Source organism: Equus przewalskii, chromosome X (genome assembly GCF_037783145.1).
Source record: "Equus przewalskii isolate Varuska chromosome X, EquPr2, whole genome shotgun sequence".
Lineage (NCBI taxonomy): Eukaryota > Metazoa > Chordata > Mammalia > Perissodactyla > Equidae > Equus > Equus przewalskii.
The window spans coordinates 38,778,404-38,891,781 of record NC_091863.1 but is presented as its reverse complement, the minus strand read 5'-3'; the positions used below and the strand labels follow the sequence as shown (position 1 = coordinate 38,891,781).

At 47.3% G+C, this 113,378-nt stretch overlaps 3 protein-coding genes across 59 annotated transcripts; all 3 read right to left on the bottom strand.

The window, feature by feature from the left end:
- Window positions 1–58,142: 58,142 nt before the first annotated feature.
- On the bottom strand, window positions 58,143–73,225 carry USP11 (ubiquitin specific peptidase 11). Of its 23 annotated transcripts, none has more exons than XM_070606437.1 (21): window positions 72,876–73,225; window positions 66,378–66,487; window positions 66,074–66,284; window positions 65,650–65,767; window positions 65,107–65,252; window positions 64,917–64,978; window positions 64,697–64,793; window positions 64,154–64,327; window positions 63,899–64,057; window positions 63,334–63,558; window positions 63,108–63,191; window positions 62,906–63,000; window positions 61,956–62,162; window positions 61,222–61,274; window positions 60,807–61,064; window positions 60,661–60,731; window positions 60,330–60,442; window positions 59,207–59,356; window positions 59,008–59,123; window positions 58,749–58,837; window positions 58,143–58,666 (listed from the first exon to the last, which is right to left on the bottom strand). In XM_070606437.1, exons 4-21 carry the CDS (start codon window positions 65,693–65,695, stop codon window positions 58,529–58,531), a joined length of 2,283 nt encoding a protein of 760 aa, XP_070462538.1. In that variant the 5' UTR covers window positions 65,696–65,767; window positions 66,074–66,284; window positions 66,378–66,487; window positions 72,876–73,225; the 3' UTR covers window positions 58,143–58,528. The 23 variants fall into 23 exon arrangements, with proteins under 23 accessions (XP_070462538.1, XP_070462526.1, XP_070462527.1 ...); XM_070606425.1 differs by having other exon boundaries at window positions 66,074–66,204; XM_070606426.1 differs by having other exon boundaries at window positions 60,822–61,064; window positions 66,074–66,204.
- A 2,072-nt stretch (window positions 73,226–75,297) lies between these two features.
- CDK16 (cyclin dependent kinase 16) lies at window positions 75,298–87,176 on the bottom strand. Of its 28 annotated transcripts, none has more exons than XM_070606492.1 (17): window positions 86,526–87,176; window positions 82,748–82,889; window positions 81,431–81,638; window positions 80,682–80,815; window positions 80,455–80,580; window positions 80,303–80,359; window positions 80,083–80,197; window positions 79,304–79,398; window positions 79,143–79,205; window positions 78,768–78,891; window positions 78,450–78,570; window positions 78,244–78,341; window positions 78,054–78,159; window positions 77,930–77,993; window positions 77,683–77,773; window positions 76,680–76,757; window positions 75,298–76,593 (listed from the first exon to the last, which is right to left on the bottom strand). In XM_070606492.1, exons 3-17 carry the CDS (start codon window positions 81,630–81,632, stop codon window positions 76,556–76,558), a joined length of 1,512 nt encoding a protein of 503 aa, XP_070462593.1. In that variant the 5' UTR covers window positions 81,633–81,638; window positions 82,748–82,889; window positions 86,526–87,176; the 3' UTR covers window positions 75,298–76,555. The 28 variants fall into 28 exon arrangements, with proteins under 28 accessions (XP_070462593.1, XP_070462586.1, XP_070462601.1 ...); XM_070606485.1 differs by having other exon boundaries at window positions 75,298–76,272; XM_070606500.1 differs by having other exon boundaries at window positions 77,930–77,972.
- A 2,808-nt stretch (window positions 87,177–89,984) lies between these two features.
- UBA1 (ubiquitin like modifier activating enzyme 1) lies at window positions 89,985–112,233 on the bottom strand. Of its 8 annotated transcripts, none has more exons than XM_070606415.1 (27): window positions 111,999–112,165; window positions 111,175–111,594; window positions 104,123–104,239; window positions 103,927–103,985; window positions 103,656–103,824; window positions 103,429–103,563; window positions 102,383–102,489; window positions 102,033–102,123; window positions 101,789–101,921; window positions 101,142–101,239; window positions 100,901–101,047; window positions 100,560–100,736; window positions 100,326–100,430; window positions 100,153–100,233; window positions 99,642–99,797; window positions 97,802–97,967; window positions 97,476–97,672; window positions 95,565–95,629; window positions 95,139–95,334; window positions 94,330–94,404; window positions 94,021–94,210; window positions 92,410–92,498; window positions 92,025–92,117; window positions 91,705–91,896; window positions 90,663–90,764; window positions 90,455–90,555; window positions 89,985–90,316 (listed from the first exon to the last, which is right to left on the bottom strand). In XM_070606415.1, exons 3-27 carry the CDS (start codon window positions 104,237–104,239, stop codon window positions 90,181–90,183), a joined length of 3,177 nt encoding a protein of 1,058 aa, XP_070462516.1. In that variant the 5' UTR covers window positions 111,175–111,594; window positions 111,999–112,165; the 3' UTR covers window positions 89,985–90,180. The 8 variants fall into 8 exon arrangements, with proteins under 8 accessions (XP_070462516.1, XP_070462517.1, XP_070462515.1 ...); XM_070606416.1 differs by lacking the exons at window positions 111,175–111,594; window positions 111,999–112,165 and adding exons at window positions 104,393–104,518; window positions 108,741–108,983; XM_070606414.1 differs by lacking the exon at window positions 111,175–111,594 and having other exon boundaries at window positions 111,999–112,233.
- Window positions 112,234–113,378: the final 1,145 nt, after the last annotated feature.

Genomic DNA, 113,378 nt, shown 5'->3' with positions numbered 1-113,378 from the left:
AATAGTCACGAGTTGTTCCAAAAATAGTTTCATTTGCTCAGTTTGCCAATGCCCAGTGGGAACAGTGGGAAAACACACTTAAGCAATTTATGTAAAGATGACAGATAGATGATAGATTGATAGATAGACAGCAATAACTTATATTTGTCTAATAGAATACTTTTTATACATTATAACTGAATGGTAGAGCACCTATCCATTTTAAATTTTTAATTAATTAAAATAAATAAAATTTAGAATTCAATTCTCAGTCTCATTAGCCTCATTTCAAGTGCTCAATAGCTACATGTGGCTAGCATCTGCCATATCTGGTGGCACGATTCTACACAATATGCCATTGACGGTGGTCAAGGTGAAAGAGGCGTGGTTCTGAGTTACAGACCAGAAGGGCGTGCGTGGATGGTAGCAGAGCTCGCAGAGGCCGGAGTTGAAGATATATAAAAGACGGGCACTGGCGGTGAACTGACAGAAACCCGCGTTCGAGGACAGACTAGAGTAGCACTGATGGTGGAAGAGTTCACAGAGGCTTGGGTCTGAGGTCAGACCTGAGAGGCATTGATGGTTAAAAAATAGAGGTTTCCAGTCCGGACAAGATAGCATAGACCTGTTCCTTCCTGCTAAGCACAACCGTCAACCCTGGACATAAAACAAGGGACAAGCAAAGGAAAACTATGAAAGGTGGTAAAAAGAAGATGAGCTCACTTAGGATGCCAGGACCAGAGGAACAGCACAACTGCAGGCCATCTATGTCCCCCACCCAACAGGAGAAGGCGACTCACGCCGGCCTTTTCTGATGCCCAGCTGAGCAACAGAAGGCAGCTCAAGCAGTGTTGTTCCTCTCCTGGATCAAACGGCAATCCCTCTGACGACATGAAGCAAGTCTGAGGACCACACAAGTCTGGACTGGGGGCCTGCTTGCAGTCAGTGGCGCATAACTGACTCCCCACCCCCAATGCCTTGTTTTGTCTTCAGCTGAAGATGATATTTCAGGTGATAGCTTCAGACATTTCAGAGTTACTCAGTTTTCCTGGGTCTCTCACACGTATACCGGAGGCATACATGTCATTAAACTTCTGTTTGTTTTTCTCCTGTTAATCTTTTGATGGGGTTCAGGGCAGGCCGCCCCAAGATGCGCCACTCTGGTAAGCGGATTATTTCGAGCTGAAGACAATACAGGCTCAAAAGACTCAGGAAGAAAATTTTACCTTCCCCCAAACTGCCTAAAAGAACTTACTTAGCATAGAAGGCCTGTTCCAGGAAGGACCTAATACCATGTGACAGCTGTACTATAATGTAAAATAAGTGTGATAGAAAGACACTAACAAACCCATTTGTGGGCCCGGCAAAACCTGTTTAACAAACATTTGCATTTCCATCTCCATGTAATTTGTCTTTCTTGCCTCTGAAATCCCAAATCACTACCCCCAACATCCTCCTAGTCTGTAGCTCAAGACACTTAAACTGGCAGCCAGATGGCCGAGTTGCCGTTTTCCCTGAGTTTCTCCCATGTGTGCATGTTATTAAACTTTGTTTGATTTTCTGCGGCTAACCTGCCTTTTTAATTATTTCACCAGCCATAAGAACCTGAAGGGAAAGGGCGGGGGGGTTCTCCCACTTCCCCCACACTGTCTTCAATCAATTTAATTATTAGACCAGCCAAAGAACCTAGAAGGAAAGAAGAGAAAATTTCCCCCTGCCTACAAGGGCCTGATGTTGTGTAGGAAGCCACCCCCCCAAACACACACTTTGGAATTGAGTCCAGGAACCCAAAATAGTTGGTGACAGACAAGTGGGATTTGCTAGAATGGCCCTGGCTCACAGAAGCATGTGGTTTGCGAATGTAGGGGAGGAAGACAATTCCTTCCGTCCCTCTGACTGGCCTAAGAATGAAATTGACATGAGACAGAATAACAGGAGAATATCAAACAAAACTTTATAACATGTATACGTGGGAGAAACCCAGGAGAGCTGTGTGACTCGCCAGAATGGCCGAATCCCGCCACCTTAAATACCGTCTTCAGGGGCCGGCCCCGTGGCCAAGTGGTTAAGTTTGCTCGCTCCGCTTCGGCGGCCCAGGGTTTCACCGGTTCGGATCCTGGGCGCGGACATGGCACCACTCATCAGGCCACGCTGAGGGGGCATCCCACACGCCACAACTAGAAGGGCCCACAACTAAAATATACAACTATGTACTGGGAGGATTTGGGGAGAAAAAGCAAAAAAGAATTTAAAAATAAAAATAAAATGGCTTAATCATTAAAAAAATACCATCTTCAGCTAAAGACAAAGGAGGACGTTGCAGGTAGTGGTTCGGGACTTCAAACGGGAGGAAGGCAATTCACATGGAAATGAAAAAGGAAAAGCTTGGCAGACAAAACTTTGATAAGAATGGGTTTAGCAAGGACCCTCCCAGTCTACCGACACCCAGAGTTATCAGGCCTTCTATCTTAAATTCTTTTAGGCAGTTAGGGGGAAAGTCAAAGTTTCTTTCAGAGTCTCTTGTCCTTAAAAACAATCAAGCCAAAGAGATACTTTTTGGGGTGGCCAATGCTGATGCCCCACAGGAAGAGGAAGGCTGAAACAGATGAGGGGGAGGAGCCTTTGATTCCTGGGTGGCCATGTGGTCCCCTGTGCTCTGGAGCAGCAGCTGTGCCGCGGTCAGTTCCTAAAGGTAAAATTTACCAATGGAATTTAGAGATGGGTCCAAATCCTGGGGACTTGGTTCTTCTTCCTCCCCAGCAACCGGATGTGTAAGGAAATGCAAACTAGTGAGAAGACGACAAAATATTCGATCTCTAAATTATTCTTGCCTGTAATAGCAAAGCTAAAAGTCAGAGAGAATGCTGAGTTGGACCTTGATGCTAGACCAAACTCAAATTTCAGTGAATCTGAGCTTCAGCCATTAGCCTCAAAGTCGTGCCCCAAGGGACATATCAACGTGGGGGAAGGGCGAACCCAAGAAACTATTGAATCCAGGGGGTGTGGTGTGAAGGAGTTGCTTCATTCAGTGGATCGCCGTCATTGCTTCCTGAAGAACCTTCACCAAAATGAGAGAGACTTATTTAGGAGCGGTGTCTTTGGTTTTGAGTGCTGCCGAGCATGTCTGGGTTCATACAGGGCCCACAGCTCACTACCCAGGTCATGGTAAATGCTGTGATTAAGAGAACCCCTTTCATATGGGCACCCCATGCAACCTATTGTTGCGAAACTGAAAAACAGTTTGGAAAGCCTTATTGAATTTGCTGTCTCAGCTTCTGCACCTGGGTCTTACAGATGCTAAATAAAAACATTACGTTAATTAACAAGAGAATGCCAAGGGGGGGGTCAAGGGACTCTTCCCCACGAGATGGGAATTTTTAAGCGGATATTAAGAAATAAGGTGAATAAAATGAATATTGATAAGAGCGGGACAAAGAGGAAACAGAAAGGAGCCGCGGGCATTGATGGGGTTAAAACAAAGGTTTTAATACAGCACTAGCTAAGGTTGGGTGGCCAAAGGGACTCCCGCTGGTTCCCCAACGTTAAAGGGCCCCCAACAAATCTGCTCTATTTACCCCAGTTTGGAGAAATTTAAAAAGTCAGAAAGTAGAGATAATTATGAGAAACCTGACCAGCAATCACTTGAGGTAATGCTTAGGCAGATGAGTCAAATTAAAGATTGACAAAAGGGCCAGGGTCCCTTGGCTCAACCCCTCGCTGAGGACCCAAAGCCTTTTCACAGAAGTGGGTAACATGGTCAGGGGGTAGAGAAAAGAAGTTTCCAGGACTCCTTGATATGAGAGTCCCACAAACTGTGGTACCAAAACCTGTGGATGGAGTCCTAAAAGGAGGCTACAGTTAGGAATGTAGAGGTTGATGGAATTACGGTAAAAGTTTGTAGGAGAATTGCGTGTTGGAGCAGGCTTTACGTGAGTGGTTGCGTCTCTTTTACCCGAATGTGTTAGCGGCATGGACACTGTATCTGACTGGGGGACGTTTCCCCTGCCTAACATCGTAAGACAGAAGGCCTGTAACTCCGCCCTTCAAGCGATATTAATTGGATGTGCTAAGTGGGAACAAGTAAGATGCCTGAGCCACGCTGTGGAATACAAGCTACAGCGCTGATAGCGATAAATTCTCTGTGCAATGGCCCAAGCGGAGCTAGACTCGGGCTGGTGGCAAAACCTGTGAGCAACTCCAGTGACAACTACTGGGACTTTGGACTAGAGAATTTCCATTTGAAGGGTACTTATTACCTTGCTATTGAACATTATTAATGGAAGCTCCCTCTATGACTGAATGACATAAAGTGATCTTAAAACTTGAAATACCCACAATGTCTTGGGTGATGTTGGAGAAACGCTCTAATGGGGCTGGCGGTGCCCAGAGTAGTTCCATAATCAAATGGAAATGGTTTCTCCAGGATCACGCTGCCTGGGCAAGGCAAGGGGAGATGCTCACAGGCAAGGAGCCTCTCCCCGAGGACCGACTCGGGAACTGAGTGTGGAGCTGCTGGATCCTATTGTCACCTGGACACGGCCCTATAACAGCTCTCAACTGACCAGCAAAGAGCTGCTTGGTGTGTGGACGCCAGTTCCACAGTGAATCCTGTTTGGAAGGAGATAAAAACAAATCAGCTCAGTGGTCTAAATTGCATGCTGCTTTCCTGCAGTGATGGAAGAATCGAGCACTGGTAAAAGCGCCTATGTTTGGCTTTTGACTGACTCACGGCAGTGGCCAATGGCCTGGCCATATGATCAGGCAGGAGGGCAATGGAAACCTGGCCTATTAAAGGGATGCCTGTATGGGGCACAGCCCCATGGGAATTTGAGGGTGCATTAGAGTAGGACATGTCAATGCCCATCAGAAGAACCTCTTTTCAGGTTTGGAAGGTGATTAGAATCCACAAGCAGACATCCTGGTGTAGTCGCTTAAGGTGGCCACTTGGGTCCACGAGATGAGTGGGCCTGAGGGCACTGCAGCAACGCAGAGATGGGCTGATTCTGGACATATTCCTCTTGCACCCTCTGAGACACAAAATGCCAGTAAGAACTGCTCTGTCTGCCAACGAGAGAGACAGGGACTGCAGATGGCCATGTTGCAGATTCCCTGGTGGGAAGCCCTGATCATAGCTGGCCGTAGCTGCTAGTAGCCCTGGGGGCTACAAATGGGTCTGGACAGGGATGGACACTGACTCCAGACTGAGCTTTGCTTACCTGGTGTAGATGTAGATGCTCAGAGTATTATGAAAGAACCAGAACAGAAAATCCCGCACCAGTTCCGAGGTTGGTGAACACGTAGCGGTGCTGGGAGAGTGGCGTGCCCGGAGAGGGCACGGAAGCTCTGCACCCTTTCCCCACACCTGGCCCTGGAGCATCTCTTTCATCTGGCTGTTCTTGACTTATATCCTTTTATAGAAGACCCACAATCTAGTAAGTAAAAAAATTAAGTTAAATTTTAAAAAGAAGGGGAAATAAAGACATACTCAGACAAAGGAAAACAAAGACTCTGTTGCTGGCATATCTATCCTTAACAATTGGCTAAAGAAGTTCTTCAAAAAACAGAAAATGAGAAAAGAATCTTCGAGCATCAGGAAGGAAAAAGATTCAAGAAGAGCAGGAATATGGTACAAACAGTAGACTACCCTCTTCCTCATGAGTTTTATATATCATGTTTGATGATTGAAACAAAAGTGGGGAAGGTAACAGACCTAAATAGAAGTGATGTTTCCACATTTCACTAAAAGTGGTAAAATGTTAGCATGAGTATGTTTTTTTTTTTAAATTATTTTATTAAGGTCACATTGGTTTATAACATTGTGTAAATTTCAGGTATACATTATTATATTTCAGCTTCAGTATAGACTGCATTGTGTTCACCACCAATAGTCTTATTTTTATCCATCACCATACATATGTGCCCCTTTACTGCTTTCACCTTCCCCCCACCCTTTTCCCCTCTGGTAACCACCAATCTGTTCTCCTTATCCATGGATTTGTTTATCTTCCACATATGAGTGAAATCATATGGTATTTGTCTTTCTCTGTCTGATTTATTTCACTTGGCATAATACCCTCAAGATCCATCCATGTTGTCACAAATGGCACGATTTTGTCTTTTTTATGGCTGAGTAGTATTCCATTGTGTATACATACCACATCTTCTTTATCCATTCATCCGTTGATGGGCACTTGGGTTGCTATTGATGGGCACTAGCCTTGGCTAGTGTGAATAATGCTGCAAAGAACATAGGGGTGCATGTATCTTTTTGAATTATTGATTTCATTTTCTTTGGATAAATGCCCAGTAGTGGAATAGCTGGATCATATGTATTTCTATTTTTAACTTTTTGAGAAATCTCCATACTGTTTTCCATAGTGGCTGCACCAGTTTGCACTCCCACCAGCAGTGTACAAGGGTTCCCTTTTCTCCACATCCTCTGCAACACTTCTTATTTCTTGTCTTGTTAATTGTAGCCATTCTGACAGGTGTAAGGTGATATCTCACTGTAGTTTGATTTAAAATATGTTTTTCTTATTATTCAGGTACAGTGAGGCCAACAGACCAGGAGACATGGCCACTGAAAAGAGAATTTCTTAGACTCATAGATTCCAAGAGAAAGGGGTATGTCACACCATCGGGGGCCACACAGGGAAGCACCAGGTCAGTAAGGTGGCAGAGGGAGGAAGGGGAAAACATGAGTGCTATGGACTGAAAGTTTGTGTCCCCCCAGAGCTCATATGTTGAAGCCCTAATTCCCAGTGTGGCTGTATTTGGAGATGGGGCCTCTAAGGAGGTAATTAAGGTTAATTGAGGTCATAAGGGTGGGGCCCTGATCTAATGGGATTAGTGCCCTTAGAGAAGAGACATCATAGACAACAATATTGTATTATAATCATCAAACTTGCTAAGAGACTAGATCTTAATTATTCCCACCACAAAAAAAGAAATTATAATTATGTGACACTACAAGGGTGCTAACTATCACTACAATGGAAATATATTACAACATACAAATGTACCAAATCAATATGTTGTACACCTTAAAGTTATACAATGTTATATGTCAACTATAGTTCAATAAAAAATAAAATTTTTTAACAAACAAAAACTAATCAACAAGACCATATATTTTTCCATATTAAAAAAAGAAAGAAGAGGGCCTGGCCGTGTGGCAGAGTGGTTAAGGTTCTACACACTCTGCTTTTGGCAGCCCAAGTTTCTGGGTTTGGATCCAGGGCATAGACTTACTCCACTCACCAACCACACTGTGGAGGTGTCCCGGATGCAAAAAAATAGAGGAAGATTGATGCAGATGTTAGATCAGGGCTAATCTTCCTCAAGTAAAAAAAAGAGGAGGATTGGCAATGGATGTTAGCTCAGGGTGAATCTTCCTTTGAAAAAAAAGAGGAAAGAAGAGGTAGCAGAACACTCATGCTTTCTGTCCGTCTCTCCATGTGTATGCACAAAGAAGAGGTCATGTGAGCGCACAGAGACAGGCCGGCCTCTGCAACCGAAGAGAAGGGCCGGGCCAGACACCAATCCTGCTGGAACCTTGATTTTGGACTTTTAGTCTCCAGAACTGTGATAAAATAAATTTCTGATGTTTAAGCCACCCAGTCCATGATATTTTGTTATGGCAGCTCTAGCAGATTAACACAATGGTCAAGAGGTTTACTGTGGTTTCCACAGAAAAACAGGCAAGGCAGGGTAAACAGATTTAGGATTGGCTAATTTGAATAATCCCAGTGGGCCCTGGGGAAGAGACTGCTAAGCGTCTGGTCCCTGGCCCCGGGGTGATTAGGAGCGGGGAAATAGTGGCCTGGAAGGGGACAGCCGGATAGAGGAGGTGGTCAGGAGTATGGGCTCTGGACCGCTTGGTTTGCATTTGAAAGGTGTGCTCAGTGGCAAGTTGCTTATTGTCTCTAGGAACTGGCTAATCCTGGGAGGGGCAGCCCCTCCAGGGGCAGCAAGGCCCCAGATCAAAGAATCAGAAAACAGAAAATAAAAAGACACGTTTAAAGATTTTTTTTTAAAAGATTTTATTTTTTTCCTTTTTTCTCCCCAAAGCCCCCCGGTACATAGTCCTGTGTTTTTACTTGTGGGTCCTTCTAGTTGTGGCATGTAGGATGTTGCCTCAGCATGGCCTGACGAGCGGTGCCACATCCGCGCCCAAGATCCGAACCTGCAAAACCCTGGGCTGCCGAAGCAGAGCGCACGAACTTAACCACTCAGACACGGGGCCGGCCCCCAAAGAGTTCTTAAACTTGACACCAAAAATATGATCCATAAAAGAAAAAATTGGTCAATTGCACATCATCAAAATTAAAAATCTTTATTTGCTAAATCTCTTGTGAAGATGGAAGACAAAAAGACAAGTTACAAACTGGGAGAAAATATTGGCAAACTACGTAACTGACAGAGAACTAGTTTCTAGAATATATAAAGAATTCTCGAAACTCAAGAGTATAAAAACAAACAGTCCAATTATAAAATGGGCAAAAGACATGAAGAGACATTTCACCAAAGAGGATGTACGGATGGCAAATAAGCACGTGAAAAGCTGTTTCATATCATTAGCCATTAGTGAAAGAAAAATTTAGACTGCAATGAGAGATCAGTATACGCATATCAGAATGGCTGGAATAAAATAGAGTGACAACACTAACGCTGGCGAGGATGCGGAGAAACGTGGTCATCATTCATGCACTGCTGGTGGGAACGTAAAACGGTATGGCCACTCTGGAAAATAGTTTGGCAGAGTCTAATAAAACTAAATGCATACTTCAGCAATTGCACCTTGGGCATTTATCTCAGAGAAATGAAAATTTGTATTCACATGAAAACCTGTACACGAATATTCATAGCAGCTTTATTTGTCATAGCCAAAACTGGAATCAGCCCAGATGTCTTTCAACAGGTGAACTGTTAAGCAAACTGTGGCACATCCACACCATGGAATACCACTGAACAAGAAAAAGGAACGAACTCTGGGTACACACAACAGCTTGCATGAGATGCTGAGTGAAAATACCCAATCTCAAAAAGTTACACAATGTATGATTCCACTTATATGACATTCTCAAAATGACAAAATTGTAGAGACACAGAACAGATCAGTGATGCTAGGGATTAGGGACTGGGGTGGCACGTGGAGAGTGAGACTTTCAGGGGTAGCAGGAAGGAGACCTTTTGTAGTGATGGAACAGTTTCGCATCCTGATTGTGGTAACGGTTACACAAATCCGTAAATGTAACAAAATTGCATAGATCTAAACACAGACACAGACATACAAATATTAAGATTTCTATCACTTACCTGGGCAACAAGGAGGTTGATAAATATTAAATAGCATGTATTTAACAGGTAACAATCTCTGATAATTATCAAAAAAATTAAAACATAAAATTTTTAAAAAACATTAAAAAGATGAATGAAAAACAGAAAATCCTCAAACTGATTTCACAACTCATTTGACAAAACCCTCATTACTCGCCCCACAGCCTCCATCACTAGCATCCTACCAACAGCCCATAACTCAACACACAGACCCCGCTTCTCACCCAACAGAACCCCCGTCACTCACTCCACAGACTCAGCAATATGCAGCACAAAGAACGCCATTCCTCACGCAACAAACTCACCCCACCGCCACCCCACAGACCCCCACACTTCTCACCTCATAGGCCCCCATCGTTCACCCCATCTCTCACCCCAGAAACTCACCACTCACTCACAGACACCGCCCCTCAGCAAATGGACCCCATCACTGACCCCCCAGACCTCCATCACTTACCTGACAGAGCCTCATCCTCCACCCCACTGACATCTCATATCTCATCCCACAGAATCCATCACTCAGCACGGAACCCCATGGCCTCACAGGACCCCTGTTATTCACTCCACAGACCCGCACAATCGCTGTCCTCATGGACTACTCATCACTCACCAAACAGACCTCATACTCACCCCACATGCTCTCGTCAGCCTTCTCAGCCACATGGACGTTCCCCATTTCTGGTACCTCGGTGTTGATGTAGGGCAGAGAACAAGACTTTGTCTGTGGGTTGCTTCTAGACAGAAGGGTGCCATCTTTGATGGTTCCCATCTGGTACAACAAAGAAAGCTCTCTCTGACATTATGTTTGCGGATAATTGCTATGCAGAAATAGAGAACTAGGATATATACCTGGAGGCAATGTTGTTATATATTTAGATAGAAATATAAATGTATTCATATACGTATTTCTATATATGTAAATATACTACCAATTTTCCTATATGTAGTATTGGCCTTGTATCTTTTTGTACCTGTGGATGTATTTTCTTTTTTTTTTTAAGATTTTATTTTTTTTCCTTTTTCTCCCCAAAGCCCCCCGATACATAGTTGTATATTCTTCATTGTGGGTCCTTCTAGTTGTGGCATGTGGGACGCTGCCTCAGCATGGCTTGATGAGCAGAACCATGTCCGCGCCCAGGATTCGAACCAGAGAAACACTGGGCCGCCTGTGGTGGAGTGTGCGAACTTAACCACTCGGCCACGGGGCCAGCCCCTGTATTTTCTTATCATATGTGTATACGTGTGTGTTTGTGTATATATAAATACACACACTATATACATATATATGTGTTATATGATACATATTTTATGTATATATGTATACATATATATATGATAAAAAAAATTTTGTTAGAACTTCTCTGGTCTTTTATTTTTTCTACATAGGGAGATGAATTCAAGTCTTCTAGCACTAATATTCTCTCAATTTTGTTGAATTTCTCATAGTTCCTCTTTCGTGAATGTTGATCTTAGTTATTTGGTATAAAAATATTTGAAATTCTTAGCTATTGATTTGGATTTTACCCTTTATTATTATTAAGCACCCTTCTTTTTTTTTTTTTTAAGATTTTATTTTTTCCTTTTTCTCCCCAAAGCCCCCCGGTACATAGTTGTGTATTCTTCGTTGTGGGTTCTTCTAGTTGTGGTATGTGGGACGCTGCCTCAGCGTGGTCTGATGAGCAGTGCCATGTCTGCGCCCAGGATTCGAACTAACGAAACACTGGGCCGCCTGCAGCCGAGTGCGCGAACTTAACCACTCGGCCACGGGGCCAGCGCCTAAGCACCCTTCTTCATCTCCTTTAATGGATTTTTAATTTTATTCAACCTTGTCTGATTCGTTTTTTTTTTTTTTGAGGAAGATTAGCCCCGAGCTAACTACTGTCAATCCTCCTCTTTTTCCTGAGGAAGACTGGCCCTGAGCTAACATCCATGCCCATCTTCCTCTACTTTCTATGTGGGACGCCTACCACAGCATGGCGTGCCAAGCAGTGCCATGTCCGCACCCGGGATCCGAACCTGCAAACCTGGGCCGCCGAGAAGCGGAACAAGCGAATTTAACTGCTGCGCCACCAGGTCGGCCCCACAGCATACCATTTTATTTGATGGTTAACTTGTTCGCCTTCAATACATATCCGGAATACAACCACTTCCCACCGCTTCTGCTCACACCACCTTGGTCTTAACCTCCATCGTCGTCACTCACCTGGACTCTCACAGGAGCCTCCTCCCTGCTCCCTTTGCTCCTACCTTTGACCTCTACAGTGGATTTCCCCCCAAGAGCCAGAGGGAGCCTGTCAACTTACAAGTCAGACTGCATCCGTCATCTGCTCAAAACCTTCCTGGCCTCGCCTCACACCCAGAGTAAAACTCAAGTTCTCTCTGTGGCACGCAAGACCCTGAAGGATCTGGTCCCTTCATCTCTCTACCCTTATCTCCTACCCCTCTCCCTCTCACTCACTCCACTCCAGCCACATTGACCTTCTTGCTGTTGCTGAACACTAGGTTCATTCCCACCTCAGGATCTCTGCACTGGCTGTTCACTCTGTCTGGAACTCTGTTACTCATATATCTGTGCAGCTCACTGCCTCACCTGTAAGTCTGTGCTTCAATGAGGCCTTCATTAGCCCCCCTATCTCAAATTTCATCCCCCTACCCTGAGGACAGCATAAACAATATAAATACCAGGAGAAACGGATTCTCAATATTTGAAGTGATGTGACAGGTAATAATGGTGGAGCAGAAAGGTGAACAGTGAGGAAGAATGAACCTGACAAAGAGGACACAGAAGGGTGCTCCTGCAGAGGGTACAACTGAGCCAGGATTGCGGGTTCACAACGTGTGTGGACATACACTTAAGTCATTCGTTGAAAGGAACTTCATTTTGTGTGTGTGTATGACAAAGATTGGCCCTCAGCTAATATCCATTGCCAATCTTCCTCTTTTTGCTGAGGAAGATTAGCCCTGAGCTAATGTCTGCGCCAATCTTCCTCTATTTTGTATGTGGGATGCTGCTACAGCATGGCTTGATGACCGATGCTTGGATCCGAACCCACAAAGCCTGGGCCACCAAAGTGGAGCAGGTGAACTTAACCATTATGCCACTGGGCTGGTTCCAAAAGGAACTTAATTTTTTTTTTAGATTTTATTTTTCCTTCTTCTCCCCATAGCCCTCCAGTACATAGTTGTATATTCTAGTTGTAGGTGCTTCTAGTTGTGGCATGTGGGCTGCTGCCTCAGCATGGCTTGAGGAGTGGTACTAGGTCCGTGCCCAGGATCCGAACCAGTGAAACCCTGGGCCACAGAAGCAGAGCACGTGAACTTAACCACTCGGCCATGGGGGCGGCCTCAGGAACTTAATTGTTTTTTTCCCTTTTTCTCCCCAAAGCCCCTCGGTACACAGCTGTATAATTTTACAGTCCTTCTCTATAATTTTAGGGTCCTTCTAGCTGTGGCCTGTGAGACACCACCTCAGCATGGCTTAATGAACAGTGCCATGTCCGTGCCCAGGATCCAAACCAGCGAAACCCTGGGCCGCCTCAGCGGAGCGCGTGAACTTAACCACTCGGCCACGGGGCCGGCCCCTTAATTTTTAAAACTCTTTTGAAGTATATCATACATACAGGCAAGTGCACAAATCATAAGCACATACCTTAACACATTTTCACAAAGTGAGCACATCTACGTCACCAGCACTAGATCAAGAAACAGAACATGACCGACCCCCTCAGAAGTCCCCTCCTACCCTTTCCAGTTACTAGCTTCCCAGAGATAGTCAATGATTTGACTTTTTACAGGACAGATTAGTTTTCCTTGTCTATTTACTTTACATGAATAGAATCATACAGTGCTTCTGGCTCCTTCTGGTCAACATCACATCTGTGATGGTCATCTGTGTTGGCGCCTGGGACAGTAAGGCGCTCTTGTTCCATTGCAGTTACATAGCAGTGGTTCTCAAACTTGAGTGTGCATCGGAACTACCTTCTAACATAGTGGACACTTAGCTCCGATCTCGATGGTTTCTCATCTGTCTCACCCAAGAGGGCAAGGACCTTTCTTTTTTCTATTCACTGAGAGACCTAGCACACAGTCGTGTTCAGCAAATGTTTGCTGAATCAATGAATCAATGAAGTGTATATTACATTTTCTGTTTTTAACGCTTCTTTTGTTTTATGCCTCTTAATACCTGGTAAGTGATTTCTTTGACGACTTTGTTCAAGTAATTTCGGGGGGTTGGAGGCTTTGGGGAGTCTTTTGTGGTGCCTTGATGACCCTGGTGTTGCACAATAAAGTTAATCTTCTACCTTGCAGACCACATAGGTTGACTTGTTTCAGTTAGTAATGACAGGAATCTTCCCCTTCTGCTCCCCGCTGCGCTTTCGGTTAATCCTATACTAGTCTTTACTCTCTTGGTATTTACCTTTGTCCGCCTAGACAGTCTGATCTCTTTATTACTTGGTTTGTCAGCTGTGAATGATATCGTTCTACCTTGGCTATAAAAATGAGGAGTTAGGGGCTGGCCTCGTGGCCGAGTGGTTAAGTTCACGCGCTCCACTTTGGTGGCCCAGAGTTTCGCCAGTTCGGATCCTGGGCGCAGACATGGCACCACTTGTCAGGCCATGCTGAGGCAGTGTCCCACATGGTACAACCAGAAAGACCTACAACTAGAATATACACCTATGTACTGGGGGGCTTTGAGGAGGAGAAGAAGGAAAAAAAAAAAAAAGATTGGCAACAGATGGTAGCTCAGATGCCAAGCTTTAAAAAAAAAAAAATGTGTTAGTGGGCTGGCTTTGCCTGCACTCTTCGCTTCCCAGCCTGCATAGGTGATATTCTTCCTGTGTCATCAGGGGTTCGCGATAACTGTTTTCCCCTAGGGGTCGCGTCTCCCAGGGTTTTGTTCTCTCCTTTATCCTGCCTGCTCCTCACATGGCCTCTCCAGGGATGGACCAACTTGTTTCTCTGCCTTGTGAGTGAGACACATCAGTGGGGTCTTGGCAGGAAAGAAGAGGGAGGGCTAGCCATGCCCTAGTCCATGTGGCCTCCCAAAGCACCTCTCTTCCGGATATCCCCATCGTCTCTACCTCTGTGTCTCTTGGTCTTTGTCTTTCTCAGTCTCTGTCTCTATTGGCCTGCCTCTCTCTCTCTCTCTCTGTCATTCGATCTCTGTCTATAACTCTCCTTGTTTATCTGCTCTTTATCTCTTCTGTCTCTCCGCCCCCCATCTCTCTCCCCCATCTATCTGTACGTTTCTGTCATCTCTCTCTCTCTTCCCCCATATCTTTCTCCCTGTCTACACACACACACACACACACACACACGCACACACATGCACACACACACACATTCCTGTCCTCGTTATCCTCATTATCTGCAGCCCTTGAGCCCACTGAGTCTTGCTGCACCCCTGGACCCAGCTTCTCCCTCTGTGAACACCTTCCCTCTCATGTCCTGCGTCCACTTATTGTGCCACACTCAGAACGGCCGGTGCCTGTCCCACGCTCTGTACTTCCGCTTTCCCAAGGAGGAGTGCTGTCCTCCTCCTGCTCGCTCTGCCCTCCACCTCCTGAGTTAATTCCTACTTTAGGGGCTGATTTCTCCCAGTCCTCAAACTGCCTGGGGAAAAGGGATTAGCTTACTTCCCCTCCCCCACACCCGTCAACTTTCTCCTGATCATGTGAGGTGAGGGCCATGAGAGAGGTCCCCTTAGGCCTCATTTTTCCTTTAAAGGGTAAAGAAAAATGCACAGTGACTGGAAGGACATATTTAAATGACATTTTCAAAGTAAACTTTATATCAATAAAACATATAGTAAAGCGCATAAATCCTTATCCCGATGGGATTTGACAAACGTATTCACCTATGTAACCAGCACCCAGAACAAGATATAGGACGTTTTTAGCCACCCTGTCACGGACTAATTGCCCTGAGGAACTCAAGGCTGGAAGCATTTAACTGTTTTTCCAAATTGTTTTTTTTTTCATTATGTTAAGGAGATGCAGTCACCAACCTCCCTGAACCAGACCAAGCCTCACCAGGGAGCTTTGCCTGTGACCTTTGCCTTAGTTTAATGCTAAGATCTCTCTGGAGCTTAGGCCTCATCACTGTAGCCTGCAGTGTACGTGGAAGCTTGTTTTCCATCTGAGCCTGCGCAAGCCAATACCCTCTCCCTTTTGAATATTCATCCCCATCCGAAATAAACGTCCCTGCTTCCCTTTGTTCGGGGATGCAATGACTCTGGAAATGATTCCTCATGGTCTCCTATTTACCGCAAATATACTTTACTTTGTGAGACAGCAGCTTCTGGTGGAGAGTCTGATTTAACTCGCCAGGAGGCAAACCCACTTCAGTTTCGGTAACAACCCCAGAAAGCTCCCTCATACCTCTTTGCAGTCAATACCTATCCCCCCAGAAGTGAGCCACTGCCTGGTTTCGAACCTCATAAAATGGAATCATACAGGGTGTATCTTGTGGTTGGGCTTCTTTGAACATTGTATCTGTAAGATTTATCCACGTTGCTACATTTGTCAGTAGTTACTCTTTTTAAAAAAATTTTTATTGAGGAAGATTAGCCCTGAGCTAACTACTGCCAACCGTCCTCTTTTTGCTGAGGAAGCCTGGCCCTGAGCTAACATTCATGCCCATCTTCCCCTACTTTATATGTGGGATGCCTACCACAGCATGGCTTGCCAAGCGGTGCCATGTCTGCACCCGGGATCTGAACTGGCGAAACCCGGGCCGCTGAAGCAGAACATGCACACTTAACTGCTGTACCACCAGGCCAGCCCCTCAAGATTTTATTTTTCCTTTTTTTCCCAAAGCCCCCCAGTACATAGTTGTATATTTTCAGTTGTGGGTCCTTCTAGTTGTGGCATGTGGGATGCCGCCTCAGCATGGCTTAATGAACAGTGCCATGTCCGCGCCCAGGATCCGAACCAGCAAAACCCTGGGCTGCCTCAGCGGAGCGTGTGAACTTAACCACTCAGCCACGGGGCTGGCCCCAATACAGTATTCTTAACTATAGTTAATAATAGCCTTTCAATTGGTAGAACTGGGTCAACTAAACAGCTATATGGTGGAGAGTTCCTCTTTCAGGATGGTAGGATGAGATGCTCCATGAACCCACTCCCCAACAAAACTAACAAAGCTGGTGAAAACTAATTTTTAAAGAAAGCAACCAGTTAAAGTCTCTGGAAATTGTCCTAAGGGCACACAGAAAATCAAGAAATATTTATTCAAGACAATCTAGTAAAAATGGGTAAGAACAGTGAGAGTTTGTGGCATTCAAGCCAAGATCCATCCTCTTCCTCTGCCCCACCCCCGCCACCAGCTCGGCTAGATGGAAGCCCCACTCTGGGCAGGTGTGGCCAAGAAAACAGGGCTCCCTCCCTTGACCAGGAAGGGCAGGTCACCAGCCTTTCTCATTCCCTCCAACTCCAAGGTGGAAAGGCTAAATCTCTGGTGCATGCAGCCAAGAGGTCAGGGGCTCCCCTCCTCTGCGCACCTCCTGTGTAGGACAGAGGCTCTACCCTAAGTGTGGCATGCAAAGAACACCAGGGCCCCCAAACTACTTTTGTGCCTATTCATAGGTCAGATGTCCCAAGCCAGGAGAGGCAAGCCAAGAAGACCAGATGCTACCACCCCACTCAGCATCCAGATTAGTGGCTTAGAGACTTTGGCCAGGGGAAGAGAGATCCATAAGAAAATAGAGCTCCCCCAGTGAACTGATCTTGTTTGAAATAAAGCGTGGGGAAGTTCAGGCCTGAGGATGCTCCTGAAAACAACAGTTCCTGTGAAGTTAGGGACTAGTCCACAAGACTGCCTTCACTTCTGACACCAACCACAGAGTTCACGGGTGCCCAAGACCACCCTCAGGCCCCAGAATTCACTAGAAGGACTCACAGAACTCAGTGAAAGCTGTTATACTCACGATGAAGCTTATTACAGTGAAAGGATACAGATTAAAATCAGCCAAAGGAAGAGACACGGGGGGCAGAGTCCAGGAAAGTTCCAAGGGCAGAGCCTTCAGTTGTCCTCTCCCAGTGGAACCACGGACAGCACTACTCTTCCCAGCAACAACGTGTGATAATACACACAAAGTGTTGCCAACCAAGGAAGCTGACCTGAGCCTTGGTGTCCAGAGTTTTTAATGCGGCGTGATCATGCTTGGCCACCTACATGGCTGGCCTTGGTCTCTAGCCCTTCCAGAGTTTGAGCTGATTTCAATATCGCATGACCCCAAGCCCCCACCCTAAATCACACCAGTTACACAAAGACACTCTTATAAGGCAGGACATTCCAAGGGCTTAGAGACTGCCTCCCAGGAGCCAAGGGCAAAGGCCAGACCTCTCTTTGAGCAAGGTTAAATTCTCTACGACACAGCTCCTCTTAATTAAGAGCAACAAGCTAAAGCACAGGCCAGCTATCTCACCAGAGAGAACCAGGGAAAGAGACAGCTAAGAAGAGCCCTCCTGGGGTCAGAAACAAACCCCAAGAGATTGGCCTTCAAGAACTCTTCCTGCCTGAGCTTAGCTGGATCAGGCTGCAGAGCAATTTATGCTCCAGGGCATTGTGGAAAACAATAGAGCAACCAGTTGGTAATTAGTGGAGCCTAATGGGCTAGCCGGAATACCACATGAGGAAGACAGTTTAACAGAGAGGTCAAGGAAAGAGTCTAAGAGAGCCCTGGCGAAGCCGAAGCCACTGCCGTGCCAGGCGACTGTGTGCGCGCCCAAGGCTGCACAAGCAACACCAAAGGCTTTGTGCTGCAGGGAAAACATTTCACTAAAATATCTATATGGAGGGGCTGGCCCCGTGGCCGAGCGGTTAAGTTCGCGCGCTCCGCTGCAGGCGGCCCAGTGTTTCGTTGGTTCGAATCCTGGGTGCGGACATGGCACTGCTCATCAGACCACGCTGAGGCAGCGTCCCATATGCCACAACTAGAAGAACCCACAACAAAGAATACACAACTATGTACCAGGGGGCGTTGGGGAGAAAAAGGAAAAAAATAAAATCTTTAAAAAAAAAAAAAATATCTATATGGAATAATATTCAAGGGGACCCTCATTTCTCATCACACACAATGATCAATTACAGGTGGCTTACAGATCTAACTACAAAAGGCCAATAAAATAGTGTTTTTAGAAGATAACATGAGAGAATATCTTCATGACTTTGGAATAGATGAAGATTCCTGAAATAAGAACACACACACACACACACACACAGACTCACACACAAATTAACCATAAAAGAAAATATTGATAAGTTTGGCTAAATTAAATTAAGAACTTTCTTGCATCAAAAGACACCACTTAAACAGTGCAAAGGCCTCACATCTGTCAGAATGGCTATTATCAAAAAGACAAAAGATAAGTGTTGGGGAGGATATGGAGAAAAGGGAACCCTCACACACTGTTGGTGGGAATGTAAATTGGTGCAGCCACTATGGAAAACAGTATGGAGATTCCTCAAAAAATTAAAAATAGAACGACCGTATGATCCAGCTATTCCACTTCTGGGCATTTATCCAAAGAACATGAAAACGCTACTTTGAAAAGATATATGCACCACTATCTTCACTGCAGCATTATTTGCAATAGCCAAGATATGGAAGCAACCTAAATGTCCGATGGTAGAGGAATGGATAGTGAAGATGTGGTATATGTATACATGTATGTATATATATAATGGAATATTACTCAGCCATAAAAAAGAATGAAATCTTGCCACTTGCAACAACATGGATGGACTGAGAGGGCATTATGCTAAGTGAAATAAGTCAGACAAAGACAGACAAATAGCATATGATTTCACTTATAAGTGGAATCTAATAAACAAAACAAATGAACAAATAAGACACAAGAGAAACAGACTAATAGATACAGAGAACAAACTGGTGGTTGCCAGAGGGCAGGGGGATGGACAAAATAGGTGAAGGGGATTAAGAAGTACAAACTTCCAGTCACAAAATAAATATCATGGGGATGTAATAGACAGCATAGGGAATATAGTCAATAACATTGTAATAACTTTGTATGGTGACAGATGGTAACTAGACATATTGTGGTCATCATTTCGTAATGTATAGTGATATCAAATAACTATATTGTACACCTGAAACTACTGTAATATTATATGTCAATTATACTTCAATTAAAAAAAAGAGTGCAAAGGCAAGTCACAACTGGGAGACTATATTAAAACATAGATATGGATAGATAGACAAAGGGCTCATATCAAGGATAGCTAAAGAACTAGAAATCAATAAGATAAGACAACCCAATAGAAAAATTGGTAGAAAGTCCTCACCGGTTACTTCACAAAAGAGGATTTCCAAACTGTCAGTAAACCTGTGAAAAGGTGTTCAACATCATCAGTCATGAGAAAAAGACAAAATTAAACCACAATGAGACACCACCACACACCTACCAGAACGGCTGAAATTAAAAAGACAGACCATGCCGAGTCTTGGTGACGATGTGGGGCAGCTGAATCGCTCACACTTGCTGGAGGAGACACAAAATGGTACAGCGAGTTTGGAGACCAGGTTGGCAACAGCTCCTGAGGCTCCCCCTCTGGGGGAGCGAAGAGCTCTGGGACCAACGGGAGTGGCGCTTCTAAGACCCTGGCAATTCCCTGATTTTTTAACCTGGGTGGTAAGGACGTGGTCGTTCACTTTCTTTTCCTTCTTTACAACGTTCATTAATGTCTGATACGGTCTTCTGTAGATATAGCACATTTTACAATAGAACAAATGAGAAGATTAATGCTGAGGTTAAGAAATTCAAATACATAAGGGAAAAAATTATTAATCACCTGAAATCCCACCACTATACAATAAACACAATGCACACACACACACACACACACCAGTCTATCAAATTGGGTCATAATATTTATACTATTTTGCTGATTTTTTTCACTCCTGTTTATTTTAAAGCTCTTTTTTTAATCTTTCCTCCTTCCCTTTGGGAACTAGTTTCTGCATCCTGGTGTGTCCTTTCATTCCTTTCTCTAATCTACTTCTGACATGTATAATATGAACATTTACTACAAAGCAAGCACAAAGACTTCCTGTATGTATACTATACCTCACAAAAACCCCACACTGCTATTATCCCTGTGGTGTTGATAAACAGAGAAGCTAAGTAAACTTCTCAAGGACACACAGCCAGTAAATATCAGACCTGGTTTGGGTTGTCGTTTCCTTGTTTGTTTTTGCTTGTTTTGTGAAGATGAGATCGCATGTATACCTTTCTCTGCAGGTTGCTTTTCTCACATCTTGAAATTTTCTTCAGGTTAACTGGTAAAGCTCTAACTCATTCCTTTTAAACGTTGCACAACGTTCCATGGTGTGGATCTTCCAAAATGTACTCATCCTGCAACAAACTTCCTTGCACATATTCCAGGGATTGCTGAGTTGAAAGGTGTGTTTTTGCCTTTGTAAACTGGGGTTAAAATTCCCGTCTCTGCCAGCAAGCGTCCGGGCCCCACACCCCTGTTCGTCCCCCAGAGGCTGCTATCATTCCTGCCAGTTTTTGCTGAGGAGATATGTTAATTTTATACTATTTTGCCCTCACTCTCACAGTGAAAGTGTGTGGCATAACAGTGGGCCTCAGTTTCCTCTCCTGTGAAGTGGGGATAATAGTAGCAACTATCTGACATTGTTCTTTTGAAGACTAAGTAAACTGACACATGTCAAGCGCTGAGGAGGGACGGTGTCATTACTTAGACTCTGGCGTAAACTGACTATCCATATGCTTTTCACTTTTTCCTAATGGGATCTGTGTCTTTCTGCACTTCATTTGTAGGCTTATTATAAGCATTAAACATTTATAAGGCATATGTGTTTAAGACACTTCATTTTCAATCTAACTTTCCCCTTGTTGACTTTTTCCATTGTATTTTTTTGACTTACTAAATAAATACTGACGTTTTTATATAGGCAAATATGTATATCTCTAAATTTACAGCTTCTCGGTTTCTCATATTGGTATAAAAGCTCTTCCCTCTAAAAGTATGGTCTGACATTGTGACTTCATTAAATTAACCACGTTCTTAAACCTAGCACAACAATCCTAATCCCCATAGGCCCCATCTAGGAAGCTGACAATCTTCTAGAACGCTCACTGAGAAATGATGGTTGTTGACGGCAGCTTTAAGCCAACATAGCAGTCCCCATAGCTCTGCTATTCATGGTTCAACATCCTTCGTCCCTAAACCTCACGCAAGCTGGCGACACCCACACTGCAGCCTCTTCTTGGGCACAGCAATCTTGGATGATGTGTCAGCCCTCCAGAGAGGCGGTTCCCTCTAGCCACGCCCACCCCAAATGTGCGTGAACGCCCCCTCCCCCAAAGGCTCTGTGCTTAAATCCGACCTTCCTCACCCCATCCTGCAAGGCCTGGGTTTGAGCCCCAGGCTCCATGACACCCATTCTCAGCCAAGCATTCCATCTCTGAGCGTGGTCTCCAGACCTCAGTGAGACTTGCCAAACTTTCTAAGGGGAGGTGCCAGGCCTGCATTGCCAGTGCCTTCCCTGTCGCTATGGGGCTGGCTTGTTGCTAGGAGTTTCACCATAGCTAAATTCCTGCCTCGGGATTTAAGGTGCTTTGTTCCAAACAAGCCCCTAAATCCCAGGCGTAGGTGTAACGTCAGTCCCCAAACTCATCACCAAACCTAAGCTTGCGCCCCTCAACTGACTAGGTGCCCACACACCAAGACCACCTGACTCCACTCAGACCCACCCTTGTCTTGAGCGGGAAAAATCAGTCTCATGCCCAGCCTCTGTGTGGCCAGCTGGCCCCATTCTGAGGTGGAGAGCAGGATGGCATGACACTGAAGAGTTTATTCTGACCCTCTCCCCTTGGCCCCTTGCCCACTGCTCAGTAGCTTTGTCTCAAGACTTCCAAGCTCATGTGCCCTGTCCTGGTGTCCATGTGTCAGACTCAGGAAGACCCTGCAGCGCACGGTGTAGGAGAGGTGGGTAGTAGTCTCCTCGGCCTGCGCAGACAGATTGTGCACACTAAAGGGAGAGACACAGTAACTCCGGGACAGAGTTGGGTGTGGGGAAGGCAGCTGGGGGCCAGCTGAGGGGGAAGGGAAAACAATACAAGGGACAGAGGAGTCAGGACACAAATACCCTCAGGCTCTCTCCCTCTGACTGCCCCCTTCGCCTTCAGACACTACCCTTCCCCCCTCCTCCCTCCTCTACAGCCTCCTAAGTATCCTGCCTTGCTCCTGCAGGACCAGCGGGTCCATGACCTCGCCAACCTGCTCTGGCTGTGGTTCACATGCCAGGCTCTGGGGGACATGAGTTTTAGCTCTTAGACATGACCACACACCTCTCATTTCCCATCTAGGAAAGAATGGGTGGGCCTCTGCATGAATGGCCAGCATTCACCGCCACCACCCGGACCTTCACAAACACCTTGAGGCAGGAACTCGAGTCTGGGGAGGTGGGGATCATGATTTTGGAGTCCCTGACACTTGCGCACTGATATTTGTCATCCATAAAACTGTGGACACCCACTGGGGGCACAGTGGGGGAGGACTTGACATTGTCTTCAGCAGCAAGAAATTAACTCCAGGCTAGTGACCCATCTCGAACCACTCAAGATTCTGCTAATGCCCAGAGAAGACAAATTCCATGCCCTCCTCGAATACTTTATTTATTTATTTATTGTGTGCTAGGCACTGATGATACAATAGTGAAAAGGAACAGACAAAAATCCCTGAGCCAGAATTACGCTAAGCAAAATAAGCCAGACTGAGAAAGACAAACGCCAGATGATTTCACTCATATGTGGAATATAAACAAACATATGGACAAAGAGAACAGTTCAGTGGTTACCAGGGGAAGGGGGTTAGGGGGTGGGCACAGGGGCTGAAGGAGAGCACCTATGTGGTGACAGTCAACAAATAGTGTCCAACTGAAATTTCACAATGACGTAAACTATTATGAACTCAATTAAAAAAAAAAAAAACCCTGAGCCAGCCCTGACGGGCTAGTGGTTAAAGTTCCGCACTCTCACCACTTTGGCAGCCTAGGTTTGGTTCCCGGTAGTGGAACCACACCACTCATCTGCCAGTTGCCAAGCTGAAGCGGCAGCTCACATAAAAGAACTAGGACTTAGAACTAGAATATACAACCATGCACTGGGGCTTTGGGGAGAAAAAAAACAAAGAGGAAGATTGGCAACAGGTGTTAGCTCAGGGCCACTCTTTCCCAAAAAAAAAAAAAAAAAGAACCCTGCCCACATAAAGCTTATATTTTAGTGGTGAAGAGAGCAAGGAAGGCCTCTCTGCAAAGGCGACCTTTGAACAGAGCATGAGGGAGCAGCAAGCCACATGGGCAACCAGAGGAAGAGTGTACCAAGCAGAGGGAAAGGCAAACACAAAGGCTTGAGGTGGGAAATCATTGGATGCCCCTGAGCACTAGGGAAACGTGGCAAGAAGGCCAGCATGGCTTGAGGGCCGTGACGAGGGGGAGAGAGAAGACTGGAAGGGGAGGATGTCAGAGGTGACAGGGAATCAGACGTCAGGAATCAGACGCGCACGCACAACACATCTCTGCAGTCATCATCACACCCCGAGGCCCCTGTAAGGCCTGGGCCTCTTTGCAAAGTGTGAAGCTCACTGGGATGGGGGCTGCCAGTTCTCTCCAGCAGTATTATGGGGGAGCCTGGCTTGAGGTGTGTGACTTCTGGTTGAAGGCTAGATTCAAAGTTCAAATAAAGGCTCTGTTCAAAACATTGGGTCTTACAGAGAAAGATAAATACTGTATGATCTCACTTATGTGTGGAATCTAAATAAGTTGAACTCAGAGAAATAGAGAGTAAAGTGGTGGTTTCCAGGGACTAGGGTTTGGGGAAATGGGGTGATACTGGTCAAAGGGCACAAACTTCCAATTAGAAGATGAACAAGCTCTTGGGATCCAAGGTATAGCACGGTGATTCTAGCCAATGATACTGTATCCTATACTTGACTGTTGCCTAGAGAGAAGACCCTAAATGTTCTCACCACAACAAAGACATGGTCATCATGTGATGGGATGGAGGTGACAGCTAATGCTATGGTGGTCATCATTCTGCAATTTATAAATGTATCAGATCAACACATTGTGCATCTTAAACTTACACAATGTTATATGTCACATATCTCAATATAGCTGGGAAAAAAAATAGCAACTTTGAAAGGTAAAATGATACTGGCTTTCTATGCAAACTTGAATAAAGATCCTTCAGGGCCAGCCCTGATCATCTAGTGGTTAAACTTCGGGGCTCTCACCACTTTGGTGTCCCAGGTTCACTTCCCAGTTGCGGAACCACACCACCCATCCATCAGCAGCCATGCTGTGGTGGTGGCTCACATAGAAGAACTAGAAGGACTTACAACTAGGATAGATGACCATGCACTGGGGCTTTCAGGAGAACAAAGAAAAAGAGGAAGATTGGCAACAGATGTTAGCTCAGGACGAATCCTTCCCTGCACACACACACACACACAAAGATCCTTCAAAATTACTACTAAAAAATCAAGTCCTACTTAGTAGATATATACAGAACATTCCATCCAAAAACCACAGAATATACATTCTTTTCAAATGCCCATGGAACATTCTCCAGGATTGATCACATATTAGGCCACAAAACAAGTCTCAATAAATTTAAGAAGATCGAAATAAAAAAAAAATTAACTGACTAAAAAGAAAAATCCTGACTACTTCAGGCATTCTTGTAAAACGAATAAAACTAAACTCATAAATGTAGTGCAACAGGTTTGAAATTCTTTCAAATGTTTTATAATTAGCTACAAACTTACCTTCGTAAGTCTCTTACAAAAGTCTTAATACAGCATGTTGTCTTCCAATATACTCATTTAAACATTATAAGTACTTAAAATATCACACACAGATTATTTCCAAACCTAACATAAAAAACCTTAACACTAAAACATAAATAAAATAAATTAAAAAATAAATTAAAAAATTAAAAAAATCGAGTCTTAAAATACTAAGTTGTCACAGCTCTGTTTTTAAAAATGTATGAAGTATAGTTTTTTTGTTTTTTGTTTGTTTTTTGCTAAGCACTGAGCCTATGATGATCCCCAATTTACAGATGAGGAAAATCTGGCCCATAGTGCTAAAGGTCACATAGCTAATCAGGTGTAAAGCTAGAATTTGAACCCAGGTCTGGCTCTACTAATCTACACGGAAGATAAAGACATTCTAGGCAGAGGGAGTGGAGGGCAGAAATGACTTGCTGCCTTCTGCGATCTGTACACGGCGCAAGGGAAGAGAAGGTAGGCACGAGAGGCTTAGAGCTGGGCAAGGGCCCATCCCAGAGCACCCTGTAGACCCTGCTAAGGAATTCAAGCTTTTCATTGAGGCAAATGGAGAAATAATCCTCAGTTTTAACTGGTGGGAATAATATAGTCACGTATATTTGTGGATGATCGGTCTGGTGGCACTGTGGGGTGTAGCTTTAAGGAAAGAGAAAATGGGGTAAGAGAGACATTTAGGATACTACTACAATAGTCTAGATGAAAAATGTAAAAATGTCCTGAAGTAAAAATAGTGAGGACGGGGGAGGGCGGGGGGGGGGGGGTTGAGGCAGATTTGAAGAACAGAATCCCTGGGATTTGATGACTGATTACACATAGGAACTAAAGGTTATAGGAATAGTATGAGATCTGTTTTGAGCAAGATGAGTTTGATGTATCTACATGACATCCAGATAGAGGCATCCATCAGATAGTTGGAAGAAGGCTTTAAGAACAGCAATTCCCAAAAGCAATTGTCAAAAAATGATAGTTCTCTCGGGCATTAGCAAACATTAAAGGAAAAATGAAGGCTGGGTGGGGGAGAAGGGGATTCCAAGTAAAAGAAGTTAGGGGAAAAATTTGGTTACACAAAGTTAAACAGGTATGGAGCCTTTACTATGCTAATGACATGCAAATTAACATTGTGAATTTCCAAGAGTAAGGGCATTTTTCAAAATTATTTGACCATGGACCTGTTTTTCTTCCCATAGAGTATCCTGGGGAACTCATGTTCCAAAGAATCCTTTCTGAAGTGCTTGTTTAGAGCTTAGGAGAGAAAAGTATGGAACAGCAAAAGGGGAGCGCTGTGCATTAACAGGCCAACTGAAGGCATGGGAATGGTGAGATTAACAAAGAGCACGTGGAGTGAGAAGAAACGATGGCTGAGGACAAAGGCTAAAGGCAAAAGAAAGAGCATTGGAAAGGACACCTAGAAGGACTAGTCAGAGCTTGTGTCTGGTTAGATTATCTATAATAAAGCATATTTTTTCCATGACATTTTCCCTCTTAATATTTTATTCTTTCAATTGATCTTTAAAACCTTTTGTTAAAGCTTTTATCAGAGAAATGCACAAATCCTGAGTGTACAGCTGACTGGATTATTCCAAAGAGAACACATACCCGTGTAACAACACCCAGATCAAGAAATAGAAGCTTACCAGCACCCCAGGCACCCCTTGTGTGCCCTCCCAAGCATTATCCTCCCAGCCCCTTAGAGTAACCACTCCCCCAACCTGTTACACCATACATTTGTTTTGTCTGTTCTTGAACTTTCATAATTGGAATCACAAAGGATGTACTGTTTGGTGTCTGACTTCTTTCACTCAACATCACGTCATGAGATTCATCCATGTCGTTGTACATATGTGTAGTTTATTCTTTTAGCTGCTGTCTAGTATTTTATTGTGTGGAAATACCACAGTTGATCCACTCTACTGTTGATAGACATTTTCGTTGTTTCCAGGTTCTTACTTTTACAAAGGACATGGATGTGAACATTCATCTACATGACTTTTAGTGCGTATATGAATGCATTTCTGCTGGGTATATGCCTAGGAGGGAATAGCTGGGTCATGGGCATGCATATGTTAACATGTAGTGGATAATGCCGCAGTTGTCCAGGATTGCTGGACCAGTTCATACTCTCACCAGCAGTGTACAAGAGTTCCCATCGCTCTGTCTTCTCGTCAACACTTGGCATTGTTAAACATACTTGTAAATCTATTTGTAAAGGCATTTATTACATTTCTCTAATTATTGGCAATAAGCAACTCTTTCTGAAACATCAGGGGAAGTCATGGTTAGAGATGACACTTGAACAACATTGTGTTAGTGTAAAAGCTGGAGGTAAAAATTGACCCTATTCAAATCATTCTGATTCTGCAAGTTTAGATGGGCTCCGTTTTTCATTACAGGCTTTCCTTAGGAAGAGTGTTCATTATCCCTAAAACCATCATAGACTCCTGTACCTAAGGCAGGTCTCAAGAGTGGGAACCCGCTTCTATTTTGGGCTTTATATCACAGTATGAGAGATTAACATGCATTATATGCATGCAAATGCACATAAAGGGTATGATTCCCCACCCCCCTCCCTTAACTGAAACTTTCATATACATGGTTCTTTGAAACACTATTTGGCTGAAATCATATCTTACTCTTAAATATTTGACTACTTTGATCCCAAACATCATAGTCTGCATATCTGATGGCCCTCCAAACACAAATAGTATCCTGGCTGACTCAGACGGGAAGGGCTTTGAGCAACATCTTCCCTGGGCAGCAGGAGGAAGAGCTCATGGATTCAATGCTAAGAGGATTCCAGCTTCTCCAGGCACGTCAGTGAGAGCCGAGGCTGGGGGGTGTCAGGGCCGACAGTGGTGGAGTGCAGTGTACCCCCTGTTGCCTCCAAAATGGGCCAGACCCCAAACAAGTGCCCACTCCCATTCACCTCTCACCATTTCCCCTCTAGTTTTTTTTAATTGAAATATATTGGACATATAACACTGTATCTCCTGTAGTTTTATACATAAAGTTTAAAGTTATTAAGTTAAACAAAGTATCGTTACTGTTTCTTTATATAATTCCCATGATTCCATTACATGTGCAAAGTGCTATTTAAAAAAATGTTTTGGAAGGATATATTAATAGCTTCTTACAGCCAAAAGAAAAATGTCTATAATGAATGCACACCACGCATGATATTATCTCTAGAAAGGTCTCCAGCATTGGACAAGAATTTTTACAGGAAACTCTGTGAGCTGGGAATGAAAATTTCAATAAAGAAGTATGATTTTCCTTCCTGAATCTTGTAACTTTTTCAATGGTGATTTCAACCATTGGAAACTACAAAGGTTAAGATTCTTGGAGATTAGTTATCCTAACATTTTTCAGAAACAGTAAAGTCTAAAAAATTAGCGTATTCCTCCCCAAAATATAAAGAAACGAAACATCTTTTTCCCTCCTTTTTTCTTTTACCTTTCCTCTGCTTTTTAATGTATCTTTATTAGAAAATTTCACTTCATGAAAATATTACCAGCAGTACAAAGGTTTATTTTAATCCAGTTTAATTTAAAACCTGAGGAAAAGAGCCTGAATTTACCCTGCATAGAAAAAGATAGGGGGAAAAAACCAGGTAACCATGTGTTACAAGAAATTTAGATGTTTAGTTAGTAATAGTGATTTAAATATAAGTCTCTGGCAACCAAAAGCTATTTTATTTACACCACTTGAGGCTTACAAAAAGTGACTACGAATACACAGCAACTATACAAAGGATAAATGTCAGAATGCAAAGGACCTTCCTTATGTATAGATTTTCCATAAGCAAGAAGACTTTGCCTTACACCTATCCTCTTATCATCATACTCGAGGGAAATGTGGCCCTTATTTAGCTTTTAATTCTGATTTCAACTATTTGCTTCTACATTTTTATTAGAGGAATTCCAAAGTCATAACCACGGCACATGAATAATAAGAAAAGATTTATTTTCATGTTCCAATGCTTTTAACAAAGTATTTTCTATTTGAGCCATATTAACCTGACTTAATAAGTTTACAGCTAATGGTACCACTTAAAATTCTCCATTCACTAGTCATGCACACCTAGACTCTCATTTCCTACAAAATGCTAATTAAGATTCTAAGCTACAAGGCCTGCGTGGTTATGTATAAATTGTAGGCCAACGGCCCCAATGTGGCGCCCTGGCCTCTTTGCTTTTCTTCACATAGGTCACGTAGTCAGGGCTTGACCGCAGTCACCCGAGTCCTGGCAGAACACCCCGTGATCTTCCCCCGGAAAATGGCAGTCTTATGAGAAGCTGTCACAGGCCATTTCTCATCCCCCTCCGCAGCTCCCAGAATCCTTGCTCTCTTGCCGGAGGCTCCCACAAAGCATTTTCTCATCAGCCCGCTGGTTCAGGTGAGGGATGGGACTTTGTGCTTTGATGCCCTCCCTTGGGGTAACGCTGCAGGCTTCTGCATAGGTCTATAAAACTGCTGGGCCATAGCTCAGAGGAGCGTTCTCAATGACAGAATGACCCACCACGTGTGTTTTCTCTCATCTGGCCTCTCTGGTTCAGTGTCATCCTGTGGGACTAGGCATATGGGGAGTGATACAAAACTGCCCTTGTTTTCACTGTCTGTGTAAATAATAAATCCTTATGGTTCACTGTCTCCTTGCCAGCTGAATCTATGGAAATGTGACAAGCTAAGTTAACTGCCCTGCTGCTTTGGCCACTTGACAAACTGGCACCCAACGCAGGGCCAGGAAAGTCACTATGCCTTTTTGGAGAAAAGACATAGGGGCCATAAAGGCCAAATCAGGGGATACGAGAAGACCCCCTGGAATCTGGCAGTACATGCTCCTTTTCTTTTCAGGGCGCTGCTACATGTAAAAACACTTATGGGGAAAACTCCTCCCACACAAAATTTGTCACCAGAGGCAAGATTTAGTGCAAGTATTTCTACCCTCTGCTGTCCAAAGCTTTCACTATATAGATAATGTCCTGTTGGTTGGTAAGTCAAAAGCCTTCATCTCAGCAGCCCTGACTGTGGTGTCATCTTACCTCCACCAGCAGTGGTAGCTGATCAACTCCAACAGAAGCCAGAGTCCTGCTTGCCAGGTAAAGTTTCCTGGATTTACGCGGGTGGATTTACAATGCTCGATCCTTCTGGAAGCCAAGGGGAAAAACTTACTGTCTGTTACGAAGTAGAGGACTCTATGCTTCTGATACAGAAACCATCACTGCAGGCCAGGCTTGTAAATTCTGGCAAAGTCTCATGATTCAAGAGTCCCCATTACACTCGGCATCGGCCCCACCTGCTCCTAATAGATTGACATCAGACCTGTGACACCCTTTCAGGTTATCAGTGGTGGCTCACCACAGATGATATTTGTTCAAACTGTGTCATGTTTTACTTGATGGACATACACCCAAGTGGTTGTAACAGATGCTGCTAAAATTATGGGAATAATAGATATTTCAAGTAAGCATGACACTTCTTCTGATTGTATGGGATGCTTCCAGTGGAGAAATGCCACAATTAAAACCATAGCAGGGGCTGGCCCCGTGGCCGAGTGGTTAAGTTTGCGCGCTCTGCTGTGGCGGTCCAGGGTTTCACTAGTTTGGATCCTGAGCGTGGACATGGCACCACTCATTAGGCCATGCTGAGGCGGTGTCCCACATGCCACAACTAGAAGGACCCGCAACTAAGATATACAACTATGTACGGGGTGGGGGGGGGACTGGGGGAGATAAAGCAGGAAAAACAAAAAAGATTGGCAACAGTTGTTAGCTCAGGTGCCAATCTTTAAAAAAAAAAAAAAGACACAGAACTGTTCCATCAGCACAAAGAGCCCCGTGCTCTGCCTTTATAGTCCCCCTCCCCCATCCCTGACCCCTTGGCAACCCCCTTGGCAACCGCTAATCCGCTCTCCATCTCTAATTGCTGCCAATCTTTTTTTTTTTTCTTCTGCTTTTTCCCCCAAAATGCCTCCGGTACATAGTTGCATATTTTAGTTGTGGGTCCTTCTAGTTGTGACATGTGGGACGCCGCCTCAACGTGGCCTGACAAGTGGTGCCATGTCGCGCTCACGATATGAACCGGTGAAACCCTGGGCCACCACAGCGGAGAGTGCGAACTTAACCACTCGGCCACGGGGTCGGCCCCAGGAGCCAATCTTTAAAAAAATAAATTAAAAAAAAAAAAACCATAGCAGTGGGATAAGACACAACCAGGAGCCCGCCTGGCTTTCCCAGCCCAGTCATGCGGTGTCACTAAAATAACACAAGATGGGGGAGGGGTGGCTGATCGCTGTATTAAACAAAAGCCCAATCAAGAAGAAAGTGCTTAAAAAAATCCAACAGATCGCCAGCCCACTTAGTTCAGTCAGGTCTAATGAGCCTTTTGAAATACAAGTGTCAGTGATTGACAGGAATGCAGACGGGAGCCTATGGCAGAAAGAAGTTGCCACTAGGCCACAGTTCTCCCTGCGGTTTTGCACATGGTGCTTGCTTTGGTACATCAAGATTCCTGAGGAGACTTCGCATGATTCACAGACGGATCAGCTAAGTTAAAGTCTGATGGGGCACCTTGGGTCACTTTCAGCAGCGCAACCACCAAAAACCAAATTGTTTCAAACTTTGCATGGAGCACACAGACCCAGGGGAGGGCCCAGCACCTCTGAGGGCAGCATCAGCACAGATGGAGCAGGAGGCACTGAGAAACCGAAAACAGTGCTCCTACCTCCCAATCCCACATCTTCCATCCCACATTCACAGGCACCAGACAGGACCAGGAAAGCAATATCCGTCCCCAGCACCACCAAAAACTGAGATGGTGCTCCAGTGGCACCAGGCAAATGAAGCAGACCAGAATGACATTGCAAAGTCTCTGAAAACTAAATTGCCATTGGAATCACAACCCCAAAGTCAGAACCCGCATGCTAAACCTAAATAGGATGACTGACTGCTAAAAGAGAAGACTTAAATAAGATCTTGAGTCTCCTAACATAATAGACAAAACGTCTGGGATACACTATAGAATCAGAAGTCCTACCGAAAACCAGAAAAATCACAATGTGAATGAAAACACAATCAACAGAAGCCAATAGCAAGATTAATCAGATGTTGGAATTATTTGACAGGGATTTTAAAGTAGTTATCATGAAAATGATTCAACGAGGAGTTACAAATAAATTTAAAACAAATGAAGAAATAGAAATTCCCATCAGGGGCCGGCCCCGTGGTCAAGTGGTTAAGTTCGCGCACTCCACTGCAGGCGGCCCAGTGTTTCGTTAGTTCGAATCCTGGGCGCGGACATGGCACTGCTCATCAAACCATGCTGAGGCGGCGTCCCACATGCCACAACTAGAAGGACCCACAATGAAGAATATACAACTATGTACCGTGGGACTTTGGGGAGAAAAAGGAAAAAATAAAATCTTAAAAAAAAAAAGAAATTCTCATCAAATATAAGGTATAAAAAAAGAACCAAATGGAAATGATAGAACTGAAAAATATAGATGAAATTTAAAACTCAGGCAAAAGGATCAATGGCAGAATGAATTTGACAGAGGAGAAGTGATCTTAAAGGTAGTACAATAGAAATTACTCAATCTGAAGAACAAAGAGAAAATACACTGAAAAAAAAAAGATGAACAGGGTCTCAGGGACCTATAGGACAATAACAAAGAGCTAAGATTCATATCGTTGGACTACCAAAAGTAGAGGAGAAAGAGAGTGGTGATGAAAAAGTATTTGAAGAAATAATGGTTTCCTCAAATTTGGCAAAAGATAAAACTACAGATTCAAGAGGCTGAGAAAAACCCCAGTAGGATAAAACAAAAGACATCCATACCAACATATCATAATTGCACTTCTGAAAACTCAAAATAAAGGAAAAAACCTTAAAAGCAGCTAGTGGAAAATGGCAGATTATGTATAAGGGAAAACTGATTAGAATAACAGTGGATTTCCCATCTGAAATCATGGAGATTAAAAGGAAACAGCGCAACATTTTTCAAGTACGGAAAGAAAAGAACTGTCAATTGGGAATTCTATATTGGGCAAAATTATCCTTCAGGGAAAGGGAAATAAAGACATTCTCAGATGAAGGAAAACTACAACAATTTGTTGCTAGCAGATTTACCCTTAAAGAATGATTAAAAGAAGTTCTCCAAACAGAAATAAAATAATAACAGATGAAGGCTTGAGCTTTAGAAAGGAAAAAAGAACAACTGAATGAATTAAAATTGGAGTAAATATCCTTCTCCTCATGAGCTTTTTAAACTATATTTGATGATTGAAGCAAAAATTATAACAACATCTAATATGGTGCTCAGTGTATGTAGAGGATACACTTAGGACAATTATATTTTAAAAGTCAGAAAGGTAAAGGGACTTAAAGGGAACTAAGTTTTCTCCACTTCAATCAAAGTGGTAAAACATTGCTATCAGTGGACTGTGATAAGTTATATCTGCACGTTGTAACACCTAGAGCAACCACTAAGAAAACCACACAAAGCAATATACTCAAAAATTATATAAATAAATCAAAATGGAATTCTAAAAACTGCTCATGTACCCAAATAAAGGCAAGAGGAGAAAAACAGAGAATGAGAATCACAGTGAACAAATAGAAAATGAATAATAAAATGGCAGACATAAGTCCAAACATATCTCACTAATGACTTTTTAAATGTAAATAGTCCAAATATACCAATTAAAAGACAGAAATTGGCAGAGTAGATAGAAAATACAACCCAACTGTATGCTGTCTACAAAAATCTCACTTCGGATATAATGACATCAGTAGGTTGAAAGTAAAAGGAAGGAAGAAGATATGCAGTGCAAACATAAATTTCTTTTTTAATTTTTCCTTTTTCTCCTAAATCTCCCTGGTACATAGCTGTGTATTTTTAGTTGTGGGTCCTTCTAGTCGTGGCATGTGGGACACCACCTCAGGGTGGCCTGACGAGCAGTGCCATGTTCTCGCCCAGGATCCGAACCGGTGAAACCCTGGGCCACTGCAGAGGAGCTCGCGAACTTAACCACTCAGTCACGGGGCTGGCCCCAAACATACATTTTTAAAAAGTAGACTTCAGAGCAAATAAGCTTATAGGGACAAAGAGGGACATTACATAAGATAAAAAGAATCAATCAACCAAGAAGACATAGCAATCTTAAATGTGTATGCACTAAACAAAATAGTTCCAAAATACATGACGCAAAAACCAATTAGGCTGAAAGGAAAAACAGATCAATCCACAATTATAACTGATGACATCAACACCCATATCAACAATTAATAGAACTACTGGAGAGAAATTCAGCAATGAAAAAGAAGAACTAATTGGTACTTACGGAGCATTCAACCCAACAACAACAGAACAGACATTCTTTTCAAGTGCCCATGGAATATTCACCAAGATGGACCATTACCTGAGCCATAAAGCAAAACTCAACGAACTTAGAAGAAGTGAAATCATACAGCATACATTCTCTGACCATAGGGAATCAAACTCGAAATCAATAACACAAACACAACAGGAAAATCTCTAAAACACTTACTTAAAACATGCTTCTCAATAACCCATGGGTCAAAACGGAAGTCAAAAGGAAATTTTACAAATATATAGAACTGAAAGAACAGAGAAAATGCAACATATCAAAATTTGTGCAGTGTTCTAAAGCAATGCTGAGAGGGAAATTTATACCACTAGGTGCTTACATTAGAAAAGAGGAAAGTTCTCAAATCAATAATCTAAGTTCCTACCTCAAGAAACTAGAAAAAAAGAGCAAAACAGATCAAAAGCAAACAGAAGGAAGGAAATAATAAAGATAAGAGCAAAAATTAATAAAATTGAAAACAGAGAAACAATAAAATTGAAAAACCACTAGTAAGACTGAGAAAGATAAAAAGAGAGAAGATACAAATCATCAATATCAGGAATGAAACGATATCTCTACAGACCCTGCAGCTATTAAAAAGATAATAAGATAACACTACAAACAACTTTATGCTCATAAATTCAAGAACTTAGAAGAAATGGACCAAATAATCCAAAACCACAAACTACCAAACTCATCTAAATAGTTCTATAACCATTTAAGAGATTGAATTTGTTATTTAGCCCTCAAAAACGAAATCTCCAGGCTCACATGTTTTCACTAGAGAATTCTACCAAACATTTAAAGAGAAATGAGTACCAATTTTGTAGAATCTCTTCTGGATATGAGAGGAGAACATTTCCCAACTCCTTTTAGGAGGCCAGTTTTACTTTGCTACCAAAACTGGGGAAAAAAAGCATAAAAAGAAAAAGAAAACTACAGACTGATATCTCTCATGAATTTAGCCACAGAAATTCAACAAAATATTAGTAAATCAAATCCAGCAACATTTAAAAAGAATTATACACCACAATGAAGTGGCATTTATTCCAGGTGTGAAAGGCTGGTTCAATATTCAGAGGTCAATCAACGGAACCCACCCTATCAACAGAAGAAAAATCATAGGATCAAATCAATTGCTGCAAAAAAAACCAGCATTTGACAAACTCTAATAGGCAGACTTCTGGTTCCTAGAGAAGATGGAGTGGATATGCTTCTCCTATTTCTACCACTAAGTACAACTAAAAACCCTGGATATTATTATATATAAACAAGACTCAGAAGGTCTGAAAGGTGGAGAAAAGACAGCAGACTGGCCAGGGCCTCAAGACTCGAGGAATGAAATGGCAGTAAGTTCCCTGGCGGTTTTTGTTGTTGTTGTTGGATTTTTTTTTCTAATATATCCAAGACGAGGTGCTGAAGAAACCAACAACCCCAAAACACTAAGTAGCACAGACAAGAAAAGACCCAGGAAACCTTTTCTCCCTAGCCAAAGGAGCAGGCAAGAGGCAGCCTAGTAAGAGGGGAAGAAGGTGAATGTCAGGACTGACACACATGAAGACACAGAAGGACTTGGCCACAAACCTGCTAGGTGGAACTGTGCTAAGGAGAAACCCAGTTCTCTTCCTATGTTTCTCCTTTACTTTCGCATAGAACATTTCACTTCTGACTTGTCTGGTCACCAAACGTGTGGTTTTTCCTCCACTAAACAATTCTCTGCGACGCCAGCTGACTGTCCTACATTTCAACTCAATTCTAACACTATCTACCTGCAGATAGTGTCAGATCCCACAGGTAAAGGGCTCAGTCCCACAAGACTGCCCTTCCACACACACTTCAGACGCCATCCACAAGTAGTAGGTCCTCAGGTTACCCACAACTTCTCTCTGACCTGCCTACAAATTGGAGGTTCCCAGGAACTCTTTCCTCTTGGATTCAATTCTTTGCTGGAGTGGCTCACAGAACTCAGGGGAACATTTATGTTTAAACTGGTAAACACTTACATTCACCAGTTTATTAAAGGATGTGCTAAAGGATACAGATGAAGAGCCAGATGAAGAGATACATAGGGCGTGGTCTGGGAGGGTCCCCAGAACAGGAGCTTCTGTCTCCATGGAGCTGGGATCTGTCACCCTCTCAGTATGCGAATGTGTCCACTCACCTGGACACCACCCCCCCACCCCCCAAATCCTGTGCTATTGGGAGTTTTATGAAGGCTTCTTCACGTAGGCATGATGATTACCAACTCCATTTCCAGCCTCTGGAGAGTGGAGGGTAGGGCTGAAAACTCCAAGCTTCTAATCATGGCTTGGTCTTCCTGGTGACCAGCCCCCACCCAAGAGCCATCCAGGCCCACCTAGAGTCACCTCATCAGAACAAAAGATGCTCCTAGAGCTCTTATCACTTAGGGATTTACAAGGGTTTTAGGAGCTCTGTGCCACGAACCGGGGGTGAAGACCAAATACAGATTTCTTATCACAATACCACAGTAACAAAGACAGACAAGCTACTCACATCTCTGGCCATGAGTGATCTTCTGTCTAAACATTTCATCTAGGGGGAAAAAGTATCAAAGAGATTATTTTCATGTGATTAGGAGAAATATAAAGGGATTCAGAATTTATATGGCTTAGCCATGGAGATGTGCAGTACCCTAAGTGCCTGTGGCCTAAAAGTAACTATAATATCACCAATGAAAATTATATATTAGAAATCTTTTTTAATGGAAAAGACAATCGATTGTTTCTTCTTTTGTTGTTTATTTAGTAATAATGGAAACCTGCCTTAGAGAAGAAATTCAGTATATCTGCTTTAAGTTGTTTTTGTGTTCTCAGAGTAGAGGCCAGCAAACTATGGCCTGTGACCAAATATGCACCACTGTCTCTTTTTGTAAATAAAGTTTTATTGAAACACACACAAACTAACAACAGCATTTCTATATACTAACTATACTCATCAAAGGTAAAAACACAATACCATATACAATTGCTCCAAAGAAAACAAAATGCTTAGGTATACAGTTAACAAAACATGTACAGGGTCTGTATGCTAAAAATTACAAAATAGTGATGAAGGAAATCAGAGAAGATGTAAATAAATGGATATATCATGTTATGGATTGGAAGACTCAACATAGTAAAAAATGTCAATTCTCCCCAAACTGATCTGTAGGGTTAATGTAATTACTATGAAAATACCATTGGGCTTGCCCCGTGGCTGAGTGGTTAAGTTCGCACGCTCCACTGCAGGCGGCCCAGTGTTTCATTGGTTCGAATCCTGGGCGCAGACATGGCACTGCTCATCAAGCCACGCTGAGGCAGCGTCCCACATGCCACAACTAGAAGGACCCACAACAAAGAATATACAACTATGTACCAGGGGGCTTTGGGGAGAAAAAGGAAAAAAATAAAATCTTAAAAAAAAAAGGAAAGAAAGTACCAACCAAGTTTTTCATAGATATTGATAAACTTTTTCTAAAATTAATATGTAAAAGCAAAAACTAAAATATCTCAAACAATTTTGGGGAAAAAAAAGAAAAAAAGCAAGAGGAACCACTCTATCTGATATTAAGGCTTATTCTGCAGCTACAGGAACCAAGAGAGTGCGGCATTGGCAGAGAGATAGACACACCCATCAATGGAACAGAATAGAGGACTGAGACACAGACCCACACAAATAGCTCAACTGATTTTTGTCAAGGGAGTGAAAGCAATGCAAGGGAAGGACAGCCTTCTCAACAACTGGTGCTGGAGCCAGAGGATATCCATGGGCAAAAAACATGAACCCGGACCAAATCTCACACCTTATACAAAATTAACTCGAAATGGATCACGGACTTCAATGTAAACTGTAAAACTTTAAAATTTTTAAAAGAAAACAGGAGAAAATCTTCAAGACATCAGGCTAAATGAAGAGCTCTTTTTGTTGTTGTTGTTGGGAAAGATTCGCCCTGAGCTAACATCTGTTGCCAATCTTCCTCTTTTTTGTTTCCTTCTCAAAGCCCCAGGACATAGTTGTATATCCTTGTTGTAACTCCTAGTTCTTCTGTGTGAGCTGCCACCACAGCATGGCTACCAACAGATGAGTGGTGTGGTTCCACACCTGAGAACTGAACCCAGGCTGCCGAAATGATGAGAGCCTCAAACTTAACTGCTGGGCCATCAGGGCTGGTTCGAGAGTTCTCATATACGACACCAAAAACACAATGCATAAAAGGGAAAAGTGACTAACTGGGCTTCAGCAAAACTAAAAATGTTTGCTCTGGGAGAGGCTCTGGTAAGAGACTGAAAAGACAAGCCACAGACTGGGAGAAAATATTTGCAAGACAGGTGTTCAACAATGGACCTGGATCTAAAATATATAAAGAACTCTCAAAACTCAACAGCAAAAAGCAAACAATCCAATTAGAAAACGAGCAAAAGACAAGAAGAGGCATTTCACCAAAGAGGATATAGAGAGGGCAAATCATAATGTTCAAATTCATTAGCCATCAGGGAAGTGCAAGTGAAAACCACAAGGAGATATCCCTACACACCCATCAAAATGGCTGAAATAAAAAATAGCGACAACACTAAATATCGGAGAGGATGCAGAGAAACCGGATCACCTATATATTGCTAGTGAGAATTTAAAAGGGTCCCACTACTCTGGAAAATAGTTTGTCAGTTTCTTATAAAACTGAACGTGTGGGGCCAGCCCAGTGGGTGGCGCAGCGGTTAAGTGCGCATGTTCTGCTTCAGTGGCCCGGGATTCGCCAGTTCGGATCCCAGGTGCAGACATGGCACCCCTCGGCGGACCAGGCTGTGGCAGGCGTCCCACATATAAAGCAGAGGAAGATGGGCACAGATGTTAGCTCAGGGCCAGTCTTCCTCAGCAAAAAGAGGAGGATTGGCAGCAGATGTTAGCTCAGGGCTAATTTTCCTCGAAAAAATTAAAAGATTAAAAAAAACTTTAGAAAAATTTTAAAAACACAACAAAAAAAAACTGAACATGTAACTACCATATGACTCAGCATCGCACTCCTGGGCATTTATCCTGGAGAAATGAAAACTTGCGTTCACACAAAAAACCCTTAGCAGCTTTATTCATAATAGCCAAAACCTGGAATTAGCTCAGAGATCCTTCAGTGAGTGAATGGTTAAACAAACAAATGGTAAACGTACATCCATATGATGGAATACACTCAGCGATAAAAAGGAATGAACCACTGATAAATGCAACAATTTAGTTGGATCTCAAAGGAATTATGCTCAGTGAAAAAAGCCAGTCTCAAAAGGTTTCATATTGTATGATTCCATTTATGTAAAATTCTTGAAATAACACAATTATAGAGATGGAGAGCGGATTAGCTGTTGCCAAGGGGGTTGCCAAGGGGACAGGGATGGGGGAGGGGGACTATAAAGGCAGAGCACAGGGCTCTTTGTGCTGATGGAACAGTTCTGTGTCTTTTTTTTTTTTTAAGATTGGCACCTGAGCTAACAACTGTTACCAACCTTCTTTTTTTTTTTCTGCTTTTTCTCCCCAAATCCCCGCAGTACATAGTTTGTATATTTTAGTTGTGGGTCTTCCTAGTTGTGGCATGTGGGATGCTGCCTCAGCATGGCCTAATGAGCGGTGCCATGTCCGGGCCCAGGATCTGAGCTGGCGAAACCCTGGGCCGCTGAAGCAGAGCGCGCGAACTTAACCACTCAGCCACGGGGCCAGCCCCTCTGTGTCTTGACTACAGTGGTTGTTACCTGAACCTACACATGTGATAGAATTGCACAGCACCACACACACACACACACACACACACACACACACCAACTGAATAAAGTTGGTGGATTGTACCAATGTCAATTTCCTCATTTTGATATTCTATAGTTATACAAAAGCTGGGTGAAAGATACACGGAATCTCTATTACTTTTTTGGCAACTTCCTGTTAATTTATTATTATTTCAAAATTAAGAGTTAAAAATAAAAACTTTGCATGGAGAAGGGAATTGTGCTCAATGGACAGAGTTGCAGACTGTGGAACTTACCCTGGACTCATGGAGAGTAGCCTGGCAGCAAGGTGACTGGATGATGGAGTGTCAGCCTCCATGGGGACAAACATCATGGAGCAGATTGCACAAGACCCACACCCCTGTTTGTGGTCCATGTGGACCAACGCCCTTGGAACAGGACCTTTTCAGGATGCACATCAACGGATCAACCAGCTAGTTAGCCTTGCGCTACCCGGGTAAGGATCTGGCACCTGGACACAGTGCCACACAGGGTATGGTAACCTGGCTACAATTCAGGACTGGGCCCCAGAACAAGGCCTAGTGAGTCCAGCAGACGAAGCCAGGGAAACCTGGCAAATGTGCTGAGACTGCCAGTTACACGGTTGGGTGACAAAGAAAGCTTCAGGGTACATACTTCAGGAGCCTGGACCTGGCCAGTCCTGACAATAGACCCTGTAGGCCCCTTCCCTCTCTGCCTCTTGAGGTTGGCGGGCACTGACTACAGTAGGCACCTTTTCAGGGCATGGCACTGACACCTGTCTGCACAGCAGGTAGAAACATACTATCCAAGGATTTCTAGATGGATTGTGCTACGTTTTGGATTTCTTATACACATCCCATCACCACCAAATGGTGCTGTCTTTTAGCAAAAAGTCCCGGGCAGGGAACTAAACATTTCATGTCCTGTATCACCTCCAAGTGTGAATGCCACTAAAAACAAAAATGGGGGACCAGCCCCATGGCCAAGTGGTTACGGTTCCCCATGCTCTGCTTCAGCGGTCTGGGTTCACGGATTCGGATCCCGGGTGCAGACCTACTCCACTCATCAGCCATGCCATGGAAGCATCCCACATACAAAGTAGAGGACCACTGGGGTCAGCCCTGTGGCGCAGCTAAGTTTTTGCGTTCTGCTTCGGAGGCCTGGGGTTCACCAGTTTGGATCCCAGGCACAGACCTATGCACCGCTTGGCAAGCCATGCTGTGGCAGGCATCCCACATATAAAGTAGAGGAAGATGGGCACGGATGTTAGCTCAGGGCCAATCTTCCTAAAAAGAAAAAAAGTAGAGGAAGACTGGTGCAGATGTTAGCTCAGAGCTAATCTTCCTCAAGCAAAAAAGAGCAGGACTGGCAATGGATGTTAGCTCAGGGCGAATCTTCCTCCCCCTAGAATAAAAATAAATAAAATAAAATGGACTTGTGAAGGAAAAAACTAAAATAAAAGATAAGTGGGCCACCAGGGCTCAGCTCCTAGTGGAGCACACATTTAAAACAGGCAGTAAGTATGGGTTCTAGATGTGGCGATTCTTCACAAGTGAACCTCCCATTCGGAGGAAATGTTTAATTATGAAATTGCGGTGGGGAGGGGAAGAGGTCCCGACTGGCTGTAACAGACTCCAAGCCAACCACGCAAGAAGACTTTTCGCTCTACCTTTTCCCCTTCCATGCCGACCTGCAGGAAGCCAGGGACTGGACTTGGTGACTGGCCAAGAGATGGGAGGCAGGAGACACTAACCTGGAGTTTCTCTTCCCACCCAGTTAGGCGGCTGGTCTGGAGGATTGTGGAGACAGATGACAATGATCATAGGTATGAGGTGATGACTTCTAAGTTGTTCCCGGAGTGGTGCACCTGTCTGGGGGTGGGAGATGGTCTAGGAGGGCACAAGGTATGCAAAGAAGAAACCACTGGGCCACCTCAGCATGAAACTAGACACATGGTGTGGGACAGATATGAGGGAGATTAGGAGATGTGGATGCTTCAGAGACCGGGCATACCCATCACGTGGCTGAGAAAGGAGGGTGACAACCTGGGCTGGTGGGGAAGGAATACCTTAGACCCAGGGGTTTGTCATGGGGGGAACCATTAGGCTCTCTTGGCCCTTGCCTGCAGGACACCTGACCTGTCTCGTCATCTCAGAATGCTGTGGTAACCTTGTCCTAGCCCCCAAGTCAACAAAATACTGCTGCTGAGGTCGCTACAAAGCTATTAGCAGAATCCAGTTCCCCCTGAGCAGGCGGGGGCTGTGCTGGCTGGGGTAGCCTAACGGCTCTCTTCAGAAACACTTCAGCTTCTTTGCGGGAACGGCTCAACTCCGCTCAAAAAGTTCATCTACCACAAGGGACAGAAAACGGGTTTATTCCTGTTGTAATAAATGTAATAACTGATTCCACTCCTGCTGCAGTTTGTGCCCCAATAGGGTACCACTTCTAACACGGACGTTAGGTTTATACTTGCCTGCCACAGACAACCCAGTCTAACCTCTCTAGCATGACTGGGGATGGACAAGCCCATTACCCTGGACTTCCTGCTGGCCACCAAGGCAGGGCATGTGCAGTTGCCAATACCTCTTGCTGCACCTGGATTCATGACATATTTAGGTGGCCTGGCTCAAGACCAGGAGCCTGGCTGTGGTCTGTCCTCCAGGTGGGTCTGATCATTCTACTGGGAATCGCAGGTATGGTCATTCCCATCCAATGTGACCTAAGACAAGTAGAAAGGATTTTGTCTAAGCCTTTATCAGTAAAATCACTTGGGGCATCTGATGGGGTGGCCTGTGCTTCTAGAAAGACTTCTTAGATGGATACATGAGAGGTCAGGCTGTGTAGTTGTAGGGGAACAGCTCTGCCATGGCACCATGGTGTCCTTGCACATCTCTACCGAGGCCACATTGGCAAAGGCTTGGCTGAAGTCTGACATGAGTCTTAGCAGAAGTCCTGCAATTTCCACTGAGACATGGCAAGATAAGCAGCCTGGTGAGGAGCCACCATGAGGCAGTTTCCCATCTGCCTCTTGGGCTCTGGTGTGGCTGGGACTTCCCACCTTGACCACACTTAGGGTACAGCTGCAGCTCCTGTGTAAGTCTACAAACTGCTTGGCTGTGGTTGAGAGCTGGCTCTTCACTGACAGAGTGACCCACCACCTGTGCTGCCTGCCATCTGGCCCCTCTGGTTCAGTGTCATCCTATGGGACTAGGGACGTGGGAGCTGACACCATACTAGTCATACTTTTGCTGTCTCTGTAAGTAACAAACTGTCTGAATGCATTTGGGCTCACTGTCTCTTTTCTGGCTGAATCTGTGGACATGTGACAAGCCAGCCTAGCAGCTGCCACCACACTGCTGCTTAAGAACTGCTGGCCCGAGTGACATAAATGTGCTGAAATGCGAGGCAGGATAGGCTTTCTCACACTTTGGCATTTTGATGAAACATCTTCCCAACATCACCTTATCTTACAATTGCCCACGTCAGCTGCCAGAGTCACATTGCCCTGACGCATGGCCACCTGTGAGAAGCGCAGAACTCTGCAGCATGTTAGCCTTTGGGAGCCCATTGGAAACTTGGATGTGGGGCGTTACTTAAGAGATTCTAAAAGGGAAGACAGGAAACCATAACTGTAATTTTCCTAGGAACAAATCCCAATGAAAGAAAATTAGTTCATCTGTGTAACTAAGAACACAGATCACAGACATCTGACAGTGAAAAGGGTATTTGGAGATTAGTTAGGCCGACATCAAATGGGACAGCCTACATCAAATGGGTGCAGATTATCGTACCCGTCCTACAGGTCAGGAAATGGAGATACCGACTGTGAGGTGACTTGTCCAAAATCTCAAGCATGGAGTTAGGACTGACGATGCCCCTTTCTTTAAGAAACAAAAAGGATGCTCACAAAATCCTTCAAATCATCTTTTAACTTTTTACTTGAAGAAAACAGAAACGCTGCAATTCGCATATTTAGATAATTTTATCACTGCTCCTCAGAAGAAAGGCCTGTGTTGGTCTAGCAAATTCTACAGAAAGCTCTTGTATTTGGTAAAGTGGGGAATATTGGGATCTGGCAGCCCATTAATCTGATGAATAAGATGATATCCTTCATACCACACTTGGATTATTAATTTTTCAAAGAATTTGAATACAAAAAAATTAACACTAAATCTGAATATAATTTAAACTTCATTTCACAAGAAAGAATGTCACAATCCTGTTGAGCTGCAGGTGTCCATGTTTTATAACTTTGCTAAGAAACAAAGATAACCTCTCTGTATCGCAAAGTGTTCCCTAGCCATTTCACAATCTTCGTTGGATGCTTTACGACTTTTTGAGTGATAAAAAGTAAGTCTTACATTTTTAAAAATCATTATGGCCTTTAAAAGAGTAGGTCATTGCCCTGTACTTCCAAAGAAGTGGTTAGGAATAACCATATAGCAGAACAAACGCTCGATATTATTTTCAAGGACCAAGGAAAGGAACGCATGGTACATGTTCCATGGTATCTGTTAAAACAGCTAACTGTGATGAAATATCTTTGGGGGTAAAAGTAGAAATTTTTACAAATGCAGAAGAAAATGTTACTTCTCTGGGTCTAAGTACAGTAACACGGACAAGGAAAAATACGTCAGAACAAGAAGAAAAAATGGGTTATACGTCTTGATCAAAACCTCCTATTGATTCTCACTAAGAGAATTACTGTGAATAGGAAGCTGAGTTTGACAGCAGCATGAAAAACAGAAAGGGAATGAGAAAAGCAGGGAGCAAATTCGAATAGCCCTAGGAGTGGCTTTGACCATGGGCATGGTGTCAGAATTTCAGGAGCGACAGAAAAAGCAGGCAGACAGCAAAGATGTTTGCTGGAAGCCTCAAGCCATAAGGAAGAGTTTTGAATATGTTATAATTGCTTTGGCACACTTTAGCAGCCATAGCTCTCTGTCTGTGAGGCAAAGCTCTGCTAGCCTTTTGAGACTGATAAGACTGGTTGTCCTGCTTTGGGAAATATGGGAGGTTTAACATGGAAAAGCCTAGGGTTTCTTGATGAGAAGAAATCTGCAATGGGGCATTCAAACTCAAAGCATCATTTTTTCAAAATATTTTTGGAGAGCAGCTAATTAGCATTTTCTACATGGTTGTTCAGGTGTTATAAGAAAAGAACTTCTAAGAAAGCACCATCTTTTGTGACAACAGTTCAGGCCACTCAACTGTCAGCTCAACCCCTGGTCCTCAACAACATACAAACAAAATAAACTCATGCTTCCCCGGGCCAAGATGGATCACAGAGGGACTCCTGCCTTCTGTGGGTCCTTCTTATGATATGCATTTTCACAGCTCACAAGGGAGATGACAGTGAAGTCTGCCAATTCCTCAGGGAATATTGGAACATTTCTAACACTACGATGAAAACTATTAGAAGGCCATGGAGAGAAGTGATTTGTCAACCGCATGTGCCTTGAAGACGTCATGGCCCAAAGATATAACTATCTTAGTTATGACCTTGAGAAGCCTCAGGTTTGCAACGTTACAGCTTGTTCAACCATCTAGTTTAACGAAGCTAATGAAAATGCTCTGTAGCAGTTCTTAAATTCTCACAATGAAACTTTAGCAAATGAGGACCTCAAAGAGCTGTCCCCAACAAGCATAAGTCAACTGAGCATCTCTGCCAAAAAGATTCCCCCAGACTCACTTAAATGCAAAGTGCTCTCATGTCTACACAGCACTTGAAAAGAAGCTCCAGCCTGCCAGCAGCAGTTGAAGGACAAAGTCAGTGCAGAAAGGCACTTACACATCACCGGGAAAGGTGTTTGGGGGCAGGGGAGGAGATAGTGAAATCATCTTTTTCTGAAGTAATCACTTGTTTGTTCCAGAAGAGGTTAAAATGAGTCATCTCTCTCCCTGTGTCTCCTCCACCCACCTCTTCCACAGCTCTTATGATTCCAGACAGAAACAATGGCCCATAATCACTGCAGTCACAAGTAACTGATGGTCACAAATGCATGATCATGAACACAATCATTTACATTTTAAAATATGAATTACCAAAATGACTAAAATGTGCATACACATAGTTAATGAAGGTTACCATAGAGACAGTCAGCCATATTGTTTCCAGTTTTATTGTTTCTCATTGCTTGGGAATGCAGCCACCATAATTATATTCTTCCTAGATACTAACACACACACACACACACACACAAACAGGCTAAACACAGTCAAGCAATATGTTCCTACAAAATTTAGGTTATGTTGTTATTTCATTTGTGCTCTTGGAACCATGGAAACTCAGAGCAGCAAGAGCTCTGTGCTCAGAGCATCATCCAACACACTATGCTTGCAGATGTAGAAAATGAGGTCAATGCTCCAGATGGGAGTTAGGAGCAGGCTTCCGACTAGCCCCTGAGTGTGTTCCTTCTCCCTAGAGTAGGATGGCATGGAAGAACCCCCTGGAAAGTGCTAACTTCAGATGAAGGAGGCACCCTTCAACTCCCTTTGGGAGAATGATGCCTATCATACATAACACCATTTTGAGGACATTACCAAGCTCTGGAATGTGAATTATTCCCTTATCTCGGATTTTGTCATCTAATAATGCTTTAAAAGTGCAAACATCACTTTTTTGATGTTATACTTTCAGTGAAATTAATAAGTGACTGCTGCAGTTTTAAAATTGTACTTCCAAAATAGACATATAACTCCTGATTTCTTGGGAATACTATCACATAAGGTGCTGGCTCATAAAACTGCAACTTAAAAAACAAAATAGGTTTTCCACAAATTCTATTTTAGGAAGCTATTGGAGGAAAAGGGGAGGAGGGGATAAGGAGGGGTGTGAGAAGGATACCTGGGAAAAATAAGAAACAGCCCAGCATTCCAATAAGAAATTCAAGATATCTGTTCTTCCTTCCAAAAGATCTTGGTATGTGAGGTGATGGGTGTTAACCGAACTTATCGTGGTGATCATTCTGCAATATGTACATATATCAAGTCATCATATTGTACGCCTAAAACTAATACAATGTTATATGTCAATTATATCTCAATAAAACTGGAAAAAAATAAATACGATTAAAAAATAAAATAAAGGTCTCAGGAGAACACACACCAGCTGTGGGCTCAGCACTCACTTTCCCAGCATGCTCAGACCTCGGTGCTCAGAGATTTAGGGCTTCAGATGTAGTCAATGACAAGTAATACATGCACTTAATACATTTCCTTGTCATCTATTATAGTTCAATAAACCCAATAAAAGTAGCCTCTTTGATGTATCTAGCTGTCGGGCGGGTCCCTGGCCTATCTCCAACAAAACAATTTCTGTTGGAGTTTTCTTCTGAGTTTTAACATCAGAAAGGATGTAAGCTTTGGGCTATGATTACTATAAACTCTTTTCATTCTCCAAAAACACAAAATACTCTTCTTTCACTTGTTTTCTTGTAAATAAAATTATTTCACCTGAACACAACAGTACCATGGGTAGCTTCCGGTAGCTCTGTGTCCTGTAAAGATGGAGAAGCAGCCCTGTGCCATTCCATTATGAGAGTCTTCAGAACACGCCAAAGATGGGGATGGAGACATGGGTGAATTACATTGTAGCAGTCAAAGCAGGTCATGTTCAGTCTCTGCTTGGGCAACACTACAGCCACCTCCTCTTTTTTTGATTCTGGATTAAAACAAACAAAGAGCTACCACAAATGGCTGAAATTTGGGGAAAAAAAATTCCTATAGAAAGCCAGCTTTGTTAAACAGTTTACTTTCAAATCTCACACCCAGAAACACTAAGAAAGTAGCAATCCTGATGAACCTGAGACATCCCTCCCTTGCCCATCCTATACTGGAGAGCCCTTCACAAACTAGGACATCATTATCCTCCCATGGCAGGGAGGCAAAGAGGTAAAGCTAAGGAATGAGATGACCTAAGATAATTTACTGATCTGCAAAGAGTTGGCCCTACCAACATGGCTCACTCCTTCAAATGATAGGAATTCATTTCCTTATTTCTTTTAAAGCTTACACATGATCAAATTCATTAGGAGGACTGAAAAGTACTTTATCTTTAAACAAATAAAATTGCTTTTTGGCACATTTTAGAGGGAAAAGAGTAGGAGAAAGAGTGGGACTTTAGAGAGAGAAGACCTGGCTAAAAGATATTACTTATTTGCTACACGACCTTGGGCAAGGGCAAAATGCCTAACCTCCTCAGTAGCAGCTCCAGGATCGGCAACATGGCAACGATAACACCACATTCCAGTGTCATCACAGAGGGCAAAGGAGAATGTATCTGGAAACTTTTTGTGATTTCTGAAGTCCCATATATATTATTGTTTCTATGACAGTACAGCAGTACACAGTTTTTAATAATTATTAAAGTATTTTTCTTCCCAGGATAGATTCAAAACAGATTTTATTTTAAAACACATATTTTACCTTCACTAAAACTCAGAGCTCTACTCATACGTCACAAAAAGAAAGGGTCAGCTGAAAGCTGGAGACAGGGACAGGCGCTTAGGAGGACGCAGTAGTGTTGCCAAATGGACACAAAATCTGCTGCTTTCAGCACAGTCTCCTTTGGGAAAGAGGAAAGATCCTCTCCACTCCTGCCCCATTTTCAACTGGCACAGGAAAGCCTACCGACTGAGGGAGGGAGGGAAAGAGAGAGAAGCCCCTCAGCGAGTGTAACTGCGGGAGCAAGCCAAAACCAAGATTTTGTTAGGTTCTAGAATGGAAAGAAATAAGATTCTAGAGCTTAGGGCAGGGATCTTCCATGATGGCCTAATGCTTAAAGGTCGGCACTCACTGCTTCAGTGGCCCAGGTTCGGTTCCTGGGTGCAGAACTGCACCACCTGTCTGTCAGTTGCCATGCTGTGGCAGCAGCTCACAAGACTAGAAGGACTTACAACGAGGATATACAACCATGCACTGAGGCTTTGGGGAGGGAAAAAAAGGAGGAAGATTGGCAATAGATGGTAGCTCAGGGTGAATCTTTCCATGCAAAAAAAAAAAAAAAAAGATGGTCCCTTACAACCCTGGTTTCAGATACCATTAATTCTTCACAATACCAAAAGCTATTTTCACAATTAAGTTTTCTTCTATAGTGTTTTTACATATCGTTTTTACCATTTTATAGAGTAGCTAGCACAGGCAGTGACCAGCTCAATGGAGTGGCTGGTGAATGCAAGTGGACCAGGAGCAGCCATGCATTGCATTCTATGGGAACTGTAACTGAAGATCCAGAAACAGTGAGGGTGACATGCCATTTCTGTAAACTTGTCCATGTGCTACTCAGTTTTCCTATTTTCCTGTTCCCCCTTCTCTTTGCTTTCTTCTGCCTTCTATATTTCTTTTTAACTTCCAGATTGCTCTTCCTCCTATCTCCTTACTACACTGAAAGAATGTACAATTTTTTAAAGCTATAATGTTTTTAAAATATATAGATACTCATGTTTATATTCATTTTTGTCCAGTTGTTAAGGAAACTTTTTTCAAGATGAGGGCTATGATGGCACAAAAAAACTGTAAGACATCGGTCTTAGCACTATCTTTTTGAATATGTCTCCTCAAGCAAGGAAAACAAAAGAAAAAGTAAACACATGGGACTACATCCAACTAAAAAGCTTCTGGACAGCAAAGGAAACCATCAACAAAATGAAAAGATAACCTACTGATTGGAAGGAGATATTTGTAAATCATATATCTGATAAGGTGTCAATATCCATAATATATAAAGAACTCATAAAACTCAACAACAAAAAAAACAAACAACCCAATTAAAAAATTGGCATTGTGTCTGAACATTTTTCCAAACAAGATATACAGACGGCCAACAGGCACATGAAAAGATGTTCGATATCACTAATTATTAGGGAAATGCAAATCAAAACCACAATGAGATATCATCTCACACCAATTAGAATGGCTATAATTAACAAGACAGAAATAAGTGCTGCAGAGGATGTGGAGAAAACGGAACTCTCATACACTGCTGGTGGGAGTGCAAACTGGTGTAGCCACTATAGAACACAGTACGGAGATTCCTCAAAAAATTAAAAATACAACTATCAGGGGCTGGCCCCGTGGCCGAGTGGTTAAGTTCACACGCTCCGCTGCAGGCGGCCCAGTGTTTCGCTGGTTCGAATCCTGGGCGTGAACATGGCACTGCTCATCAAACCACGCTGAGGCAGTGTCCCACATGCCACAACTAGAAGGACCCACAATGAAGAATATACAACTATGTACCGGAGGGCTTTGGGGAGAAAAAGGGAAAAAAAATAGAACTATCAGCTATTCCACTTCTCAGTATTTATCCAAAGAACATGAAAACGCGAATTCAAAAAGATATATGCACCCCTATGTTCTTTGCAGCATTATTCACAATAACCAAGATTTGGAAGGAACCCAAGTGCCCATCAATGGATGAATGGATAAAGAAGATGTGGCATATATACACAATGGAATACTACTCAGCCATAAAAAAGATGAAATCTTGCCATTTGCAACAATATGGATGTACCTTGAGGGTATTATGCTAAGTGAAATAAGTCAGATGGAGAAAGACAAACACCACACGATTTCACTCGGACGTGGAAGATAAAAACAACAACAAGAACAAACAGAAACATAGACATAGAGAATAGATTGGTGGTTACCAGAGGGGAAGGGGGGTAGGGGGAGGACAAAAGGGGTAAAAGGGCACATGTATACAGTGACCCATGGAAACTAGACTTTGGGTGGTGAACACAATGTAGTCTATACAAAAATTGAAATATAATGATGTACACTGGAAATTTATATAATGTTATAAACTAACGTCACCTCAATAGAAAATAAATTAAAAAAAACTGAAAGCATTTCACAAATCTATTACTTTTTACTTAAAGAATTTTAAAGAATCCAATAGTGCTGAAAGTAATAAATCTATGTACATGGGGTTTTTACGATCCATATTTCTGTTTTTTAGTATCTAAGGTTACAAACATATCAAGACAAAAAGTTGGAATAATTAATGAGCTAAACCTCCAACTCAAGAAGTGAGAAAAAAAACAGCTAAGTAAATTTTACAGAGTTGAGGGAAAGCACTTCTGCTCCTAGCCAAGATGGGCCAATAGGGACAAGACTTACCTTCCTGTCTAAAACAATAGAATCAGACAAAATACATGAAACAAAGGTTTTCAAAATAAAGGACATGAGGGAAACGGAGGACAGTGATACCTGAGAGGCAGGAAGCACATGAGGTGAGCCCTACGAATTCCCAAGCTTACTGCCTACAGGGATTGTCCAGGCCACAGCTCAGGGAGAGGAACCCAGGCAGACCCTGGCAGAGCCCTCAACTTGAGGAGAGTGAGCTGAGAGTCCATGGAGAGCAGGATGGCTAGAGTCCATAGGACAGAGTACCAAAGAGGAGAGAGCTACAGAGAGGACTCTGGAGATGTGCAGAGGGTTCTCCTCAAGCTTTCAGCAGAGTATCAATCAGTGCACGCATATGAGGAAACTGCCCAAGGCTAGGAAAAGAGCCATCCAAAAGGATTATAGGGAATAATGCCTGGCATTCACACAAGGTGGGGGACAGTGGCCCATCCAACCAGCAAGACTGGAAACATTCATAATTCACAGGTCATTCAGTAGAGAACTCAGGAAGTTCTTGCCTCAGTAGTGGGGAATAATTAACCCTAGGATAAACACTTCTTTGGAACTGCTTAACAAACCAGAAAAGCAAAAGCTGACAGGATCAAACTGTTTCTAAGAAAATTAGATGCATCCCAGAACAAAGCTCCAGGAGATTTACAGGAATACAAAAATATCCAGGAACCAGCAAAGTAAAATTCACAATGTCTGGGATCCAACCAAAGATCACCAGAAATGCCTTTGCAGGGAAACATGACCCACAATGAGGAGAATAATCAACCAAAACCAATTAGAACTCTCAGTGGTGTCAGAATTAGCAGAGAAGAACATTAACACAGTTATTAGTATGACTGTATGTCAAATGTTCAAAAAGTTAAGTAGAGACATTGAAGATATAAAAAAGACCCAAATTGAACAGCTGCAATGTTTTGGTTGAAAAATACACTAGATGGGATTAACAGCACATTAGACATTGCAGAAGAAAATATTAGTCAATTTGAAGGCACAGCAATAGAAACTAGTGAAAATGAGAGATATAGAGAAAAAAGAATCCAAAAAAAAAGGAGCATCAGGGAGCTGTGGGACAACTTCAAGCAGCCTAACATATGAGTGAGTGGAGTCATGAAGGAAAAAAGAGAGGAGAACTTCAGAAAAAATTTGAAGAAATACTGGCCAAAAGTTTTCCAAATTTGATTAACACTAGAAACCCATAAATTCAAGAAATTCAAAGAAGTCCAAGCACAAGAAACATGAAGAGAATTACACCAAGGCATATCATAATCAAATTGCTCAAAACCAGCGCTAAAGAGAAAATCACCAAAGCAGCCAGAGGGGAAAAGGACATGTTCCATACACAGGCACAAAGACAGCATGACAGCAGATTTCTCACTGGAAACAATGCAAGCAAGAAGACAGCGAAGTAACATCTTTAAAGTATTAAAAGAAATAGAAAGACACTGTCAACCTACAATTCTATACTCACGAAAATCTTTCAAAACATAAGGTGACATAAAGACTTTCTCAGACATACAAAAACTGAGAGAATGCGTACCACGAGGAATGTTAAAGGAAGTCCTTCAGGCAGAAGGCAAATGATCCCAGATGGAAATCAGGACCTACGCAAAGGAATGAAGAGCACTGGAAGTGGTAACTACATGGGTAAACATGCATGATTCTTTTTCCTATTATTTAAAAAAGTAATTGTTTAAAGAAAAATAACATATTTTGGGGTTATAAAATATATAAAAGTCAAATGTACAATAACAACAGCATAAAGGCTGAACAGGGAGAAATGGAAGCACACTAAACTGCTTATACTATATGTGAAGTGGTATACGTCGCTTGAAGGTAGACTTTGATAAGTTAAAGGCGTATACTATAAACCCTAAAGAGGTAAATAAAACCAAAAGTTATAGCTAATAAGCCAACAAAAGAGATAAAGTGGAATCATAAAAAAATAGTTAATCCAAAATAAAGCAGAAAAAGAAGGAAAAGGGGGCATAGAACAAAGAGCAAACAAATAGCTAGATGAAAGATTCAAACTTAAATAGATCAATAATCACGTCCACTAAATGATCTAGGCACCCCAATTAAAACAGATATCATCAGATTCGATTATATAAAAAGATGCAACTACACGTTACCTAAGTGTGTTAAGAAACACACTGAAGGGGCCGTTCCCATGGCAGAGTGGTTAAGTTCACCTGCTCTGCTTCGGCGGCCCAGGGTTTCACCGGTTCGGATTCTGGGTGCAGACATGGCACCACTCATCAGGCCATGCTGAGGCGGCATCCTATACGCCACAACTAGGACCCACAACTAAAATATACAACTATGTACTGGTGGAATTTGGGGAGAAAAAGCAGAAAAAAAAAGATTGGCAACAGTTGTTAGCTCAGGTGCCAGTCTAAAAAAAAAAGAAACACACTTAAAACGTAATGCACAAGGGGAGTGACATCAGTGAAATTGCAGACTAGAAGCTCTAAGCTCTCATTCCCCAACAGAAACATCAAAAAAACCCAAGCAGAATTGTCAGAACCAACTGTGTAAGAGCTCTAGAAAACAGTCAGAGCTTTACAGCAATGGAGCAAGCGTCCAATGAAAAAAAATGCCATCTTCCAGAAGATGAGAGAGTGGAGAACCTCTATTTCTCAAAATCCTTGGCCTGAAAGTGAACTCTTGGGCACTGTTGGTAAGAATGTAATCTGGTGCAGAAACTATGGAAAACAGTATGGAGGGTCGTCAGAAACCTAAAACTAGAGCCACCACACGATTCAGCAGCCCCACTTCTGGGTATGCATCCAAAGGGAATCAACTCGCTCTACTGCAGAGACGTCTGCACTCCCACCATCGCTGCGGCGTTCTTCACAACAGCTGAGACACGGAAACAACCTAAGAGTCTGACAACGGATGGACGGATGGAGCAGATGTGGTATATGCACACAAAGGAATGTGCTTCAGCTGCGAGAAATATGAAAGCCTGCCATTCGCAACAACGTGATGGCCCTTGAGGGCATTATGCTGAGTGAAATAAGTCAGAAAGAGAAAGACAAATATTGTGTGATCTCATTTACATGTGGAATCTAAAAAAGCCAAACTCAGAGAAATAGAGTAGAATGGTGGTTACCAAGGGCTGGGGGGTGGGGGAAATGGGGAGAGGTTGGTAAAAGGGCACAGACTTCCAGTTAGAGGATGAACAAGGTCTGAGGATCTAATGTGTAACATGGTGACTATGGTTAAGGTACAGTATTGTATACTTAAAATTTACTAAGAAAGTAAATTGTAAGTGTTCTCACCAAAAACAAGACAAAACAAAACAATGTAACTATGTGAAGTGATGGATGTGTTAGTTAAGCTGATTGTGGTAATAATTTCACAATGTATACATATATCAAGTCATCATGTTCTACACTTTAAATATATTACAATTTTGTCAATTACACCTCAATAAAGCAGGGAAAAATTATTTTGAAATAAAGCTTTGGTCCCCAGGGGGGAGGGGAGAAGAAAAAGCCATCTTCAAGTTGTAGGAAAGTTTTGAGGCATTCTTCCTCGCCCTCACTCCACCCCCTCCCTGGCACAGTGGCAGTCACCGACCGGCAGCCCAGTTTCCAGTTCTCTCCCTTGAACCAAGGAGCCAAAGGAGACATTATTTGCAAATGATTGTGTGTGAGCTCTCTATCCATCCACTCTGTTCAGCATTCCTTTCTTCCTGCCTTCTGGATTGATTATTCGTCACTCTATTTCTCTCCTTCTAGTTGTTTGAAATTTGTACCTTTTCAATTCTTTAGTTTGATACTCTTAATTTATCAACATATAGTATTAGTCTAACTTAAAATCTTCCAGAAGATGCATTCTTCAGTACACTTTAACTCATATCCAATTCACAAATTCCCTCCTCAGCTATGTCTAATGTGGTGTTAAACTCAGTCATTGACTTCTTAAATTTCGTTATCTATTCCAGGCCTATCACTTCTAACTGGTTCCTTTTCATCCCATTTTCATTTTTGAAAGTTTTAAATTTCTTGTTCACTTGTAATCATTTTTATTTCCATGATCAGAGTGAGCATAAATGTTTTACATTGATGTTTGAGAACTTTTTTTGTCTGCTTTTTCTCCCCAAATCCCCGCAGTACATAGTTGCATATTTTAGTTGTGGCTCCTTCTAGTTGTGGCATGTGGGACGCCACCTCAGCGTGGCCTGATGAGTGGTGCCATGTCCACGCCCAGGATTGGAACCAGCGAAACCCTGGGCTGCTGAAGCAGAGCGTGCGAACTTAACCACTGGGCCACGGACTTGGCCCCAATGTCTGAGAATTTTAATATAAGGAGTCTCTGTGTAACTGTTCTCTGTTATTTTTCCTGATTCTTACGTATGCTGTCTTTTCAAGATGTCTTTGATTAAATCAGGGAAGTTACTTCATTTGTGTGTGTGGGGAGGAGTTACTTGCAAAGGGTTCCCGGACGCAATTCCAACCTGTGTACCTGGAGGCTTCTCGACACCAACAAGCAGTTCTCAGACCCCCAACAGGGTGTCCAAGAATTCAACTCAATTCTGACACTATCTAGCCAGAGACAGAACCAGATTCCACAGGTAAAGGGCTCAGTCCTACAAGATCACCCTCCACTACAGACGCCAGTCTCAAGCCCAGGTTGTTACTTATGCTTCTGACCCACCAGCTACAAACTGGAGGTTCCAACGACCACCCCCTCAGGATGCCAATTGCAAGCCCAGGTTATTATCTGTATTTCTGACAGACTGGCCATGAATCAGAGGTTCCCATGACCCCCTCCTCGGGTTTGATTAATTTGCTAGAACTCAAGAAAACCCGTTTACTCACTAGACTACCAATTTATTACAAAGGCTGAGAATCAACAGCTAGATGAAGAGATACATAGCATGAGGTCCCAAACAAAGGAGCTTCTGTCTTTGTAGAGCTCGTGGCACGTGGAAGCTCTCTGAAAAGGGCAAGGAGCTGTCCTTTTGGTTTTTTAAGGAGGCTTCATTACATAGTCATAACTGACTAAGTCACTAATGGCCACTGGCAATTGACTCAACGCCAAGCCCCACTTCCCTCCCCAGAAATCAGGGGGTAGGACTGAAAGTTCCAATCCTCTGCTCACATGGCTGGTTCTCCTGGCAACCATCCCCCACCCTTGCATGGGGTCTAAATGGCCCTGAAACATTTTTAGGAAGTGAGGAACAGAAGACCAAATATTATGACAGATGTTCCCATTGCTCTTATCACTCAGGAAATTCCAAGGGTTTTGGGAGCTGTGAGCCAGGAACTACAGATGAAAATTACATATATATAAGTACATTTTGGTCATCTGAATGACCAAATACCTGTTTCTTACAAATCACAATATCGCCGTACTTTACATGGATTCACTTTTGGAAGGCTCTGTCCAGGACTGATCAGCCATAGGTAATGAGGTCTTCCTGTACTTAAAGCCTATTCTGAACCAGCTCTTGCTGCCTGCTTCCTCACCTGCAAAAGGGAGTGATAGTGCTTAAATCACATGGTCTTCATGAGGATTAAACAACAGCTTTTGAGTTCCTGCATCCAGTCATAACGGAAACTAGTATTTCGGTTATTTTTGCTTAAGTCAAGTTTGAGCTGAGTTCCTCACACCAACTACCTTGATTCTTGCCCATCACTGGTGCGACTCGGAGGTTTGTGGGTGGTAAGGCTGGGCCTGAGTGACCCTCAGAGGGGGTCTCACCAGGTCCGGTGCAAAGGCAGCAGGCTGGGGGACTGTTGAGGCCCTTACTGTGACAACGGTCCCTCAACTGTCACAGATCAGGGTTCCCTCCCATAGTGTGAAAAGTTGGGAGGCTTGTTTATGTCCAGACACCACCCATTTGTCCAGTCTACTCCACCCCACAGCTGCTCCCCCAGGAGCCCTGCTTCTCAGAGGCGATAGTTGGTGCCCATGGAAGGGGTCAGGTGGGGGATGTTCAGTGCTTAAAAGGCATCTTATACTCAGATGCACTCTACTGTAGCCATTCTGTGGTAGGGGCTCCATCTTGCTCTTCTCTGGGATGAAGCTGGAGGGACCCTGCCCCGTGGGGGAGCTAGGGTCATGGTGGGATGCGGAGGAGGCAGCTAAGTAGAAGGGCAACACAGACACAGCACATTTGTGCTGTCAGGTTGGCTGGTTTGGGCCAAGTGTACCATCTCTGCAGCAGTTCTCCCCGGAGGACACTACTAGGGGCCTGTGAAGTGGTCTGCTCAGCATCTTTACGTCCAGAAATTAGAGATTTGCCCACATGGATGTCTATCTGTTCCAGGGGCACTTTTTCCACATCAGCTATAGGGCAGGTCATGTCCACAGAAAGACTTCCGTCTGGGGTCCAGAGAGGTCAAACGCCCCCTCCTGAGACCAACACCAGTGTAAGTGATGAGGTGTGCTGACCTTCTGACAGAACTTGAGCAATTACTTGACCTCTGTACCTCAGTTTCCCCAACTGAAACTGGAGACGACAACTCCTACATGAGACTGTTGTGAGGATTATGAATCAATGTGTGTGAAATGCCTTGGAAAACAGTGGGCAGACAGTTGGTGCTGGGAATTGAGTCTGGCGCACAGATGGTGCTTCAAAAATCCTTATAATGGCACTTGACAAACAGGTGGCGCTCAATAAGCACTCAGAGCAGCATCCATCACACACTTAGCATTCAATAAGCACACAGGCAGGCATAAAACTGGTGCTTAGTACGTGAAAACACACCCCACACGATCGAGGAACACACTGGCACTTTATATATACAGAGTGGAAGGTACAGGTCTTGATAAGAAAATACACTCTGTGTTCAGGTGCACCCACCACACCCGGCTCAGAACACCCCAAGATGAGGACGGAGGGACAGGGACAACCATAAATAGAGAAGAGAAGGGAAGGTGAAAGCTCTAAGGGGCAAACACAGGCGGGGAACACACTGCTGGGAGGAGACACGACGTCGTCTTCTCTGGGAGAGAGCAATATAGCGGCACAGGAGAACAGTAGCCACAACTAAGCCTGTGATGCCTGGCACGGGGAACCTAACAGAGGTAAGAGGATGGGGATGGATACGGGGTAGAAGAGAGCAGAGATGGCGTCCTTCCCTGTGGCGGAGCCAGGGCCTGTCAGTTTACATCCATGAACTCAGAGTTGGGTGGGGAACTGGAGCCCAGGGATGCTGGGGGGTCAGATGAGGCAGGCTGGGGTTGCAGGCGACGCGCCACGTCCTGACGTTGGTAGAAGAGGACATAGGCTGCCTTGGACTGTGGGGAGAGGACAGGGCTCAGTGTGAATTGGGGGGGGGGGCGGCCAGGGGAAGGGGAGAAGGGAGGACGGAAGTCATACCTCAATCTGATTCTCAGTCACAGGCGAGACGCTGCTGTCATCAAAGTAGTGCCACTGGCCACTGTCCTTGTTGCAGGCAAACGTCGTGTCTGTAAGAAAGGGGGAGCTGTCCTTACTCACCCTCCTGGCCCCGAGAGGTGTCCAAGTTCACTCTCTCACTCCTCCCACCCTGATGACCTCGCCACTGACTCCCGTATCCAGTCACCCACTAGATAGCCTGAGCCCCTGGGGCATGCCCCTGCCACAGCCTGGCACATACAGTGTCCATCACGCAGGCCCCCATAGTGGTTGGAAACGGCGATGAGATCATATTTGTACAGCTCTGGGGCCGACTCGTTCTGCGGCTTGATGACAAACTCAGAGAAATCCAGGTCTCTGTGGGTGGGGAGAAGGTTAACACTGGCGCACCCCTCCCCACTCCCTGCTTCCCGCCCAGCCATCCTCCTCCTGCCCCAGACCGGATCGGAAACTCCACAAGGGTGTCCAGCTTCTCGCGGGAGAACTTGGTGTAGGAGAAGCGCTTCAGGTGGATGATGAGTGTCTCAGGCAGCATCCAGAGGTCCAGCTTCTTGGTGGCCAGCTGGTGCTGCTTGCAGGAGGGGCAGTACCTACAGACAGAGCTTGAGTCACTACACACTTTCTGAGCGCCTACCGTATGCTCTGCACTGTGCCGCCTTCCCCGGCCACGCCGGGTCCACAGACACTGCTCTTACTTCTACCTCCTGTTACTCTAGTTTGCTCTCTTCACATAGGAAAATCCTGTCATTCATTCACCAAGGACTTACCGATTGTCTTTTGTATCAGCTTCTGCACTACTCTGTACTTTTGGTTTGTGGTTCATGAGATGCTAATCTTATTTTAGAGCCTGCCTCTAGCCCTCTAGTTTTCTCTCTTCCAGTTTGATTCACTGTCATTCACACGCTCATCAAGTATTTACTGCCTGCCTATTGCTGAGTCCTCGGGCACTACTTGTTATTTCTTCTCCCCTTCTGCTCCATGGAGACGCTGCTCTTATTTTTGAGACTGGCTTTATCTTTTTGGCTCTCTCTTCCTATTTTATTTGCTTATTCTGAAAGGATCTATTGAGCATCTACTGCACACCCCACACCATTATGATCAGTGAGAAGAGACACAGTGAACTGAAAAGTCTTCACCCTCAAGGGGTTTACTCTAACAGAGAAGACGAATGATGACGCAAAAGAGGACCTAGGACATGACATCCAGTGGTGTCACTGAGTTAGAAAGTAATGCTCAGCTAAGGAGTAAAGAGGGAATGGAGAGGTGATGGCTGGGGGAGGGGTGGCTTTTAACAGGCCAGTAAGAGAAGGTCTCTCTGATAAGGTGACATTTGATGGGAGACCTGAGCAACATGGAGTTCTGTCCTGTAGGTAACTGGAGGAAGTGCGCTCCAGGGAGAAGGAATAGCCTAGGCAAAGGCTCTGAGGTGGCAATAGGCTTGGAACACCGGTGGCCAGTGGCAGGAAGGATCTGAATGAGTGTGGGTGTATTTAGAGGTAACAGGGATCTGGATGGGTGGTCCCACTCAACTACACCCCTAGAGGCCCCATTCTGGTCCCTCACCAGGGGTTTTCCTTCTCCAGGGTTTCAACAGTGGTGAAGAGCTCAATGCACTCCTGCAGCCGCACCGGAGCCTTCTTTAGCACATACCCAACGCAGTCATGCTTCACATAACCCTAGGTCGGGGTAGGGGACAGCCAGATATGAGGACAGGTGGATCAAAGGGAGTGGGGGAAGAGACACACCAAGTGGTTGAGAGCATGGACTTTGAAGTTAGGAATCTGAGGCCCTGGGAGCTCTGTGGTCACGGCTTGGAGGAGTTCGGGAAGGGATGTGTGAAGAGCTAAACGGGCGCAAGCTGAAAAGTGCCCCCCATCCCTGGGATCTCGTTTACCTCAGCCTCCACCTCGTCATAGTAACGCTTCTTCATCTCTGGTTCCCAGTCGATGGCAATGTACGGCTGGGCTGGGGGCGAGGGGAGGTGGTCATGGGCCCTGCTGCCAAGGAAACCCCCCTCCCGCCTCCCCAACCCTGGCTCACAGCTGAAGGAGACACCATGGGTATCCTCGTTGAAAGTCGAGCGGTCGCTGGTCCCGTTGGAATTCACTGTCTGCAGGGTAAACAGGTGCTTGCGCCGTGCCCTCTGGGGCCAGTGAGATGGTCCAGCGGAGTTGTCCACGGGGGCCCGGCTCCCGCCTGCAACTCCAGAGCTGGGCCCAGCCTGCTCGGGCCCAGGGTCTTGGGAGCTGCCCCCAGCCACGTGTCCAGGCTTGGGGATGTTGTCCTTATCCTCCAGGTCTGCGAAGACAGGGGAAGATGTCAGAGACGGGTCTGTGTGAGCCCCAGGGGGCTGAGCTGTGGTGGACCTGGGTGGGTCAGACCTACCCCAGACCCTCTGACCCTCCCTCAGGCCATGTGACTGCTTATACAGACTCTCATCCTTCCTCTTCCTCACCTTTCTCATCCCCATCATCCTCGTCATCTGAGCTAGGTCTGGTCACATAGCGTCTGTGGAGACAGCACAGGACTCTTGAGGAGGGGCACAAGAGGAGGGAGGGACAGAGCCCGGGATTCTACTGTGCTTATGATGGGAAGCCACTGGTAAACCCACACAGACACAGTTGTTAACGACGAGCCCTGAAGGTCTCAGGAGATGACACAGAAACGCATGAAGAGATGGCCTGACAACGTAGGACCTTGTGTACCATAATTAAGGAGCGCCAATCTTAAGTATGATAAGCCCCTGGTACACAGACGCACGTCAGCCGTAAATTCCAGTCAGGAAAGGCCTCCAGGGAGCAGACTTGTAAGTGCACCAGGAGGGAGACGTCAAGCCAGAGAGCGCACTGCCCTATTTGCCTCGGTAAGGACTCCGGATTTTAAGCACCGTGAAAATCTATCGGTAAAAACACAAATCACCAAGTCTCTCTGAGGAGGACACAGTTAAGTACAAGATGAAGTTGCCCATATTTTGTCTGTTTTGTTCACCTCTGTTTCCCCAACACCTAGGAGAAGCAGCAGCGAAGCCAGAGGTTTAGAGAAAGAAAAAAAAAACCTACAAGCTCCTCTCTGGCCACGTGACGTTTGAGCTGTCTTGTGGACATGGAAGGGAGGTGGCAACTAAGCAACCAGACACCCAAGTCTAAGTTCAACCCCATCTCCGCCCCGCCCCCGAAAGGACAGACTCACGAGAGGCGGTACAGGAGGATGTGATATAGGGCATCCCAGGAGAGCCGGTCCCGGGGCACAGACACCAGGAGCGGGTGCCCAAAGAGCATCAGGCCATAGTAGGAGTTGTTGTAGTCCCGGGCTGGGGTGCGCTCCCGCAGGTAGATAGGAAGGACAACATCCTCTCTGGAGTTCTCACCGATAGCAGACCTGCCCGACACCTCATATCTGTGGGGAGTGGACACGAGGTCACGCCTGATCAGAACACCCAAGGGGGACTCGGGAACTCTGCCGTAGTTGCTCCATCCACTCACCCCTCACAGCCTGAAAATATTTTTAAAAGGGTCTGAAGAGTCACCTAAGTCACCTAGTGTTTTGTGCTTTGTAAAGTGTTCAATGATTTACACAGCACTTTGTTTATGTGAGGTTTCATAAAGCACTTTGGTGTTATCGGAGTGCTGAGGGGGCTAAAAAGTTTTAGTAACAAAAGGATTTAAAACCATTTTCTTTTTGGAAAACACTGTTTGGTTTACAAAGATCTTTTCTACTCATGAAGCACTTTCTATTCTAGTTACCTAAAGATTTAAAATTTGTTCTGAATGCTTATGCTCAGAAAGTGCCTTAGTGTTCCCTATTTCAAAGACCACTTTTAGTTTTTGAGGACGGCAATGAGTAAGGAGTGCAGGTCAGCGTCTAGTACACAGAAAGTGCTCAGTAAGTGCTGAATAAAATAAAGAAGAAACAGGAGCCTCCCTCACATGACAAGAAAACAAACCCACAAGGATGCCCTGTACGAGGATCTGTTGCCGCGCCCCACTGTCAGCCCCAAGGCCCCTGCCCTCCTAAGGCACACGGCTGAAGCCCTGTGCAGGGCAGGCGCCCTGTCAGCCAGGCCGAGAAGGGGAGAGGGAAGGTGGTTACGTGGAGGAGGTTCCTGAGGAAGCCCCATCTCCCCTGGTCCCCTCACTCACATGAAGATATCATCTCGATCCAAGATGCTGCTCAGAGACTCTTCCAGCTGGTAGATCTTATAAAAGCGGTGACTGAAGACATCAGCCACCATCATCTGGGAACGGGATGCCGAGAGGGGGCTGGTCAGTCTGCAAGGTCTTCCTAGGCCCTTCTGCCTCCCTGCCCCTAAATCCCATCCTCCCTCCATCTGCAGAGCCTCACCCTTTCTGGCGAGACACCAGTGTGTTTGGCCAGAGCCACACACAGATCCGAGATCTTGCCTTTCTTGGGGACCACTAGCCGGTGCTGAGGGAGAAACAGTATGCACAAAAGAGCAGAAGGGTGTGTGGTGAGTTAGCGTAGGAAACCTTGAGGTATGGCAGAATAGTCAAATAAACTCTGACTACACGTCCCTCATTCCGTCCTCACATCCCCATTCCCCTCATACCTGCTCTGGCTTGCGGCGGGGGTCCATGGAGACAAAGAAGACCTCCATGACCCTCTTGTGGCTGACAGGCAGTGGGACGCTGAGGTAGCAGAAGGGGTCAAAGGTCACAGACACGTTACCACAATCAGGGCATACCAGCGTGGACTTGAAGAGGCCATGAAAAGTGTCCACGATCACAGAATCGTTCCGCCGTTTGTGGTTCTGCCAGGCCTCCTGAGCGACCTCCTGTTGACAGTGTCATGGTGGGTGGCAGGGCTTGCCCAGGGCAGGGAGAAACCATGGTTCAGAGTGGATGCACACGGGGTTAAAGTTAAGGTTGTGGCCACTGGTAAAGTCCAGAGATAGAGTCATAGCTGCGGCTATCTGGAATCTGGGTTCACGCAGGGTTGGGGTTTGTTCTGGGGAGACCGGGTGGGGGTTCACTCTGGGTTGGGTGTAGGGGCAGATGTGGTATTGGAGCCAAGGCTGGGACTGAGGTTGCAGTTGAGGTCAGGTAATCCCTGAGGCAGACGCCCGAGTGACTTTAAAGGGGCTCTCAGGAAAGAGGTCTTTCAGGAGCACCTACCTGATCTGGTCGCCCAGCCGCATCGCATAGCTCCACATATTCCTTCTTTTTGACACGATTGAGGTCCTCATGCAGCCCATCCAGGAGGAACGACAGCAGTTCCTGTGAGTCATGCTGCTGGTAGCCCAGAAACTGGGACGCAAAGTGGCCGACCTTGGTCTGAGAAGATGGGCAGGGCCGTGAGAGCAAGAGGGAGTTAGGAGAGTCAAGAGAAGTCAGGGACAGGGTAGGGGGCAGCCCAGGGCTGAGTCACACCTTGAACACATGGGGCACGATGGAGCGGTGGTGGCCAGACCACGCCTGCTTCACCAGGTCTGCATAGGCCTCTGCAATCTCACCCTTCATGCCCAGTGGGTTGCAGAAGTTGAGCTCCTCCAGGTAGCGGTTTTTGAGGAAGTACTCAGTGAGCTGTGGCACATTGCTGAGGCACTGTAGGGGCAGGTGAATGAGACAGAGAAGAGGAGGAAGGGCAACCAAGGTGAGGACAGAGAAAAGGAAATGAGGAAGAAGGGGGAAGAAAGGGAGAAGGAGCAGCAGGATGGGGGAGAGAGTACAGCAGCATTTCAGGAGAAGGAAGAATGTGGTGACAAAGGACAGAAGAAAAGGGAAAGCAGGAGGCAAGCGGAGGAGAAAGTACAGACGTTTCAGGAAGGACCGGGGGAGTGTCAAGTCAGACTTGTGGGGCCCTAGCTTCCAACCTGACCCCATGCCCTGCAGAACCCCCCAGCTCTGTACCCAATCCCCATCGCTTGAAGCCCATCCCTATGGCTGTGCCACACATAGCCCTAATGGCCCAACCTGCAGGGCCGAGTTCATGAAGCACGTGTTGCCCAGGTTGGTGAGACCACAGATGCCTGGCTGGCCCTGGAAGTTCTCATCCTCTGATGCACTTTTCCTGGGGTGGATGAGAAACTCGATCAGCTGAGGGCCTACTATATGCGGGTGAAATGTGCTCGCGGGCTCAGTGGCTGTGCCGACTGTGGGACCCCACTCTGGACCAGACTCCCTAACAGCTTACGTGGTATGCGGCTGTGCGCTGGGCCAAGTGCCATCCTTGTTTCGGGTCTCCATGACAACCAGCTGGGTTGGAAGAAGAGAAAGAAAAGCAGGAAAGGCCTTTATGGAGGTCCCCTGGGTGCTGAGCCCTCACTTTCCCCACACTGAGCACAGCCAGTGAGCAGAAAAGCTCCCCCCCCCCGCCACCTCACCTGCCCAGTCTTGAGGGCGGCGTCGAGCACTGTGACACGTGTGTTGCACAACCTCTCAAAAGAGCCCTCTGCGTTCTTGACCCACAGTCGTGTCTCTTCCTGGGGGCTCACCAGAAACTGCTCTCGAGCGGTACGCAAAACTAGGTCTGTGCAGGGTGATGGAGCACATTCAAGGTTTTCCTGGGACCCTGAATGACTGACATGTTAGCATCAGACCCCTGACTCATCCCCATAGACCGTGCACTCTTGGTCAACACCTTGTGTCCCTGATCAATCTCGAAATGACTGATCTGCACTCAGGACTTGAGACCTCCAGCAAATATCCTCTGCCACACCAGCTAAGCCACTGGAATGCAGCTCACATACCCTAGGGACTCTACGGGACCCCCTCAGGGCCTCTGCCCAGCTTGACCAAGACCTTCTTGGTCCTCCAGTCTGACCAGTGCCTTCTCAGTCTACCATAGCCTAACCTCGTGCATTCTTAGGTCACCTCGCTGTGACCGTGGCTGGGACGCCAACTCATTCTGTGACCCTTAGACTCACCAACAGAATCTGTGTGGCTGAATTGAGCAGTGCAAGGTGTGTCCATATCACTGTGCTGGACAAGCAGCAGTTCTACTGGGTACACCTCGACCTCCTGGATACTGAGCAGCTCCACGACCTGGAAGGGCGCATACGCAGGTGTACCCACACAGCATATACACAAAGATGAAGGCACAACCACCTGAGATCAGAGGAGTGAACACACATGGTGTACAGACACATGTACAAGGATCTGTAAGGGGAGCACACACATGCGGACAGACCAAGACACCTGTATAATGACCTATGAGGAGAGAGGAGCGTAAACACAGGTGTATATACACAGCGTACATAGAGACAGATATACACGTGGGTCTCGACCCATCCTGGGCCCACAAGGCCCTCCTCCTACCCCACTCCCCAGCACCCTCCCCACCCAATATACCTTGCGCTCAATTGGCGGCTGGCCATGCTCTAGACCATACCAGCTGACCAGGTAATGCCAAGCAGCCTCTGGGAGCAGCACATAATCCTCACCTTCCACCAGTCCCTTCTTGAGGCGCCAGTTTACCTGGTCTGCGGGGGGCGGGGGGAGGTGGCAGAGGAAGAATCAGGGAGGGAAAGTGATGAGTCACTCTGGCCATCTCACCAATGACCTAGCACAGAGAAGGGGCTTATGATCATTTGTAGGGACAGAGGGGACAAGAACTTGAGGGCTAGGCTGATGTGAGGAGGCAGAGGCCTGGTACCTTCAAAGAGTTTAGCATTGTTGATGCAGCCAGGGAAGGTGCTGGAGTCCTGGTCTCCTCCCTGCACGTACAATTCCCACTGTTGGTACCAGTGCTGTTCCACGAGGAACCTGGACCAGACAGGTAACAGGGGTGTCGCATGGTTATCTGAGGGTTAGTGGGACCACTTCCCATGGTCATTAGATGAAAAGTATCAACACATTGTAAGTCGAGGTGTCAAGTTTCATATACACCTAAAACTAATACAATGTTATATGGCAATTACATTTCAATAAAAAAAGAAATTCCTCCCAGAATGCAACATTAAAAAAAAGTTTCAGCATCATATAAAAATAAATTAGAAGCAAAATGTATTCAGTGAGATTCAGATTTGGATAAATTACCTAACTTCTTAGGATACTAAAAGAGATTTGATTAAAAACAGAAAATGTGCTCAATAATAGCAAAAAAAGCCAAACAAAAACCCCACACCCATAGTGCCAGGAAACATGAGGATTTATTATAGAATAAACAATACTTAGGCTCAAAATATCTGTTATTGCAGCTAATACTATAAAGCTTTAGCCTTTCATTAAGTGTGCAGTGTTTGTAAAGGATGTATAAATGGAGGCAAAAATCTTCAGCTAAGAAATAATTATTAAATTCTGAAAATCTCAGACACTGAAAAGAATTCAAAATGCTAAAAGAATCATAATGCTTTCTTTCAAAGACTGCGTATTGCCATTTTCTACCATTTTCCTATTTAGGATTTATTCTGGCTTTATAATAAACTTCTGAGCCTATGGTGACTAGCTAGCTCTTTTTAAAAACAAAATGATGATAAAAACCACATAACATAAAATTGAGCATTTGAATCATTTTTAAGCATTCAGCTCGACCAGCTCTCTTTTAAAGTAGAAACTTTTATATGCACTACTAGGATAAACATTTAGGTCTGCTGAAATCTGCCTTTGTAAAACGTCATGAGAAATTCTGACGTCTGGAAAACACTTGACATATACTAAGTGCTAAATGCCTATCAGCTGTCCTGGTTCCGATCCCAGGGCTTGGACACAAAAGCTCATGTACACACAGACACAGACACACAATCCCCATCCCACACTCACACATGCAAACCTGCCCTGCTATGGGGTTTCTGACACCTAAAAGGCTATCCCAAATACTTAACAGCTTCAAAAAGACACTTTTTAAAAAGTTACAAAATTGATGAAAAATATGTAACATTGTATTGGTTAGTTTCCCAGCAATTTAACCCTATAAATGGGATTCTTTAAAATGGCAACTTGCCTTTGTTTGTAAAAGGATCAGAGAGGTGGGGGGATGGAAGGACAGAAAAACCTTGAATAGTCACAAGTCACCTGAATAGGCAAACATTTCTGTGGGGTTTTGTGGCTGCACTGACCCCGCCACAGACCCTGCACTTTACTCATGCTGGGGACACTCTCCCTGCCCTGGCAGATCACGCCACAGACCTCCCATCACTGACCCTACCCTCCACCACATGCACCTTCACCCCCACCTTCAAGGCTTTAAAATTGCCTCCATTTCCATTGACCAACAGTCTGAGGTTAATTTATTCAGTAAAGCTAATTTCTCATTAATGGAACCTTCAATGAAAAGGGAGGCACTGGCCGACTTTTTTTTAGAAGCAAATTTTTAAGGAAAATTAACATTAAAATCACTCTTTATAGCAATAAACAAAACCTCGGGACCTGGCTACAACCTGAATTTCTAAAGGCTTCATATAAGACTGAAATTTTACACAAATTTTCACAAAATATTACTACCATATTTCTTCAAAGACATTAAAGATTTCTTTAACATCTCTAAAATCGAGATGTCACATAATCTGTCAGCTCAGGTGGCAGTCATGAGAGCTGTCATCGTCTGAACAAGAAGCACCCACATTGTTATACTTACTCTTAAGTATTCAATTTTTTTGGATGCTATTGTAAATGGCATCTTTTAAAATTTAATTTTCTAATTTCTTCTTGCTAGTGTATAGAAATACAATTGATCTTGCTAAAGGCACTTACGTTTATTTGTGCTTCCTCAAATTTGTTAAAATGATAAGAAATACCTGCTTCTGAAAAAAGCTATTAAACAATATTTTCTGCTCTCTAGTTTTATCGTGTGTCTGCGGAGAAGAAAACTGGTTAAGATAACAATAATTTACATTATTGGTTAATTATACTAGGTACAATAATTACAGAGAAATAGAAATATGGATATAAGAGATATGATATCCTTGTTTATTAAAAGGTTGTTAGTTTATTGAGATGCTAAATGTAATATACAGTAACACTGTTCCACTAAATTTATTATTTATATACCTGTATAAGCCTAAATACATACATACGAAAGCATATTTATAAATCCTTTACTGTAAATTGTCACATGAATAATGTACCAAAGGAGGAAAATTAGAATTTGGGTCTTTTTCTGTAAAATGACCACATTAATTTATGCCCAGATTAGAAGTTCCTTTTTGATCACCCAATTATTAACTCTTGGTGCCTTTTGACATCCTCTTAATTCATTAAAAAAAAATCTTAACTCATTTTTTAAGAGATTCCTTGTTTAAAAAAGTTAAGCTCCTAATAATCTGTTTATCACCATGTTTTTACAAAGCTGATTATAAATATCTCTTGCCTTCACTTCAACTCTTATCTCGTCTCTTCTAACAACTATTTTTGATTTGTTTTTCCCAGATTCAGAATAATGACACTGTTAAAATGTTCTTTTATGCCAAAACTATCTCTGGGAAATAATACCAAGATTTGTCCCTTTGCTCTATGAATGACAATAGGCATAATTAGGTTTATCTAAAAGTCTCCAAATTTTAATTTACTTAAAATTTTTATGAAAGCTCTTCCATTTGTCAAACTTACCATTTTTTAAAAAAAGACAAATCAAAAAGTTTATCTTCCTAGGTTAATTATAGTGAATTATATATAATTAGGTATGCTAATATAAATATTTTTCAATAACTGACTACTTTTCAAGCTAAAGAGCATACTCATGTTCAAGCAACAAAAACTGGTACAGTAACTGTCTTCCAGAATATTCCCCACTAGGATTCCAGATTCACAAACCCTTTTTCCCTTCTGGTTCATGAAAAGTCTGAACAAGCAGTAGGGGTATGGACTCAATTACATGGGAATTATCAAAGGCCTACTGTTCATTTCAGTCTTTCATTAGATCCAGTAGCCAAGGTATACCTACCTGGTGTAAGAGCTAGAGCAAGCGATCACCAAACAAAAGTGAAAATTTCAGTTGACTTAGTTCTAGGGTCTTCACTAAACGTAATGGTTCCCACGCTGCAGATTTCTCCCTGGGCAGAAAACCCTCAACGCTTCTAGGCTAGCCCTTAACCTTCACGGAAACGTTGCTTTCCCTTCACACATCACTACTCATTGCTGGAATACGGAGCCCAGCCACCTGCCTTCCTTTACCTGAACAAAGAACCCCTTGCTTGCTTACCTCTGTTAGGGAACTATCCACACTCTGCACAGACCATCTAGAAACTCCCTCTGCTGTGCCTTATTTAATTGTCTGTAGCTGGTTCATCCTCAAAAAGAAAAACTAAAATTTGCTAAGGAGGCTATGCTATCGTAGATTTGAATTTACTCTTAAAATATAAGCTTCTCCTAGAATTTAAATCAGTTTAGATGGCCAAGTTACTTAATTACCCTCATTGAGATCTGCCAACTGACAAAAGATAGAAGGCGCAAATCCTAATACTAGGTATATGATTTGAGGGTTGTCCATGACTTCGAAATGCTTTCTAAACACAAAGTTCCTGACCACTGCGGGAAACCCCCTACAAAATGGACAACAAATTAAAGAATCTTGAGATGCTTTGCTCTTACTTAAACAGATAAGCATTCAAAAAAATGGAGTGAAGCAAAAATGCTTCAGGATATTACCCACAATAGCAGAGAGAAACTGGCTTCAACACTGAACCAACACTGATGGGGTAATTTTCTTTTATTGACAGAACATAATTTTTTTCATTGACATAACATAAATTTAACCATTTTAAAAGTGAACAATTCAGTGGCATTTAGTACATTCACAACGTTGTGCAACCACAATCTCTATCTAGTTCCAAAACATTTTCAACATCCCAAAAGGAAACCTGGGATGGGTGGTGTAATTTTCAAGGGTATTGTTATGACAAGGCTGTAAAGGTAGGACAGGGCAGGCACCAAAGCTCCCAGGCCCTTCTGAACATCTCCACATCGGCTATAAAAACGTTCTGGTTATTGTTGTTTATTCTCAGGATGGACTGAGGCTTTTCCTTGCTGGAGAGCTATAGCGTAATAGTAAAAAAAAAAAGAAAAAAAAAAAAAGCTTGGTTTCATATTCCCGATTGGGGAATCTCAACTTGTCTCTCCAGTAACAAGAATATATGTTTCACTAGTACCATGATTAAAGAACTCTGTAAAATGTGCAACCCTCACTTCCAAAGGCCCTCAGGTGAGAGCATGCTCGCGGCATTTGAGGAACAGCAAGACTCCAATATGGCCGGATGGAGCGAGTGTGGGGGAGGGTAACCAGAGGGATCTGAGAAGAAATCACAGCCGGGGACCAGACTCACAAGTCACTTTAAGAATTTTAGCACTAACACTGCAGGAAATGGGAAGCTGTTAAAACGTTCTGAGGAATGGATGGACATAAATTATGTTTTGAAAAGAATTACTGTGTGCAGAAACAGGTACCTCCACAGTGGAGAAACCGGGCAGATACCACCTTCACTAAGAAGACATGAAGGCTAACGTCACCATTGACATCACGTGGATACCATGTACCACCTGATTAGGATGCGAAGGGCACACGGTAGGCATCCATATATATCCTCCACAAAATGAATGCTTAGACCACAAATAATATTTAGGGATGCACACAGTGGCGGAAAAACGTTAACGAAATTAAAAATTCAGGATCACAGTTTCCTGCGGCGCAGGGAGGGGATTTTCATCTGGGAGGGCACAGAAAGATTTCCTAAGGCAACGGTCTGAATCTTAACCTGGGCAGTGAATTCACAAATTTTTGTTTTATTATTCTTTAATTTTTTTACTTTGAAATAGACTCAGAAAAACTGCAAAAATAATACAACAAATTCCCATATGCCTTTTATCAAAACTCCCCAAATTTAACATTTAACCCATTTGCTCGATCACTGTTTCTTTAAACACATTTTTATATATGCTATTTGTTCAAGTATTTGAAGAGTAAGCTGTTTACATGATGGTTCTTTATTCCTAAATATTTCCGCACGTATTTCCTAAAAACAAAGATATTCTCTTTCATAACCACAATCAAAAGAAATTAGCAGTACTGATGTCTAATCTACAGACCTCGGTCAAATTTTACCAATTTTCTCATTAATATCTTTTACAGTAAAAAAGAGAAAATTAATTTTGAGAAGAAAAACCTGATTTTTAAGTAATTAACTTTTTCTGCTCCGGGATCCAATCTAGGATCACACGTTGCATTTAGTTATGATTCCTTAAATCCTATTAATTCCTTCAATCTGGAACAGTTCTTCATCCTTTGTCTTTCACGACCTTGAAATTTTTGAAGAGCAAAGGCCGTTTATTTTTATGGAATGTCCATCAATCTGGACTACATAAACGTTTTCTATAATCTTTTTAGGTCTTACGAATTTCACAATCTAAAAAACGAGATGCAACTTGGCGAGAAATAAAATGAACCCAGAAACAGTTCATTTCAAGCACTGGTTAGCAAAGAAATCAGTAAAACAAGCCGAGTTATTAAGATACGCATTGACATCTTTTTAAATTGCTAGTTTTTCCTGATTACAAAACGAAACGGTACCAAAACAGAAAACAAACGTAACATCGAAGGCCCCTCCCGTGCCAATCACCTGCACTTTCTCCCGTCCAGGGAAGAAGGCCTCGGCCAGAGGCAAAAACCTCGCCGCGTCACAAACTTTGCTCATTCGCAGGCGCCATTTTCTGCTTCACAGGCGCCGCCTCCCCTCTGCAGTCTTCCCTTGGCCCCAGGACACGCCCCTCGGCCCACGTCACAAGCCTCGTTCCCAGGGGCCAGCTCCCTGTCCCCGCCCACAGCCGTAAGGCTCGGAGCCCGCTCTCCGCCTGACGTCACCGCCAAGCCTCGTTCTCAGGGGCGGCGCCCCCGGCCTCTGTTGCAGAGACCGCCTCCTTCCCAGGTTTCCAGTTGCACCACACAGGCCTGGCCCCACCCCCGGGGCCGTTTCTTCTCAGGCCCTGCCTCCGCCTCTCCACAACAAACCCCATCTCTTTCTCAGGCGTCAGCTCCGCCACGCAAGCCCCGCCTCTTTCCCAGATGAGGCGATCCACTCCTGAGCACGTCCCCGCCCCTCTCGTCCTCAGTCCCACAGGCCAGTTCCCCCGCCCCCACGGCGATTCTCCTGCGGACCACGGCCACCCCGGCGCCAACGCCCCCACCGTCCCCTCAGCCGAGGCTCCGCTCGCTGTCCTGCCTCACCAGCTTTCGCCGGCCCGCAGGGGACGCTCTCGCCCACTCTCGCTGCTCTTGATCTGGCGCCGCTGGCTCTCCAGGCCCGGCACGGCTTTGCGCTGTGGCTCTCGGTCCTCGGCCGCATCCACAGCCGCCGGATCTGCTGCGACTGCCGCCATGGCCGTTCACCCTCCTCTCACAGCCGCAGCAGCTGAAGATAGGAAGAGGCCCCTCAACGGCCACTTCCGGATTCAGGTCCCGGAAACGGAAACAGAGCCCCCCAAACGGCCGGGGGGCTACTGCCATCTTGGAAATGGACCCTACGCTCGGACGCGCCGAAGGGCTAGGCGGGCATCGGGCTGTGGGCGGTGATCTCTGCGACCAATAGGCAGGGTAAAACCTCCAGTTGGGAAGTGAGAAAGACAAAGGTGCCTTGTGGGATTCTCACGCCATGTTGAGTCCGGGCAGACGGTTGTGTGGGAGGTGGAGGGAGCGGTCCCCGAGGTGGACGAGGACATATTGGGGAGTGCTCAGGGATACAAAGTTCTGAGTCTTCTCAGACCCATGCTCTGCTGGGGGCCCCTACCCTTTCTTAGCCTGACCAGAATGCCTTTCCTTCATTGCATTACCCTTCTCATCCATCAAAACCCAACGCAAAAGAGGTCACCACCTCTAAAGCGCCTCCCAGCCCTGTGGGCCGCTTCCCTGCCTGAACCAGGTTTATTCTTTCGACAAACGTGTTGAAGGCAAGTTAGCCCCAGGCCCTGTGTATTTGTTGGAGTTACAGCAATAAATAATAATAGTAGGCCCTCTTTAAGTGCTTTACTGCACGTAAATAGTAGCCTTAGGCAGCAGATAATATCACTGTCCATGGGCAACAATGAGGCAAACAGAGGACCAGAAACATTGATTCACTTTGCCCCAGCTACTAAGTGGCCGAACTATGTTTCAAACTCAGGAATTCCAGTTCTAGAGCTGTGACCTTAAACACCAGGCCAGGGATTCTCAAACCGTGGTCCTAGGCTTTCTGCCGGCTCAGGAGACCCTCTAAAGGGGTTTACAAAGTCAAAACTAGTTTTTCACAGTACTTTTTCATTGCTATTCTCTCTTGCATGTGCGGTGGAATTTTCCAGGGGCTACATAATGTGAACAAAAACTCTTTGGAAGTCCTCAATTTTTAAGAATATACAGGGATTCGAAGGCCAAAAGTTTGAGAACTGTTGTACTAGGCCAGGGTTTCTCAACCTAGACACTTGGTATTTCTGTTGTGGGAAACACTGTAGGATGTTGAACTGCATCCCGGCCTCTACCCACCAGATAGCAGTAGAACCGCTCAGTTTGGACAACCAAGTGTCTCTAGACATTGCCAAACGTCCCCTGGTGGTGGTGGTGGGGATTATCTCCAGTTGAGAACACCTGCATTATGCTATGCCATCCTTTTCTCTGCTAGGATTCCCACCCCTGCCTGTTGGTGGTAACTTTAATATTTCCCTCTCTGGCTCCCTGCATTTACCTGCCTATTGACTGTCCCTACCTGACCATCCCACAAATTTTCCAAGACAGGCTCATAATTCTGGACCTGTTTCAGTGACTTCCTTCACTGTCACTTGTCCATTCCCACAGGCAAGAACACACCTTGCCTTTCCATGCCTCTAGGCCCATGTACACAGGTCCCTGGGCTTGGAGTGTCCAGAATACCACCCCCCACACCCATCTTATAATTTACCTCTATTTTCAGTTAACCTCTGTAAGGCAAAGATTGTCTTTATTACTATGATGCTAGACCCTAAAGCCTCAGCTATCCTCACACCTGAGGCCAAGTCCCAGGTTATGCCATTTAACCTCTGGGCCCTCACAAACCACTGCATCCTTCCCAGGGTCATCTCACCCATGCCCATAGTTCCCATTACTTCCTAGACACCAATAATCCAAACTTCCTGTTCCATCGATGGCCCCATTCCTGAATTTGATCCATGTATTGAAGGATTCCCCTACCTACCTAATGATCCGAAATCTACCCTCCTATCATATTCCCTCTTCAGCTGGCCTGCCTTATGGTGTCCTGATCAGACATGTGGTGGTCATACTGGGCCTCTCTGCCTCATTTCCCCACCTCCTGGTTTTATTGGGCCTTCCAAGTGTTTTTCAAACAACCTCTCTACACTCACCTGTCTCTACCCTCTATCTGGCTTCCTCATGTTCTTGGGTAAATGTAACTCCTCTCTCTGCTTCTTAGCCCATTCTCTATTCAGCCTGCCCTATCTGCTTCAACTTGATGTTCCACTGTTCCATGTAGAACCCCTCAGATGCCTTTTTCATAGTCATGATGTGTCCCTGGCCCACCCCCAGTGCTCTCCTAGACAATGGGGACCAGGTATGAATTCTCCAAGGTCCCAGTACTCACCCTGGGTGGAGCCCACCCCCACCCTTGCAGGGATTTGCAATCAGGTTTTTCACTTTAGACTTTTTAATATTTCATACAGCGATTATGGTGCATTCAGGAACCCAACCCCCCAAACCCCACTAGGAGGGCCCCCACCCCTGCCCTCCCACCCCATTTGAGGGCCCCAGGGTTTAGAGTGGAGGAAGGGGAGGTAACCACCCATCTGGGACTGACCCCAGAGACTGTCCCTGCCCTGCCTCACCCTCCCCAGGGGTTAGAGAGTAATGCCTGGGCACAACCCCCTGTGCTCCCCTTTGTCCCTGCTTGTGCACATATACACACTACGGCTTCTCGCTGAGTTGGTCAGTTCCTGGCAGGGCCGCTACTCAACAGCACCAAGTGGGATGGGGGCAGGAGGGCTGAGCTAGGGAGACCCTGAGAAGAAGGCCCCAGCTATGGGACTGCAGGAGGGAAAGAGTGGGGCCACCCCACCTCGCCCATCTCCCAGAGAGTCTCCGGTAGTCCCCAGTTCCCCCTGCGGCTGGGGATGGCAGGCGGGGGTAGGAAGGCGACTGGTCGAGGCATGCTTTCCCTTAGCTGACCCCAGGGTCTGGTGATGGTCAGGGTTCCGAATAGGGGCTGTGTCCCTGCCTTAGAAAGGCTAGGAGTGGGGCTTCATTGCACAAAATACTGTGGGAGGGCCACACACAGGGGGTGGGGCCCAGCCAGTCTGTTTACAGAGATATTGCATTTAAAAAATGAAAACCTCATTTAAAATAATTAAAAAAACAACAATGAAGGAAACAAACAAAAAAAAGGCCCACACAACATGAGGCAGGTGGGGCAGGCAGGAAAGCAGGCAGGGGAAGCCTCAGACCCAAGGCATCGCCACATCTTGTCTGACTCGAGATCCCCAGCCTGGGCTAGCTCCGGACCCTTGGCTGGCCATGGGGTAGTGGTCCTGGGGGAGGGTTTGATGGGGAGGGGTATAGGCCTGGCCTCAGTGTGGGAGGCTGGCACGGCCATGCTGTCCGGCGGCAACTACCGAGACAGAGAGAGAGACAGACAGACAGACAGACAGAGACCAGGCGAAGGAGCGATGAGAGCTTTGTTAGCACCCAGCAGACAGGTCAATGGATGGGTTGACAGGCCAATGGTCGGGTGTTCAGACAGGCAGCAGGGGACATGTGGGCAGGCGAGCATGAGTCAGGCAGGTAGGCAGGCAGCAAGCAGGGAGGATGCAGTTGGGGGCTGCCCTGTGAGGGGTGTGGCATCCCTCCAGCTGCTGCCTGCTGGGGCCTCGGTCTGTGGCTTAGAACTCAGCTTAGAACTCGGTGTCCACCACACGGAAAGCTGGCCTGCCTGCGGGGGGAGAGCAGAGCGGATGGCTGTTGGTGGGCAAGCAGGTAGGTGGAAAGGGCAGGGAAGAGGGTGAGGGTCACACCTACCTGAGTCAGGCATTGACGAAGACCGAAGGTTGGCCTCCTTTTGTAGCTGGATCTCCTTTAGTGCAAATATGGAAGTAGCTGTGGGTGGAGGAGAGACAGAAGTGGGGAATGACCCATGGGGCCATGTAGGACCACCTCCCATATGGCCCCATTGGGGGAATTAGAAAAATTTGCCTTTTCTTTTGAGAGGCTTGACTTTCATCTGTTAAATAATCCCACATACAAACCAGCTACACTAGGAAAAGTGGAATATGGACTATTATGTGACACTAAGAAATCATTATTAATTTTGTCAAGTGTGATGACGGTACTGCAATTATCACCTGTTAAGTCTAGGTGATGGATGGTATCTGGGATTTGATTTAGATTAATCCAGTGGGGAGATATGAGAAGTGGGCCAATTTTTTTAAGTGTGATAGTAATATTGTTATGTTAAAAAATATTTTAGAGACACATGCTGAAATTATTTATAGATGAATGATATGTCTGGGATTTTATTCAAAATAATCAGAGAGAATTCAGATAAAACCAGATTGGCCACAAGTTGATGACCTGTTGGAATATCTATGCAGTGAGAAGTCCAACTAGCAGTGACCCTTGGGGAGGGGCCAGGACTAAGTGAAGGAAAATAACAGGGCACTTTGAGGGAGCTTCTCCTGTCCTGGTTCTTGACCTGGATGCTGTTACATGGCTGTGTTTAGTTTGTGAAAATTCATTGTGCTGTATACTTATGATCTGTGCATTTCTCAGTATGCATTTTACAAGGAAATATTTACTTCAAAAAAAGGTAAACTGATGTTACATCTATTTTTATGTGTTTGAAAATTTCTATGAAAAGTAAAAGGAACTGAAAACTAAATAACTTTTTTGCAATGAACACAACACATCACATGTGTGAACAAGGGTTTACTGTCTTAGAGGTGGCGTAGCCAGAGACCTACACAACCTGCCCAAGCTGTCTGCAGCTGTCCTGTTCCCCACAGTCATTCCCAGTTCCACTCACTGTCAGGAAGTTTGTGGATCCGCTCCCCTAGACTGAGGAAGAATGGATGTTTCATGGCGTCCTCTGCGGAGATCCGATTGCGACCTTCAAACTGAGTGGGGGGTTTGGGTGGGGGTTGTGGAATACTGACACCTCCAATGAGCAGGCCTCTCATCCTCCCCACTCCAGACCCTACCCCTGGAACTCCCCGTTTCCCTACACCTGGAATCCCCCAGCCCCCAAGGCTGGCCCAGGAAGGTGGCCTCACCTGCAGCAACTTGGTGAGGAGGTCAGCCCCATCGCTGTCAAGTCTACCGCAAGAACAAAGGGACCTGCTTTAAACTGAGTTTGGGCTCTCTGGCCCCTAACACCCACCTACCCACCAGCCTCACCGGGGTGCATGGCTCAAAAGGGCCTCGGCTCGGTACTTGGGGTAGTTGTATGTCTTGAACTCTTCGTTGGACAGGATGCCTGGCCATGTCTCCTCAGTTGGGGTTCCTGGTAGGGAAGAGAAGTTACCCTAAGCATCTCACAGGACCTCCCTGCATGTCCCCACAGCTCCTAAAGCTCGTGCTTCCTCACCCAAGATGCGGAAGATGAAGTGCAGCTGTTCCTCAACTGTGGAGCCCGGGAAGAGGGGCCGGCCCGTGGCCATCTCATAGAAGATGCAGCCCACACCCCTGGGCAGGGAGGGCACAGTGAAGAGGGAGGCAGTTGGCTGGTTGGCTGCTGTGACTGAGCCACCCCCTTTACCGCATGGCCCCTGCCACACTTCCACCTGTCCTTACCACATGTCAATCTGGGTGGAGTAGTCTGTGGACCCAAGCAGGATGTCAGGGGGCCGGTACCACAGTGTCACCACCTCGTTGGAGTAGGTCTTTGTTGGAATTGACTTGGCCCGGGCCAGGCCTGGTAGGTGGAAAGAAGGGGCAGCTGGAATTGAGGAAGTCCTGGGCAGTCTGGGGGAAGAGTGCAGTTGGGACTGAAGGTGTCCTAAGCAAAGCCTTGGAGAGGCTGAAGGGGACTGAGACTAGCTGGTCATGGGGAAGGAGGAGGGTGGGAAAATAAGGCTGGGGGATCACTAGGAAGAAGGAGACCAGGGGTACCAAAGTCAGCCAACTTGAGCTCTCCTCTCTCATTGATGAGCAGGTTCTGGGGCTTGAGGTCTCGGTGTAGCACCTTCTGCCGGTGGCAGTAGGCCAGGCCACGGAGCAGCTGGAACAGGAACAGCTGGGGACCCAGGAACGCAGGCAGAGGTCAAAGAGTATCCAGCAGCCTGAGCCCCAGCAGGCACTGCTCCCCCTCCCAAACATAGACACTGAGCCCAGAGCCTTGTCTCACAAAAGAGGGCAGGGTCCCAATGCCCTCCAAGGGCTCCCAGCAAAAGAGCCAAACGGGAAAAGTCCGTTTCTGGGAGATGTGTGGGGTGGAGTGGGTGAGTGGGGGCCCCCTTGTGCCCCTGCTTCCTGCCCCACACCCACTTTCACGTTGTGCATGTTGATGACGTTCCCACAGTCATCCAGGTACTGCTTCAGGTCCTTGTCCTAAGGAAAGAAGAGCAGGTAGAGAAAAGAGGGTCACATCCTACAGTTCCTGGCCATCCCCTCACCTCCCACCAGGACCCACTGCCACTCAACCTTACCAGGTACTCAAAGACAAGGGTGAGGGACTTCTCCGTGTGGATAATGTCGTGTAGCGTGACGATGTTGGCATGTTTGAGGTCCTTGAGTAGGGACACTGCAGGAAGTATGGGGGTGGGACAGGGGAAGAGTCAAGGCCCCACCTTCAGGATAGAGGTGCGGACGAGGACCAGACAGGGATGAGCCCAGGGTTTCCTTTGTTCCCAGTGCAGTTTGGGGTGGTGACTCACAGCCACCGGCTCTAACCCACTTGATGCCAGGAAGGTGCGTCCCCATGTTCCAGATGTGACAAGTAAGGCTCAGAGAAGAGTACAGAGCAAGAACCTGGGACTGCAGCCCCAGGTTTATGTGACACTAGATTGTCACAACTTGTTTTTGGTTTCTGGAAAAAGGCCTTGCTCCAACCCTCAGTACACAAGCCTGCAGCTTCGTGTGAAACTGAGTTTGCACACTCAATTTCCATGCAATTCAAATTCATCCCATGTGATATTCTACCTAGAAATGGTCGTGTCACATAAACTGGTGAGCACTTTCAGGGGTGCTCTCAGAACCAAGGCAAGCACCCCACTTTCCAGTTCATCTGCCTCTTCTCCAAACAGGAACGGATTCCTGGTTTCTCTGATTATTACCTAGATACGTGAGTGATGGGCACTTTCATGAAGCTCAGTGTCAAGAGGGAAGTCTCAGAACCCTCCGTCTCAGTTCCCACTATGGGGCGTCTATGTGTGTGCCATGGGGAGAGCCTGTGAAGCTTGGGACAGATCTTCCCGGATGTCTGTACCTTCCCGGATGGCGGTGCAGGGTGCCCCCTCTTCGTGTTCCAGTCTGATCTCTTTGAGTGCCACAAGGTTGTCTGTGAGCTTGCTTTTGCCTTTGTAGACGGTGGCATAGGTACCCTGGGGTGTGAGGAAGAGGAACAGGAGAGGAGCTTGAGGCTCCTGAGTTCTAGGGAGTTCCCCCTGACCCCCGTCCCCACCACGGGCCTCGTAGCTGTCCCTCACCTCGCCCAGCTTGTCCAGCTTGATGTAGGTCTCCAGTTTCCCAAAGCCAATCTCAGACTGTGGGTAAAGGAGGCCGGTTGAAGCAGGCTCAGGGGAGGGGACTGGGGGGGGGGCACGGGGAAGAGTAGAGGACAGGAATAGCAAATGCTAACCAGGCTGACACGGCGGAGGCGGCGGCTGAGGGGCTTGTCGAAGATGGGGCTATTGAGGGTTAGCTTCTCAAGGTAGCCCTCGGGCAGCCGGATGTCGGCTGGTAGTGATAGGCGCTTGTTGATGTCCTAGCAGGCAAGATGGGAGAGAAACAGGACCATGAGCTCCGCCTTGCCAGGTCCAACCCTCTTTTCCAGCCCCGCCGCCATCCAGACAGGGGGTTAAGCACCTCAGTGGAGATCTTGCGTGGGGGATGGTTGCGCATGCGCACCCTCACTGGCGACTGCACCTCATCCGAGGACGTGGCTGAAGCCTGGTCACTTTCCCCGTCAGACCCCATCTTCAAGTCCTCGTGTACAATCTCTGGTAGTGGGGACAAGGGGAGGGCAGGCCAGGCAGGGTCAGGAGCTCCAGGACACCCCCTCCCCCATGTAATGCATTCCCTCATCACACACACGTGTGCACACAGCCCCTGGAGCAGCCTGGAGTCCCTCAGGGAGAGGGTGGCAAGGCCCAGGGAGGTTCAGACAGGTCAGGACAGGTTGAATGGGGGGGAGCGGGGGGGCGCAAAAGTCACCTAGTGGAGCAGCCTGTTCCAGGGGTGAGCTGAGACTGTGGCTGGCCTAGAGCGAGGGGCCAGGCAGCAGTAGAGGTAGCCAAAGGCCCTGGGAAGGCAGACCTAGGGCAGGCAGGCGCCAGGAGACCTGAGAGGGCCATCGCAGAGCACAGGAGAAGGGCAAAGGGAGGCTTGGGGCTGCTGTGGCAGGCAAGGCCCCCTTCCTCCTCCTGAGGCCTGGGCACAAAGCCAAGGAAAGGGGCACAGATGGACAGATAGAGAGACGGTATTGAGAGAAGATAGCAAGGAAGGGGGAGAAAATGGAGAAATGAAGATGAAAATAACACAAGTCTAAGAGGAACTGAGCTGGGAAGGCATCTTCTGGAGACCAGTCTGGGGGTGGGAGGGGTCAGTGGACCCACCAGGTGCAGAGCTGAGTGGGCCCCGTCCAGAGCGAGGTTCCCCAGGAGCGACACGTGTGGGGGCCTCTCCAAGGTCACTGCCGCCACCACCACCACTCTCATCCAGGCCTATCTGTTCAGGGGCACCATTGGTCTTATCTACACCTCGGCCCCCTCGGAGTGTCATTGACAGCTGCCGTTTGATCTTCTTCATCCGATCCATGGCGACCTGAGCAGGGAGTATGGATGGGAATGGGTCCCATGTTAGCATTTGCCTGACCACCACAGGCCCCCTAAAACTCATGACAACTTAGTAAGGGGCATTTACATGAACTTGTGTCAGTGCCCACCCAACCACTGTGGAGCCCTGGAACCACTCAGGATTCCTGGAAACCTGGCATGGATGAGGACACTTGTCCTATGGCCAGCCCTTGGGGACCCTCCTCCTAAGTAGCCCACCTGGGTACTGAGGCTTGGGTGGCTGGCTGATGTCAAGGGCCCAACTGGTGGAGTGTTGGCCTCTATAGGGGCAGCCTCACTGTGGGAGCAGAGGGCTCCACAGCAGGCATTCTTGGGTGCAGCGGCAGTGATGGATCCAGCCATAGGTGGGGCGAGGGGCTCGCCCAGGACCGCGGGACCACTGACATGGCCCTGGGCATGCCCACAGAATGGCATGTTCCGCTGGCACCAGCCCCACATCACACCCAACTGCCAAGGCAGAAGGCTCCCTCTGCAGCCACAAGGACTCTCCCCCCTCTCCCAGTAACCATCGTCACGGTGACTAGTGGACTACTCCACTGGTCTACCCAGGTGAGGGGTGCAGGGAGAGGGGGGTCTTGCTCAGGCCCAACCACTGGGTGGGGTTGTGGGGGGATCTCAGTGCACACCAGCTGTCCTGAAGGCTGCTGGAAAGGTTCAGTCAGGTGGGGACCCATAGGGTCCCACCCAGATTTTTACAAGCCAGGTCACATTTCTCCTCTACTTGAGAATGTACATCTCCCTTATCACCCCAAATAAATGTCCCAGTTCTCAATGCGGCCCACAAGGTCTTACCCTATTCACCCCATCACCCCTCTGGCCTCACCTCCCCTTCAATCATTGCTAGTTGCTGTTCTGCAACCACACCCAGCAGTCCCACCTCAGGGCCTTTGCACTGGCTGTTCTGGGTTCTTGGAATACCCTTCCCCCAGGTTTCAAAATAGCTTAGTCCCTCACCCCCTTCAGCCCACTGCTCAAAGATCACCTTTTCTATGGATAACCCTCCACAAATAACCCTATTTAAAATCTCAACAATCTTGAGCTCCCTGACCTTGCCAATTATACCCCAGCTCTCATCACCTCCTCAGAAATGACACCGTCTACTTATTGGTTTCTTTATTCTTTACTGTCTGTCTCTTCACCGCCATAACTAGATGATCAGCTCCGCCAAGGTAGATTTCTGTTTAGGTCACGGCTATATCCTGAGGACCTGGAACAGTGACTGACACAGAGTAGATGCTCAAAAAGTGCTTATGGCAGAAATTAATGAATCAGGGGGCTGAGGGCCTAGGACTAACTTCTACCAGGGTGAGCAGGGTGAGTCCCTGCTACTCATGAACAACCCCAGACAAGGTAGCCCAGGGACACTGGCATCAGCAGGAAGATGACCTAGATGGGGCTGCTAGAGGGAACGGGGCCACCAAAAGGCTTAGGCCGGCCTTCTTCTGCTTCCTCCTGGGCTCTGGGCCAGCAAGGAGGGGGAAAGACCTGGCCCAGGAACCATCTGGACTCACAGCAGGGCCTAAGATGGCCCTGGGCCCAAGGGAAGTGGAGCTAGATAGGAGGTCGAGGATGAGGCTGGGGCTGGATTCGAGGAGAGAAGTAGCTCATCTGTTACCTTGAAATCAGGTGCTTACCCTAGACGTCCCCACACTCCCTGCCTGACCTTACCACCCCCAGGAGGAGTAGGGGGACAGCCTAGCAGGACCTCAGTAAAGAGGATGAGGTCCATCTAGAGAACCCAGGGTGACAAGAACAACAAAATCCTGACCCAGGAGGCTGGACACTGGACCTGAGGCTGAGGAAGGTGAAACATGGCCAGCCCCCAAAGACTGTCTTGTGTCCATATGGCACGGATGCCCAGTTGCTTTGCCTGTTGTGGCAGGGAATGGGGGATCGGGGTGGGGGACACTGTAAGTAGGGCTGGCTGGAGGATGAGGAGGGTGTCATAAGGAGCCATGGGTCCACGACCTCTAACTGGAAACCCCAAGGGCTGGACATGTTCCAGAGTTCAGTTTTTTTGGGCTTTTAGGAAGATGGAGTACAAAATCTGTATCATTCACCACCCCCAGGGGGACCCTGGGTGGCCCCTGTGAACAGAGACACTTGAACATTAATAGGCAGTAAAACTTTTAAATATCATTTCAGTTTTCCGACCTTTTTGGATTTCAGAATAGTGAAAGAGGGAGCAAGAGACTGGATATACAACTCCACTCAAAAAAGGGCACACATCCTTCCTGACCCCCGAGGACACATAACCCCTCAGAATACTCTCAAACCCAAGGACACTCACCACCTCACACTGACCACTGAGGACACAGTCATCACACTCTACTAACTCCCAAAGGAACACACCATCCTGACCCCATAAAGCACACACTAGATATCACAGTGTCCTGCTTCTTTCAGTACACACTGGGCCCTCAAGAAGGCCTCTCTGCGTTTGAACTCCTATCAACACCTGCAATTTCCCTATTTATCTCTAACCCCCATCAGCACGCAAAGCCCAGCAGAGCACTGAACTGCGGTAGCATACACTCGCTCCTCTAAGTTAACTCTTACCACTCTTCCTGGACACCTCCCAGGCCCAGCTGCCTGTTAGCTTCTCCACAGCACTCACCCCCATCAACACACTGTTCCTCCTACAGGATTCTGACCCCTATTAACATGCACTTGGGACCCTCTACAACTGACCTACATTAGCAGTCACTGGACGTTCACACTACCCTGAATGCCATTAACACAAAGTGAACCTTGCAGATCCCTGACCTGTTTTTTGCCTACACTCAGACCCCTCCACAGCTATGACATGTATTCTGGTCCCCTCACTATCCTATTCCCGCCTTCCTCAACACCACCTCCCATCAGCACAGCTGGACCTTCACTTCACCCTGATCCCTATTATCACATGCTGGGCCTCACACAGTGCCTTCCCATTAGCACACTCTGAACCCTTACTCAGCCCTATTTCCCGGGGACACATAAACACACTGTTCTATGATGGCCTGACCCTCGTTAGCGCACACAGGTCTTCATTCAGCCGGGACCCCTGTTAGTACACACTTCAGCCCTCCATGTCTCTAATCCACCTTAGCACACCTAGACCTTCATACATCCCTGTCTTTCATTTCTCTTTGCTTCAACTCCTCCACAGCTATAACCCCCGAAGGTTCACACTTGGATCTCTTCCCAGTCCTGACCCTCCTTATTGCACACTAGATTCCCTCCACAGCTCTACCCTCCATTAGCACTCCCTGGAACCTCAACACACCCCAGTCCCCCATGGACACAAGCACACACCAGCTTCACAATGTTCTGACGCTTATTAGCATATTCCAGACCTCAAAGTGCTCTGACTCTCCTCCCACTGGCATACATTTAAGCGCCTCTATGGCTCCAATCCCACATTAGCAGTCACTAGAACTTCATATATCATCCTGCCCCTTCTTAGTGCATTCCAGAATCTCACATCCTCTGTCCTCATGGGGACACATACACACTCACTGATCTCATACCATCATGATCCTTAATACACTGAATCTCTTCCAGTGCTAAGACACTTCCCTCCCACCACCCCAGCCCCCAATATATCCACAACTCTGATACCCAGCAGCACAGGCTCAGGTCTTCCACCACTGTCCTCATTAGCATATACTGGGCCTCATGCTACCCAGACCTTTATTACCAAATGCACCTACCCTCTACAGCTATGACCCCCATTAGCACATTCTCAACACTCCAGTTCTTCCACTATCCCACCCTTCACGAACACACTCTGGACCCTCACACACTGCAGTCCCTCATGGACAAACACACAGTATTAACACCATCCTGACTCTCATTACCACACACGGGGCCTCAGAGCCCTGATCCTATTAGCACACCTTCTGGTACCTCTACCACTTATCCCCCATTCACACACACAGGGCCTCTCTAGAGCTATAACCCTATTTGCATATCTTAGCACTCCTCTGACATCCTCTCCCTCGGGTCCCTCCAACGCCGTGCACTGCCCCCGCCACCCCCCTTAGCACACACTGGGCCTGAAACCTTACACAGCGGTAAGACTTATTACCACATGCTCCGACTCCTCCAGAGCTCAAGCCACCATTAGCAAACCTCGAATCTTTTACCACTGTGCCACCCATTTCCACTCCCTCTGGTCCTTCGATCACCCTGCTCCCCATTAGCTCCCACAGTACTTCCCATCCCTAGCTCCCGGACCGGGCCCAGGGCGGGGCCAAGGTCAGGGAGGCCCCGAATGACCCCCCCCCGGCCCAGTGCATTCTGGGAAATTCGCTGGGGGAGGGGGCACATGCCAGCGGTGCAGCCCAGACCCCTGGGCACCGCCCGGGGTCTGGGCTGGTTCTGTAGGAGGAAGGGCAGCCCCCACCCCACGTCTCGGGGACGCGCTCACCGGCGGGGGCGCGCGAGCAACCTCAGCGCCGCGGGGCCGGCGCGGCGGCGCCTGGGGCGGCGGCCTGGGTTGAGGCCGCGCGACCTCCTTCTCCTCCTGTTCGCCGCAGGCGCCCGTCCCAGTAGTCTTCGGCCATGGCTGCTGGGCCCGGGCCGCCGCCGGCTGAGGAGGAGGAGGCGGCGGCGGCGGCGGTGGCTGAGGCGGAGGCGGCGTCCCGCTCAGCCGGCCATGAGCTTGGCCGCTGCGGGCGATGCCCCCGGGCTCGCTGGCGCCGGCTCGAATGCGAGAGCTCACGGCGGCTCGCGGCTCAGAGCCGACTGCTCCCGGAGACGCGGCGGATCCCAGGGCCGACCAGCCAACGGCCCAACCGCCGCGCGCGTCGCGCTCCGCGCATGCGCACGCACGCGCTGGACAGGGTGAAGTGGGAAGGAGGGGACTCACCTCGGACTGCATGTACCAAAAGACCCGTCCGCAGCGGGAGGGGACGCGGCCATTGCGCGCACACCCGGGAATGTGGCGCTGGCCCTGGAACGGCGCCAGGGGGAATTGTAGAGGTTATTTAGTACTCAGTTTCGATCTTGCTAGAAGTTTGCTAGCGCCGAAGTGGGCAACAGCCAGTAACCGGCGTGCCAGTCACCACTTGCTCCCCCTACTCGGTCTCACTTGGTACATCCCCATGGTGGCAAACGGGACTTTTGCAAGGAGGAAAACACAGATGAGGCAGGCAGTCTCAGTCTCTTGAGGTGTCTCGGGAGGCAGGGATTTTAAAGGTTCGCGAGAAGATGACTTTTCTAGGAGAGGTGGCCCAGAGAATCATTGGCCTTTACCACCTCAGATAGGACAGAATCTAACCCCGCCCAGCTGCCTCCCGCCCCCAACCGCTAGCTGGTTCCCGCTGTGAACGTGTGCGGCTCCGCCCTTTGAGGTTGTCGCCCAGCCAATCGGATTTGTTCCCTGGGTGAGGCAGAGCAAGAATAAAGGGCGTGGCTGGGCCGAAGAGGCGTGATTTCACTGCCCCCCCTACCACGCCTCTGCCGGGTTTTCCTCGTTGGGAGGAGGCGGGCCCTTCTTTTTGTTCTGGGCTCCTCTCTCACTATAGGCTGACTATCCCGCAACATGATTGGTCAAAAGAACGTTCAATCACGTTTCGTCCCGCCTTTAACCCCGCCCACCTCCCCCCAGCGAGTTTCGCGGGGCGGAGCCTAGGCTGAGAAGAGAGGAAAGGTGGACCTTTAAAGGGGCGAGTGCATTACTGCGCATGCTTGGGACTTTGGGTTGAACGGGGTCTCTGCCTCACGCGAGCGTTTGCGTAAGCACCCTGAATTGGGTTTTCCTGCAGCCTCTCGGCTACCTCTTCTTGCCTGCCAGAGCCCCGCCCGTGGCTCCCCCGGCCCTGCGGTTTTCTATTTTACTTATTGGGTGCCTGTTATGTGTCAACACTGCCAGGCAGACCTAATCCCTGACCCCTCTCTGCCTGGAAAACTACATCAAGCCCAGCTCAAATGGCGGCAGCCTTCTGGGGCATCTTTACGCTGCACCCCAGTCTAAAGCCAGCTTCCTCGCCTCTTCTGGGCTTACCTTTATAGCAGCCTTGGTCACACCGGTCAGAGTTTTCAGTAAGATTCATACTAGTGTGGATTTACCGGAGGATGATGGGAAGAGAAATATTTGACAAAGACAAAAGTCCACTGCAGGCTAGACAATCAGGTCCATCATTTCTCTGATCTCATCTCCTACCCTTCTTCCTCTCACTCTGCTCCAGTCATACTAGTCTCCTAGCTATTCCTGAATAAAGCAGGCATAGTCCAGCCTCAGGGAGTTTGCACTTGCTGTTCCCTTTGCCTGGAATGCTCTTACCCCTGATATCCACATGCGTCATCCCCTCACTTCTTCCAAGTCTTTGCTTCAAGGTCACCTTCTTCGTGAAGCCTTCCCTGACTACTCTATTTTAAAATGCCTACCTGCACCCCTATCATTCCACATCCCCAGATGTGGTTCCACAGACCTTTCAAATAGCACTGATCAACTTCTAACAGAATTTATTGTGTTTACTGTCTATCCTGGGTCTCACTTTAGCAGAACATAAGCCCCCGCCCCCCAAAATGACAGGTATCTTTTTTATCCATCGCTGTCTCCAATGCCTAGAATAGTGCCTCGCACTAAGCACTCAACGAATGTTGAATGCCTGATGGCAAATAGCTCCAGGCAGACAAGAGAAGACAACCTTGTCCCCCCCTGTCCTTTATGCATGCTGATGCAGGGGGCTCAGCCCCCTGCCCCCTGAGCCCTGGTCTCCTATCTTGCTGGTGTTACAATGGTAGACAAGTATGACAGAAAGTAAGGCAGCGTGTGTGAGGGAACTAAGATGCAACCAGGTTTCTTGGATTCTTGATGAAGGATGTCAGGTGCGAATAAGGTGGCAAGGGGATCCGGAAACTGTGGTAGTGAAGAAAGGGACAGAAGTGTCTGGAGAATCAGGAGCTGTAATGGGGAAGACACAGTGAACAAGGTGTCTAGAGTACCCATGAGGGAGCTGGGACACTGGAGAAAGGGGCAGAGGAACATAGTGTGCAAGCCTCAGATGCTGTTAACGGTGGAAACAGTGGCCAGAAGTGGGAGCACTTGGAGTACTCTAGAACAGCAATAATGGAAAAAGTGCCTGTGGTGGGAAAACCATTCCACTTGATCCAGACAGCTGGCATCACCACCAAATAGATGCCAGAGGTAAAGCACTTCAGTCCCAATGTCCTGCTGGGGAACCAAAAGGATACGATGAGGTCACCCAGACAGAGTAGGCCAAGAAAAAAAGTCATGAGAGGGAGGTGGGCAAGAGCAAACACTGTGCCTGGGGTCTGGTGCTGGCCCAGGAGGCAGGAGATGCGGGGAAAGGCGGTGATGGGTGTCAGGCCAGGTTCAGGGACAGGCTGTGCTGTTCCCAATACCCAGGTTGGAGTGAAGGAACGAGGCGTCTGTTTCTAAGCAGGAGAGAGAAGCTGGAGTCTGGCTGAGGCAGGGAGAGGTATGAGTGGCATTCTCAGGCACCAGGTGGCCAGTCAGACTGGTGCTTTCAAGTGTCTGGAGCGCTCAGCCAAGACCAACGACAGAGCATGGGCAGCTCTGCAGTCCTGGTGGGGCCTGTGCTGAGCCTCCTGCTACTGCCTGCTCTAACCAATCACCAACCACAGCCCCCACAGCTGGCTCTTTAAAGGTAGGAGGCCTCAGGACAGGCAGACCAGGCCTGAGAGGGGCAGGGTGGGGGTGGGAAAGGGGCTTTTCCTCTACAGATGTTCTCAGCCAAACTTTTCATGAAAAGTGCAAAGTATGCACAGGCACTGGCATTCCTCAGTCCGGCAGAGCCGTTTAGGCGCCCCTGCAGCAGGGAAGTTGAACTAAGGGCACCACAGGCATTCCTGGCACTGGGAACCATGATGATAAAGGCTTGTCCAGGGGGCTGAGTACCTCAAGCCGGGTGGGAAGGGATCTGCTCCAAGAACATAAACCACGTTGGCCAAGCCCTGACTGACTGGTCACTGTAACTTTCCTCTTCACAGAGAGGGTACAAGGGTAGAGAAGTTAAAGGGCTGGCTCAAACACTCCTCTTTACTACCTCTCAAAATCAATATGGCAGGGAGTGAGGAGCTGGAGCTGGAGAAGGTGGAACTTGAATTCAGTTCCAAGAAAGTAAGTTACACAGCCCCAGGTACCTGCTCTCTACGGCCTCACTTGTGCCTCCGGTTCTTCCTAAGCAGGGAGGGTAGGAGGAAGAGGTGGCAATTCCCGCATTTTCTCTGCCTAGGAACCTGGCAGCCGGGGTGAGGCTGAGCCCTTCAGGTTAGCACCAGAACCAGAAAGCTCCAGGAAGTCCCTTCCTTCCCTGGAACCAGGAGGGCATGCCACGTCTGGGTTAATAATTCTTTATTAGGATTCAGGCTCCAAACAAGGTAGAAAGCAGCGGCCAGAGGGATTCACGTAGGGGATGAGGAGGGAACACCAGGCTTGGCTAGCTGGGCCACTGCCAGAGGCCAAATGGGAGCCCTGGGCTGGAAGGGGTCTGGAGGTGGGTGGGCTGGGGCCAGTCTACAGGAGTGGGTGGGGGTCAGCGAATGGTGTATCGTACATAGGGGACCTCAACATCCTCGCCGCTCTCGTCGTTGCAGCACAGCTCAAGCACCAGCGCCCGCACATGGCGGCCCAGCTTTCGCTTCGACACACGGCTTACGATCTCTGTCATCCTGGAGGCAGGGGAGCAGAGGGTCAGGAAGGCAAAAAGCAAGAGAGAGGAAGGGCAGGTAGATGGGGGCTGAGGAGGTGAAGGGCAGTGAACAGGAGTGGGATAGCTGCAAGCTGGGGCTCCCCACCACCCAACTCACGGCTGGTCCAACCGTTCCTTGAGCTTGGCGGCTGGCATGAAGAAGGAGTAGAGCATAGACACACCCTGGGACAGCATGGTGATCTCCAATTTATGCTCTGTCTGGAAGAGGAGCGAAGGGGGATAGCAGTGTCACAGGGGTGGACAGGCCAGCGAGTCACCTGCACACTCCGCCCCCAGGTGGGGTGGGAGTGAGGAAGGGGCCTCACCTTGAAGAAGTCAAGGAACTGTTTGAGGGTCATCTCTTCACCATTAGGCTGCAGCCCCTGTACCTCAAAGCGATCCCACAACGTCCACTCTTGGTTATAGTACTGCGGGACAAAGAGCAGGCCAGTGGGATGGGGGCCACCTGAGGGGCTAGCTCCATCAGCCTCCCCCCTCCACTCATGCAGATGGGCTAAGTCAGATCGCAAGCCTCTTTTGTCCAAAACTCACTCTTGTAGCTTCTGTCTCACCCTGAGTAAGCACTGAAACCCTTAAGATGATCAACAAGGCCCTACATCATAGAAATCCTATTCTCTTCTCTTCATCTCCTACCCTCTCATCCTCTCACTCACTCTCCTCTAATGATGTATACTTCCTCAAACATGCCAGGCACTCTCCTACAACAGTGCCCTTATGGAGACTGGTCCTTCTGCCTGGAATGCCTCCCCTCCAGAAGCCTGCACGATCTGTCTCCTCACCTCCTCCAAGTCTGGACTCAAATGGCATCTTTTCAGCAAGGCCTTTCCTGACCATCCCACATTTAAAATCCCAAACCCATCCGCTCGCCACCTGGTACTCTCAAGTCCTCCTTATCCTGCTTTTTTGGGTTCCAAAATCATTTATCATTTTATTTATATAATCTATTTCACAAATACAACCTTAGCACCTATAAGAGTACCTGGCACACAGCAGGTGCTCAATAAATATTTGAGTGAGTGAATGAACGAAGCAAGTAAAAGCACTTAGCATAGTAAGCACCCAATAAATGTTGGCTGCTATTACTGTGTAGTTATTAATAATGTCCTAGGGCACAATTCAAATATCCCATCTTTTCTGAGGGCTTCCACAGACAGAATCAGACCAGTGCTTAGTACATAGAATGTACTTGAAAAATATGGTGAATGAATAAACGAACAAGGGGTGCACAAAAGGAGTAGGTACACATTGACAGAAACACTCACCTGGTAACAGGCTATGCAGCAAACTAGAGCCAGCTCCACGAAAAAGCACCCTACCCACAAACCCACCGCCTGATGCAGGCCTCACCTGGTGACGGGGTGCGGCAAGGGGTTCAGAGAAGCCAAAGAAGGGCAGGGCCAAGTTGAGGAAACCATTCTTGTAGGAGTCAAGCTGTCGGTGCCCCTGCACCACCTTGTAGAGCTCCAGACACACAAGACCAACCACAGCTGCTGTGGTCGTGGCAATGGCTGGGATTATCTTCCCTGCAATCAGCTTGCTCTGTGAGGCAGGAAGGAATCAAGGAAGGTGGTAGTTAAGGTGGAAGAGGCTCAGAGTCTACAGAAGGGATGGAACATGGGGAACGCCAGCCTGGGAGGGGTGGAACATCAGGTCTAGATTCCCCTCACCTTGTGCCGGTCTGCAGGGGGAATGTCATAGTTCTCTGCCCGGAGATTGGATGCAGCCACAATGAAATCCATATGGAAGTTGCTGTCATCATCCTGAGTAGGGGGTCAAAGGGGGAGAGTAGGGAGACAATGAAGAGAGGATCCGAGGAGGAAGAGGCTCCCTGGCCTCTGGGGACACAAGTTTCCTCCACTGTGATTACCTGCTGGGCACTCTCAGATCACAAAGGCATGGCCGGAACATCTATTAGTTCAGGACCACATGGCAGGCCCATGATCTAGTCCCCACAAAGGCCTGGGGCTGCCTCCAGAGCCCCGGGGACCTGTTCTGTCCAGCCCGTCCACGCTTAGCCCACCCCCCTGCCTGCCCAGGGCCCCCACCCAGCACCTTCTCAAAGTCGATGGGGTACATCTTGAACCCACGGAGCTTTTCTGGACTGGGCAGTGTGGCCTTGAGCTCCTCTAGACGGCTGTCATCTGCAGGAAGAGAGGGACACCACCAGCCCATGAGACCCCCGGCTAGGTTCTGAGGTGGAAGCAGGAGCCCAGGGTGGGGTAAAAGGTATTCAGGTAGATAAAGGATTTGAAAAGGAAAGACATCCTGGGAGAGAGGAGGGGCAAGGGGGAGAGGCAGAGCAGGACGACAGAGTACAAACCTGAAGACAACAGAAAGTATAGCAAGAGAGATGTCTCTAGAGACACAAAGGAACTGAAACGAAGACATTAGGAGCAAGTGGAGATGGAGAAATCAAGATGGGAGAGCTGTAGATCTTGGGGAGAATGATGTAGAAAGAGGTGAGGACACATGGAGGAACATACACGGGAGAAGGAAGGACGAAAAAGACATATAAGGAGGGGAAGTTGGGAGGAAATATGTAGATGTGGATACAGAGAAAAGATGGAGAAAGAGAAAGAATATATGAAAAGAGGAAGATGGGGCCTATACAAAGGGTGAGACAGGTAGGAGAAGATTTTATATACATTATAGATACGTTGTTACATACAGTTGTATACACTGTACACATACACGAGGAAAAAAGTGGAGGAAACATGGATGAAATGAAGGGAGACGTGCAAGGAATATAAAGAGAGGAAGAGGAGGGGGTAGATATTTGGGAAGGCAGATGGGGAGATGACAGGGGACATGGGAGAAGACATACGGAGAGGAAGACATGGGGGAGAGACATGGAAGGTAAATGCAGGGGGAGGTACATAGCTAGAGATACATTATCTATGGAGGGAGAGAGATGCGGAAAGGAACATAGGTGGATAAATACCCAGACCAGGGGTCAGCAAACTATGGCCCCATGAGCTAAATTCAGCCTGCCACCTACTTTAAAAGTAAAATTTTATCAGAAAATAGCCACATCTATTCATTTACATGTTGTGTATGGTTGCTTATGTGCTTCACCTGCAGAGGCGATTAGCTGCAGACACTACATGGCCTCAAAGCCTAAAAGAATTACCATTTGGCCCTTTAGCCCTGATATACCGCATGAGCTAGGGGAAAGAGATGGAGCGCTGAGGGGGGAGATATGGAGAGGGAGATGGGGAGGGAGTGTTCAGAGAGAGTTGAGGCAAGATATATGGAGGGCAATACTAGGGTGAAGACGCGTACAAAGGAACACAGGGGTGGGAAGAAGGGGGCAGATATCAAAGGAGAGAGACCACCGGTGGAGCTCACACTCCCCAGATAAACAGATCAAAGAAAAAACAGAGAAAAGTTGTTCTTTCCAGGGCAAATACACACAGAGCAGGAGGAACAAACAGCTATTTCTCCTGAGGACCAGAGAGTGGTAAGGAGAGGGAAGGAGGGAGAGAATTTGCCTCAACCGATCCTCTTCATTTCAGAAGAAGGGAGGCTCAGAGGAAGGTGTGGGGAAGCTCCAGGCCTGGGGTCACAGAGCAGAGCCTGGGGCAGAGGACTGGTAGGGAGGCTGGACTGGGCAGGGGACAAGTGGGGGTGGTGACTTCTGGCTGACTGGCCAAACACCCTTACCAACAGAGGCATTGGCGCTCTGCAGCTCCTGGTCAGAGACGTGAATCTTGACGCCAGACTTGGGAGTGAACTCGGGGACCTGCACAGACTGTAGGAGTGTGGCCACAGCAGCTCGGTCCCGAGAGCCCATCAGCCCATAGGCCTGGGCAAACAGGTTGGCAGCAGCCATGACGTAGTCCAGGTGCAGGGGCTGGGAGAAGGCAGGGCCCAGAAGGGTGAGCACATCAGCCCTCACCTGGGGAGTCTCGGCCTCTTTCCCACCCACCCACCCTCCAGCAGACCCTAGGAGACCCCAGGGAGGAGACTTACATTGTTGACATCAAAGGTGAGCGGGTGCGGACAGCGTTTGGGCCCAGACCAGAATGGAGCTCCCGAGCTTGTGAGCTAAAGGAGTAGAGAGACTTCTGAGGAGCAGGACTTGAGAGTGGAGGCCTCTCTAACCAACCTAACTCCTCATCTTGGCCCTGCATGTGCCCTGACTATCATGGCTGGGCACGTGCAGGGAGCTGGAGCCAATCATGAAAGACCCAGACCGTAGGGTCCTGTGGACAGAAGTTCCGACACCAGGCTGACCAGGGCACTTGCTAAGAAAACAACTACAATTCCTGGGCACTCACTTTGTGCGAGACACACAGCCATTTAACAAACTCTTATGGATTGCCAGGCACTGTACTAGCTTAATATAAGTAGACACCAATAAATCCTCACAAAACCCCCCATGAGGTAGATTACTACTATCTCTACTTCACAGATGAGGAAACTGAGGTGCAGAGAAGTTATGTGACTTGTCCAAGTACAAATGGAGCTGGGATTTGAACCCACACTGATTCCTGTGCTCTGAACTCCAAAATTCCTCCCATATAATCCCTACAGCTCTGGAAGTCAGGTCTGACTCAATCCACACCGCAAGTAAGGAGAACAGAAATGAGAAGTCTCTCACTCAAAGAAAAATGATGGACAGAACAGGTCAGGCTTAATCACTCTTCTGAGATCCCCATGCCTCAAGGCACCTGCCACGGCCGGACTAACGACCGCGAGGAGCCACACACAGAGCCCACAGCAGGCTGCTGTTTTGGGAAAATGCACTCCAGCAAATGGACCTGGCAAGTGGGTGTTACCTGGTCGGGAGGAAAGTTGTGCAGCAGCTGCCGGATGTTGTTCGAGTATTGGGTGTGCCAGTGGTGGCAGGCCCAGGTCACACAGTCGGCCCAGGTCTGTGGCCGCTGCAGCACCAGGCTGCGCTGCACGGCCTCCAGCACCTCCAGGGGTTGGGTGCCTGCCAGCCGCAGGGTCCGCTCCACAAACTTGGGGTCTCTGTCAGGAATTAGAGGGGTTAAAGGGGCAGGATCACACAGCAGCCCCAGGAGTGGGCTCCAGGGCAACCCCACTTTCTCTATGGAAAACTAGTCCTGACCCGCAATGGTAGGAGGTTCAAGCATTCACTGACTCCTGTGCCAAGTGTGCCTGGTGCTGTTCCAGTGGTGAGGAAAGCATGCTCTGGCTGGCGGGCAAGGGATGGGGTGAGGGAGCATCTGGTTACTTACGTGAGGTACTGGTTGACGTTTTCTGCTGGCTGCTTGAAGAGGCCTTCAAACTCATCCCGAGCCCACTACAGACAGAGCAAATGGATTACATGGGGCAGTGGCTGACAAAATGGGTTTCTGGAGGCATTAAAAAGACCATCAGTGAATAAATTAAACGGGGAACACAGCTGCTTTGGGAAAAGGGAAGCCCCCAACCACTGCTCCCAACCTTCCCTACTCCCCCACCCCTGGCACCTCAATTTAAAAACCAATGAACTTGATCTGGGCAGCGGTTATACTAGTAAATGTGTGAAAAAATTTATTCTTAAGACCTGTGTATCCTACTCGAGACATGTTAAGCCTCAATAAAAAAGAAAAAATTCAGTTATATATGTTTTACCACACACAAAAAAGAAATTCAGACCCAAAACAAAAATGATCCCTCTAGAGGCCCTAGGAACTCAGCTGCAAACAAGACAGAGGCTCTGCCCTCTGAGAATTCCTAGGACAGTAAATGCAGCCACTGGCGAGGGGGGCTGGAGGGTAGAGATGTTAAGAGATTTAGGTTCAAATCCCAGCTCTGCCACATAGTATCTAGTTTTGTGACTTCTGGAACATGTGGTAACACTTACCTCTGCATCCTCCTTTCTAAGACACAAGCTGTAACATAATACCTACCTGAAAGTGTTGCATGAAGGAATGATTATGTATGTATGTATTTAAAGTTTATTTACAACAACCCCAGATACACAGCAAATGCTAAATGCCTTACAGGAGCCCTGTGAGGCAGATACTACTGTCACCCCCATTTCAGAGGAGGAATCAGAGGCATGGAGAGGCGAAGCCCCAGGTCACACATGGCCTAGTGAGACTGTGGCAGGGGCACAAATACAAACACATCCACTCTAGAACTGCAGGGTCAGAAGGGACAGTGACAGAGCGAACTGCTTTATTCCCACCCCCATACTCCTAAGCATCCTGAATGGTTTGCTCCCAAAAGATCGCACTAAGAACCACTCTGACAGCACAGTGGTTACCCTAAGCTTGTCCTTAGGCTCCAGTTCGTGGCCCCAGTGCCTGTTACCAAGGTGTGTTCACTTTGTAAAAACTCAGCCAGGTGATTCGTGCACTGTTCTGCATTCTGTACGTATATGCACCATACAGACAGAATTGTCCCAGAAAACGAGTTGTCAAACCCATTTTGAGCTACAGGTGGGGAAACATGAATATGGACTATTAGAGACAAATAAATAACTAGAAGAGACGGTAAGAAATTACCGTTAATTTTGTTCAGCACAAAAGTAGTGCTTGATTAGACAGCGGCAGTTCTCACTTGGGAGTGAGCGATTCTGCCCCCAGGGGGGACATTTGGCAATGTCTGGAGACATTTTTAGTACAACTGCAGGGGCGTGCCATTGGCATCTAGTGGGTAGAAGCCAGGGATGCTGCCTAAACATCCTACAGTACACAAGACGTCCCCTCAAGGATAAACAGATATCCAGCCCCAATGTCAACAGTGGCAAGATTGAGAGACCCTGTTACCCTCCTTCACAGCAGAAGTATACTGACGTATTAGGGAGGGAAGTGTTGGGATGTCCGTGACATACTTCAGCACAAAGGAAAAAAATTCGTGAATCTAAGGAGAAAATGTGGCAGAACGTTAACAATTGTTAAAATTAGTTGAGGAGTGGCAATGTGAGTGTTCACCATACTATTCTTTACACTTGTCTGTATGTTGAAAATTTTTGAAGAGGAAAGTGAAAAAAAAAGAATGAATCATTCTGAAAGTCTAGGCTGCTGGATAGGAAGTGAGGGAGGAAGGTTTGGAGAAAAAGCATATCTCGGGCTTAGCCTGCCACACCTGAAGGCCAGGGGCCTGGTGGCCCAGAGGCAGGGTGCCTGCTCCTTCCCTCTCCCCGTGAAGCTGATCACCTGCAGGGTGTGCTCGATGGCGTTGGGGAAGTTCTTCAGCGTGCAGATGGGGATGGACTTCTCAGGTGGGTCCTGGCTAGAGTTGTATGACTCTGTTAGGAAGGGGATCACCACCTGCACGTTGCCCTTGGTGCCCAGTGTGCCTGACTCCAGCAGTGGCTTACGGTAGTACACACAGCGGCGATCCATGTACATGCCTGTAGCGGAGGGGACAGCATGAGTGTGGGAATGGAACATCAGGAGAGGACGGGAAGATAGGCACCCCTGACACATGTGCATGCACACACAACTTTGCCCTTGACCTCCTCATCCGCCTCCAAACTCACGGGCATCCACGTTGTCCAGGGCATTGGCCACACCATCCAGGTTTTGGAAGAAATCGTCATCATAGATACGCTCCGTGTCAGGGCCCACACGGTTCTGGTGGCTTGTCACCTGGATGTGTGGATTCATCTGGCGCACAGCTGCTGCGGCCGTGTCAGACTTCAACTTCTAGGGGGGCAATGCGGGGGATAGGGGAACAGAGCTCAGTTATTTGTGCATTCAAACCTCTACAGAGCTGCCCTCCTGAAGGCTGACTTATCTAATGCTGGGAAGAACCAGGCCCTGAGTTCAGAAGGCTCCCTGGTTTAGCAGGAGACAGTCCATGACAGTGCCACATGGCTAGGGCTGTCATGGACGTGGCAGGTGCTCAGTGGAAAGGGCAGCAGTGGACACACAGAGACTGGAGACAACAGGCCAGCCATCTGTTCCTTTGCCTAACCGACATCTATTGTTCTTTCAGCACCCAGGGCTGGGGTACGTTCCCCCAAACAAAACAGCATCCTAGCACACAGACAAGCAGGATCCTTTCAAAGCCCAAGTCAGGTCATGCCCTTGTCTGCTCAGAGCCCTCCCCAGGCTCCCACCTCCACTGAGGGTAAAATGCGTTGGGCCCTATTTTCTCCAGCTCATCTCCTCCCAGCCCTGGATCTTGGCCTGGAGCACTCCTCCCCAGAAGAGGGGGCTCTATTCCCTCACACCCTCCAAGTCCACAGAAATGAGCCCTTCCTTAACCACTGTCTTCAAAACTGCCACCAGTCTCCCAGGTGAGCCTGATTGCCCCCGTTTTGTTTGTTTCTTTTGCACAACACTTACCATCAACATTAACTATTCACTTCACTATCGTATTGTGTTTATTGTCTACTGTTTCTCCTCCCCTACTAGTATCTTTATTTCCTTGGTGTACCCCAAGTACCTAGAACAGTACCTACCTCAATAACTACCTGGTGAATAAATGAATGAATGAAAGGGGAACAGCTCCTGGGCAGGCAAAAATGACACTGTCCCCTCCAGAAGGCTTACCAGTTCGATCCCTATATAACCCAGCTTCCCTCTGTGCAGAGGAGTGAACCTAGCAGGCTTAAAGTGCTCTCCTAGGAGAGGCCTGCTTGTAAGCTTGGCCCTTGGCTGGCGTCTAGGAACCTGGATTTTCAGGAAGGTACTCACCATTCCTTACCTGATAAGGGGTGGCTCACGGTGCCTAGACGGCTTATGCAAACCATGTGATTTATGCTAAACTCCTGCTTTCTTTCTGGGACTCTGGAATTTGGGGACACACCCAGTGGAGGGTTCCTACATGACCAGCCCTCAGTAAAAACCCTGGGCCCTGAGTCTCTAACAAGCTTCCCTGGTTGGCAACATTTCCCATGTGTTGTTGCTACTGGCTACTGGGGGAGTTGAGCGCGTCCTATGTGACTCCACTGGGAGAGGGCCCTTGGGAGCTCGGGCCCGGTCTCCCTGGACTCCGTCCCATGTGCCTTTTCCCTCTGCTGACTGTGCTCTGCATCCTTTTGCTGCGAAATCATAGCCGTGAGTACGACTATATGCTGAGACTGAGAGTCCTCCTGGTGAATCATCAAACTTGGGGGTGGTTTGGGGAACCCTCAACATACTGTCCCAATTAGCACTAACAAGAGGTCAAGGAAAAACAAAAACAAAAACAAAAAAGGAGACAAAAAGTGATAGATTCAATAGAAAGGTAATCAACAAATGTTTGTTGAACAACTAACAGAGAAGCTGAAGGAAAGAAAAAGGCGGAAAGCCTCCTTTCCAGAAAGAATGGGAACAAACTTCAGGAGGAAAGTGAGATGGCAAAGCCCCATCCCCTTCCCACACCCTACTCACCGTGACGTCCCAGGGCCGGAACAGAAACTGTCGGTTCAGATTTGACTTCTCAATGGTGTCCATGTCTGTGACAACGATTTCTCCACCCTCTCTGCAGCCCAGCCCAATCATGGCAAAGTTCTTGAGGAGTTCACAGCCAATGGCCCCTGCACCCACCTAGGAGGCAGCCAAGAAGAGACAGAAGCTGGCCAGGGTGACACCAAGTTGGCATGAAGCCACCTATCACTTCTCCCTCCCCCTGAAGACAGCTAGAGAAGGGCAGAGGATCTAGTATCACATCCTGAAGTCCCAGGGCTGTAAGCAATAACCTACAGTCATCAGAGGGAAGACGCACCAGAGAGAGATAAACAGCACACATCAGGCTTTCCCTCAAGATGAAGAACATGGTGAAAGCCATGCAATAGAAGTATAAAAATCAAAAGACCCTCCTGGGAGGCAGAAGGAGACCCCAGAAGAAGTGGCGAGAGGCCAGGGGAGATGAAGGCAGAAGGTGTCCAAGGGGATCACTCACCAGGAAGTATTTCTGTTTGCCCAACTTTTCCTGCAGGTCTGAGCCAAATACAGCCACCTGCCCATCATAACGATTCTGGCGCTGAGGAATGCAAAGGAAGGAAAGGAGAGTCAGAGAGGGGCCTTGCCCAAAACGCCCCCAGGACACTTTCCTCATGGGTTCCACTCACATACCGGCAGGCACTTGTCCTCTGTGAGAGCCTCTTTGTCCTCAGGGAGACACTCCAGGGCATCAAAGTATAGCCACTGCATGATGGGCATGAACTTCCCAGAGCAGGCCTGGGAATTGGGAAGGAGAGGGGAAGTAGTCAGTGGTTAACTGGGGCCTGACACAGATGGACAGCAAGTGATGGAGTCAGGGAGGTGCCTGGCCTACTCCCAACCCTGTCCTTCTCCACCCATGCTGACCTTCATGACCTCCTGGGCAGCCAGGCCCCCAATGAAGGCGTTTATGGGCGCCAGATCCCCTGCAGCCACGTATGCCAGCTTCCGGATGAGGTCTTCATCCAGGTTGTCCTGCTGCACTGCTGGCAGGGCTCGAGCATTCACAGCCTGTGCTAGGGTCACCAGCTCTGCTGCATCCTCCTGGCGGGGCAGAAGGAACCAAGAGCACACCTGTCAGACCACTGTGGGAAGGGGGGGTGGGGGCGGAGAAAGGAGGGAGAGGGAGAGACAGGGTGGACAGGCAGAGGCATGGTGGGCCTCAGTGCCAAGGTCACGTGCCCTGGCTAGCTCACCCAGCCACTCACCTCATTGCGAGGCCGAGGGGGCCGACCGTGCTGAGCACAGAACTGGTGTAGGGCCTGGAAGCCAATGTGCAGCTGGGCAGGGCGGGAATACTTGGCGAAATCTGTCATCACAAAGTCCGGCTCTGCCAGTGAAGCCAGCAATGATTTCTGTGGGGGGAAGGATATCAGAACCAGAAGAGAGGAATGGAGAACCTGGAGATGCCCAGAACCACCCCTCACAGCCCCCTACTCCCACACTCACAAAGCTGATCTTCTTAGGTACTTTGACCTGACTGACAATGCCTCCACGGATGTAGTCGGAGAAGTTGGAGGTGTCACAAATGCTAAAGGTGTAAGGACCTAGGAGAAATGGGAAAGCTGTCAGGCTACCCATCCTCCCTAAAACCCACAACACCCGCAAGATAAGGAAAAATCCATGCCTGACCCAGCTCAGACATCAGACGCCATCTCCTCTCCACCCCAAGTTTCACTTGAACATCAGAAACCATCTCCCCTCTGCCCAAGAACCAGTTCAGAGCCCATGAGACACTGTGTCCTTGGACCCAATCTACACTGGAAGACTGTCTCTGTTCTCTGTCCAAATCAGCTCTGACATGAATGGATTCTCTGATCTGCTTGGTTCTAACACCAGAGACCTCTTCCCCTTCAGCACAGACACCAGGGACCTATTCTCCTAGAAACAGCTCGAACACGAGCTAGCATCTCTCCCCCATGCCCACTAGCTCTGGATGGACCTCAGAGGACTGTCTCTGGTTCATCTCAGACACCCAGGATGTGTCTTCCCTCACTTCAGAACCCAGGCACATGTCTCCTCCTTTCAATTCCCTGGCCAGAGCCCAGGGACATACCTCCTATCTCCCCTCTGATTCACCCATGGCCCTAGCTCACCCAGGACTTTGATCTCCATGGGCTGACTTCCGTTGAGTTCAATCATGCCCTGTACTTCTGAAAAGGAGACAAAGTCGCCACTCTCAAACCCATGTCGAGCCTCATCCAGGCAGGTAACCACACCGGGGCTGTCCTGGTTAAAGGAGGAGTGAGCCTCAGAGGCAGGCTCAGGGCATCAGAAGCAGACAAGAAGGCCTGCTGCTGCCCATGTGCCTGCCAGGACCCCTGAGGCTGGTCTCCTCACCTTGGTGACCATAGAAACCATAGCACTGAGTGGCTGCTCCCCATTGGAATCTGTGAGGATCATTTCCTCTCCAAAGTCACAGAAGAGCTGCCTGTAGAGGGAGGCAACAGGGCTGATGCCCAAGTCCCATGCACACAGGGACCCCATGTGTCCCTCAAGATACAGCGAATACTTGTTGAGCAAATTCAGCCCATCACTACTGGGAATCAGACGGTGCTCATGCCACACGGGGAGAGGTGAACACACAGAATCCAAAACCCGGGGGGCCGAGGCGGGCTGAGGACAGTGAGAGCTTAGGGGTCTTGGCCAGGGCCTGGCAGGGGTAAGGGGAAAATGGTGGGGGCACTCACCCAAATAGGCCCCTCGTGTCTGCCACCACCAGCTTGATGCCACGGCTATGACAGAACTCACCCACCCGCAGCTGGTCCTCCAGCGGGGTGTTGGTGAGGACCACCACCTGTGGAGAGGTGGAGGCTCAGGGTGAGGGCCTGGCATTCAGGTGAAGGGAGAGAATAATGGAGGAAGGCTGGTGCCAGGGCTCAGGGAATCCTTAAGGCTTTGCTGGTCCAGCTCTCTTTCACAAACACAAAGTATAGACTCTGATACAAAGTATCAGATTCAGCAAGGGTGACGCTCAGCAGGGTGAAATGTGAATCCCTAGACCAAGACAGACAAGCAAGGTAACGAGGCAGCTGGGAGGACAGAGTTTGGAGAACAGCTGACTCATTTATTTGCTAACACCCACTGCTGCCTGCCTACAACCCTGCCATGCCTTGGGAGGCAGAGAAGAAGTAAAACTCTGTCCCCAGCCAAAGTCTGAGCTCACTCCTACCACACCCACTTACTTCCAATTCTCAAGATGATGCCTGCCCAGCCATGATCCTTGGGACTTTGCTCTCTGCCTGAATGCCCACCCTCTCCCACTAGGGTGGGCACCTACTCCTTCATCAGGGTCCAGTGGCAGTGCCTTGGCTGGCCGGGACACCCCAGGGGAGAACCTCAGCTCCCACAGCTCCGCTTTCTGGCCCAGAGTTTTTGTTTAACAAACAACCAGATGGCCCCTATAAGGTGCTAGCTGCTATTCTGAGAGTTTAGCCCTCACAAAAACTCTACAAAGTGGGTATTACTACCATTCCCAAGTCTACAAACAGGAAAAAGTAAGGCTCAGGAGATTAAGTGACCTGCCTGGGGTCATATGAGTAGAATTCATAACCACTATGCAGCACTGTCTGTTCACATCTTACCCCCTGAAAAGGCAGGTCCAGGGTCTAAATTTTGCCTGCATCCCCAGCGTGAAACTGGAGCACTGGCCAAGCCATCACATATCAAATAAATGAACAATTCAGACATGGGCCCTGAGAGAATTTGGCAGGAGGCTGGGCAGTGCCTAAGGTACCTGGAAGCCACTAAGGAAGTCCTCGACGAGGGGCCCGGTATAGGCGCTGACAGGCACGTAGCTGTTGAGCTCAGCAAGGCGGGGCTGTGAGACCTCAGCCCGGTTTTTACCGATGTCCTCCTCCCGCAGGTAAAACTGCAAACGGGAGTGGGAGAAGAAGTGAAGTGGCTTCAGAGCCCAGGTGGGCTGGTGGATTGGCAGGGGAGAAGGGGGCTAGGAAGAGGTACCTGGGAGGAGAGGTCAGCCCACTGGGCAGTGCCCTGGTCATGTAGGGTGACAGCCTTGACCCCACCAAGGATGATGTTCTTGGCAATTTCCACGCCCAGGCCCCGAAGGCCTGATACCAGTACGCTGGATGTCTGGAGCCGCTTCATTGCTTCGTGGCCCAACACGTACCTGCCAGGTTAAGGGGGCGTTCCGAGTCAGGGCCTGGCCTTCATGACCCTATCCTCTCAGTGCCCCACTCCCACCTCTCAGCCCGACCCCGGCCCTACTTACAGCTGCCGGGAGTAAAGGCCCTCATCTATGTCTGCTTCACTGCCGTTCTTCGCCATTCCCTAGGGATGGAGGGGAAGAACAGGTTCAGGGAGATCTGCAGGAGTAGGGTGTGGACAGACAGCCAGTGATACAGAAGACTTTCCCACCCACCACCCCCGCCACCCTGCCTGCCAATCTCCAGGAAGAAGACACTCACGTTGGTTGGCACCGAGGGCACTTCGGACAACACGGAGTGAGCAGGGGAACAGTTAGAACCCGGCTTTGGATCAGGCCCGGACACGCGACGTTTCTTGGACAGCGGCGAGCTGGACATCTGGAGGGAAAAAGGAGGGTCAGAGGTGAGTATGAGGCATGTAGGCAAGTGTTTCTGTTGGTTAGTGGAAACTGTGGGGGAAGGGAAGACTTAAAGGCTAGCATCCCCATTTTATAGGAGAGGAGACAGGAACAGAGAGTTGAGGTGACTTGCCCAGGGTCACACAGCTGGCAGAGCTAAGATCTGAACCCAGGTTGTCTGGCTTGCGATCCATGCTGCTGACCACTAGGCTATTCGCCTTTCTCCCCAGCCCAGCATAATGAGAGAGACATTCCAATCCTGTGGGGTGAAAGGAATGACAAGAACGTACTTGCGGGCAAGTCAGAGGAGGGATGGAGATTCAGGTCAGACCCTGCCACTCCTTGACAGATATCATTTAACCCCCATGGGCTCAGTTCCCTCACCCCTAACATAGGGGTGACAATACCACTTATCTACCTCACAGGGTTGTTGAAGTGATGAGACAGAACACAGACCACAGAGCCTGGAACAGGGCAGGGACGGAACAAGCAGCTTCTCTTCTCCCCTGACCCCAGCAACAGGGGTGCAGGAGGGAAACACGGCTTGGACATCTGTCAGGGTGGCATTACAGCAGGAGATACCCTGCCAAGAGGCCAGTCCACAGAGGGGCTCACGGAGGAGAGTTTTACAAAGCCCACCCCATGCCCCCAGCACTGGGAGAGAAAACACCCAGGCCAACAAAGGAGGTCACAGGGAGAGAGAAAACACGCGCTTCCCAAGACATGTTTGCATGTGGAGTCCCTTGAACAGGTTAACAACAATAAGAAATGAATATTTATTAAGAGTCCTCTCTGTGCCAGACAATCAGACTGTCCTTTATGAGCCCTGCCTCACTTTGTCCTCAAGGAACCCCCATAGGGTTTGGACTACTATCTAAAACATCCTCCTATTGACACTGAAGGAAAAAAACTCATTCAGGGACGTTTGATGACTTGACCGAGGTTTTCCCACAAACAGAGTGTGGCCAAGCTGGGTCCAGACCAGGATCTGCTGAGCTCGAAGCCCAGGCTGCCACCCGGTGTGATCACATTTCATCCCCTCAATGGTCCTGACCCCGCAAGGCAGGGCTGAGCCGCCTTGCCAGACAAATGGGAAAACCTGAGCTCACGAGGTCAAGTTAACTTGCTGAGGGTCACACACCAGGTCCCAAAGACAGAACAACACAGCCTGCTGTGGAAGTCAAATCTGGGGCTGGGGTGACCAGATCCAGACGCTGGAGACTCCAGGACCCTAAGTCATTTCCCTCCGCCCCCAACGCTCCTCTCAGCCTCTGTTCTCCCCCAAGCCTTTTCTGACACCCAATCACACTGAGAATCCCCACTGTACCTAAGATTCCATCTTGGCACCTGTCACACTCCAGCACTAAGCAAGATGACAGGAGCTCCCTACCGTCTACCAAGAGCTTACTGCTTGTCAATCACAGGGTAAAGGGCTTTGTCTAATTCTAACAATGCCCACGAACCAGATAACCTTATGCCCACAACACAAATGAAAACAAAGGCTCAGAGAACTCCAATCACTTGCCCAGAATCACGCAGCTGGTGCGGGACCGTTTGGCAACTGCCTCCTGGGAGAATAGAGTCAGGACTCAGCTCAGGACCCAATTCACAGGGCTAAGGGATGAGGGGTGAGGGAGGAGGACCCAGGAGGCAGGAAGCTGGCAAGGGCCCCTGAATTGCTGGCAATGCTAAGAACCAACCTAGTTAGGAGGAGGCTTGGTGAGTTGGTAGGGAGACAAAGGCAAATCAGATTTTTCCATTTACTGACTTGTCTGATCTGGGGGTCTCGTTTTCTCCAAAAGCAGGAACAAATGGACTATCCTCAAGGGGCTGCTGGGAAGGTTAAAAAAGTCAAGGTCTGTGGTCAGAACCCAGCAACCTGAGTTGGTAAATCAGCTCCTCCCTGACACCTGCAGTGGCCTCCATTAGTTATCTCCTTGCCTTGTCAGTGGTTTGCTTGTTTGAGACACACCATCTCCCTCCTCCCTAAATCAGAGATGATCCAGGGCCAAAAGGATCTTTTCTATCTGGACCTTTTACCTCTGGACCCCTAGTGCTGGCAGCAAGGGTCTAAACAGGTTTTGGCTGATCGTTCAAAAGTGGATTTCAACTGGAGAGATCTGGAACAGGCCAGTCTCAAGGCAAGCAGAAGGGGTCTAGGACAGAAACTCCAGAGGGGAGCTAAAGATCTCCCACTCCCAGCACAAAATCGATCCCCTTTCTCCTTCAACATATGCTCAGGCCCCAATTAGGATGCGTATACTAACAACTGTTCAGCAAAGCTGAACTGGGTGGGGCTTAAAGAGTTTCAGAACTTGCCTGGGTCTCCAAACTGGTGATTTTGAACCCTGAGCATTCTCTACCACCCAAACCAGAGAAGAAGGTTTGAGGTAGGAGTCCTGCAGCAGGTTTGAAAGGGGGGCAGCACAGGGCCAGGTTATCAGGATGGAGAAGCTAGGGCACAGGATGCTGGGGCCTGTCAAGCCTCCTGGGAGGGAATAACCGAGAAGTCCCTGGGAACATAAAAGAGAGCAGTCAGGAGTCAGTTGCCTGAGCCCATGGAGGCTCAGAGGAAGATGGGAAAGGGGATGTTAGAAGCCCTGGGGGGTGGGCAAAGTTGTTAAGACTCAAATCTGGGTCTTTGGAAAAGGATTTCTTAGGGAAGGGCCAGGAAAGTACACTGGAGGCCCCCAGGGGCTGCAAGGAGGTGGGAGGGCAGTTGCTGGGCCCCATGGAAGCTGCACAGAGAATGCGTGGGGGGTTCTGGGGACCAAGGAGGCTGCAGGAAGATGCTGGGGTTGGGGAGAAGGGGTGTTCTCCATCAGGAGAATGCTGGGGCCCTGAGGGTTTCTGGGGGCAGACGTTGGTGGCAGAGAGAAATCTTTGACCAAAAATAATAGGGACTTGCAGGGGGAGAGGTGTCTCTGATACTGATGCCAGAGTCCCAGGAGGCTATGAGGGTGGATGCTGAGGCCCAAGGTGGGTTTGTGGAGGGACTTCTATTGGAGCACAAAGGCCCTGTGTTGACCTCTGATTGGTACATGCTAAGTACCGCACCTGCTCTGAGGGAGTGGAAAGGGGAGGCTGAGCCCAGACAGTTCTGGCCCTGAAAAGTTGAGTAAGCAGATACTGGCTAGATCCCCAAGTGGGGTTGGGTTTCTCTAACCCATTATGTGGGATCCCATGGAGGATCTGAGAGTAGATGCTAAAAAGGGAGTTTTCTACTCTGATGGGGAACAACTGGACCTGTTTGGAGAGGGGACATCTAACGATGATGCTGGAGTCCTACAAAGCTGAAAACAGAAGCTGAGAGCCTCTGACTGAAGATGCTGGGGACCTTGAAAGGCTCTGAGGGCAGATTCTGAGGCCTGACGCAAGGTTAAGGGATCTGTGAGAGGAGCTGGAGCCATGGCTGGGTTTTGAAGGCAGAGACTGAGTGAAGGGTGGGGTTTGAGAGGCCAGTCTCTCTGATGGAGGGGGCTAGGAGCCAACAGAATCTGCAAAGGCAGATACTGGCCGGGGAATCTCTGATGGAGAATTATGTGTCCAAACAGTTCCTCCCTGCTGTCTGGTCCCCTGGGAGGCTCTGAGGGAAGATACTGGGGGTTAGGGGCATCTGATGGAGGAGATGCTGAGGCCTGCAAATGGTAGTCTCTGAAGAGAACACTAGAACCATGAAAAAGCGGGCATTCCCTTAAAGCAGAGGAAGTCTCTACAGACAGATTCTAGGAATTAAAGGAGTCTCTAAAGGTAAATGCTGAGAAGTACCTCTGAATAGAAATGCTGGGCCCAGAGGCATTTCTGATGGAAGATGCTAGGACCAGGGTGGGGCTGGGAGACCTCAGAGGGGTCTCTGACAAGGAGGCCAGGCCCAAATAGCCCTTCACAGGGTCTAGTCCCCTTGGAAGCTCTGAAGGCAGATGGTGTGTGCATGTGCAGTGCGCGTGAAAAAAGATGCTAGAGAAGACTCTCAGAAATGAAGACCGTATGGACCCTCCCAGGGGTCTGGCCCTTCTTAGAAGCTACGAGGACAAATACTGAGGAACTAGGGATGGCTGGAGAGAGATTCTGAGAAAGGTCTTTAATGGCATACACTGGTGGGGGGCTTTGACCAGAAATGTGGATCCCGCAAGTCTCTACCGCGTTCGGGGGGAGTTCTGATCTGCAACACAAGGTTCAGGACGAGGTCAGGTCCCTGACTAGGGATGTTGGACCTGAGTCTCTGAAAGCAGACCCTGGTGGGGGGGGGGGTGTCTGACCCCAAGGTCAGATTTCAGAGGGACTGAGCTGGTCCCAGATGGGAAGTGTCGGCCCCGCCCCAAGACCTGCGTCCCCTACCCCCAACCCCCTGCCGCCGATCCCCTAGTCCGAGTCACCACAGCCCGCTCCGGCATCAGCCTGGCCCAGCGCCAGCCCAGGACCCTCCAATACTTCCCGAAACCCCTGCCCTGGCCAAGGCGTTGAGAAGGGCCATTTGTTACCAATGCCGGTTCCCCGGGTCGCGCCGCCGCCAACTCCTCTAGGAGCCGAAGCCAAGCCCGGCCGCCACCCTCCTCCTTCTCCTCCTCCTCCTCCCCGCCGCCTGGGCTGCCTAGAATCGCCGCCGCCGCCTCCGCCGCCTTCTCCTCCCCCGGCCTTAGTGGGTGCGCTCGTCCCTGCCACCTCCTTCACCTCCGCCGCCGACACAAGATGGCGGCCGCTGAGCCCGAGGCCGGAACAAAACCTTGGTCCCCACCCCCAGAAACCCGGATGCAGGCAGGCCGCGCCCATTCATGAATCATGTATAATGGTCTCTGCCTGTCTGTGACTCATTCAAAGAGGAATAGCTCCACCTGGTGGCTACTACGGCAGCAACGAGGAAAACAGATAAAACAACGTAAGGCCACGCCCCACGGACCGTGAATAACGAATACACTGTTGCTGCCAGGGAAACCAAGAAAGGCCATCAAGGCCACACTTCCTGACAATGAATTATGCATGAGGCCGGGTGGTTGCTTGACTAACACCCCGCCACCAGAAAGCCAAGGTTAAAACATGAAAACCACGCCCAACTGCTCATAAATAATGAATAATCTTGCAGCAGCCCGGAAGCCACGGAGACCAAGGCCACATCTTATTATGAATAATGCATGAGGTTCGGTGGGCTGGAACAAAAGGGATAGGTCCGCCTATTGCTGCGTCTCACACCCTGTAAGCAGGGAAATAAGGCTACTACGGAGAAAAAACACTGCCCCGGCTCATGAATGGTGAATAACGCTGCTGCAGCAGCTCAACCTGGAAACTCAGAGAGGTCAAGCAAGGTCCCATCCAGTTAATATGAATTATGCATGAGGCTGGATGGACAGAAACACTCAAGGCAGCCCTGCCCAGCAAGTAGGGATTATGGTACTCCAGCCAAGGCAACATGGCCACGCCTTCCTGTTCATGAAAAATGAAAGACGATGCTGCAGAGCCACAGGGGAAACCCAGGGGAAGTGTAGCGGCCTCTTTCCCACCCCTGACTAACTGCACATGAATCAAGGCTGCCTTGGTCCAACCAAATCCAGACTCACTACATGCCTTTGGCAGGTGACTCAGTTTCCACAACTGTAAAATGGGTGTAGTAATTGAACTCACCTACCTCATAAAGGCAAAATGTGTTATTATGAAACTCAGAGAATGTGAATTATGGAATGATCTCAGAGCAGTGCTGGCACAGGGCACTGTTAAATTTTTTAAGTATTATATATTAATATAAAGGTAATATGTAAATATATATTTACATTAATATAAAATTAGTTGTGGGTGAGGGTATACCCAGCCACTAGAGAAACCCCCAACTTGGGGCATTATTTTAAAAGTAATGCCTTGAAACACCCTCCTAGAAGGACACTGGAAAACAGAATGCCAAGGCCACCAATGTCCATTAAATAGGTAGGATAGACTACCAGGTCACCAGAGATACACTTGTATACCAAAGCCAAAGGCACACCATAAGCACCCAATACATTTCTGTCAAATAATAATAGATCACATTGGTAGACTGCTAGCACCACTAAGTGGTGGCTCCTGTAGTGTGTCCTTCACATTCATTGTGCCACTGATCTCAGGAATGCAGAGCAGGAAATGGGTTTCTTCTTTTCCTTCAAGTCTCAGCTCAAAGGTGATCGCCTTAAAGAGTTCTTAACCCCTCACAAAAATCATTTCTATCCACGGATGACTAGCTGTGTGACCGGGGGCCAGACACTTCACTTCTCTGGGCCACTGTTTCCCCAGCCATAAGTTGAGAACATTAGTACTTACCTTGTGATGGAGTTTAAATGAGTAAATATGTAGAAAGGACTTAGAACAGCACCTGGCACATACTGCCATATGACTAACATTAGTAGCAGTACCATTAAATTTGGGGGGGCATTATGACATTTGATTAAGACTGCAAACTCTGGAACTAGACTGACTGGGTTTGAATCCCGGCTCAGCCACTCACCGACTGTGAGTAGCCTTAGGCAAATTACTTAGCCTTCCCCGTGTCCCAGTTTCCTCATCTATAAAATGGGATAATAATAACCTCCCTCCTAGGAGTGTTGTGCAGATTAAATGGGTTAATAAAGTGCTAAATGAGTGTAAACTAATCTGATCATCATTATGCCCATACCCATTTTTCAGGCTCACAGCAGGATTTGCCAAAGATCACACAGCTGGCAAGGATCAATGGGATTTGAATCTAGAGCCTTTATTGTTAATCTGGGATTACTGGGCCATAAGGAATGAACAATACGAGGCCTCAACCCCTCGCTAGACGCAAGGCTTAAAGCCTGGAACCTATAGGGAAAGGCTAACAGCGGATCATGCAGATGAAGCCATAAAAGCTACACCCCTCATGAATTATGCACAACACCCCTAGAAAAGCCACAGAAAACTCGGGGCGCTACTCACCTTTGCGATTAATCAGTGAGCTCTAGTTTGCCTGGCAGACTGCAGAATGCCCTTTCAGCACACCCTTTCAGCATGCTGATCCGCCCCCTCGTGAATAATTCACAAGCCGACACTTCCAGCGGACCAGGTGCGAAAGAAGCAAAAACGGGCTTCCCCAACAGCCCCACCTCCTCATGAATAACGAATAAAGCCGAGGCCAAAGAGGGCCCGGCGGCACCCTGTCCCCTAGGGACGAGCCTTGCACATTGGGCTCCGGCGTCCCTTCCACAGCCCTAGAAACGTGTGGGCCCAGACGTGTCTGGTCTCCCCGCTCTGAGTGCCGGAGCGCGAGGGGGCCTCGTCATTAACCAGAGGTCACAAAGGCCACAGATGTCTTCACATTGCCACGTCGGTCCTGAAGGTTCCTATCGTCACCAGGACCTATGTGAACCAAGCGCTCTCAAAATTCCGCCTCGACTTCAGGAACCTCTAACTTCGCTTCTCCCCTTAGGGAGCATCCCAAATCCTGCCCCATGGACAAAGTACTCATACACGGACCCTAACGGTCTCCCCAAACATCCCCCTAAACCCTGTCTCCTAGGGGTATAAACTCTGCCTCCGAGGGATATATAAACGCTGCCTCTGAGGTATCTCCTAAAACAGATTCCCAACTCTCACCCCAGCGTCCCCTAACGCCACTTCCTAAGGGCACCCTCAAAAATAGCCACCCCTAAATGCCACCCCAGGCCCAGAGCCTCCAAATATGGTTATTTGGGGATCCCCGAAAGTGAGCCCCCTCCCTCAAATGCTGTCCAGGGGTTTGGGGGCACCGTACTCCAGCTCACCCCCTGCGCCGGGCGGAAGCCTCGCCTTCCTGCTGGAGATGAGCCGAAGCCACGGGGCAACGGAAGAGAAAACCACCTCCGTCGTACAAGAAGAGCCAGAGTTTGCGCGGAGCTCGGAAGCGCGGGGCCTTGGAGGGCCCCCGGTTTGGGATGTACCACAGATGCTTAGCTAGAGGGGCGCCCGCCCCTACTCCAGCGCCGTCGGCGCCCTTGTCAGTCCCAGACACCCCTACGGGTTGTGGTACTTCCCAAACGCGCGAGGCATGCTGGGGGTGGTAGTCCTGTCCAGCCTGTGCCTGGTGCACGTGGTGGGCATCAGCGCCCAGGGTATGGGAAAATGTAAACCTGGGCTGTAGAATTCCGGGAACTGAGCTCGGGGAGGATGGGAAAAGGGAGCGGAACATGGGACTACCTCCAGATGGAAAAGCACACCCATCCTACAGATGGGAAGGCTGAGGCTTAGAGGGCCAAAGGGGTTCATTCATTTGACATTTATGGAGCTCAAGCTGTGGGCCAGGTGCTAGGGATTCTTCCTTGCCCTCACGGAGCTGACATTCTAGCGACAGAGGCAGACCATAAATACAACAAATAACTAAAAATTATAGTTTCACATATACATATGCATTATAATAGATACATATGACTATATAGTATAAATTATATAAAATAAAATGTACATATAAATATTATATAGTTTACATGATAGCTAGTGTCAATATGTAAATAATTTACATCTGTATGTAATAAATGTCTTATATTAAATACATTGTGTACATTCTGTATTCATATGTGAATATATGATTCAATATATATGTAAATATGTGTTGTATATATGTGATAACCGCCAAATGCTATGGAGAAAACTAGAACAAGGTAAGGGCAAATCTGTGGGGACAGGTTGCACTTTTAGATAGTGTGGTCAAGGAAGGTCTTGCTGAGCAGGTGATGTTTGAGCAACGGTGTTTAACACAAATATGCCTTTGCCACCTTATCCCAAATTCTGTATCTCATATCCTGTCAACAACCTCCAAATTTGTTCATTTGAAAAAGATTATTGAGTGCCTACTAAGTGCAGGGCACTGGGAGCATAGCAAAGAACACAGCAAGGAGACTGTCCTTGCAGTAGGCAAGACACTCTTCCCTCAGATTTTTCTTTTCCTTCTTCTGTATCCTTTGCCTCATCTCAGAGAGACCTCCCCTGATACCCCATGTACAGTCGTCAGGGAATGCCTCTCTGAGGAGGGGGCATGCGAAAAGTGAGGAAGCGAGCCATGTGTGGACATGAGGGAAAGCATTCCGGACGGAGGAGGGAACGTCAGTTGCAAAGTCTTAAGGTTGGAAGTTCTTGGCAGGTTTGAGGAAGAGCACGGAAGCCTGTGC

Excerpts from the sequence above, each read along its gene's own strand:
- UBA1 (XM_070606414.1), bottom strand. The coding sequence starts at position 104,239 with ATGTCCAGCTCGCCGCTGTCCAAGAAACGTCGCGTGTCCGGGCCTGAT. Across the intron at positions 103,986-104,122 it reads TGCCCTCGGTGCCAACCAAC|GGAATGGCGAAGAACGGCAG; the intron begins GTGAGTGTCTTC and ends CTCCATCCCTAG. Across the intron at positions 102,490-103,428 it reads ACTTCCTTAGTGGCTTCCAG|GTGGTGGTCCTCACCAACAC; the intron begins GTACCTTAGGCA and ends ACCTCTCCACAG.
- CDK16 (XM_070606476.1), bottom strand. The coding sequence starts at position 82,108 with ATGTGGGGCTGGTGCCAGCGGAACATGCCATTCTGTGGGCATGCCCAG. Across the intron at positions 79,206-79,303 it reads CCCTTGTCTTTGAGTACCTG|GACAAGGACCTGAAGCAGTA; the intron begins GTAAGGTTGAGT and ends TTCTTTCCTTAG. Across the intron at positions 78,571-78,767 it reads GCTCAAGTTGGCTGACTTTG|GCCTGGCCCGGGCCAAGTCA; the intron begins GTACCCCTGGTC and ends TCCACCTACCAG.
- USP11 (XM_070606421.1), bottom strand. The coding sequence starts at position 73,027 with ATGGCGGCAGTCGCAGCAGATCCGGCGGCTGTGGATGCGGCCGAGGAC. Across the intron at positions 61,065-61,221 it reads GGATGATGGGGATGAGAAAG|ACCTGGAGGATAAGGACAAC; the intron begins GTGAGGAAGAGG and ends CTGTCTTCGCAG. Across the intron at positions 58,838-59,007 it reads GGGCCTGCGTGATGGACACT|ACACGACGTTTGCCTGCAAC; the intron begins GTATGTGCCAGG and ends CCTTTCTTACAG.